Source organism: Chenopodium quinoa, unplaced genomic scaffold (genome assembly GCF_001683475.1).
Source record: "Chenopodium quinoa cultivar QQ74 unplaced genomic scaffold, ASM168347v1, whole genome shotgun sequence".
Classification (NCBI taxonomy): domain Eukaryota; kingdom Viridiplantae; phylum Streptophyta; class Magnoliopsida; order Caryophyllales; family Amaranthaceae; genus Chenopodium; species Chenopodium quinoa.
The window spans coordinates 331969-476147 of record NW_018742292.1 but is presented as its reverse complement, the minus strand read 5'-3'; the positions used below and the strand labels follow the sequence as shown (position 1 = coordinate 476147).

General features: G+C 34.8%; 1 protein-coding gene across 1 annotated transcript; it reads right to left on the bottom strand.

Moving 5' to 3' along the window:
* Nucleotides 1–23154: 23154 nt before the first annotated feature.
* LOC110686523 lies at nt 23155–23778 on the bottom strand. Its single transcript, XM_021863145.1, has 2 exons — nt 23759–23778; nt 23155–23540 (listed from the first exon to the last, which is right to left on the bottom strand). Exons 1-2 carry the CDS (start codon nt 23766–23768, stop codon nt 23155–23157), a joined length of 396 nt encoding a protein of 131 aa, XP_021718837.1. The 5' UTR covers nt 23769–23778.
* Between the last annotated feature and the right edge of the window lie 120401 nt (nt 23779–144179).

Sequence of the window (144179 nt, the reverse complement as noted above, 5' to 3'; positions counted from 1 at the left end):
GAGAGGACTATCCATGCTATGAATTTCCCGAGCCATTTTTCGTAAATGGCATACGACAACAAGGATTCGAGATATTCTTGGATTGCTACTTCACTGACGAAATCCCAACTCCCGTCCGTAAGGAGAAAGCACCCCCATGCTTTGACTTTAACGTCATGGGATTACTGTTTGGGCGAGAAAAGAATGAGTCACCTTATGAGGAAGATAACTCCTCACTCATTCAAGCGGTCCTACAAAGCGAAAACTTCGACCTCTCGAAGCTAATTACTCCAGCCAAAGGATCATTGCAAGGGTGGCGCAAGACTATCAAGGTGACTACTTCGAGTGGAAGGAAGATATCAATCACGACAGGGCAAGGGCCGATGTTCGAAGAGTCGTCGGAGTTAGAGTCCGAGTCAGAGTCTTTCCCTTTAGAATCTTCTAAGTCTTTAGCAATAATGCCTCCCCTTCCTATTTCTTCTCCTAGGATAGTTAGTAATCAAGTTCCTGAGGACATATCACTCTTTGATGTAATGATCTCAGAGTATAATAATACTTCTCGTTCTCCTTACTTCTCGTGTTCTTCCCTAACCCAATATGACAAGCATTGCTTAGCTAACGATGAAAAAGATAAAGAAATTATTGAAGCAATGGAAACACTTGAAAAGAAAACACCAGTAATTGAAGAGACTGAAATAGTCAACATCTCAAATGACTCAACTCATAAAAGAGAAGTTAAAATCGGACTAACGTTGAATAAACAAGAAAGAACCGATTTAATTAACTTACTTAAAGAATTTATCGATGTATTCGCTTGGTCGTATGAAGATATGCCAGGCATTAACAGAGAAATAGCTCAACACACTATACCATGAATCCCAGGAATGAAACCTGTAAAACAAAAGTTGCGTCGAATGAGACCCGACGTAGCACTTAAAATAAAAGAAGAAGTTCAAAAACAAATAACTGCAGGTTTCATCAAGGTATCCAAATACCCGAATGGGTCGCCAACGTCGTCCCAGTTCCAAAGAAAGACGGAAGGGTAAGGATGTGTGCCAACTATCGAGATCTAAATAAGGCAAGTCCAAAGGACGACTTCCCTTTGCCACACATCGATATTTTGGTAGACAACACGACAAATTACGCGCTTCTCTCATTCATGGACGGATATGCAGGGTACAATCAGATCCTCATGCCATAAGAAGACATGGAGAAAACGACCTTTATCACACCATGGGGCACTTACTGTTACACGGTAATGCCATTTCGGTTGAAAAACGCAGGTGCTACATACCAACGTGCAGCAACTGCCTTACTCCATGACATGATGCACAAAGAAGTTGAAGTATATGTCGACGACATGATTGTGAAATCAAAGGACCGTCCAGGCCATCAAGTAGCCTTAAGGAAATTTTTCGAAAGGCTAAGAAAATATAATATGAGGTTGAATCCATCAAAATGTGCTTTTGGAGTCACCTCGGGCAAGCTCTTAGGATACTTCATAAGCTCTAGAGGACTAGAGATAGATCCAACCAAGATTAAAGCAATCATGTCGATGCCACCGCCCAAGACTGAGAAACAGATTCGAGGATTTATTGGCCGGTTGCAATACATAAGTAGGTTCATATCAAAACTGACAACGATATGTGAACCAATCTTCAAAAAGCTCAAAAAGAATGTACCAGTAATATGGGATGATGAGTGTCAAAAAGCCTTTGACAGGATCAAAGCCTATCTCGCAAATCCTCCCGTATTAGCGCCAGCACTTCCCGGAATACCTCTTAGGTTATACTTGACGGTTACCAAAGAGACAATGGGAGCCATGCTAGCACAAGAGGTAGAAAGCAAAGAGAATGCAATCTATTATCTAAGTAAGAAGATGCTCGAATACGAAACACGCTATACACCGCTCGAGAAATTGTGCCTCGCTTTGGTGTGGGCCACAACTAAGTTGAGACATTACATGTTGGTACATACCATTTTCGTAGTATCCTGATTGGATCCACTCAAATATTTGTTCGAGAAATCAACACTCAATGGACGTATTTCAAGATGGATAGTCAACTTAGCCCAGCTTGATGTGCGGTTTATGCCACAAAAAGCTATTAAAGGATCTGTGGTGTCAGACTTTCTGGCAGACTTTCCAATAGAAGACTCGACACCAATACAGGACAATGAATTTCCAGATGAAGATTTGATGGTCACCGAAGATGATACTTGGACCTTGTATTTCGACAGAGCCTCAAACCAAAAGGGATGTGGCGTCGGAGTGCTACTAGTATCACCTAAAGAAGAACACGTCCCAATTTCAATAAAGCTTGATTTCGACGTTACCAACAACGCTGCTGAATATGAAGCATGCGTGGTAGGCCTTGAAACAGCCCTGGCATTGGGAGTAAAGAAGCTAAGGATATTCAGAGATTCTTCTTTGATTATCAATCAGATATCTAAAAGGTGGAAAGTAAGGAGTGAAAGCCTAGCCCCTTACCAAACTTATCTGGAAACTCTTACCGATCAGTTAAAGAAGGTAGAATACACATATCTACCTAGAGAAGAAAACCAATTTGCTGATGCCTTGGCAAGATTAGCCTCAATGGTTAGGATTCCCACGGAAATGGAGCAAATGCCTCTAGCTATCAAAAAAAGGCACAAACCAGCATATATACAGGCTATAGAAGACGACGACTCAGTTCAAGAAGAAGAAGAAGAACAAGAAGAAGAACCATGGTACACAGACATACTCAACTATGTCACCAATGGAGAATACCCTCCTCATGCTAACAAAAGAGCAAAGCAAGCATTGAGACTTTTGGCTTCTCAATATGTACTCATAGACAACGAGCTACATAAAAGGGTACCTAAAGGTTGAGCTCTCCTATGCGTAGGAAAGGTGGATGCACAAAGAATAATGAGAATAGTTCACGAAGGAATCTGTGGAACTCATGTAAATGGCAAAATGTTAGTCCAGAAAATAATGCGAGAAGGGTACTATTGGACTACAATGAATAAGGACTGCCATCAATATGTGAAAAGATGCCCTAAGTGTCAAATTAATGCCAATTTACAACATGTTCCTCCATCTTTGCTCTACACATACACATCACCATGGCCATTCTCTACATGGGGAATTGACATAATTGGCAAAATTACTCCCCCAAGGACAGGAGGCCACGAATTTATTCTAGTAGCAATTGATTATTTTACAAAGTGGGTCGAAGCGCAATCATACGCTAAACTCACTGCAAAACATGTAGCACTCTTTATCGAGAGAAATATCATTTTTCGATACGGAGTCCCACATGAAATGATAAGTGACAATGGAACTCACTTTCAAGCCGAATGTGAAGAATTGCTACATAAATATGGTATCCAACATCATCATTCGTCCCCTTATAGACCTCAAGCAAACTGAGCAGTTGAGGCAGCTAATAAGAATTTAAAGACTATCATCGAGAAAATGACAGAAAAGTATAAGGATTGGCCTGACAAGCTCCACTTCGCACTGTGGGGTTATCGCACGTCAATCCGTACATCAACGGGAAATACACAATTTTCTTTGGTATACGGAATGGATGCCGTACAACCTGTCGAACTAGAAATACTATCTCTACGCATTGCGCTATTGAGTAAACTTGATGAAGTTGAGTGGACTAAGGCACGATATGAAGAATTGATCCTACTCGACGAAAAACGATTAGAAGCTCTACATCACACTCAGTGCTATCAAACTCGTATGGCTAGACATTTTAATAAGAAGGTCAAGACAAGAAATATCAAAGTAGGAGATTTGGTATTAAAAGGACTAAGGAAAAATGTTTTAGATCCAAGGGGAAAGTTTAGACCTAATTGGTCTGGCCCCTACATTGTCAACACAATCCTGTCAGGTGGTGCAGCAAAACTAACTGATATGGATGGCAATGAATTCTCAAACATGACCAATCTTGACCAACTTAAAAGATACTACCCATAATTGCTTGAGTAGGACACTCAAGAGAGCTACGTTCGGCCTGATTCCTTAGGAAAGGATACGTAGGCAACCCTTTACGGGTGCGGCCACTTTATTTTTTTGACATCTCTGCGTTTCAGCTATGGCACGATGTATAGATGCCAGCCAGAAGCCATTAGCGCCAGCCAATGGTATTGGCGCCTGGCGCATGATCTCAGTAGCTGGCGCCAAACTACAATTACTGGCGCCAATTCAGCAATAAAATCTGGGCAAATTTCGATGTTTTTGGAAAATTTTCGACTTTCGTACTCGAAGAATTTCTGGGAAATTAATTTTTTTCGATTTTCATTTCTTTAATAAAATAAATTTAAAGTAAAAATTTAATTGAAAGCTGAAATTTCATTAATAAAATAAAATTACATTGTTAATGAAATTTAAATAAGGCTGAAATAAATTAACTTTAATAAAAATTAACCATCTAATAAATCTAAAGCTAAGCAATGTTTTTAATCTTTCTTTTCCTTTTTAGCTCTTTTTCAATTCTTTTCTGTTTCCTCCTCTTCATCCATTACTTTAGCTAGTAGGCATCCTTTAGAGGACCTACATTCAATTTTGGAATAGATTGTTTCCCCTTCAGCTAGCACCCCGTGCTTCTTTTCCACCCAAGTCTTTTTGTCCGTAGTGTTAGCTTTCCTTTTCCCTTTGTCTTTAGTAGTATTCTTCTTCCTAGGCATTGTAGGTGTTTTGAATTCAATTCTTGCACCTAAGAGTTCTTTGGCCGGTGTCACCCTGTCACCTAGACGACTCTTTACATCGGTTCTACCCCGATCAATTGAAGATTTCTTCAGCAACCATTTCTTTACATCATTAGGTAAAGAAGGGGAAACCTTTTGGGTAATCACTTCCCATAAAGGTCTAGCGCTCCAGTAAGTGTCGAATCTATCTACTTCTTGAGATACGGGGTACTCATAGGGAGGACGAAGATCCCCGGAAGGAATATTTTGAATCAAGCCGTATTGTCTTTTTACCCTGCAGGGATAATAATATGTTACACAAGACAAGCTTGGGAGACGGCAGAAAGGTTGCTTGTTAACACCAACCATCTTTTCTATTTTCCACCATGGGATGACCCACTTGATAGCAAAATCACGTAATTCAAAGACTTTTCTCCACCCATGGAGCCAATTTTAGGGATGCGTTTCTTCCTTCTCACAAAGCAACTGGGAGTATATTTTTCAATGTCATCTGGAGGGATAATTAATCCTAGCCTCTCCATTAGCCACATCTGTCAAAAAATTGCAACGCAAATAAATTATTATTACAATACAAGAATATATTTTTGTTTCTGTAATTAAAAATATTATTTTTCTACCTGTAATAAAATTGGAGAGCCGCGAAGAGGTGCTTTTGGGTCCCTTTTCAATTCATCTAGACTAATCATAGTCTCTCCAACTATCAATGGCATCGGATTTCTCCCTGATTCAATTTGTTCTAGTACAGTAATTATAATTGATTGACCCCCGTTATTTTTACCACTACTAAGAAGAAATTGATTAAGCATGCAAAATAAGAACTCCCTTCTTAAATATATATGAAAAGATTCAGAAAGAGGTTTATCAAAATAATAGCATGCAAATTCTTTCAAATTAACTATATTGCCATCTACTATTTTTGATAAATCCCTATCCTTTAAATTAAAGAAGCGCTCAAAATCCTTATAATAGTATGCATCTACTCCAGGGATTACTACCAGGTCTATTGCAGGGAAGCCTAAGATAGCACCAAACTCCTCTGGCAAAGGGCTAATTTCATCATACCCTATTGTAAAACAATGTCTATCGATATTCCAAAATTCTAAAGCGGTATGTATGAAGTCTATGTCTAAATCTACCCCTTTGATGCCATAAATTCCCCCCAAGTGAAATAAATCTAATTCTTTTCTTTCTCTAACATTAAGAGATCGACACCATACATGAGTGTATTGGGTGAAGGTTTTAGTGGCTAAAAACATGATTATTACTTTTTCTAATGAGGAGAATAATTTTTTCACTGGAATTATGAGAAGAATCGACTGAGCAGGGGGCTATTTATGTACAAATTGTGAAGAATTTTAATCTGAATGAAATACGGAGTCAGCGTCAATTGGCGTCAAAACCCCGACATTGGCGCCACCCTCCAGAGCCTGGCCCCACACGCTACGCGTAGCGCCTGCCGCCACGCGCCATACTATGGCGCCAGCTGGCGCCAAGTCATGAGGGCAGTCGCGCGTGCTCAGTTTGCGTTTTTGATATTAAACTTGAGTCGGATAATGACTTTATGGCCCCGTTTAATTTTTTCTAAATATTCTTTCTATCTTTTTTCTTAATTAATTAAATATAGCAATTATTTTTAATTAATTTATTTCTTTTTTGGATTTAATATTAATTTTCAAAAAAAAAAACGACTTTTTTCCGTTTTCTTTGCCTTTTTTTTTTCCTTTTTGGGGGTGAGAGTCGGATAATATCCTCCATCAATAATAAAAATGACGGAATTTTTGCACAAAATTGGTATCACACTTCCTCTACACACATTAACATACACTAACATAATAATAAACAATCAAATAAATTTACAATAACATAAAAAAATACAAAAGTGTCTAAATAATGAGTCAAAGGCAAAAGTTCTATAAGTCAAAATAAAATACATATACAGGATCAAACTACGGCGCCGGAGGACGTAGGCCCATCAAGCCATAAAACTGCGCCTTACGGGGAGTCACCTCTACACCAGCTCCAGCCTCAGCACCAGCTCCAGTCTCCGTAGGAAGAGGAAAACTCAAGACAGGACCGCTCCAGCCAAGATTAACATGAGGCTGAGACCGCGGAGGCTGCTGTGATGACGAGCCAACCTCGTACATCCCACTACCTCTGAAAGCCGAGGTAGCCTCTCCTACCGGTGCAGCAGGAGCACCCTCAGAAGAAGATCGTGAGCCCTCAGCAGCGTCGGCTCAAGCAGCCTCGGAACGACCACCTCTACCTCTTTACGAAGTACGACGACGTCTCGAGCTAGACCTCGCCGGATCTCTCCGCCCCTCAGGTCGCGTACGGGTGTGAGAAACAATGGGCTGACCCTGCAAACAAAAAAGAATTAAATCAGAAACAAGGTAAAACTGAAGCCATAATGCAGAAACAATAAGTGAAGAAAGGTTACCTCTCGGACAACGTCGTCCCGATGACAGGTAGTCGCGTTCCTCATCCGGACAAGCTGGCTCCGGAAGGCATCTATACATCGTGCCATAGCTGAAACCACCTCGCGTGAGAATTGTCAGAAAAATAAGTCAGTGAAAATACATGATAAATGAATACAAAATTCTGAATTAAAGCTAGGATTACACTAGTCTGGTGGCGAGGAATCGACCGCTCCACAAAGCGCTCGCCCTCGGGAGCCGGAGAAATCATCTCCTCGATCGGCCCGTATACCCCCTGGTAGTGAATGGACATACGGGGCGACACAATCTTAGTGGCACCATCGTGATAAAACAGAAAGAAATCAGTAAGGTATTACTTGGGGCTACTTAGCGAAAAATATAAAGCTAAGATTCTTACCCTCACATCCTCAGCCGGTACAGGGGCTGGAGCTAATAAAGGTAGTAGCTCCTCAGCGTAGCATCGCCCAAGGATCACATGGGACCGCCAGAGGGAACCAGATCCCTCTGCCATGCTTGACAACTGTCTCTCGTCGAACATATGACGTGGCGGAGAAACAGGAACGACGAAAACATCAGAAGAGTGCTGTCTAGCAACTCTTTCTCCTAAATACACAACCGCTCCGTAGGTCCCCAGAAAATAGCGACGCTCAGCAGAGTACTGTGCGGCTAATGCAGGGATTGTCCAACCGCCCCACGGTCGGTATACTACATCAGGTCCCTATAAAAGCACCAATCAGGCAAGAACTTGTCTAAAACACCACAGAAGAGCAAGATAAACACTAAAAGTCGTACCGAGATGATCCGGCTCTGGACACGTGCAGTAGACATGTCCACATGGTGGCCGCCCCAAGAGGCGCTCACCGGATATCCCCTCGGCGATGGTCTCGCCGGTGCAACGGAAGGAAAGTACTCGTAGAACCAGATCTATAAAAAGTTAAAAGCGTGAGTAAAGGCTAACTAATATGTAGGGCTAAACTTTATAGGGAATAATGTTTACCTGTACGACCTTCCAAAAAGAAGACAAAGCGACATTCGTCCTAAAGGACCGGTGATGACACGAGTCCCTCAGCGCACGAATGAAATCAGCGTAGGCCAAGCTGGCCCAGTCATAAGTCCCGATCCGCTGGAGATCATGGACAGCAGGGAGGTAGTAAATCAATGCCCTACTAACCTTGTCAGGGGAGAATGTCCCTGACAACAACATCAGCACAAAGATGCACACCCGCTGCTTTCGGGTGGTCGCATCATCATCAAGAGCCGCTGCCAGCGTCGAGCGGCGAATCCCTCTTACACTAAACTGAGTCGTCTCGACCTCAGCTCGGGCCCGAATAGCAATCGGCCCCAACAACTCCTCGACCTCTGAAGAAAAGACGTCGATCCCACCATCATCTCGCCCCAGGGAAAATGGAAAGTGTTGGTGATGTCCCAGAAGAACTCCACCAAAGCGCGTACTACATGGTGACCCCCGTTGGAGGCGACCATAGCCTCGGAGATCTCGAACAGAGTAACTAGCCCGTAGGACTCCCATAGGAGTCTCGTCTCACAATCTCTGGCGATGTGCATCCTGTACAAAACGCCTAGACCATCACAGCCAGAGCCGTGATGCCGTGTCCTCCCAGGCTCGGTTCCCCGTCTCACCCTCTCAGAAATGTGGTGGACAGGAGCAAAGAACAAAGTTCGTCCCACTCCGGGAGCCGACCAAGCGAAGTGGACGGCGTGGCGTCGTCCTCTACGGGCTCATGCTCCCGTCTAGTGTTTCGGGACCGTGAACCTGAGCCCCATTGTCTAGCCATGCTACATTGTGCAGAATCATCATAAATTAAGGTTCTATAGTATCTAAGGTTCGCCTAGCCGCATGATACTATGTTCGTAAAATACAGAGTACGTAGTACTAAAACAGAGCACAAATTCAAATTGAGCATGACAGTATTTTTTCTAGCAATCAAACAATTTCTTACAACACTATAGTGATTATTGTGACAAATTGAACAAGAATTGCTAGAAAAAACGTCAAGAACAAGCCACATTGTTCTTCACGACCTTAAGAGGACCAACAATGGCAGATTGCTCATTTCTTCACCAAATTGAGTCAAACAAGTCTCAAATTACTCCCAAGGCAGTATATAAACATAAACAAGCAATTTTATGGCATGAAACTTGATAAACAAAGCAAATTGAGCATCATAGTATTCGAATTTCCATAAAATTCGTGAATAAACATGCCAAGAATTCATAAAAACCGGTGTGAGTTTGAGGAAAAATTACATAGATCGGGAAAATAGATGAAAAGAGCTTTGATTTGCAACAAATTTAAGCGAATTCGGTTGAAAAACGAGCAAGCAATGAGCAATTGAAATTTCGGACTTCTTTCGAGCGGTTTCGCGACAAACATAGCAGCAAATGAAGAGGAAACGGGAATTTAAAGAAAATCCCGTGCTGGCGCCAGTCCCTAGGCATTGGCGTCACCATCTGGGCTTGGCGCCTGGCGCCAATGCCAGCGCCTGGCGCTAATGCTATTAGGCTGGCGCTAATGTTTTTTCAGCGACGCCAAAGCACCCAGCCACTTGTTGGGGTTGTGCTAGCCTTCTGCAATATAGTTTTTGGTTCCTTGGTACGCCAGTTAGCCCCTCTAAGCAATTCGACATGATTAAGTAATCGACTTGATTACGTAAAGTGATCGACCTGATAAAAGATCGTCTCACTTAGCTTAAAGCGCCTAAACATTGGCTCATTAGTAAAGGGCACCGACATATAGGTTCAAGAGCAAAGGGCACCGAAATACAAGTTCAAAGCAAAAGAGCGCCGATGTACACGCATAGCGGAGGCCAAGTTCAGACGAACTTTTAAAGATCGACAGGCGTGGATCTTCGGTAATTTCCTTTGGAAAATTATCGTATCAATGCACCTGAAGATTGTTTCGAGAGAAATAATTTTCGATAGTATTCCCTTGGACGTGGGATATTATCAATGCGGATGAGAATTATTTCAAGAGAAATAATTTTCGATAGTGTTCCCTTGGGCGTGGAATATTATCAATGGGGATGGAGATTGTTTCGAGAGAAATAATCTTCGATGATGTTCCCTTGGACGTGGAATGTTATCATAGCGGGGAGGATAGTTTCAGGCAAAGCAATCTTCTATTTTGGAAGCAGTTACAGGCGTAGCGGTTTTCAAGCGGGATGGCATTCTCTAGCTTGCAGGAGGTCATCAAAACAATCGGTTACTTTCAGAGACGTGTGCTTGACGGTGCAAGATACGCATTTCTTAACTCTTCTATCTATTTAACTAATGCTAGTTTTGCAGGTATCGGTGTTATAATATTGATTTAGGATCGCAGAACGTTCTGAATCATTCTCCGTCCCTATCGATACTTTGACTTTTGTTTTCGAAACTTGTGTTTCTCCAAACTCAGTCAAAGTGGGGGCTTATGTAGACACCCATTTGTGTCTCCCCAAAACCAAACCCAGTGATGAGTACCTTTCACATCGAATCATAATCGAATGAAACGAAAGTGTGGAAAGGTCTAGTGTTGCGGAAAGTTTTATTTCTTTTCTCTTCTCCCTGTTTTGGAAAAATTTATTTTAAGAAAACATCCAATCCAGTTTGGTTGGTCCATGATATGGTCCAATAGGGGTGTAGTTGGATGGGGCTTTCAAAGACCTTTCCAACGATATATTATAAGCCCAATTCTGATGAATATTGAGGAAGTTATGGCCAATTTACTAAACTGGGCCCGGTTTGAGCTTTATGTACGGCCCAATGATCAAGGGGAGGGCCTAATGTGATTTATCATTCCTAATGCAATTAGGAATGGTTTTAGTCGTCTACAATCTTCTAGAAGGTTCTTTTCATTCCTAATTCAATTAGCATTGATAAGTTGACTTTGTTGACTTTTCAAAGTTTTAATCAACATCAAATAGCATTTTCGAAGAAATTATATTATTTTATCTTCTAGTACGGTAAACTTATCGGATTTTCGAAAACGCGTTAGAATCAAGACTGGCGTCCAACCCCAGGCCTTGGCGCCTGGAACCAGGCTTGGCGCCAGGCGCTAGCCATTGGCGCCTGGCGCTAGCCACTAGTGCTTGGCGCCAGCTAGCCAGGGTTGGCGCCAATCCTGTTTTGCGATCTTCAGACTCTGTTTTGTTAAATTATCTTTTTTGGCTGATTTTCTCTATAAATATCGTATCAAAAACTCCGTTTTCATTCATCATCTACATTCACCAATTCATCAATTCTCAACAAACATTAGTTCTTTAGCATTCAATTCTTTTCTCGCTTTTTCATACAAAATTCCGCATTCACAAGATCTAGAAACACCTAGCCATATTCGAAGTTGCCTTCGCCCTAGACGTGAAAGGTTTAATTTCTGAGGGTTTGGTCTCAAATCTCTCTTTCAATTATTTAATTTAATTGTTTTGATTATTATTTTTCCTTGAAGTTACTAACGTGTGTATTTTGTTATTAGAAAGAGGTACGAGGCATCAAAGTAGGTACTTTATTGATTTATTGATATTATGATGTAGTTATCATGTTTATATTGTTATTATGATATTCCTAGTATCATGTCTAGGGTAATTTTAATATTAAATATGATTGCTATGATGCCTTTTATGCTCTTCCTAATATTTATTCATGTTAGTATCGTGTTAGGGTTAATGCTTTGATTTTTATTGCTTAGTGACATGCTAGGGTTTGTTATTAATCTTGTTAGTATCATGCCTATGATCTTGCTATTTTTATTATGCTTTAATATTAACATGAACATGATTATGATTATAATTGTTATAATTTATGATGATTATGAATATTATTAGTATTTTGATGATGATTATTTTATTTATAATTATTATTATGATGTTAATTATTTATTATGTTTCTTGATACATTATTTATTATTTATTGCTTGATCACCTTTTTATTGCATGTTAAAGGGAATTGGTACTTGTAATCACGCTTAGTAAGATAATTAATAATCTTGTTAGGGTTAATATGATTATAAATTCAAGTGATCGCCAATAATAGTTTATTTGTGCATTAAATTCAACCTACATAGATTAAACAGGTTTAGGGTTAATCCTATTGATTGCATGTTAGTTAGAAAGCGCACATGAATACGATCTGAATAAAGTAGAGGCCTATTATTAGGGCAGGTTCAATCTCTTTTAGGTTGGATTTGTACCTTCATCCCCGAACCCTTATTTGGTTCATGACCTTATGGAGTTGACGATCTCTTGGATCGTTAAGGGGTGTAACCTTCATTCTATGAACGGTTTACAAGTTCCTTAAAAACTTGTTGGAAACTCTTTTGCTCTATCTTCTTCCCTTTTGGACGCCACCGTACTTTAGTGTATGATCACAGTGGGGTTCAAGCTAGTGGGATTTAAAGGCTTGAAATTATTCCCTACACTATTATTTCTAAATTGCCTCCAATATTAATGTTTATTTTATTATTTTTATGATCACTATATTGCATGTTTAAAGGGAATATGTAATTGAAAATAACGCCTAATAAGACAATTTGGACGACCGGTTTAGGATCCTTTTTAATCTTGTTATTAAATCAAGTGATCACAAATATTTTAGAATTATGTGTTGCATTAATATTCAACCAATTTAGCATAATAATAGTTTGGAGCAAATTGAATTTTTGTGTGTATGCTTTTGAGATCGCAGGAATCACTTTTCATTATAAGAATCGAGTAGAGGCCAATACGGGAGAATGTGACTCCATGACTCACTTCGTACCATCATCCCTGATCCTCCTTTCGTGGTTCCGAACCATATGGAGTTAGTAATCTCATGGATTATGAATGGGGTGTAATCTTCACGGGTCAATCGTTGTTGCCTATCGTTGTCCCTTATTCGTGGTTGCCTTTTATGATCCGTGAACGGTTTACAAGTTCCTTAAAACTTGTTGGCGGCTCCCTACTTTCCTTGTCCCTAATCGTATTATGTCAATTCCCACTTCCTATGAGTGCCAAGCATATTCACAACATGCTTTAACGTAAGCGCACTTCGAGCGACGCCTACAGGGAAGTATATCTTTTGTAAAAAGATATGGTAAGTATATCTTTTGTTAAAAGATATATTAGTATATTTGGAAAATATAAGATTTAGATAAAATATGATTTTGTGGTAAATATATCTTATTATTATTGTTAGAATATATTCTTAACAAAAGATATATTTTTGGAAAACTTATTTTTGGAAAATATCCTTTATTTCTATCTTTTAATAAAACTTATCTTTTACGAAAAGGATGATTTGGGTATACTATAAATATGCTCATATGTATTCATTCAAAGTTGAGGCTGATGAAGCTTAGTGGTCGTGCTTAATGGTTTCATCCTTCACCACAAAGCTAAGTCAAACCTCCAGGTCGAAGTTCCAGTCAGGTTCCGGTTACAGTTCGTCCAGTAAGTTCCAGACAGATCTCGAGTGTCTAACATATTAGTTTTATCTCTTTATTCATTGGTATGTATTTAGAGTTATTCTTTGAGATCTTGTAAAAGGGAAAAAGGGTTTTGAGTGTTTTATGTATTGGGGTGTGAGAGTTCGTGAGGATTCTCGTTATAATTGTATTGTAAGAGTGCAATGTGAGAGCTTCTAGGGTAAAGCCGATAGAGCTTTTAGTGTGAAGCCGAGTGGGTAGTACTTTGGTAGTACGAGTGAATCTAAGTGTGGGACTTAGATTGGGTAGGATAGGGTCCTATCGAGTAGCTAGCAAGTTTCCAATAAGGAACTTGTGAATAAAGGTTTGTGTATAATAGGTTGTAACTTGGTGTTTGCCCTATTATAGTGAAGTGGTTTGTGTTTGAAATCCCTAAGGTAGGTTCGAGGTTTTACTTCAAGTTAGGCTCTAGATGGTTTCCTCGTAAAATTCGCTTTGCATTGTCTAAGTTCCTAACAGCAATCAGTTTTATATTCCGCGAAAACTAGGCACTAGGAACATACTATAATTCACCCCCCTGTTGGGCCCGTATTAATATACGGCCAAACGGCTTGATTGGAATAAACAAGGAAAGCAAGATCAAGAGTATAAATCAAGAAGATACTTGCCAAGAATACACCTACAGAATAGGGAACAAAATAAATCAAGAAGATCCTCTACATTTCGAATATATTCTGAATATCCATGTAACCCTAGGGATCCCTAGGTATAAATAGGAAGATTTAGACATTATAACACTCATGTACGCTCGCACATAATTCAATATAAGCAATTTGCTCTACTTTTGTCTACGGATCTGTGTCCCTACTGAACAAGGAGGCTTGTCCTTACTCAGTATTGTATCTCTAAACTTATCTCTTTGATCTTATTGAATACTTAATGTTTGCTTACTAGTTATTTATTGTTTTATTATCGTTCTTAATCGCCTTATATGTTATTGGTGGAATGATTGTTATTACCCCTCAAAACCTAGCAAATTCTTAGATGACCTAACTGAGATTTGCCTAAACAATTTGGCTCCCACTGTGGAGCTGATAATCAATTAACCTATCAATTCGCCAAAAACCAAAACAAACACCATGACTGGACAACCAGTACCCTTTACCATTGCTGAAATAAATGAAATAAATGAAGGAATGAACGCATTCCGTCAAACCTTAGACCAGCGGAAAAGCCAAATCGAAACACTGTTGGCCCAAAAGGTTCAAACCGAAGCCTAACTCACCAGTCTTACCAAACAAAATGAAGCCCTCCGTAGCCAAATACAATCAGTCGCATCCAAGACCGTTAACACCAGAAAGAGTACCGAAAGTATAGCCATGCAGCTTGACATGTCCGAAACCTTTCACACCCCTAACGGGGAAAAAGGATCTAACAGTAGGGAAACGCCCCTGTACCTAGACTTTTTGGATGCAGGAACCCTCAAGAAGAGCAGGCAGGAAGGAACCGAAGAGAGAAAAATAGAAAAGGTGGTTAAGGAGTACCTCAAAGCATTTGAGGCCAAGATCGCCAAAATTCCTGGAATGCCAAAGCCCATGGAAGAAGAAGCAGCAGATGGCTATATATAATCTCCTTTCTCAGAAGAGATCGCCATGGTAGAAGTGCCAAAGAGGTTCAGCACACCCAACATGGCTATGTATGATGGAACAACAGACCCTGATGAGCACGTGTCCTTCTACAAGCAGAAGATGATGACAAGCTCAATCCCTAGAGATATTAGAGAGGCTATCATGTGCAAGGGCTTTGGAGCCACATTATCAGGTCCAGCTCTAACTTGGTTCATTAATTTAGATAATGGGACAATTCGATATTTTGCAGGAGTGGTGAATCTATTCAAGATCCAGTTTGCTAATAACAGGAAAATCGAGAAGCAATCTTCAGATCCGTACCGTGTTGTGCAAAGACACGGTGAATCCTTGAGGGACTATCTTAACAGGTTCAACAGAGAAAAGATTAGGATACAAAAATTTGATGCTCCTACAACAATCAAAGCATTCAGGAGAGGACTGCTAGACCATAGTGAGCTCTACAAGGAGCTGACCAAATATCCCTGCACGACCTTCGAAGATGTACAAGCCAAACCTATGGCTCAAGTCAGATTTGAAGAGGATACCTATGTATGAAAGACTCCCGAGCCAGATCGCCAGTCAAGAAGGAGCAACAACTTTCCCGAAAGAGATCATCGATTCAAGCCATATCATCGTTCTCGCTTTGATGAAGGATCAATCAATGTTGTCGAAGGAGAATTCTCCGATTGGAGGGAATATCCTGAACTCCTACCTAAATTACATGAATATTGTTTCAATGTTAACCCTGCAGGAGTAATTAGGACCCTGAATAAGATGGGAGATACTGTGCAATGGCCTAGAAAGAATGATAGTCCTGTAGAAAAGAAAGATCCGTCCAGGTGGTGTGACTTCCATTCAGATATTGGCTATACAACCGATGAGTGTGTCGCGCTCGGAAAGGAGGTTGCTTTCCTGCTGAAGAAAGGGTATCTCAAAGAACTTCTGTCAGATAGATCCAAAGCTCCAGGAAAGGAAAGATAATCAAAGCAAGGAGGCCTCCCACTTCCTCCTCCAATTGTCAAAACCATTTGTTTCATATCAGGAGGGTCAGAAGTGTGAGGTTTGACATACTTAGCAGCAAAGCGGCATGCGAAGGAAAGCAATAAGGATCAGCCCGACAGAAGAGAAAAATCAAAAATGGACATTCCCATCATGTTTGAAGAAAGCGACGTAGTATAAGGCCATCATGACGGTCTAGTGATTTCACTCCCAGTTGAAAACTACATGATCAAGCGAATCCTTGTTGACAATGGAAGCTCTGCAATCATCATCATGCTTGATACTCTGAAACATATTAACATCGATGAAAAGAACATCATCAACAAGTCAACAATGCTAGTAGGATTTAGTGGAAAAACCAAGAAAACAAGTTGAGAGATCACATTAGCTACCTATGCAAAAGGAGTCAACCTACAAGTCAAGTTCCTGGTGATTGACACTCTGTCACCATACAATATGATCTTGGGAAGACCCTGGATACATGAGATGAAGGACATTCCCTCCACGTACCATCAAGTCATTAAATTCCCTACCAGGTGGGGTATTTAAGAAATCAGAGGAGATCCTAAGGAAGCCAAGGAATGTTATAAGATCGCACTAAAAGCAACATCTACAGAAAATAGTTCAGCATAGCAATTAGAGGGTCTGTTGGGCCAAGAGAAGTTGAGCATATCAGAAGAACAAGAAGCCACGGAAGTCTAGTTGAACCCCAACCATCCAGATCAAAAGGTCATAATAGGGACAAAATTGAAGTCAGATCTCCGACAGCAAATTTATGACTTCTTAGAAGAAGAAAAAGATGCGTTCGCTTGGACCTATGAAGACATGAAAGGCATCCCCCCAGACGTAATCACTCACAGACTGAACGTAGACCCAATGCATACACCAATAAAGCAGAAGAGAAGGAAATTTGCGCCAGAAAGGAACAAGATTATCAATGAAGACATCCAAAACCTATTGAAGATTGGAAAGATCAGAGAGGTGAAGTACCCAGAATGGCTCGCTAACGTGGTGGTAGTCAGAAAGAAGAACGGAAAATGGAGAATATGTATTGATTTCACAGATATCTACAAGGCGTGCCCAAAGGATCCGTTCCCCCTACCTCACATTGATGCCATGGTAGACGCCACAGCAGGACACGAGCTGCTATCCTTCATGGATGCATACAGTGTGTTGTAAGGTTTTGATGATTGTGAACAAATGATGATTATCTAACTAATATGTGTATTGAGATGTGCATGAACAAGTCATGAAGCATGAAGATGATTGAGTACAGGTTAGATTATCATTGAAGATGGTTCCCTACATACAATGTATGGATCGTGCTTAAGTTCCTCAAGGGGAACATAAAGAGAAGAAGTCTAAAAGTACAAACGTATTGTTAGACTTTACATACGGTTCCTAAGAATAATGAGAAGATGTTATTTGCAAGGAATGAGCAGCAGTTCCTCAGGGGGAACAAGTAAAGAGAAGTTCCTTCGCGGGAGTAGATGCTTCAGAGTAGAAGTTTCATCAGAGAAGAGAAGTTCCTTTGCAGGAACAGAAGCATCGGAGTAGAAGCTTCATCAGAGAAACATGAAGACAGAAAAATAGGAGTATATTTTTCTAGGAATCATGTAATTATGTTAGACAAGAGAAATTGTCTGGAACAAGCCTAAGGAACTACATTGGAACTTCAGTCGATAAGGAAATAAGTCTTGATGACTATTAAGTTCCTTACTAGTCAGTCTAGAATTCATTTATAGAAGGAACACGAGTTTGCACAACACTAGTAGTCAGTTTTCCACGTTAAATAGTCAATGTATTATGTTTACCTACTTTATAGGAAGTTAGTTTTGACTTGGTATTAATATTTATTATTAGATTTTATTTTATAAAAGATAAGTTTTTGAAAATAAAATCTGATTTTCTCTTAGTAAAAAAGATAACTTATTTTCCTAGTTTCTAGGGATTTAATTTTCAAATAAACTAATTTATAAAATGATTTTATTTTATAAAACAAAGTTTTATATTCAAAATCTGATTTTTTTTGTAGTCAAAGTCGTGGGAAAAAGATTTTCAAAGTGGTTACCTTAAAAGTAGGAGTTCAGTTGAGAATTTGTTTGTTAAGGAACAAAATGAATCTGGTCTATATGTGAAGTTAAATTAATGAACGAGTGTGTTATTTTAACTTACCTTCTTAAAGAAGTCAGTTTTAAACTCCTATTTTTTAGCAAAAGGACTTGGTCCCCAAGGAACTTGTGGCTGGTATTTGCAAAACGTGCTGATTGCTTTCCTAACAAAAAGGAAGTTATTGAGCAAGTCGTGGAGCAACTAATTGACCCATTATTGTTGCTTATAATCAGAATTAGTTTTGTATTCGTGGGCCTAAATATTCGGACCACTTCTGATCATAAGGAACATGGACAATTAGTAGGTTTTCTAATCTTCTATAAATGGAACGTTTTTAATTCTTTCAAAACTGTCTGACTTTAGAGAGTCACTCCATATAGTGTCTAACTTAAGTGGAATAGTTTTTCATGAGAAATATATTATGTCTTCCACGTTAGTGAGTCAGTTCTTTTAGGTTCCAGGTTCCTTACATGTCTCAAAGTGTCCAGCATATTAGTTTCGTACATCTATCTTTCATATGTATTTGAGAAAGGTTTAAGGATTTGAGTGAACTATTGTATTAGGGAATTTGTAAGGATTTGAGTGAACTCTTGTATTGGGGAGTTGGGAAGTTTGAGTGAACTTCTATTTGTGAGAAAGAGAAGAGAAAGAGAAGTGAGAAGAGAAAGAGAAAGAGAAAGAGAAGTTAGAAGTGAGAAGTGAAAGAGAAAGAGAAGTGAGAAGAGAGAAAGAGAAGAAAAGAGTAACAAGTTGGGTGACTTGTTCCTCGGGGCTTTGAGTTCGTTGAGGAACTTGAAGTCAGAGTCTTTAGTTTGTAATGGGTCATTGCCCTATTCTAGTGAAGATACTTTTTCTAAAATCCCTTGTGGTCGTGGTTTTCCTCCTTGATTAGGGCCAAGGAGTTTTCCACGTAAAAATCTCTCTTGCACTTTTAGTTCCTTTAGCTATCTTTCAGTTCCTTTAGCTTACTTAGTTTTATTTCCGCAAAACGTTTGGCTAAACTGTCATACTACAATTCAACCCCCCTTCTTGTAGTATTCATTGAAACAACACTGTGGGTACAATCAAATCTTCATGCACAAAGATGACCAGGAGAAAACCGTTTTCATTACTAGTCAAGGAATCTATTGCTACAAGGTAATGCCTTTCGGATTGAAGAACGCAGGAGCGACATATCAAAGGTTGGTGAACAAGATGTTTGAAGAGCAAATCGGAAACACAATAGAGGTCTATATAGACGACATGGTAGTTAAATCCAAGAAGGCAGATGATCACGTTAGAGACCTTAGAGAAGCCTTTGCCATCCTGAAGCAGTACGACATGAAGTTAAACCCCACAAAGTGCACATTCGGAGTACAGTCGGGAAAGTTCCTAGGGTATATGGTTACACAAAGAGGAATATAAGCCAGCCCAAACCAAGTCAAAGCCATCCTGGACCTGGAACGACCAAAATCAAAGAAACATGTACAGATCCTAATAGGAAAAATTGCAGCACTAAACAGGTTCATTTCGAAATCTTCAGACAAGAACAAAGCCTTTTATGAAGTACTGAAGAAAAACAAGGAATTCAAGTGGGAGCAAGAACACGATGAAGCATTTCAAAAGCTAAAGGAATATTTGGCCAACCCGCTGATTCTCTCTAAACCTAAAGAAGGGGAGCCCCTGCAATTGTACCTCGCAGTATCTGAAGGGACGATCAGTGCAATCCTCACAAGAGAAGAAGATAAAGAGCAATTTCCAATCTACTACGTAAGAAAAACCTTACTTAGTGCGGAAACGAGGTACACATCCTTGGAGAAAATTATTTTAGCTTTAGTTACTGCCTCAATAAAGCTACGCCCATACTTTGAAAGCCATTCCATACGAGTAAGAACCAACTATCCCATCAAAGCCATCATGAGAAAGCTAGAAATGTTAGGAAGGATGGAGAAATGGGCCCTACATCTGAGTAGGTACGATATACAATACGAGCCCAGAACCGCAATCAAATCATAAGCTTTGGCAGACTTCGTAGCAGACTTCAGCCCAGCCCTTGAGGAAGAAGCACAAAAAGAAGTATTGGCATTACAAGAACCAAAGGCTACACAAAAGTGGACACTCCATACAAATGGCGTAGCAAACATACGCGGTGTAGGCCTAGGAGTAGTACTGACATCACCGCAAGGAGACAAAATAGCACAGGTAGTAAGGTGCAACTTCAAGGCCACCAATAATGAAGCCGGGTACGAAGCACTGATCACAGGGTTAACCGTCGCAAGAGATATGAAGATACAACACCTAGAGGTAATCTCAGACTCCTTACTCATGGTAAATCAAATGAATGGGGTACACAACAAAGGATGCCAGGATGATAGCTACTTAGAAGTCACAAGGAAGCTCATTAAGGAGTTTAAGGAATTCAAGATAGACCAGGTACCCAGAAACTTGAACACTGAAGAAGACGCCCTGGCAAACTTGGGATCAAATTTTAACCCAGAAGAATTTGGAGCTATCCCCCTAGTACACGTACTCTCTTTAGCCATAGAGAAAGAATTAACCATGAACGTCTACGAAGTTCAAGCAGACTCTATAGGGAAGGAAGACGGTAGCTGGACAACACCGCTGAAAGAATACCTCTTAGACAAGACAGTACCAATAGGGAAAGTAGCAGCTCAAGCACTCGCTCCGAAAGCCTCAAAATATTGCCTAATCAGCAAAGTACTCTTCAAGAAGTCTATAGCAGGTCCCTTCTTACGATGCTTAGAGAAAGAGGAAGCACAGCAGGTCCTACAGTCCCTACATAGCGGAGAATGCAGAAATCATTTAGGAGTAAGGAATTTAGCCAACAGGGATCTCAGAATGGGATACTATTGGCCCAGCATGAGAAAGGACGCTGCAGAGTTTGCCAAGAAATGCTTAGCATGCCAAAAACACGCACCTTTGACACATAAGTCGTCAGAAGAGTTACATCCAACGTTGACGCCTTGGCCATTCATGAAGTAGGGAATGGACATAGTAAAATGACCCCCGTCATCAGGGCAGAGAGTGTATTTCTTAGCAATGACAAATTACTTTTCAAAATGGATCGAAGCAGAAGCGTACAAGGAAATCAAATTAAAGATAAACATGTCATCTCGTTTATAAAAAGAAACATCCTAAGTAGATTTGGAGTGCCAGCAGAGATCATTACAGACAATGGATCCCAGTTCATCAGAAACAAGACCACGAAGTTCTGTAATGAGTGGAACATTTCCCTCATCATGTCTACACCAAGATATCCACAACCAAACGGACAGGCATAGTAAAGTAACAAGGTCCTCAAAGGCAACATGAAGAAAAGGCTAGAAGGAGCGAAAGGGAAATGGGCAGATCAATTGCCCAACATACTATGGGAAGACAGAACAACTCCAAAAGGCGCTACAGGTCACACCCCATTCTCATTAGTGTACGGATGTGAAGCAGTACTCCCAACAGAAGTGGAAGTCCCCACAGCAAGGTACGAGTTGATGACAGAAGAAAAGAACCAAGCAGAACTAATTCACAACCTTGACACTGTGGAAGAACTAAGTGATGACGCAAAAATGAGAATGGCAGCATATCAGCAAGAAGTAGCAAGATCCTTCAACAAGAACGTCAGGGCAAGAGTCTTCAAATTGGGAGATTGGGTTCTCAGAAAGGTGTACGAAAATACCAGAGAAGTAAACGCAGGGAAATTAGCACCCAACTGGGAAGGACCCTACGAAATCATAAAGGTAGTGGGAAATGGAGCTTACAGACATAGAAACGCAGAAGGAAAAGAGGTACAGAGAAGCTGGAACGCAGCACACTTAAAGCTCTATCATTTCTGGAGAGTGTAGGTACGTAGTTATCATTTCAATTTCGTTTCTTTTTACAAAAAAAAACAAAAAAAAACAGAAAACAAGCAAAAACCCAAAAAAAAAGAAGAAAAACAAAAAAAAAAGAAAAAATCTCCAACAGCCAAAATCAGCACGGAAGGTACTCCTCTTTACTTAAGCTTTGTCAATTCAATTTATTTTCACTACGAGTACTAACTTTGGCATCGGAGGGCCGTTGGGGAAACCCACGGCCACCCCTCACCCAATTCTGTTTTGCAAGGACAACAACTACACTGCTAGGTAAAAGCACAACAGGGCACTACAGAGCAATGCTTATTCGTCCCTATAAGGAGCAAATCATATATCCCTGAAGAATAAGCAAACACCAGCAAATACATGTAAGCAATATTACATCCATACTACAACTGTAATACGCCTGTAATACAACAACAATGCAGTAAGAAACACAAGCATAGCAAAAGAGGTAGTGCAAAAGCAACAAAACAAACAAATCATCCAGCTGCAACAGTGCGGCACAAAAACAAAATAAAATATCCAACTGCACTAAGGCAGTAAAAGCAAACATTCTTCAGAGTTAATACTATTTAAGGTGACACAACACCATTGAAACTAATTTTCGCCCATGTTATCAGCAGGGACCACCTCCTCAGCAACAAGCTTCAAATTCTTTGGGACATCCTTCATCAGCAAAGCTCAGCAACAATGAGCCAAGAGCAGCAGTCCCTTCAGGAAATGCCTTCTCAAAGGCAGCCTTATCAGCATCATAATCCCAGGCTTCATGATTTCCTTGCTGATATTCCTCCATCATTTCAAGACGTGCCTTCCCAAAGTAATACATTGCAGCATCAACAACCTCGTTCCTAGCCTCCTTCAAGGTGCTCTTCATCCCATCACGTTCAGCAATGCACTCCCTATGCTTAGCCCGTTCAGCCTTCAAAGCATCAGTAGCTGCCTTGTATTTGTCAGAAAGGGCATCACGCTCCTTCTTCATAGCATCATACTTCCGAGTAAACTCTTGACACTTTGCCCAACACATCTAGACAAGATTGAAGGCTCTACAAAATACACCATTAGGTAAGAAAAGTGTAATCCAGTAATATCATTGTTATTAATTTTTTTTTTGGAGTATACCATACCTGGAAAGACTGCACAGCAGCCTCTTGAGAAAGGTCAGCAAAAGTCTGCGAAGACTGACGATCCTTGAAAGATGGAAAAAGCAAGGTATCCACATGTGGAGCCAGAGAATCAAAGGAGAAATCAGCAGCATCAACATCAATAGGCATCTCCAGCTTCCTCTTGAGGTTAGTATAAGGTGGAGGTGGAGGAGGACCGTTCTTAAGAATAACAATCTTGATGGGATCACTCTCTGAAGTTTGAGGAGAAGAACGAAATTTAAGGCGACCTAAGAGAGAGGACGAGCTAAGAAGGTCATGAGACCTTAGTGACCTCGAAGTATCTACAAGGAACATGGCAGGTTCAAAAAGGAATACAATAAAGAACACGACAACAAGAGGGATATAAGAGACTGAACAGGGTACATAACTGACTCAAAAAGGGCAAACAAACCAGAAACCAATTAAACCCATAACAAAAACACAAGGTACGCAACAACAAAATACATCTACAAAGATTGACACAACAATAAACATCACAGCACAGCAGAGAGAAACAGACCTTGAGACATAGCTGGAGCAACTTTCTACTAAGAATCAGAATCGTCCGGAGACTTGATCTGGATATCTGCTTCAGGATGCGTCAACTTGATAAAAGACCTCTCGTCCGCACTCAACTCGTACAACTTGTCTATCAGAGATGGAGACTGAGAATGCTGCTTCAACTTACTCACTGCAACCATCAAGCAAATAAGCCCGAATCAACAAAGAAGGAAAGCAAAACACAGGAAAATAAGAAAATAAAATACCTTCAGCCTTAATAGTGTCAATAAAAAAATCACAATCATCAGCCAACGACTCAATCCTCACAAAGAAAAACTTGTGACACCACTTCTTGTCAAACACCTTCTCCAAGTCAGTCACTAAAGGACCAACACCATCCTTTAAACGAAGACCAACCCGACCCTTACCATTGTTCCTAATAGTATAAGGATAACATTAATCCCTCACATCAAGTTCTACACCCAATTTTGCACTCATCAAATCCAAAATTCTCAAAACCCTCCAAGTTTGAGGCAATAACTGACAAGGCGAAACCCTAACCTTAGACAGAATTTGGCGAACAAGGGAAGAAAAGGGGAAAATATGCCCAATCACAAGGGGTACTCGAAGAAGCACACCCAACCAGGGGCAGTCCAGTCATCCCTCTCCCTGGAAGATGGGATTTTCACCACCACCTCGTTAGGAAATCGCACAACAGCAGCAATGCTCTAAATCTCCTCCTTCATTACTGTAGAAGGATAAACATCCTTAGCAGGGAAGACGTTTTGCGCGACCAAAGTCGGCGTCTTCACACCCTCATCCACCCCAGCAAACACTACTCTTACAGGATCATCCATCACAAAAACGCAAGAGAAAGCAATGAAGTGAAGAAACAAAGAAAACAGAGAAAAGAGAGAAAATACCTGGTGAAATTCGAAATTTGGGCAAAGAGTAAAGTTATTAGACATGAGCCTGCACACCCAATAAATACTGAAGAGAAAAATAAACCGCGCTTCACGATTACCGAGGAAATTGCCTTAAAACTGCCACCACGTTCCTTATTTTTGTTAACAGTTGAAATAATTTCTAAAATTCGAAAATCCTTCAAACGGCTTCTTTAGGTAATTTTCACCTTCAATACTTGAAAATAAAAAATAGGGGCAATTGTTGGGCCCGTATTAATATACGACCCTGTATACTTAGGGCACCAATCCAAGATCAAAGAATTCAGCAAAATAGACCAAACGGCTTGATTGGAATAAACAAGGAAAGCAGGATCAAAAGTATCAATCAAGAAGATACTTGCCAAGAATACACCTACAGAACAAGGAACAGAATAAATCAAGAAGATCCTCTACATTTAGAATATATTCTGAATATCCATGTAACCCTAGGGATCCCTAGTTATAAATAGGAAGAGTTAGACATTATAACACTCATGTACGCTCGCACATAATTAAATATAAGCAATTTGCTCTACTTTTCACTACGGATCTGTGTCCCTACTCAACAAGGAGGCTTGTCCTTAATCAGTATTGTATCTCTAAACTTATCTCTTTGATCTTATTGAATACTTACTGTTTGCTTACTAGTTATTTATTGTTTTATTATCGTTCTTAATCGCTTTATATGTTATTGGTGGAATGATTTTTATTACTCCTCAAAACCTAGCAAATTCTTAGATGTCCTATCTGAGATTTGCCTAAACACCCCCTCTTGTAGTATATCATCCGAAGTAACAGCATGGATCACACACGCTTACAATGAGGGAGCGGAGCATCACAAAGGCCAGGATTTCCCGCAAATGAAGAAACAGGAAAATTTGAACTATGTGGTGGAATTTTTCCAGTAAGTTGATTATTCGAGACATCGAACAAAACTAGCTTCTTCAAATTCAACACTGGTGCCGAAATACTTCCACTAAGTTTATTATGATCTAGTTTCAAATTACTTAACTTGGAAAGTTCCTTAGTCAATTTGGTATGATCCCTGTAAATTTATTATATGACAATATAATTGATTCGAGGTTCTTTAGTTTGCCAAGACTAGATGGAATCTCACCCGAGAAAGAGTTATTTGTCAAATCGAGTCGTTCGAGTGAGATTAGATTTACGATGGAAGTTGGTATAGAGCCTGTGAGCTTGTTTTGGTCTGAGTATAGATTATTGAGTGATTTCATTGATTGAAATAGATTGATGGGTATAGTGCCCGAGAGCTTATTATAGCCAAGGTCGAGAGTTTTTAAAAGACAAAGTTTATCAAATGAAGATGGTATTGAGCCACTAAGAATGTTTTGAGCTAGGGAAAGGTAGGTTAATTGTGATAATTGACCTAACGGAGGTGGGATATGACCTCTTATACCGGCCGAACTATCGAGGTAAAATTGTTGAAAATGAGCTAGGTCAAGTTCTTGAATATAGGTAAGATTGCCTAGGAAAGGGAGAGTGTACTGTTTACAAAGACAGAGATATCGAGATCCATCAGATTTGAAGGGCGGAATAGAGAGATTCGAATAACTCTTCCCGTGGTGTTGTTACAAACGACTTGATTTCATGATGTACAAATATCGATCTTAGGGTTCCAAGTGCATAGTTGGCCACACTATCATACTCAATTCCACGCTTGAATTCAAGCAACGCCTCTTTATCGATGGCATTACATGATTCTACTAAAGTAGGATTGAGTATAATAGTAATGGCTAGGATGGTGAGAAAAACGAGAAAATGATTGTGTTTTTTATTGGTTTCCATGATTAATATAGAGATAATTGGAATGATTTGTGAAGGAATGATTTGTCACTACAATAAAATAACCTTTTCGTAGCGATTATTTTAAACTTTAGTATCGATATTAATTGCAACAAAAAGCTTTCCCAATGAATGGCCATTCGATACAATATCCCCCGTTCCCTTAGCCTTTAGTAGTGGTTTTCAATATCGCTGGGGTTAGCCTCAATAATCGATACAAAAAAACACATCCAATCGTGGTGATTATTGTAGCGATTACAATCGCTATAAATGTTTAACTCATTTTCTCCAAAAAAAAAAAAAAAAAAAAAAAAAAACATGTGTGTGATCTTTACAAGATAACATTCAACCTCAAACTCTTATATTAAATGTTTCACCAATAAGTTATGACATATTTTATGTATTTTTTGTCAAACAATATTTATATATCTAGTGTTGAAAAGACTTTTCGTATCGATTTTTAGGATTTAGTGGCGATTGTAAATGATACGTTTTTTCAAAATTATATGTGAATATGTATTATTATATTTTTCGTATCGATTTTATATGGGAAAATCATGGAGATTGTAAAATGATACGACTCCCTTAATTATTTCACAAACATACTTGCATATTATAGCGAATGTACAATCGCTACGAAGTAATCGCTACGAAAGACATTTTTCTTGTAGTGTTTGAGTACAATATAATTGGAAACTGATTCATAGATCCGTATATATATAGAGTTTTTTGTAACTTACATTATCTTTAATTAAAGCATTACTCCCTCCGTTTTTAAATACTTGCTCCATTTCTCCATGCGCGGAGTTTTAGGAGAAATTGGAGAAAGTAATAAAATATGGAGGTAGTGAGGTTGGTAGAAAATAAAAAATTGTAGAAAGCAAAAGTAGTGGAGAGAATTGAAAGAGAGAGAATATATGTTGGTTCCACTATGTGAGAAAAATTAATTAAATATTGTAAAAAGTTTCTAAATAAGAAAATAAAACAAGTATTTAAAAACGGCTGCAAAAGAAAAGTGAAACAAGTATTTAAAAACAGAGGGTGTATAATATGGTTGTAATTTATTAAGTACCGTACGAAACATTGAAATGAGAGGTGATGTGATATTTGACCACTTTATCGTACGTACTACTTCAATAATTTGTTCAAAAGTTGAAAAAAGTAGATAGATCTAGATGCCTCGATTGAAAGTGTTGTTCACCCTCAGCTCCTATGGGTAACAAACATATAAGATGAAAAATATACCACTACATGTATAATAAATGATAGGTGGTAAATATTTTGAGGGAAAATATTTAACGTATATGATGGTAAAAAGTACTACTACATGTACAATAATACACAAAAAATACTATTCAGACAATTTATATTTTAATAATACACTAGTGAGTAGCCCGGGCGTTGCCCCCGGATTGCTACTTTCGTGAAATTGGGGCAGTTTTTGTAAGGATTTTGAAATATGAAATCGATATTATTAAATGTTTTTTTTAATAATTAAATCATGTGATTTACACTTATGTACAATTGTTTATAATGTTTATAACACTCTTGATAATGGGCTACGATGGTTAATAAGCCACCTTTGATATAAGTGGTTGGAAGTTCAAATCCTCTTAACATCATATTTTTATATACTAAGTATGATCTAATGTAGATTGCTTAGGTGATGATGTGGCTAGATGTGAATTGGGTAGGTGATGTGGCATCATGAAGTATTTGTGAAGTGACATGGCATATAATTAAAGGATCTATGTGGCACATGGACATTTTTATAAATGCCTTTTAATATATTAGTATAGATTATACGTGCATAATGGTACATCATTATAATGTACCACTGTAGAATCAACTTTTTCCAAAAGCTTGTCAAATTTACAGTTTTGCCCTCCTATATGTTTACAAAACATATAGGGGCTATGCGCCTAGCTAGTTGCACTCGAAAGTGTCATATCACTCATATGCATCAATCAATCGTATGTCGTACAAAACATGTATCAATCAATCCATGTTTCGTAATTAAACACGAATAAAGATAAGAATTAATTTAGTCATTGTTTTTCTACTACTCTCCCCTCTCTTAATACAAAGCCTTATTTCCTCTTTGGATAAACTAAAATACAATGCCTCTTTCTATTTAAAGGTTGTATTTTTTTACATTAGTAACCATTTTTTATGAGTTGTGTCATCTTTTTTCCTTTACTTTTTTGTACTTCTAACATCAATTCCCAACACTTTCTCTATCTATCTCTTTAATTATTCCATACTACTTTTCTTTCTCTCTATCTTTCTCTAACCTCACATGCATATATGTACTTTTAATCATTAGTTTTAAAGAATTTACAACGTTCTTAATTCCCGCACAAAAACCAAAAGAGGCTATGTATTAAGGGACGGAGGGTGTATTATTTTTATGTGCAAACTAGGTGTAGAGTCCTGATAAATGGGTTGTGTATGGGTCGGGTCAATTTTGAATTGGGTCTATTGACATTTGGGTTGGGTATGGATCGGGTCGGGTCAATTTCGAGTTGGGTCTTTTCGAGTTAGATCGTTTTCGGGTCAAGTATGTTCAGGTCATATTCAAGTCGGCTCAAAATCAGGCTAGGTCATGTTGGTTGTTCCATTTTGATCAAGCTCAAATCAATAATTATACACTTCTTCCGTTTCTATTTAGTTAACGCATTTGATTTAGGCACATATATTAAGGAGAAGAGAGAGAGTGAGAGAGAATGAAAAAGCAATTAAGTGGGGTAGCCTGTAAAATGCAAGGTGAAAAATTTACCCCAAAAGGAAACGTGTCAACTAAAAAAAAACTTCCTGAAAAGGAATACGTATCAACTAAAAAGAAACGGAGGTAGTAATTTGTTATTGCTTTAATAAGAATTATCAATTCGGTTTATGAGCTTGGCTACGGGTGAAAATGAACAATTTGAGTTATTTTTGGCATAAGACATTTTTAGCTCAATTATAAAGTAATTTTAGTTCGAGTCAATTTCAAATATTAAGTCTGTTCGGGTCAATTTTGGGTATCGGATTTGTTCGGGTCAAACACTTCGGGTCATTTTCAGGTCGGGTCAGTTTGGGTGTCGGGTCAGGATTGGGTAAACTCCATTTTCGGGTCGGGTATGTGTCGAGTCAGATCAATTTCGGGTTTTGGATCATTTTTAGGATAATGTTTTTGGGTCAACCACGGGTCATCATTCGAATTAGGTCATCGATTCTGGGTCAGAATTGACTGGTCTATGTGTAGTAGAGTTACTAGATTATCCTCGTGCGATACATGGTTTTAAAATAAGAATTAAATTATAAACTTTTAACACGTACTGAAAAAAATAACTTCCTCATTTTTCCTAACTACTTTCTAAATAAATATGAATATGCAATTCCCGAAAGTGAATAATTTTCATTTTTAATTAAGAAATTTCAATTTAATTATATTATTAACTACTGTTAACAACTCGTAAATAACTAAATAGCATAATATGCGTAGAAAACCCAAAATTTAAAATTAAAATTTAAAAATTCAAATGAAATATATTTTTAAACCTATGTTAAATCGAGTAGGTTAAAAAGGATAAAAAAAAATGATATCATCCTTGCATTTTGGAGAGAAAAAATTAAATAAAAAAGTGACACATAGGTAATGATGACATTAAAATAGGAGGCTAGAAAACTTGTACTATTAGGCAACTAGTTCTTTGCCCGGGCAACGCTCGGATATTCACAAGAAAAAAAAATATATTTATAACTTATTATTACAACTTTGTATTTGCTTATAAATTATGTATACAATTATCATTTTATTTTCCTCAAAATTTTATTTATTTATATATTTAGAGTTGTTATTATTGTTTAATTATTTAGGCTGTATATCTTCCCTCTATTTTTTTATCAATTATGTTTTAAGATTTTTTTTTATAAAAAAAGAAGCTCTTGGCGAGAAATTTTGTAGTATTTTGAACACGACACGTGTACTTCATAGACAATCTTGATGTTTACTTTAGTATATAGTATTGATTATTGAGAAAATATTATTTGCATAAACTAGACGCCCATTTCAGTTCAAAAAAAAAAAAAAAAAAAAAAAAAAAAAAAAAAAAAAAAAAACCACACACACATACCCACAAACTAGACGTCATTTCCTACTAGTAAAGATATAACACGAAGTATATAAGCTTTATTTTGTAGGGTTAACTTGTTAATTAATATATATATATATATATATATATATATATATATATATATATATATATATATATATATATATATATATATATATATATATATAAATATAAAGTAAGCATTTTTTCGAGAAAATATAAGTTCATCACCATGATAAACAAAAAAAAATGTTTATCTAGTGGCATTTTTGTAAATAAATCAAAAACTTTTGTCAAATGTGGATCCACTAATATTGATTTATTTATAGAATTGTCATGCTGATTGGGATTTTATATTAATTTATTTACAAAATTGCCACTAGATAAACGTTTTTTTTTTTTTATATCCTGAATCCCTCCATTTTTTCGAAGCATTCGGCAAGCCACATAAGTAAAGCTATTTTATTTTGAGCAATTAAATATTAGGGTCTGTTCTCAGTGACTGAACTCAGCTGATATTTTAAAAGAGAAGGAAATTAGGAGCTGAACTGAACTGAACTGAGCTGAACTGAACTAAACTGACTGAGCTGAACTGAATTTCAACGTAAGAGAAAAGGCCCTTAGAGTTGTATTTTATGTTAGAACTAAAAAAATTCACTTGCCCCCTAAGTAAAATTGACAAATAAGACTTAAGAATTTTTCCATCTAGATAAAATAACGAATATTGATTTATTATTATATAAATTATTTATTAAAAAACAAAAAATATACAAAATCTAATATATTTAGAGTGCCACTTAGGATTAATATTTTTAGAGCGCCATAATCGAATTATGCCATGTAGGATTATTATATTAAAGAGCCACGTAGGATTAAAATTAAAAATTTAAATTTATTATCGAAATAAAATATTATCTTTTTATATTGGAAATTTTATCTAAGAGATAAGAAACAATTTATTATTTCCTTTATATAAAAAATAATACTACTGTTTTTAAACTTAAACAATTAAAATTACGTTCAATTGGTATTTTTTTTTAAAAAAAGATAATGAAATATGAGAAGTGATTAAAATAAAATATTCTATAAAAAAAACTAATAAAACCACGAGACCGCGACACTTGGCATTCTAGGTTTTCACTAAGTGTCACGCCATGTAGGTGACAAATAAGTATTATCGTGACACATGTGATGTTACATAAGCGAATTTTTTTATAGCTATTTTAAGATAAAAATGTAGTACAAAATTCATATTTTATTATCAATATACACTACACACACACAAAATTGATTATAATTTTTAATAAATATCCTATAACTCGGTTTTAGTTCCAACATAAAATTTGTTTCTAAAAGTTCTGTAAAATGAGATCCATATATAATACTCCGTATATCTAATTTATTGAAAAAAAATAGAGTATCAATATAAATAAGTTTTAATTGGTAAAAATTATTTTATTTTGATAAAAATAATTTTTGTTTAAATATCCTATATTATTAAAAGACATTACATAATTGTATTTGACATTCAATTTAAAAAATTTATCCTATAATTTTGTCAAGAACTATTAATAAATCACATTTATATAGGATTTATAGGCAGTTTATGCTAGTTTTATAGCTGCTTTTAAGGTTTTATTGTCGCTCTTTAGGTCGCAAATACATAATTTGTCCATTTTGTGCTCTATTACACTTTGTTTGGGTTTTTCTTAATGTTTTAGGTGATTTTATAGTAATTTGGACGCTTTCGAAGTGTTTGGAGTTGCTTTGAATGATATTTTGGAAGACGATGAATTGAGTTTATTAATCAAAGATCCCATGTTCTTGGATGTTGATTTTGAGATTTATATGCATGAGAAATGAATATAGCATTCACAAGGATCTCTATGCATCTTCCGTAAATGAATTTGAGTTTAAAACGAAAAGAATGATGTTTTACAAAGTGGCAAGACTGACATTTTCTCACCCTTTTGATCATAACTTGAGTTCTAAATATTGAATAGAAGTGATTCAAGTTACGCTGGAAACTAGGCTTGAAGAGCTTTCAAATGATATAGGTCACACTCTCCAAGAAAATTCATAGAACATAAGTTATAGGCGTTGAATCCAAGTAATGTAGTCAGCCACCCGTGGGATATTGCTACGGGCAACCCTGTTCCCACTCGAGGCAAAACTACTGCCAGGCTGCAGCCTAGCCTGCGCCCGCATGTTTTGGCTAGCATCCAAAGCGCCCCACAAGTCTTCGTTGATTCACGTCCTTTGACATCGCTTACGGTTTTGTGCCATGTCATCATCTATCGCCCAAAAGTATTGCAACTTATGTTTATATTATTTTCTTATCTCTTTTCTTTAATTATTTTTGGATTAGTTTTACAATAATATAAATACTCCAAGGGAAATATTTTTTTTTATTGTTTTACGTTCTTTTTAGTTTTCTCTCTTTCCTAGTTTCTCATGGACAATTATATGGATTCCACCATGGTTTTGTTCTTGAGCTTGTTACTTTAATTTACAGAGGTAATTTTATTTACTTGCTTCAATTATGTTTTATTTATTAGATTTAGTTTTTATTATTTATTTCATGTTTGAGTAGTTTTATTTCTAGGGGTTTGGGAATCCATGTTTATACAATGAATCTTGATTGATGTTATTGAAATTTTTTATTATTGATTTCTATAATTGATAGTGTTTTATTAATCTTGCAACCTGATCACTTATTTGATTAATTATTGTCAATAAAAGTTTGAATCAAAAGATCTTACTTTTAGAGGCTTACCTACAATTAGTAATTCTAATAATGTTAGCGATCGAAATGCATATGTTGAACTGAGAGCGCTAAGACCCAACCGTAAGCATAGCAATTGCTCTAGATTATTGATTGATTGAATTGTTATTGATATTTGATATATTTAGAGCTATAAACATGGTGAAATGTAACCTTAGGTCTTTTTATTAATTGTTTAATTCCTATTTTAATTTGTAATACTTTTCTATCCCGAGTTTCATGACATAGTTTAGTTTCTCCAATTCCTTGGAAGTTAAATTGAATAACTACCTCTCTGTGGATTCGATCCTACTTACCCTACTACATTGTTAGATGGTTTTGTTACTATAGAAGTCGTTTGAAGTGTGCCTACGTTAAAGCATGTGTGAATATGATTGGAACTCATAGGAAGTGGGAATTGACATATACGATTAGGGACAAGGAAAGTAGGGAGCCGCCAACAAGTTTTTAAGTAACTTGTAAACCGTTCACAGATCATTTAAGACAACCACGATTAAGGGACAACAATAGGAAATAACGATTGACCCATGAAGGTTACACCCCATTCATAATCCATGAGATTACTAACTCCATATGGTTCGGAACCACGAAAGAAGGATCGGGGATGATGGTACGAAGTGAGTCATGGAGTCACATTAGCTCCACCAACCGCGACCTCGACCCCCATTACCACCAGCAGCACGAATCCCCCTCCCCCTTTCGTCGATGATTCCCCATCCCCTTTGAGCCGGTGATTCCCCCTCCCCTTTGCGCCGGTGATTCCCCCTCCCCCTCCCTCTGTTTCTCGCAATTTGGGGTTTTGGAGGCTGCGATTTCGGGGTTTCGGTGGCTGGGTTTTGGGGTTTCAGTGGTTTTCGGCTGGGTTCGATGGTTTTCGGTGGGAAGTTGGTTGTTTTCAGGTGGCTGCTAGGGAGGAGGTGGTGGGGCTGCGTGGGATGAAGGGAGGATTTTTTTTGTATTTTTTATAAACTTTGGTTTTTTTTGGACAAATTAAGTGTTGACACGTGTCCAATAACCTGGTATAACAGGTGATTGACTTTCGTTGACCGGTTTTGGCCTGATAAAAAAGACGCCCCCTCAAAGTTGGGATTATTTAAGAATAATCGATAGTTGGGATTAATGAAAGTAAATCGCCCAAAGTTGGGATTAATAATTACAAATTTTCCTAAATATAACGTAAATAAAAACCATTAAAAAGCAAAACTAAAAGAATACATTAATATATTGAAAAAGCATAATTGAACATAACATAATCAAACGAAATCAAACTTAAGTAAAACATTTACAGAAATTGCATTACGTAATCAAACGAAATCAAGAATAATCAAAATTACTCATTAACTAAAGAAAAATCAATAAAGAAGAACAAAAACAAACCAAAAACAAAAGAAACAACCCTAATTATATGTAAAATCGAAAACAAAAACAAATTCGAAAAAAATAACAATAAAAAAAACAAAAGCAATAATAATAATAGAAATCGACAACGAAATTGAACAAAAACTAAGCATAAACCCTTATTATATAATGAATCAATAAAGAACATACATAAAACAAAAAAAAAATTGAAAATACCTCTCAAGAATGTTCGAATCACAGCAAAAAAAGGAAAATCGCAGAAGAACAACAAAGAAGCAACAAAATCGAAGAAGAAAATCAATGAAATCGAAGAGCGAAGTCGAATGCTGAATCTCAAAACGCTGAATCGCCTTTAGCAAATTAGAGAGATTGAAGGTAGAGAGAGAAAGTAATAACGTAGAGAGAGAAAGTGAGAAGAGGAGAGAGAGTTAGAACAGAGGTCATTCAAACCCTTAATGAGGCGGGTGATGAAGTGTAGGCCGTCTAATCTAACGCTATGGAGGACTGAGATCAATTCTCAGTTCGCATTATTTGAAGGAGTTCGCACAAGATCTCATATGTGTGTGTGTGTATTACTGCCTTTATTTTATGAAAAATCAAATTTTTACTTTTGTTTAATAGTTTTTCAGTAATAATTTCTCTATAGATCTAACACCTTTTTTTTTTGATGATATGATTTGCATAATCATGAATTAAGAAACTCTTTATTTTTAAAGTGAGTGATTGATAGTCAACAAGTGGATTTACACCAATTTTATACATAGGAAATATAGATTCCCAATAATAATAATTTTAGCATTTAATTTATTGTTGACATATTTTTAATATGAAAACTAATAAATTTTGATTTAGAAAATAAAAATTGTTATAATAATAAGCCATATGTTTACACATTGATTTAACCGCTGACCTCCCTAACTTAAATTAAAACCCTACCTTCGTCGTTGGGGTCACTAATCTATGATCATTCGTAAAAGAAGTTGTTTAGTGAGGTTACAAACTTAATTCAATAGTGTGTTGTGCCCTGGGCGACGCCTAAAGATGCTAATTACTACCTTCGGTTCTTATTACTTATAACAAATGGGTGATATTTGTGAAATATAAAATATTTCTTTGTTGCGAGTAATAAGAACCGGAGGTAGTACTTTTTTTTTGGTGTTCCACTATGTTCACCCTTTGGACCAATCTGGATTCGAGGATCAGTTCTGGGTGGTTAGGTTCCAGTCCCCACCCAATTGTTGTTGCGAGGGATCGAACACGGGTTTTTCCTACCAAGTGCGGTCCCAATCACCACTGCACCAACAACCAATTACTTTGAGCTATCAATATAATAGCACGAAGTGCATCACACAAAAAAAACTCACTTGTTTTACAAAGTAACAAATTAAACCTTGTTCCTATCAAAAAATTATACCTTTTGTACGTACTCATTTATACAAAGTAAGGAATTAAATTGAACTCGACCATGAAAAACCATACATATTTTTTATTTAAGCTTAATTCTGTATAATTTACTATTTTATATAGTATTTTACCCCCGTCCCTTGGTCATAATTAGTAGTGTTTTTGGCTCTTTAAAGCCACTTTTATTACTAATTGGTGTTTTCTAGTGTTTTCGTAGATTTGGTTGACTTTTGTAGGGATTTGCACTTCTGGAGCATTTTCCCGAGATATCATGGAGCAATTACGAGCATTGGAGAAGCACAACCAGTTTCTATAGCCCAGGGCCGGTAAGAGCCATCGAACCAGTGATTAAGGGCTCGGTATATTTGATACCGGGGCATTTGGACCAAGTATTCAAGACCCGAAGAGGAAATCTAGATTGGCCCAAAGAATTAAAGCCCAATCGTAGTCCAAATAGTGGCCCAAGAGTGTCGCCCGACCAAAGAAGCTGGCGCCCAGAGGCGCGCCCGGCCGGGCGAGGGAAGCAAGGCTGGCGCCAGAACTCGCGCCCGGCGGGGCGCGAGATTTGTACATGAGGGAAAAAAAGGCACGCCTGATCGGGCGTGTGTTATTATTAGGAGTTAATTATCGACGTTTAAGTTTGTTTTAGTTTAGGATTCTTGCTTAGTATAAATACTTTTCCTTAAGCGAGTTTAGTATCTTCTTTTACTCTTTCTTAATTCTTTCTTAGATTTTCTCTCCCTACTTAGCTTTTAGATTAATTTCTCTCTCATATACTTTGTTCTAGACTTTATTCTTAATTCCAGATTTCTTTGGTAATAATTTCTCTTCTCTTAATCTTAGTTATTTATTTTATTCCTTAGATCATGTCTTGTTTTATTACTTCGATTTGTTTAGATTTAATTATGTGTGAGTAGTTCTATTTCTAGGGTTTGTGGGGATACATAAATAATATGAAGGGGTAATTTATTGTTGTTGATTATCAATGCTAGATTAATTTCCTATTGATTGATTTAATGCTCTATGACTAGATTTGCGCAGATCTTTTATGCATGAGTTTAACAATATTGATTCGAGATTCAAGAGATGAGAATTGATGTTTAGGTCTAGTTTCAATAGGCAGGTTAATTTATAAATGGTTAAGTTGAGATTCGAGAGATGAGATTTAATGCCAGTAAATTTATTGTGTGATTATAATACGTAGCAAAATCCCTTTATGATCTGATTAATGTATGCATTGATGATTGATTATTATGTTTTACCCTGGAATATTATTTATTGGCGAACCTATGCCCTAGGCCTTTTATTCATTGTTTTCTCCTTATTCTTAATCTTCGTAGTTTAGTTTCCTTCGATTATTATATTTAGGTTACTTTATAATCTAGATTGTATTAATTAATTAGGAATAGAAAGACTCGTTTCTCTGTGGATTCGACCCTACTTCTCTATCTACATTAGTTAGAGAATTGAGGAATTAGTTTTGATTAGGTGATACGACTTTAGCCTGTCAAAATTTGGCGCCGTTGCCGGGGAAACGGTTTTATTTTTTTTTCTGATTATTTTTGTAGTCTAGGTTATTTCTTTCTGTCTTAGAGAACGTCATTTCTTTGAGGCAAGTCTCATATTTGATTTTAGTTCTTAGTTTATGCCCAGGTGTTCTAGATCAGGTTACATCCCATTCGATCCTGAGATCGAACGATCCTTTCATAGACAGAAGAATTTTTACAAGCAAATTCTGGCGGATTCTGGTGATAATAATAATCACCGAGATCCTCCAACTGGTTCTAGCGATTCATAGGTATCTTCAGATCAAGAATCAGGGATGACGGCTCCAAAGAAGCTTAGTGATTACTCACAACCAAAGCTTACAGATTTTCCACACCTTACTCCCACTCCAGCTCTTGGTGGGGTACAGTTTGAGATTAAACCCAAATTTATAACAATGATAGAAAGGAAGAAATTTAGTGGAGCTAAGGGTGAAGACCCAAATCTTCATATTGTAGACTATTGTTAGTACTGTAATACCATCAAGCAAGCTGGGGTCACACAAGACCGAATCAGGGAGATTCTCTTCCCTTTCTCTTTAACAGGAAAAGCCAAATTATGGTTTAATGGATTAAATAGAACTGCACTTGGTATAACTGACTGGGAAACTCTTGTTTTAAAGTTTTATAACAAATATTATCCTGTAGAGAGAACAGCTGTATTACGGAGTGCAATTCAGAACTTTGGCCAAGAAGCCGATGAAACTTTATACAAGGCTTGGGAAAGGTTCAAAGACCTACAAAGAGAATGTCCCCACCATAATTTGGCACAATGGCAGTTAATCCAAGCCTTTTACAATGGCATTGGAAATTCATCTAGAATAATCTTGGATTCTGCAGCTAGTGGGAGGTTTATGAATCTTAATGTTGATGATGCAGGTCAAGTTATCGAAGATATGGCGATACATAATTCCCAATATGGGAATCTTAGAGGCTTTGCTAACAAGGGGAAGCATAGTGTTGACTCTGTATCCTTTTTGCAAGCTCAATTAACCTCTATCTGCCAGAAATTAGATAATCTTAGCACTGCTAATATAGCTAATGTTTCTGCAATTAATAATAATGCTAATGAGGCTTTCTGTGAAAATTGTGTAATTTTAGGTCATTGGGAGCAAGATTGAAGGAGTTCCGTGGAGCAAGTTAATGCCTTTCAAGCTTATAGGCAGAATAACCCATATTCTAACACCTACAATCCTAGGTACTGGAATCATCCGTACCTTTCCTACCGGAGTACTAATGTTCAAAATCCACCACCACCACAAAAACCACAGGTGCCACAACAACAACAGAAGTATTACCACCCCAATGTTAGCCAGAAGAACCAACCACAACAACCCTCCTCATCTTCTGACCCTGCTTTGGTAGAAATTAGAGCGATGCTAGTTAATATGCAGAAGCACATGGAGAGTAGAGACGCCCAAATTGATTCAATCCTAACACACAATAAATTGTAGATAATCAAATTGCGCAACTTTCCGCTACTCTACAAGCCCGTCAACAGGGAGCTCTGCCAGCACAGCCGACCAGGCCTACGGATTAAGCCTATTGTAGACACCCAAATGTGTCTCCCTAAAACCAAACCCAGTGATGAATACCTTTCATTTCATTTGATTATAGAACAAAGAGAAACTCTTTTTCCTAGGTGCTCATTTTGTATGGGCTTTTGTGAAAAGTCTGGTGATGAGAATGTTTTTATTAAAATATCTCTTCTTTCTGTTTTTGAAAATATTTCTTTTCTTACCCTATTTTTTAAAAATGTGAATTCCAATTTAGTTTGGTCCATTATATGGGTCCAATAATCGTGTAGTTGGGTGGGGTTTGAAAATACCTTTCCAACGATATATTATAAGCCCAATTCCGATGAATAATGAGGAAGTTATGGCCAAAATACTAAACTGGGCCCAAACCGGATTTTACCTACGACCCAATGATCATGTGGAGGGTCCAAAGGTCTAATCCTATTCCTAAACTAATTAGGATTAATTAGAAGCTTCTATAAGTTTATAAAAGATCTTAATTATCCTTTTAGAAAAGATAAGAATCAAAGAATTTGAGTTAAATAAAAACTTTCCTTTTATAAAAACTTTCCTTTTTCTTAAATCCTAACTGTATTCGAATTTAAAGATGTTCGAAAACAGTCAGATTTTATTTTTTTGCCTAATAATCTTTATCCAAAGCTTATATATGTTTGGATAGATCTTGAAATTATCTTTCCAATGATATATTATAATATTAAATCCGAGCTATAACGAAAAAGATATGAATTAGATATGAAACTCTATCCAAAACTGATACTGTCCATCTATTTCGGCAATATCTTTTTATTTACAAATTATTTTAATCTGATTTTAATTGTGTTGGAAGGTAGACTTCATGATCTTTCCAAAGACATATTATATGCCTTATTTGGACTACTGGATCAAAAGATATGATAAAAACAAAATGCGCAAAAACTGATGTCCATCGAGTTCTATTTCGATCCGAATTCGGATTCTCTTCTTACTCTTCGACCCTCTTTTTTCTCTATAAATAGAGGTCATATCTCCCCTTTTTCAATCACCAACTCTCATCAAGAATCTTTTTATTCTCTTTCTCTCTCTCTTTCTTTTCTAAACTAGCCTTTTCTCAAATACAAAATTCCGCATTTACAAGACCTAGATACACCTAGCCATATTCAAAGTTGCCTTCGCCCTAGACGTGAAAGGTTTTCATTTTGAGGAAAGAGGTACGAGGCATCCAAGTAAGTTCTTTGATTGATTTATTGATATTATGATATAGAAATCATGCTAGGTTGTTATTATGATTCTTAGTATCATGTTAGGATGTTCTTCTTAATTTGATGTTTTGAATGACAATATGATTCCTAGTATTATTTTTAAGGAAAAGGTTATAATATCAAATATGTTTATTATGATTCCTGCGATGCTTCCTATATTCTTTCCTAATATTTATGTTACTATCATGTTAGGGCTATATATTTGATCTTTATTGCTTAGTGACATGCTAGGGTTTGTTATTAATCTTGTTAGTATCATGCCTAGGATCTTGCTATTAATATTATTCTTTATTGTTTACATGATTATTTTAATTATGATAATTATGATTATTATTATTATACTTATTATTATGTTGCTTGATATTTATTGTAATTTCTTGATCACACCTTTTATGCATGTTTAAAGAGAATTTGTACTTGTAATCACGCTTAATAAGATAATTATTAATCTTGTTTAGGGTTAATTATGATTATAATTCAAGTGATCGCCAATAATAGATTTATTTGTGCATTATATTCAACCAACATAGATTAAACAGGTTTAGGGTTAATCCTATTGATTGCATGTTAGTCAGAAAGCGCACATGAATACGATCAGAATAAAGTAGAGGCCTATTATTAGGGCAGGTTCAATCTCTTTTAGGTTGGATTTGTACCTTTATCCCCGAACTACCAGTCATGGTTCAAGACCTATTGAGTTGACGATCACTTGGATCGTTAAGGGGTGTAACCTTCACCTCGTGAACGGTTTACAAGTTCCTAAAACTTGTTGGCGACTCTTTTGCTCTATTTCTTTCCCTTTGGATGCCACTGTACTTTAGCGTATGATCACAGTGGGGTTCAAGTTAGGGGTAATTCTTGAAATATTCCCTACACCTATGCAATTACTCTAAGGAGTGGTTCAAGGGCCCCCTATGCCTAGAGACGATAGACCTGTTTTAACAAATAATGATAATCTTGATTCCGTCAAACCTGACAATGTAGCCAATAGCCCTGCAGAGCTAAAGAATAATACTAATATATCTTATTTTACATTGCAGGGTACGACTCCAGGGAAGGTGGCCACTCCAGATAAGAGAAATAATACTCCAAAGCCAGTTATCAAACTTCCATTCCCCAATCGTCACTTGAATACAAACTTGGACAAGCAGTTTGGTAAGTTTCTGGATATGGTAAAAGATTTGAAGGTAACAATTCCCTTCACATAATTAATTACACAAATTCCTGCATATGCAAAATTCATGAAGGAAATATTGACAAGAAAAAGGTCTATTAGTGAGGTAGAGACAGTAGCTTTCACTGCAGAGTGTAGTGCCGTACTTCAAAATAAATCTCCACCTAAATTAAAAGATCCGGGTAGTTTTTCCATCCCTTGTCATATTGGCAATCTAATGATTGATAATGCATTGTGTGATTTGGGTGCTAGCGTTAGTGTTGGCGTCGTTCGAAGTGCGCCTACATTAAAGGATGTTGTGAATATGCTTGGCACTCATAGGGAGTGAGAATTGACATATACGATTAGAGACAAGGAAAGTAAAGAGCCGCCAACAAGTTTTTAAGGAACTTGTAAACCATTCACGGATCATAAAAAGGCAACCACGATAAGGGACAACGAAGGCAACAACGATTGACCCGTGAAGGTTACACCCCATTCATAATCCATGAGATTATTAACTCCATATGGTTCGAAACAACGAAAGGAAGATCGGAGATGATGGTACGAAGTGAGTCAAGGAGTCACATTCGTCCGTATTGGCCTCTACTCGATTCTTATAGTGAAAAGTGATTCCTGCGATCTCAAAGGCATACAAACAAAATATTCAATTCGCTCCAAACTATTATTATGGTAAATTGGTTCAATATTAATGCAACATATAATTCTAAAATATTAGTGATCACTTGATTAAATAACAAGATTAAAAAGGAACCTAAACCGGCTGTCCAAATTATCTTATTAGGCGTGATTTTCAATTACATATTCCCTTTAAACATGCAATGTTGTGATCAATAAATAAAATAAACATTTATATTCGAAGCAATTTTGCAGTAATTCCAACAATATAAAATCGTTAGAAAAATAATAGAAATAAAAGGAACATAATTCTTACTTTGATTCTGTTTGCTTGCAACTATAAAATAATAAACGAGTTAGTAACTTCAAGGAAATAATAATAAAACAATAATTAAATTTAATTAAATTAAATAGAACTGATTTGGGGCCAAAGCCTCAAACAGTTCTACCTTTCACGCCTTGGCTTAAGGACAAAACCACGAGTAAAGTATGGACTCCTTGGAGTGCTTGAAGAAGGAATTTTGAAAGAAGAAGGGTAGGCTAGTGTTTAGGCTAGACCATAGACGAGAGAAAAATAGAGAATTAATTGATGCCCCGTATACCAGAAATGAGGGGGGTATTTATAGAAAATAATGTGCTGAGGGAACACACAGAACCCTAAAATGATAAAAACCCTAAAAAAATACCGCGACACGGCAAAGTGTACCGTGACACGGGAATTCCCACCATCAGACGGGAAACATTCCCGTGGCACGGTATACTATTGTGTGACGCGGGAAATATTCATTAAACGGGGAAGAAAACGCTTTAAGAGTTTACGCGGAAAGGACACGAAAACTCTCGTGTCACAGCAAGTTTCCCGTGTCACGGGAAATCCCACCATCAAACGGGAAAGTTTCCCGTGACATGGTGGACTATTGCCGTGACGCGGGAATGTTTAGTCTGTTTTTCCGTCTAAATTCATTTTTAACCCTAATTTCGTTCAGCATTTGAACTGCCGATTGATAATTTCGGGCCATTTATGATTTATTATTATTTGGGCTAAAATAAGTAAATAAAATAAATAAAAGGTTTGGGCCAAAATAAATAATAAAACAATAAAATAAAAAGGGTTTGGGCTGAAATTAAAAACTATGCTTTGACTAAACATCAAGACTGATCCATGGACTATTCAAAAAATGAATTTAATATGATTTTTTAAGCACTCTCGGGATTAAATACTGAACCCGACCAATAAGGGCGGTGAAAGGTCGTTCATCATCGGGTTTGGTTTTGGGGAGACATTTTTAGGTGTATACAGTTAGTGTTATGCCATTGTCTGTGTGTTCTAAGTTAAATATGGGTGAATTAAAAACTACCAATATTACTCTATAAATGGCTGGCCGTTCTTTAAAATACCCCTTAGGTGCTTTAGAGCACGTTCCTGTTAGAGTAGGTAAATTTTATATACCTGTTGATTTTGTTGTTCTTGATATGGCTGAGGATATGCAAACTCTAATTATTTTGGGTAGACCATTCCTCAACATTGCAGGAGCAATTATAGATGTGCGATGTAGAAATTAACACTATTACTAGGGGACGATAAAATTATTTTTAATCTTAATAATACCCCTAAAAGCCCCATGACAGAGGAGAAGTGCTTGTGTGTTAATGTGGTTCAAAGTTATTCTAACAAGCCCCAAGCTCTTGTAAAAGATCCCTTGGAGGCGGTATCTTGTGTTGCATCCCTTTCAGATGGGATAGACAAATGGCAGAAGGAAGTTGATGCAATAGAAAGAGCCCTCTACACTGTCGGTCTTGGCTTCGAGGATGAAAAAGTGGAATTGAACAAGCAAGTTGTGAAAATTGAGCCTACAATAAGTTTTCCGCTAGATCGAGTTACAAGCGCTAAATACAATGACAATTTGAAGCAACCCTCGATCGAAGAGGGATCTTTAGTGCGTAGCATTGAAGAGCCTCCCCAATCCAAGTCAAGGAGGATCCACCAAATAAAGTGAATTGGCGTACCACAGGGTATGTCAGGAAGCCGCGTCGTAGCCTAAACATTGCTCGACCGGGTGAGAAACCACCTGACCAAGCGTTAGGTCAAGGGTCCTAATTATTGTACTTGATAAGAGTTAAGGTCGTGCGGGACCTAGACAAACCAGCGCTTTGAGGGAGGCAACCCGTATTTTAATGCTTTTAGACTAGTTTTTCTTTCTTTTTCTTATGCGAGGAGAGAGGAGGGAATTTTGATTAGTTTTATGAGTTTTTGTACAGGTTTGAAGGAAAAGAGTTAGCCTAAAATTGAAGAAAAGAATAAAACTAAATCATCGTCCATTTAGCCTCAGGCCCGATCAGGCGAAGCTCACCCGACCGGGCGCGAGAGCAAGGTTGGATAAAGATTAATTTTTGCCCGACTGGGCGCGAAACTTGTCGTATACGGATGACAAGAGGAAAATATATGTCGTTATCTACCCTTCCCCCAAGTCAAACTAAATTTGTAAACACCTAACCAAACTTATATGAATATAGGGCAAGTTAAGGGTCGATCCCTAGGGAATGCAATGATGAAAACTAGAGTCTAAGTCAAGCTACCTCGAAGATGGAGTTGAGATTATGGTTGGCACTATGGTAAACTAAAACAAGTCTAATCAAGTAAATCAAAGGTCTAAACACTAGGGATATGGGTTCCACATGCAAGTTCAATGATAATGCTAGTTTAGAGCTCAATCAATTAATTCAAGTATTGCAATAGACAAACAATAGTAGCAATCAAGAGAGTTCAAATGCTATCTCCTATAGGCCAATCTAGGAGTCACTATGAAAGGAAAATCAAGAAGAATCACAAGCAAACCCAATCAATTAGAGCAACTTTCAAATCAATTGTTCATGTCATTAAGAGTTGCAATGCAATCTAGATTAATCTTATAGGTTGATCACTCCTAGTCTAATCAATCACATGCAAAACTATGTCAACCAATTTAATTGCAACAAATCAATCAATCAAAGAGCATCAACTAGCAATTTCATTAATCAAACATGCTTCCCCCTTTCCCTAGCAACTAATCTACTCACTAATCATGGTGAAATTCAAGAACAAATAACTAGAAATTGCATTGATCATCATTCTATATCAAAATGTAAGAGAAATCAAAATATTCAACAATATCAAATTCAAATCCAAAGAAAAACAAGCAACGAGCATAAATCAAATAGCAAGTAAGTAAGAGATGAAAGAAGGAAGAGATTCTCACTAATATTGATGATTGAAAATGAAGAAATCCAAACTTTATTGATCAAATGTTGAATTACAAATCCAAAACCAAGAACTTCTCTCTAACTTCTCTCTAAATTCTCTCTCTAAAACTATGCTAATGAAAATATTATCAAAAAGTTCGTTTTAAAAGGAATTACAATAATATTTATAAGCAAAGAAGAAACCGGCAAATCCCGTGTCCTCTCCCAATGAACCTGCGGCCGCGGAGAAACGGGTACGGAACCCTCCGCGGGCTATCTGGGCAACACCCGCGCCCGCGGCAGTATAAACCCACGCCTGCGGCCAAAGATGCCGCGCCTGCGGCCAAAGATGCCGCGCCCGCGGCTAATCCCCTGCTCCCAAAACTCAATCAGGGGGCCACGGTCTCTCTGAGACGGAGCGCCCTCTCCAAGTTACCCGCGCCCGCGGAGAGCCCGCGGGGAAATCGCGGGAAGTTCCTGCCAAAATCTGGCCATTTGTGCTTCTTGAGCCCGCGCCCGCGGCTTCACTGACCTGCGTCCGCGGCCTGCTGGCAATACCTTGGAGACCTCTCCGAGGCCTCTCTAAGCCCTCTCTAGCCAAATGCTTCTTCCTTGCTTGGTCATTAAGGTCCCAACTTGATTCCTTTGCAAAGGTGATTCTCCAAGTACCTACACAAGCAAACAAAGAAAGGAAATAAAAGGGAAAAAGAGCCAAATAAAAGGAAAACACGAGAAAAACATAAGAACCATAAAGAAAAGAGGAGAAAGAGAAACTAAAGGAAAAAGGACCAAAAATAAGAGAAGAAAGCATGAAAAAGGGAAAGAAATAACCCTAAAAGACTACCCTATGAGTGCCATAAATGACACTCATCAACGGACATCTTCGATCGCCGGATCGGCCGACGCTCGCCCAACCGATCGCGAGAGAAGATGAAAATTTAAGCACCAGATCGCCCGATCGGGCGAAGGGCGCCCGACCGGGCGCGAGAGTTGAAGAAAATCGGACATTAGTTTTCCCGACCAGGCGATTGAACGCGCGACCGGGCCCGAGAGCAGCATTAAGAACATACCCAGATCGCCCGATCGGGCGACAGGCCGCCTGACCGGGCGCGAGACATCCACCCCTCTTCTTCTTATTCTTCTTTCTTCTTTCTTTTCTCATTCTTATTCTCTTTCCTCCATAACTTTCTCTCTCTAAAAACTTAAAACCTCTACCTTCACTCTAAGATTTTCTCTTCATTTTTCACCCAAATCCAAATATTTTTACATATTCTTAATCCTCTCTTCATCCTCTAAAATCTTATATAAAAATTTTCAAATTCCATTTAAATTATTTTTCATACCCATTTTGTACTATGGCTTCAAAAAGGGCTCGATCAATTTGCGGTAGGAGTTCTAGCTCGAGGGAGGAGTACGACCCGGATTACAACTCCCCTACTGGCCAACAATCCGTATTGCTAGCCAGGAGCAAAAGGAACGGCTAGAACACCTAGCCGGGCGCGAGGTAATTCCTTCACGGTGGTAACACTGCCCTACTTTAGAAACTTATGGTCTGTATGTTTTTGTTAAACGATTTTTGAATGACAGAGGAATGAGAAAATTTGTTACTATGCATTATCCTACATACCGTGAATTAACTTGTGAATTCTTGTCTTATTTGAAAGTTGTAAATAGTAGAAATGGACCAAACTTAATTTTTAGGTTGAACAATAGGAATATTAGTTTAACATATGTTGAATTTTGTAAATTATTTGAATTGAATTCTGAATTACCATTCCAATGGCATGTTGATTACAAAATGGGTGACATCTATCATGCTTTGACTGGTTTACCTACCTCCGACCCCCAACATGCTAGTACAAAACCTATCCATCACCCTATCCCAAATATCTGGCAAAGATTTGCGGGATTGTGTTTTCTTGGTAGGAATGAGCCTCATAACGCCCAAACCAACAAACTAGTTCTTATAGGACACTATGTGTATGGGTTTGGGAAACTGAACATAGGTAGATACATCATCCACCACCTGAGTAGACATGCCATAGCCAGTACCCATTCTCGTATCCCTATTCGTATAGGAGGCCTTATCACTAGAATAACGGTTAAAAAGGCCGGTTTTGTTGAGAGTGGACCCCACCATATGACTAATTGTGGAACGGATACCTATATGACCGCTAGGTACCTAGAGGAGTTGGGTTGGGTACGACTGGATAGTGAGAAGACACCCCACTGGTGTATTAGGACTGGGACCGAGCAGCCTTTGCCCATCTTTTCCCTACCTAGTCCTGATTTGACCGCCTTTCCCCCCGGGCAAGCGTCCTACACGTACGACCTTTTAGTTTCAACGCTAGGGGGAAATCACTACCAGTTCCACCACCCTTGCTTGAGCCCGAGGTAGCGTTCTCTCCACCTCGCATGTCTCACTCCGTCCCCCATGTTGACTCTGACCCAGTTTGGGACCTTCTGAGTATAGGTCAAGCTTTAGGCCGTATCGAGCATTCTCGCACTGACCTTAGGAGGATGGTAGGCTCCATTGACCATAGGTTAGGGTACCTTGAGAGGAACCAGGGTAGAGCTCTCTACCCTATGTACGATGATTATGCTCGTCGGGGAAACATTCCCGACGATACTATTTACCCTGACTGGTTTCAGCCTCCACCCTAGGGGTACGATAGGGATCCCACTGCCCATGGCATTTATACTGACTATTCTGCCTTCCATGGGTACGACTAGGACATTCCTTTCGAGGGACCGGCGAGGGGGGGGGGGAGTTTTCATGCTGATTATTTTGGTGGTAACTCTCCTGGTGCAGGTGGAAGTGGAGGTGGAGGTCTCAGCTCCATGGATGAGGATGATGCAGACTAGCTATGCTGGGCTAGTTCCCGAGCCAATGAGGACGTTGTCTGATTCTGGCTTAAGGGAGATTTTTGATTTGGTATCTTTCTGTTTTTCTTTTCTTTTGTTTTTGATGTGTTTTCTTAGTTTAGATTTATTGCTTTCTAGGTTAGTTTTATTGCTTTCTTATATATGAAAAATACAAAAACAATTGAAAAATAAAAAATCCAAAAATACGTTCCAATGAATTGTCATTCATGCTTCCCTGTGCCCTATACTTGAGAAAATTTGTTTTGATTCTTGGTATATGATGATAAGCATTGTGGATTAGTTGATCATGCTTTGATATTAGATTGCCTTGAAACCTTAACATGCTTCATAGTGCTTGACTAGTTGATTTGGTTAGGAATGTGTGATAGTTCCTGGTATGTCAATACATTTGAGTATTGGTTTGCAACTATAAGCAATATTTGTATGACTCATTATTATGCACATTAAGGAGGACGAAGGCGTTCATTCTTTTAGGTGGCATCCAATTGATATTAGATACATTTGTTCCTTTCTTGCTACCCATGTGGTTGCCTTGACTTTTTGTTGTTTATTAACCACATTACAAGCCTAACTTTCCCCATTGGTTACTATTCCCAAGCTTGGCTTGGGGAGCTATTAGTGAGTGAGGTGAGGGAGTTTGTAGTGTGCTTATTATTTGCACAATTTAGGTGGGTTTTGAGAAGTTGTTTTGTTCTTGATTATGTTTATTTTTTATGAGTTTGAAAGTTATTTTTTCTTGAAAAAATAAAGTATGATGTTAGGAAAAAAAAGAGAGAAAGTCAAGAAAAAAAAAGAAGAAAAAAATAAGTGAACAAAAATAAGTGAACTTCAAAAGAAAAAAAAATGTTCAATGTTCAAATTTTCTAGTTGGAGGTTGATCAAAAGAAAGAAATAAAAAAAAAATTGAGCTTTAACGAAAAAATTCAAGTTTGGAAAATAAAGTTTGTTTATTCACTCCAGTTCTTCATTATTATATCTTATCAGTGAAATTTGTAAGTGTTGGGATTGTTGTTTATGATTTGAGTACATTTGGTGGATTTTTGCTAGAGTTGGTTATGTAGGAGATTTTGATCATTATTTATTTTGATCATGGGTTTTACTAGGATTTGTTCCCTTAAGCATAGTTTTTCTCTCACTTATTCCCAAATGATTCCTACACTTTACCCTAGCCTTACATTACAAGCTTTAAAGACTTTCCGACCTTTGTGCATAGAGTTGTACGAATGTGAAAGTGTTGAATTTTGTAGGGATTTGCACTTCTGGAGCATTTTCCCGAGATATTATGGAGCAATTACGAGCATTGGAGAAGCACGACCAGTTTCTGTAGCCCAGGGCCGGTTAGAGCCATCGAACCGGTGATTAAGGGCTCGGTATATTTGATACCGGGGCATTTGGACCAAGTATTCAAGACCCGAAGAGGAAATCCAGATTGGGCCGAAGAATTGAAGCCCAATCGAAGTCCAAATAGTGGCCCAAAAGTGTCGCCCGACCAAAGAAGCTGGCGCTCGGAGGCGCGCCCGGCCGGGCGAGGGAAGCAAGGCTAGCTCCCGAACTCACGCCTGGCCGGGCGCGAGATTTGTACATGAGGGAAAAAAGGCGCGCCCGATCGGGCGGTGCCTCGCCCGATCGGGCGCGTGTTTATTATTAGGAGTTAATTATCGACATTTAAGTTTGTTTTAGTTTAGGATTCTTGCTTAGTATAAATACTTTTCCGTTAAGCGAGTTTAGTATCTTCTTTTACTCTTTCTTAATTCTTTCTTAGATTTTCTCTCTCTACTTAGATTTTAGATTAATTTCTCTCTCATATACTTTGTTCTTGACTTTATTCTTAATTCCATATTTCTTTGGTAACAATTTCTCTTCTCTTAATCTTAGTTATTTATTTTATTTCTTAGATCATGTCTTGTTTTATTACTTCGATTTGTTTAGATTTAATTATGTGCGAGTAGTTCTATTTCTAGGGTTTGTGGGGATCCATAAATAATATGAAGGGGTAATTTATTGTTGTTGATTATCAATGCTAGATTAATTTCCTATTGATTTATTTAATGCTTTGTGACTAGATTTGCGCAGTTCTTTTATGCATGAGTTTAACAATATTGATTCGAGATTCAAGAGATGAGAATTGATGTTTAGGTCTAGTTTCAATAAGTAGGTTAATTTATTACTGGTTAAGTTGAGATTCGAGAGATGAGATTCAATCCCGGTAAATTAATTGCGTGATTATAATACGTAGCGAAAGCCCTTTATGATCTGATTAATGTATGCATTGATGATTGATTATTATGTTTTACCCTGGAATATTATTTATTGGTGAACTTATGCCCTAGGCCTTTTATTCATTGTTTTCTCCTTATTCTTAATCTTCGTAGTTTAGTTTTCTTCGATTATAATATTTTGGTTACTTTATAATCTAGATTATATTAATTAATTAGGAATAGAAAAACTCGTTTCTCTGTTGATTCGACCCTACTTCCCTATCTACATTAGTTAGAGGATTTAGGATTTAGTTTTGATTAGGTGATACAACTTTAGCCTGTCAGTGTCATAGGGTTATTCGGTTAGTGTTATAGGAATTACTCAGTCAACATTATAGGGTTTACTTTGTTAGTGCTATACGGAGTACTTTGTTATTTTTATAAGTGATCACACGATGTGGCCAGCCACACACAAGACGGGATGAAATAAATATATAAAAGATAACTACATGTACAGTAACTTGAAGAAGACATTTATTTTACATTATTGGAGAGATTTTGGTATCCCAGGGAATAAATTTCCGTATATGCTTATTACAAAAACTTAAAATGGGTTTTCTAAGATATACGGGCACATGTATCACACACGCTTACAGGGAAGGAGCGGAAGGCCAGGATTTCCCGCAAATGAAGAGGCTGGAAAATTTGAACTATGTGGTGGAATTCTTCCACTAAGTTGATTATTCGAGACATCGAACAAAACTAGCTTCTTCAAATTCAACACTGCTGCCGGAATACTTCTACTAAGTTTATTATGATTTAGTTTCAAATTACTTAACTTGGAAAGCTCACTTAGTGAATTTGGTATGATCCCTGAAAATTTGTTGTATGACAATTCAATTGATTCGAGGTTCTTTAGTTTGCCAAGACTAGATGGAATCTCACCCGAGAAAGAGTTATTTGTCAAATCGAGTCGTTTGAGTGAGATTAGATTTACGATGGAAGATGGTATAGAGCCTGTGAACTTGTTTTGTTCCATATATAGATTATTGAGTGATTTCATTGATTGAACTAGATTTATAGGTATAGTGCCTGAGAGCTTATTATAGCTAAGGTTGAGAGTTTTTAAAAGACGGAGTTTAGCAAATGAAGATGGTATTGAGCCACTAAGAATGTTCTGAGCTAGGGAAAGGTAGGTTAATTGTGATAATTGAGCTAATTGAGGTGGGATAGGACCTTTTATACCGGCCGGGTTGTCGAGGTAAAATTGTTGAAAATGAGCAAGGTCAAGTTCTTGAAGATAGGTAAGATTGCCTAGAAAAGGGGAGAGTGCCGTTTACAAAAATAGAGATATCAACATCCATTGGGTTTGTAGGGCGGAATGGAGAAATTCGAATAACTCTTCCCGTGGTGTTGTCACAAGTGACTTGATTCCATGATGTACAACAATCGATCTTAGTGTTCCAAGTGCGTAGTTGGCCACTACTATCATACTCAATCCCACGCTTGAATTCAAGCAACGCCTCTTTATCAATGGCGTTACATGATTCTACTAAAGTAGGATTAAGTATGATAGTATTTGCTAGGATTGTGAGAAAAACGAGAAAAAGATGTTTTTTATTGGTTTCCATGATTAATATAGAGATAATTGGAATGATTTGTGAGTACAATATAATTGGAAACACGTTCATAGATCTATATATAGAGAGAGAGAGAGTCTGTGTTTTTTGTACTTACATTATCTTTAATTAAAGCATTATAATATGGTTGGTGTGTTATTAACGGAACATGGAATTGAAAGATGCTGAGATATTTGATCACTTTATAGTACGTATTACTTCAATAATTTGTTCAATGTTGAAAAAAGTAGATAGATCTAGATGCCTTGATTGAATATGTCTTATCACTTATATGTATTAAATTATTAATCAATCGTATTTCGTAATGAAACATGTACCAATCAATCAAGATTTCGTAATTAAACACGAATAGAGATAAGAATAAATTTGGTCATTGTTTTTCTACTTATATTTTTATGTACAAATGTAGTAGAGTTGTTTGAACTTCGAAATTACATTGTAATAGGAGGCTAGAAAACTCGCTGTATTAGGCAATTATTAAGAAAATATTCTTTTGCTTAAACTAGACGCCAATTCCTTCAAGTATGTAAACCAATATAATATGAAACTAGATTAGTCCCGTGCGATGTACGATTTAATATTTGTTTTCCTTATTTTTTTTATGTAATTCATATTTAAGAAAAACACTAATGAATCGCGTGTCTTCTTATTAGATGAAATTGAGTTATAACAAAAGATATGATGTTAAACATAGAGTATTATAATCACATATTATACTATATGCTTCGTAATTTAAAGGTTAATATTTAAATTACCAACAAAAAATGTAACCATTTTTGAACTAGCCACCTGTTTAATTTTTTTTATTTTAAATTACCACCCCTTAAATTAATATGAAAATTTTGTGTAGAATTACCCTAAAGATAAGGTCATTTGTGAACAACTACCCATTTTTTTTTATTTTCTTAGAACTACCCGCAAGTTTGAAAAAGTTTGGGTAGTAATACCCACACTTACATTTTCCGTCCAATTAAAATATTATTTTGGCATAATTTTTCACTATTTTTAATTACAATATCCAATTGATGCTAAAATAAGCATAAACCCCAATTCAATTAAACCCCCAAACCTTAGAAATTAAAATCCCCAAATAATACTTAACTCATGAACCCTAAAATGAATTCTAATTAAAATCCTAATTAGGTTAATTAAGGTAAATTAAAACCTTTATACAAATTGGGAGAGTTAATTGGGTGGCAAAAGTGAAAAAAGTGGGCTCTGATAACGTCTTAATTGGACGGAAAATGTTAATGGGTAGTGCTACCCAAACGTTTTCAAACTTGTGGGTAGTTCTAAACAAATAAAAAAAAAATGGGTACTTGTTCACAAATGACCCTATCTTTAGGGTAAGTCTACACAAAATTTCCTTAAATAAATGCTCAGATTACCACCCATTCCAAAAATCCGGTGGATTTTCCGACAATAGGCCCCACCTAATACTTATTTTGACCCTTTTGCACTGATTTTTCCCCGATTTTTCTCTTTAAAAACGGTCTGTAAACTTTAATTCACATTTTCTTCACCAAATTCTACCAAATTTCAAAGAGAAAAATGTGAGTTGAAGTTAATTCGAAAATGGATACATTTTTGGGTGGTAATTTAAATTTTCTTCTAATTTAATTAAAATTTAAAACTTATTTATAAGATGTTATCATTAATTTGCTGATTTATCTTTCATTAATTTCTTTTAAGAAGTAACAAAGAATTGAAACACCAAAAAACACTATAAATGTATAAAGTAGGAGGAGATGAAATGTTTCTAGAAAAATGAAATATTCGAGCCTCTAACTTTTAATTTTAATCCATGGAAAAATTGTGTAATTAGTCAACTTTAGCATTAAATGTTTTAGGAAATGTGAGAAGTTGACACTTGTAAATGATGATGTCAGCGGTTATTTCTTTAGTTATATTTATAGATATAAGCTTTAATTTTTAGGGTTTAACTTAAAATTATAATGAAATTTGTACTTTTCACAAGATATTTAACAAAACAACCACTTAATTTATCACATAATTTGTATATTTTTTATTTTTTATTTTCAAATTAATTATACTTATATACTCCGTATAATATAGTTCTTGTCCGTGTTTTTTCACGTTATTTAAGAAATAGGAGAATAAAGTGGATGAAATACATTAGTAAAAGTGAAAAATATAATTTTAGACAAAAATTAGAGAGAGAAAGTAGAAACAAGAACAAGAACAAGACATGCCGCATGTGCAAAATTTGAGGATAATGTAGGTTGTGCAATGAATAAGGTTAAAAAAATAATAGTATAATAGTCTTTACATATTATCTAAAAATAAAAATAAGAATATTATTTTGACACTCCAAAATTGGAAAATATGACTATATTATGATACAGAGGAAGTACTTAGGTATTATTTTATAACGTACTCCGTAGTAATAGAGCGTTGAATCAGTCAAATTATTGCTCAAAACTAAAGGTGTAATTCTAATAATTGTTTTAAAACGTGTTGCCAGGAAATTATAAGGAGTCATGATTGACGCAGACTTTCTTGATACGTACTCGTAGTTAATTTGCAATTTGCAAAGTTGGGGTGTAGATGACAAAAGTTTATCCATTTTCTGAAACACATTTAAAGCTTATCCACGTGAAAATTAATTCAATTGTCTGCCTCAACAAATTAATCAAGGTTTTCTCATCCATATTTACAGTACTTGTCCTGATTGTCTGAAATAACATCAAGGGCGATGGAGATTGCACAAAACTACTCAATATTGTATGTGAGAACCTAGTTTCTACTTTTTGCGAAATATAAAAACAGATACTCCTTCCATTTTTAAATACTTTCTTCACTTTTCTTTTTCGGCCGTTTTTAAATACTTGCTTCATTTCCTTATCTGGAATGATGTTACAATATTTAATTCATTTCTCTCATCTAGTAAACTCAACCTAAATCATATTTTATTAATTTCCTATTCTCTATTCTCTATCCTCCAATTCTCTCTATTACTTTTACTTTTTATAATTTTTTATTCTTCCACTTACCCCATTACCTCCATATTTTATCACTTTCTCCAATAAGTATTTAAAAATGAAGGGAGGGAGTATAAAAGAACTTAGCAAAGCACACAATATTTTACGAGGAAATCTTCTAGGGCTTAACTAGAAATAAAACCTCAACTCTCTTAGGGATTTCACACACCAAACCTAATATAATATCATATCATATTACTAATATATTAAGCCGGTCTTGCAACCAGTCCACGAGACAACGACACTTGGCATTCTAATTTTTCACCAAGTGTCGCGCCACGTAAGCCACAGATAGGTATGCTTATGACACATCAGCGAATTTTAGATAGTTTTTTTAAGATAAGATGAAAAAGTTATTATATAAAAGAATATATATCCTCCTAAATCACAAAATAATAATATCAAAGATATTTTCCGCTATAACAACTCCCATATAACGTGTAATTAATTTTTCATTGTGGATGATGATTGTATTTGCTTTGGATTTATATATATATATATATATATATATATATATATATATATATATTTGACAAAGGATACAAACAGATTACATATTGATACTAAAGCGAATAAAGTTAACCGCTGCTTCTTCGGCAATAAGATGAGCTCGTAGAACGCGCTGGCGATCTGCCTTGTGTACACTACAGAACTGAAAGGTTGAGCCAAGATGCTAAATCTTACGGATGAGCCAAAGGTATTCAATGTTACCCTGGCCCTCCCCCCTTAGGAGGGACACAAGATTACAAGAGTCTGTAAACACTGTGAGGGAATGAAACCCACTATCAAAATCCCACTGTAACCCGTACAAGCAAGACACTGCCTCCGCATGTAAAGCTGAAGAACAGACCCTGAAATTACTGCCACCAATGATATGATCATCCAACGGGTCTTCATTATCCAAGCACCACCCCATATCTGCATGTTGAGAATCTTTGAACCAAGACCCATCTCTTTGCATAGACATTGAGAATTCAGACCAAGCTGAGCTACGAAAAACCCCAGCGGAAGAGGGGAACCACCCTCAGCCCACACATCATTGGGGGAACTAGCAAAGGCATCCGAAGCTACAAAAATTGAATGTGATTTCATAACCTCGGCAAACTGTGTATCAAACGGACGTGACGCGGACGAATCCTTAAAAACTCTGGAATTCCGACATAGCCACAAACTCCAAAGCGTACCGACAAAGGTACCTAAGCGAGTACTAGATGGCCCATCCTGACTAATAAAAAGTCGGATATAATCTAGGATCCAATCTGAGATAGAAAGGTCTCCATTAAATTTTGAGCAGATACCAAGGCATCCACCCCTCCAAACTAATTGTGCCGTAGTGCACATTCTGAAAAGATGCTGCAAATCCTCTGCATCTGAACGACAGAGGTCACATAACACAACTTGAATTGGAACAGCTCTGTGAAGGAGCTGAACCTTAACTGCAAGAGCTCAGTGTAGCAATTTCCATAAAAACAGCTTCCATTTAGGTTGTATCTGGAGAGACCACAACACGTTCCAGAAGGAATCAGTACTAGAAGGTGCGGAAACAGGAGAGAGATGTTGTTAAAGAATTGTGTAGCCTGTTTTCACCGAGTATGTTCCAAATTGGGTGCTCGCCCAGAATCGGAAGTCTTCCTGAATCGTATCAGGTCCCTCCATTGCGAGAAATGTAGAGGCGGTCGTAGGAACAAACCAGTCAACTACTTTAGTAGTATCCCAAAGCCTTGTCCAAGGATGAATAAAAAAGCTAACCATTTGCGCAGTAGAGCTTGATAAAGGAATTCCTGGTTTGAACTCCGGAACACAGCCATTGACCCACCTGGCCGAACCAGCCAGGGTGGAGAGACCATTACCAATCTTCCAATTACAGCCCTATTTCAAAATAGTCTCCGCCTTAAGTAACCCCTGTAGGCCATACGAATGACGACCAGAAAAGGAACGTCGACTGTGAGGATTGTTGGACAGAAAGGTTGTCCATGCACTGAAAACTTTGGAAACTAGCAACTGTGGGTTAGAAAAAATTCTCCAAACCTGCTACATAAGCAATGCCTTGTTTAAGGACGACATACATCAAATGCCTAGGCCACCCAAGCCACGAGGAAGATGCATAGTCTCCTTATTAACCCAGTGCATACCCTTAGTTCCCAAATGTGCCTAGAAGAATCGCATGAGCAAGGAATCAATTTTCCCAGTCACCGAGACAGGTAAGTTATAGCAAGCGAGAACATGGGAGGCCATAGCTACAAGGATAGAGTTAATAAAAATTAACTTTTGCGTTTGTGACAACCGGATAGCGTTTAAACAATTAATCCGTTCGATGATTTTGTCGATAATGAATTGGAAGTGGTCTTTCTTTTTTCCCACGAAGTTTATAGGAGCCCCCAGATGATGATCAAACACCTGAACAAGCTTCATTTGAAATATCGATTTGAAACCTGCCTGAGCGGAGGAAGGGACATTCGGGATAAACTTAATCAATGACTTTGACAAGTTTAGCTCCTCTCCTTAAATCTTTGTAAACCGCTGAATGATTTACATGATATTAGTACATGAAGTAGATGTTGCCCGGAAAAAGATGAGCGTGTCATCCGCAAAGAATAAATGCGAGATGGTAGGGCTCGATCTAGAAAGCTTAATTCCTCGAAAAAGCTTCATATCTTGTCCTAGGTGAAACATACGAGAGAAAATATCCATGCAAAACATAATAAGATAAGGAGAGATGGGATCGCCCTGACGAAGACCACATTGTGGTTTAAAGGGATCTGAGTTTGTACCATTGATCAATGATTTGTAGGAAACTGTGGCGAGGCATTGTTGGATCATCTGTAGCCAACGTGCCGGAAACCCATAGGATTTTAAGACCTGCAGAAGAAAACTCCAGTGAACTTCATCATAAGCTTTGCTCATATCAATTTTGTTTGACGCAAGCCAATTAGTGCCAGATTTTGAACAATTGATTTTCTCCATTAATTCATGGCTCAACAAAATATAATTTGTCATAACACGTCCTTGAACAAAGGCGTGCTGAGAATTTGAGATGAGAAAAGGAAGATATTGGCGTAGCCTGCCCACCAAGCACTTAGAAGCGCATTTGTACATTGTGTTGCAAAGGCTAATCGGTCGCAAATGTCCCATCTCTATTGGGGTACCAATCTTAGGAATCATGACAAGGAGAGATTGATTCCACTCTTTCAGCAGGTAGCCTATTTGGAAAAAACTTTGAATGCCAGAAATAACCACAAGGTCTCAGTGAGTTTTGAAGAACTCGACAGTGATTCCGTCCGGCCCCGGAGACTTACAGTTCCCTAAGGAACACATTGTAGTTCGGATCTCAGATGCTGAGAAAGGCCGATCCAAATTAGCGAGTTGAGAGGAATTAAATCGAGGAAGATATAATTCGCGTAGGACGATATCAATTTTAGGATCATAGGGAGGCGAACTTTCAACTTTGAAGGTTTTTTTCAGAGACTGCACAACAACTCTCTGAACATCATTTTGACCATGTTGGGGCACTCCCAGCTCATCAAATAACGAGGTAATCTCATTTTTTTCTGACGAGTTTTAAACTTTGAAAATAGAAGTTTAGATGGGCAATCTCCTTTCAGTATCTAGTTTTTCTTGCAACGTTGTCGCCAGTATTGTAGCTGGATGAAGATATTGTCCTTTGACAAACCTATTTTAGTCAGATAGAGCGTGGCATCTGTCACCGACAGAAGAGACTCTCCCTCAATGGAAAGGTCCGTCGAGAATTTTTTCCAATCAACACCCCATAATTTCATATTGTTGAGACACCAATTCCTGACCAATGATTTAACATGTTCCAGATTCTTTGAGAGAATGAACATAGGTGAGCCGGAGAAATGTCGTTGCCAAGTAGTAAGAACAAAGTTATGAATTTCTTGAAAGTTGAGACACCAGTTGTCCAATTGATATGGACGGTTTGAGTGCCTCTGGAACTGGGAGCCATTAAAACAAATAGCAGCATGGTCAGAGATTAGAATCGGTTGATGAAGAACTCGGCTATCAGGGTAATTAATTATGAAACCAATCAGAGGTCATGTAGGCTCGATCCAGACGCTGTAAAATGAGTTGATCCTCATCCCTATTGTTCGTCCACGTATAAGGGGGACCCTTGAAAGGAGTTGCAAGTAAACTAGACTGAACTCTAAAATCAATAAAGGAATCCCAACCCTTAATGACAGATGACCCACCCAACCTATCATAATGGTGCTCAATTTGATTAATATCTCCAATGATCAAGCATTTAGGAGAAATAGCAAGTAAATCCAAAATTAAACCCCAAACTTGGGTTCTATCTTCAAGAACAGGAGCACCATAAACAAACATCACACATTTACTATTTCCATTAGTAAGCTTTATATTACAGAGTATAATGTTTGAACAACAAAAAACACAAGAAACCTCCTCCGAACCATAACCAAAAACCACTAAACCCCCGCTAGCACCTACAGAATCAACCCCAAACACCGACGCAAGACTAGTTAAACTAAGAAAGCAATTCACAACCGACACTAATACTTTAGTTTCACACAAAAACAGAAAAGTAGGAGCAAAAGAGTGAAACAACCAAAACACATAAGGAATCTTAGGCGAATTAAGGTCGTTTAGTCCCCGGCAATTCCATGATGTAATCTTCATAAGACCTTGGGGAGCTGTGAAGGGCCAGCTACCTTACCAAAGTTTTCCAAGAAAGCAGAAGACAAGTGAGCAGAAGAAGTACTTGTTCCATCACAAAAGGCCTTTGAAGCAAACCCATGAACTGAGAATTATTGTGATTTGCAAGGAGAAGCGGAGGCAGCCTCTTTAACCTTTCTTTTACCACCCGACAAGCCCATGAAATAGTTGGAAGAGCATCCTGTAGAAGTGTCACCAAGCTGAGCATGATTAGCAGCAGCAAACCCCAAGTGGCCTGCAATAGAAACATCCGAGAAAGCCTTAGCAACAGCCTTCCTCGAGTCATTAGCAGGCAAGGTAAACCCTCCCTTTGATTGCACATTAAGAGAACTTATTTTACGACTTTTTTGAGACCACGTTGAACCATGATAACCAAAAAAAGTTCCTGATCATACGATCGGCACCTAATAAAAGGGCAATGGAACTCCTTTTATGCGGCTTAGCATGTGGCTTAGCATCAGAGTTAGAATAAGTAGGACGCATAGGAACCTTAGGTGGAACATTTGGTGGTCCATTTGCTGGAATCTGAGCGCCTGAATTGTCTTCCAAGGACAGATTTGCAAGCATTTGAGGTGTAACATCAACCTCAGCAGAGGTAATTACAGGGGCAAACTAAACTCCTCCGAGTCAGAGCTATTTGTAAGAAAGCTTTCCTCAACGGAAGTAGAAATACGAAAACCCCCACCAGCAATAAATTGAGTACGAACCGAAGTAAATTTGTCACTCCCCTGACTAGAAGCTGACTGATAAGCAGAGCTATGCGAAGAAGAAGAATTTTCCACATAAATCCCAGCACGATCAGCGCCATTCTTCGAACCAGGATCCCCTGCACCTGACGAATTAGAGAGTGAGGAAGCAGCGAAGTAGCGCTCCTGTGTCGCTATAGCAAATTGAGTTCCACCAAGAGAAGAAGAAGCACCCCGCGTTGTCGTAAAAGGAGCGTAAGTGTCTTCAGCCAACATAGCAGCCCTATTTTCATCTCTAAACCTTGTAGTGTGCGAGTTGTGATACGACTCTGGTGTGGTAGGATCAGTTTCAGACGAGGAGTTACTATCATTCCCCTGATTTGAAGCAGACCCTGATTTGAAGCAGAATCAGTCGATGATGAAGACACAACAGCCACATTAGAATGCTCCGTAAACCCATTTTGAAACACTCCATTGATAGGAATATAATCCGGCTCAACTTTATCATTTGTATCATGATTATCCCCATTAGCAGCTGCACCATGAACATGACCATTTGGAAAATTGTTATCCCCTGATCCCGATGAATCTGAGTCAGAATTATCCGGCTTATCATTTGAATTATCATCATCATCTTGATTATTATCAGGGGGCTCATCATCCTCGTCATTTCCAACATCATTACCATCATCATTATTGTCATTATCCATGTCATCATTATTATTAGGATCATTATTATTAGGATCATCATCATCATTATTATGCGAATCACCCGAGCTCTCATCAGTAAACTCAAAGTCCTGAGCTAATGCAAGAAGATTCACCCTAGTGTTGCGAGTATTGAAATTCTCTTGAGGCTCTTCTACCATATTCGAATAAAAGGTTCGATCACTTGAATCATAAAGCACCGTCCTCCCTTGTGCCTCAAAGGCCTCCATCCGAGCATGAATACGACAAGCAGCCACATAATCTGAGTACATACAAAATTCCTTGATATGCCCAACACAACCACACTTTTTGCAAAACCTAAACACCCCTTCATACCTAAAGAAAATCCAAAGAGGTCCAAATTCCCCAGGAATGTAACACCAGCAGAATAACAAATAAGTTAAAGGCAGAGCTTATCCTATTTACTAGTACTTTGTTACTTTGAATTATTGCCATATATACAACTATATATATGCACGTAAAGAATAAGAAAAAAATTATCTTTATTGATGATAGAAAATTTTAATTATACTTATTATTATAGGTTGACATCATATCCAATTGACAATAGAATTTTACTTAATGCAACACACCACATATCATAATCAATATGAATATCCAACTAATAATAGAATTTTACTCATATACAAATAACACATATTCATAATTATAAGGAAAATTTGCCTAGAATAACGCCACCTTTGGGTGGTCTTCCAATAATAGCACGACATTTTGAATATTTCAAAATAACACCACATTTCACATGCATTTGTTAAAAATGAAACAAAATACTAGTAACCTATTTTACAAGTAACCTGGAACACGTGTCCCACTCTTATTGGTCAATTTCTATTTTTAATTTTTTATTTTTAAAAAAAAAACATAAAATAAAATAAATAAAAAATTAATAACCCCTGCCCACCCCCTTTCACCGGCATCCGCCACCCCCACCAAGACCACCCACATGAAACCACCCTCTCCCCGACCCCCTTCCTAGTTTCCGGCACCCCTCCCCTTCCCGACCCATTTCCGGCACCCCTTCCCCTTCCCGACCCATTTGCAGCATGCCCTCCCCTTCCTAACACCGCTTCCGGCACCCGCTCCCCTTCCGACCCTTTTTTGGCGCCCCTCCATTCCCCTTACCTAATATCAAGTACCCCTTCCTTTCCCTTATCAAATTTTGATCCCCTCCCTTTATATTCGCCATTTTCGAGCCCCTCCCCTCTACATAAAGGCATTTCCGGTGGGTTAAGGTTTCGAGGAGATAGTTTTGAGGAAGGAGAAGGGTTGTATGGGCCGGAAATGGGGGAGGGTTTTAGGAGAAGGTCGTGTGCACTGGAAATTGAGAGAGGGTGGTGTTTTCCGGTGAACTAGGGGGCTGTCAAAGGGGGCCTGGGTTTGGAGGCTAGTGTTTTCCGGTGAATTAGGGGGCTTTAAGGAAGTTTTCACACCAAACGTTCCTACCCAACTCCCAAGGCAACTCATGAGCAATAACATGAGCTACTTGATTACACTCACGTCTAACCAAACCCATGAAATATTATTGAAGACATTTGCTAGCTGATAGATATCTTCCAAAATTAGATGAAAAGAACTCAGACCATCCTCTCTGCTGTTAATAGCTTTAATGACACACTCACTGTCATTTTATTATTAATAGAATAGCAATTTTATTCTTTGACATCTAGTGCAGTCTATAGAATGTGCAACTAATATGTAACTCTATTAGCTCTAATTAACATCTAGTGCAGTCTATAGAATTTGTGTACTTTACTCTGATTTCGTGATATAGAATGCGCGTTCACTGAAGTTGTGAAAAAATTGTGCATTAATTTCTAGTACTCAACAATGATTTGTAATTGCATTATTCCACAAGTTTGTGGTTTTATTGATGTCCCTTTTTTTCTGTTAAAACAGATAGACAAGCTTATCTCTAAGTTCATCATTGAGTATTGTCGCGCTACTTAGCTGTCTGCAAGATTGTAGGCTTGTAGCTGTAATTTTATTGATCTTTCTTATTTAGCATGAAGATGGGTTACAAGGATGTGAGAATTCTAAAATTAATACATTTTGTGTTTATCATTCAACATCCATTTCCTTAATAAGAAATTTCACTATCTTGTTGCATATCATTAGGGGTGAAAGTTCGGTTTTCGGTTTGGTTTTTTGCCCAAACCGAAACCAAACCACCAAATTTCGGTTTCTTGATTTTGCAAACCACACCGCACCACTTTAGCTTTGAAACCGAACCAAACCAAACCACCTAAATTTCGGTTTTCCTAAAAAAAACCAAACCGCACCGAATTTTCCTCTCAAGCATCCTAAACATCACATTTTGCAAAAAAAACCGAACCAAACCACACCAATTAAAATTGAACCAAACCAAACCATACAAACATCCCACCTAAAACCCACCTACCACCCACCCTAACCTACCAAAAAACACCGAAACTACCACCACTAACCACCCACAACAATGCCCACTAACCACCACTAACCACCCATAGAAACTATCACCACTACCACCCACAACAACCACCAAAAACCACCTTATCACCACCCCTAACCCAGATCCGCACCCACCACAACCCACAACCCACCTTATTTCACCACCCTTCATCCTTTCCACCCAAACACTAACCCTAGATCGACCCACAACTACCTATCACCACCGCAATTCAATCTACACGGCTACGCCACCATAAAAATAAAGTAGGAAAAAAAATTCAAATCAAATTAAAATTAAGAAAAAGAGGACATACCTCACATTCCACCGAAAAACCTCGAATTTGGGTTTTAAAGGTCAAGTTCGACCATGAAAACACTAGATCTAGTGTTTTCATGGATGAATTTGACATGAAAAACCTTAGCTACTCAGTTGATGGCTTAATAACGTTGTAAATAAACTTATTCGCTGTGGGCTGGTGGGGAAAAGAGGAGAACAGAGTGATGGAGAAGAGATCAAAGAGGAGAAAGAAAGGACGGAGTTGAGAAGAGGAAAGGAGGGAGAGGAAGAACTAAGATTCTGAGAAGAGAAGAGAGGAGAGAAAGGGCGGAGAGGTGAGATCAGGAGAAGAAGAGGAAGTGAGGGATTAGGGTTTTTTTTTTTCCTTTATATACTTAGGGTAAAAGTGTTGGGCTAGGGGGCTTTTGGGCCTGAAATTTCGGTTCTGTTCGGTTTTGTTCGGTTTTTCGGTTTTTCAATTTCTAAAACCGAAACCAAACCGAAAACCGAAATATTTTTTTTTTCAAAACCAAACCGAACCACTTTCGAAAAAAAACCGAACCATATTTCTTATTCGGTTCGGTTTTCGGTTTGGTTCGGTTTTAACCCAAATTTGTTTCACCCCTACATATCATCCTACCTCACCGTGATTATACCATGTCGATAACCTTATAAAGCTGAAAGTCTTTGAAAATTCAGGATGGTCAGGATATTTTATGATATAGTAGAAGCATTATTTAAGGTAAATATTGAATTGCCTGGTTAATCTCTCAAGTTTTAATGCATATTATGAGTAATAGTTGAAAGTTGTGCTCAAGAGGCTGAAAGACCAAGTAGAGTTGATGACTTTTTTATTTTATTCTTTATGTTATTTCATGGTTTCTGTACTATTAGGACTGTCTCTCAGCAAACAAGGTCTTCTTTTATGCTGAATTCACACTTTGTAATTCAAAAGTGAATTAAAGTTAACTTGCTGAATACTGACAAGCACCTTAATAAAACGCTAAATTCACACTTATTATTTATTTTTTACTAAATTAGTTTATGTTATTATTTATTTTTTACTAAATTAGTTCATGTTATTATTTATTTTTTACTAACTTAGTTATTATACTTGTAGTATTTTGACAAAGCTCCTGCCACATATTCTCAAAAAATGCTTGACGAGGTTCAGGACATGTGGATTACATTTGTTACAAAACATCAACCAATCGAAGATGACGATGATGATCAATGTGAGTTGTAGATGGTTGGGCGACTGGTAAATTAATTAGTTATGTAATTTGCATATAAAATAAAAAAGAATAAAGGTTTTTTTTTTTTTTTGTCCTAGGTAAAAAAATTTCTTATGTATTTATTTTGGATCAATGAATATATATATATATATATATATATATATATATATATATATATATATATATATATATATATATATATATATATAGGGGAGGGATCCGGTAAGAACCCATAGTTATATAAGAATCTTAGTTATATAAGAACCAATCACATCCGTAGGATTAGATTAGGATGAGCGGTCAAGATTAAAACAAAAAACCTACCCCTAAACCCTCCCCAACCGTCCAATATTTTCTCTCTCCTCAAACTTTCAACCCTCTTTACTTTCTCTCTCCACAAATCCCAAAATCTAGCCCAAATTGCTGCTAAAACAACCTAAATTGCTCAAATCAGGTACATTTTCTTCGATTTTGTTCTAATTTTATGAATTTCGCATGATTTTCATTACTGATTTTGTTCGATTTTTGCGATTTCTATACTCGATTTTGTTCGTTTGATGTTTGATTTATGTTCGATTTTACTATTTATATACGTTTTGTTCGAATTTTCCTGATTTTGTTCGAATTTTATGATTTATCATTTTTCATTGTTGATTTTGTTCGATTTTCGCGATTCATCAATTTGACTTTTTTTTTTTTTCCCCGATATCAGTTTTCAATTTTCTTTTATTTTCGATTTCATCAGTTTGATTTATCAATTGCGGTTTTTTCGTATTTGTGCAATTAGTTTAATGTCTATTAATGAATGTTAATGGTTTTATGTTTATTGTTTGTCTTCTTGTCAAGTATTATATGTCTTATAATCAACTGTTGCATTTCCCATTAGCGGTAGTGTGATTTGTGATGATCATGAAATGAAATGCTGCTTTGCTGGTTGATAGTGAAATGGTGGTTTTACGTGAATTATTTTGTTTGATTTTTATTTTTTATTTATGTTCGAATTATTTTGTTCGATTTTTTGCATATTAATTAGTTCGATTTATGTTCGAATTATTTCACCGCTGCTCTTGATTATTGTATATCAGACTATTAGTGCAAAATGTATTATACTTCTCTGATTTGTAAATAAGCTTAGCATGTTCCAAATTATTTCTCAGCATGTTCGGAACTCTTTCTCAGCATGTTCGAAACTCTTGTTTATGATACACCATTCTTTTATATATGTTTATGAAAAGATGCTATTTGCAAAATGCTGACAAGTATCTAGCCAGCTTGAGACTTGTAGCTTCATTCTCTTACTCTGAAGTCTGAACTGATGTACTTTCCACTAATGAGGTTTGTGATCTGATATCAGTGTATAGCTAAAGTTGCTTTGGTGCCAATAGTTACTGATCTTGACTGAGATCTGATTCCCAAACTGTCAGAATAAATGCTTGAATCTTGCAAAAATGCTAGCTCTTTTCTATTCAAGGTGGTTTTGTATTCATATTGGAACAAGTCTCGTTTCCTTTTTTATTTTTATATGAGGTCTCTTCCCTTAATTGGGAATAATTTGAGGAAGTTGGTGATTATTGGTTTAGAAAGTCTCTTTCCTTAATTGGGAATAATTTGAGGAAGTGGGTGATTATTGGTTTAGAAATTGCTTGAATCTTGAAAGACCTTTAAATGCATTGGACTTGAATGAATCTTTCAAATAGTTAAAACTATATAATGTCTACAAAGACAACTTTTGTAGTACTTCTTGTGCGGATCAGTTAGACTTTCATCCTTAGTGACATTCCTGAACAACTTCTTTTTGTGATGCCCTTGATAAATGATGTCCATTGCAAAGGTATATTCATTTATTACGAAGTACTAATGAAGCTTCCATTCAAATAGTACTAATGAAGTACTATTTGGATAATGTATACCTAGATTTAGTGCAACAAGAGAACAAAAATTAAATCTACCTCTTGCTAGTGATACCTCTTGTTGTGTTCTTAATTGTTAGTGATATAATTATGATATCATGTTCTAAACTATTTTCAGCATGTTCTAAACTATATTCAGCATTTTCTAAACTATTCTTATGTTTAAAATATATTACTAATGTTGGAATGTTACTAATATTTTTTATTTCTTAAAATTACAGCAAAATGCAAGGCTAAAATGAAGAAAAATCAGATGAAGAAATTACTATTATACCAGATAAAAAAATTACTTATGGAAGAAAAAGGTAATTAAAGTTTATGTATTATTTTTCCCTCATGTTCTAAAGTTTTCCCTTATTTTCTAAACTTTTTCCCTATGTTCTAAAGTTTTCCCTTATGTTCTAAACTTTTCCCCTTATGTTCTAAATTTTTTCGCCTTATGTTCTAAAGTTTTCCCTTATGTTCTAAAGTTTTCCCTTATGTTCTAAAATTTAGTACATAGGGAAAAAGTTTAGAACATAAGGCGAAAAAAGTTTACAACACAAGAAAAAGTTTAGAACATTGGGTGAAAAAATTTAGTATAAAGGAAAAAAAGTTTAGAACATAGGGTGAAAAATTTAGAACATAGGAAAAAAAGTTTAGAACATAGGGTGAAAAAAATTAGAATATAGGGAAAAAAATTTAGAACATAGGGTGAAAAAATTTAAAACATAGGGAAAAAAGTTTAGAATACAGGGTGAAAAAATTTAGAACATAGGGAAAAAAGTTTAGAACATAGGGTGAAAAAATATAGAATTGAGAAATTTTAAGATTATAGATAGAAAAAATTTAGAATATTGGGTGAAAATTTTCATAATATAAAAAAAATTCAAAGCATAGACGGAAAAATTTAAAGTAATGGATGAAAAAGATAATAGGAAAATAATTTAGAACATATAAAAAGGCGTAGGTATATGGAAAAAAAAATATATGCTAAAACCTATTAGCTCAATTGGTAGAGCACTATGCAAATGCATAGAGGATGTAGGTTCGATTCCTATATAGGTTATCTCTATAAAAAAATTAAAAAAATAATAAAAAAAAAACTTTCGAAAGTAAACCATAATAACTCAAGAGTAAAACATAAAAATAAATCAAATTATTTTTTCAACTTATGTTCTAAATTTTTGTTTGCTTATGTTCTAAATTTTTTTTTATGTTCTAAAATTTTTTTTGCTTACATTCTAAATTTTTTGGTGCTGCTGGTTCCACTTGTTGCTGCTGTTTCTGCTTGCTGTTTCCTGTTTTTGTTCGGGTTTTTTTTTGGCAGTTTCTAGGCGTTGGTGTTTTGGTTTCTATTTGTTATTTTATCTTTGGCCTTTTCTTTTGTTCCCCATTTCTGGCAATAATAGAGAGTATAGTTCATTCTATATTATGGGACTGCTTTAGCCTTCATTTTTGTGTTGTCGATATTCTTCGCATTCAACTGTCTTGTTTTGGTAGGACAATAAGCTGGTGCATTCGAAAGTCTGAGCCTCTTATTGGAATTCCAATGGTTAAGGTGATGACTTCCCGTCTTGGGTCAGTAAACACAATGAACTGTCAATTAAACTTTCAGTTGTGTGTTGCAGGGATTATGCTCATTCAGGAGCGGCATGTTTAATTATGCTTAACTAAACCTAGATTATGTAACGGTAATGACACGATTGGAGCATTGTCTCATATTAGGGAAAGGTTAATTCACAGCTAACCTTTGATTCAAATACACCTAATTCCTACATTGAGTGCCGTTACTTACTCGTTACATTCTACTATCCCAAATTTTGCACAAATTATTGACATTGTTACTAATAAAACTTTAGAACATAGCTAGTAAAAATTTAGAACATAGAAAAGAAAAACAACTTTAGAACATAAGTAGACTAAATTTAGAATATAGGCAAAAGAATTTAGAACATAGGTAAAAGAATATTTAGAACATAGGAAAAAAAAAAAAACTTTAGAACATAGGTAGAAAAAACTTTAGAACATAGGAAAGAAAAAAAAACTTTAGAACATAAGTAGACTAAATTTAGAATATAGGCAAAAGAATTTAGAACATAGGTAAAAGAATATTTAGAACATAGGGAAAAAAAAAACTTTAGAACATAGGTAGAAAAAATTTAGAACATAGCAAAAAAAAAAACTTTAGAACATAGGTAGAAAAAACTTTAGAACATAGGTAGAAAAAACTTTAGAACATAGGTGTAGAATATACGAACAACTTTAGAACATAGGAAAAATTTGGGACATGAGAAAATGATTTGCAACATAGTAAAAATTTAGAACATTGGGAAAAAAATTAGATCATAGGAAAAAAAATTGGAAATTTAGAATATTGGGAAAAAAATATTGGGAAAAAACAATAAGGGCATAGAAAATAAGTTTAGAACATATACTAAAAATTTAGAACATAGTGTGAAAAAATTTAGAACATAAGGTGAAAAAATTTAGAACATAGATAGAAAAAATTTAGAACGTACAGAAAAAAAAAATTAGAAAATAGGTAGAAAAGATTTTGAACATAGGATAAAATTTAGAGCATACGGAAAAAATTTAGAGCATACGGAAAAAATTTAGAACATAGGAAATAAATTTAGAACATAGACAAAAAAATTTGAATATAGGATATATATGTAGAACATGGACAAAAAACTTTAGAACATAAACAATAAAATGTAGAACATAGGAAAATAGTTTAGAACATATATATATTTAGAACTTAGATTGAAAAATTTAGAGCTTAAGCAATAAATTATAGAACATATGCAAATAATATTTAGAACATATGATAAAACCTATTAGCTCAATTGGAAGAGCACTATGCAAATGCATAGAGGATGTAGGTTCAATTCCTACATAGGTTATCTTTATAAATAACTAAAAAAACTTCAAATGTTTTTTTTTTAAAAAAAAAAATCCAATAAAACAAATTAAATTAGCACTAAGTTATATGAGCAGAAAATAAGTAGACTAAATTTAGAATATAGGAAAAAAAAACTTTAGAATATAAGTAGACTAAATTTAGAACATAGGAAAAAAAATTAGAACATAGGTAAAAGAATATTTAGAACATAGGAAAAAAAAAACTTTTAAACATAGGTAGTAAAAATTTAGAACATAGGAAAAAAAAAACTTTAGAACATAAGTAGACTGAATTTAGAACATAGGCAAAAGGTAAAAGAATATTTAGAATATAGGAAAAAAAAACTTTAGAACATAGGTAGAAAAAATTTAGAACATAGGAAACAAAACTTTAGAACATAAGTAGACTAAATTTAGAATATAGGGAAAAAAATTAGAACATAAATAGACTAAATTTAGAACATAGGAGTAGGCAAAAAAATTTAGAACATAAAAGAAGAATTACAGAAATGCCATTACTAAAGGATCATTTTAGGTGGTTAGATCAAAACTAATAAAAGGCTGAGATTGGTTCTTATATAAGATTGGGTTCTTATATAGAGGAGGGTTCTTACATGAGCCTTCCTCTATATATATATATATATATATATATATATATATATATATATATATATATATATATATATATATATATATATATATATATATATATATATATATATATATATATATATATATATATATATATATATATATATATATATATATATATATATATATATATATATATATATATATATATATATATATATATCAGTGTTGGGAAAAGTTGTGCCCTCATTTGGTAAACAGGGTATGGTAATGTATTGCATGTAGTAATACATCCAACTAAGCAACAACTAGCATCTACAAATATGCTATATATATAATTAGTGCAGCCAAATAATGCATCAAATAATGGTGCGATATTAATTATTAATTATCCATGTAATATTTTTAAAAAACCAATATATATAATATATGTATACATATATATATATATACATATGTATATATACATATGTGTATACATATATATATATATACATATATATATATATATACATATATATGTATATATACATATATATATATTTATATATTTATATATTTATATATTTATATATATATATACGCAACTGTGATCTATCATAGGCGATCCTTTTATGATGTATATTCATAATATTTTAATGATAAAATTATATGTAAAATAGAACATCAATCTATCATAGGCATTATGTTTTATAAGAAAATAGATCGTTTAAGTAAGGTAGGCGTTTCCTATTCTATGAAAACAAAAGCGCTCATCAATGATCACTGTTCTCTTTTCCTAAATTTAATATTATTATATACACATAAATAAAGCTGTCATCATTCATAGGCGTTCTATATTTGTTTCAATACAAAACGTATCTAGGAGGCGTCTTATAAACCTTATAAGGAACCCTAGTTGAAGTACGCCTTTAAGGCGTTTATATAGCCTATTTTAGGCGTTCTATAAAGCGTATTTTGTTGAAGTGTCCTTTTATTTATTTGTCAATTAAATTCATTTTTATCACAATCAATTCGTTCCATCTCAAAATATTCCATTTCGTGTTACTAAACCAAAATGCCAAAACCTTATTCAAATTAAATTCAAATCATAGTTTCTAGCCTTGAGGGTTTATGGGGATCATTTTTATTTATATGTGATGCTTTATTAAATGTATGGTTGGATAGCAATCAATAATTAATTGACAAAGCTACAAATTATGGGAATTTCAGTACTTTTATCCCAATTTGTTAGCTTCAAATTTCCTATGTATGTTTTAAGTTAAGGGTAATTAATAAATAGATGGGTGAATACCTTGAGATCTAACCTAAACCATATCTAATATATACCCTTATTCTGTTTTTTTTAAATTCAGGCGAAGAAAGATGACAGGGGGAAGTAATAACAATAATGATGGAAGTGAACTGAGTGAAGTTGTGAGGCAATTGGCAGCAGTTGCCCAACAATTGGCAAGGAACTCAACTGGTAATGGGGATGCTCAGAGAGAGTTTTTCAAAAAGGTGGTCCAAAGCAAACCACCAACCTATCAAGGAGAGCTTGACCCTACCATACTAGAAAACTAGTTAGGAAGTTTGAGAAACTATTTGGGGCAGTAGGATGCCCAGAGAATTCCAAAGTGTGCTATTTACTACCTAAGGGGTGAAGCTGACCTTTGGTGGCAACAAAATGAAGCTACCATTAGAGCATTACCTGGATTCAATTGGACTAAGTTCCAAAAGAAAGTGAGAGACAAGTTTTACCCTACCTTCTTACAGAAGCAGAAGGCTGAGGAGTTCTCAAGCCTCAGGATGGAGAAGATGTCAGTCACTGAATACTACACTAAGTTTATTGAGTTGTCCCGTTTTTGTGAAGAGTCTATTGCTAGAGAGAAAGCAAAGGCTAGGAAGTTTGAGAGTGGTTTAACTACTAATTTGCAGTTAAAGTTGTGCTGACAAGTGTTTGAAACCTTGGATGAGGTGCATGGGAGGGCCGCACACCTTTATGCATTGGAGGAGAAGAAAAAGAAAGAGTTAGCTGAGGTGGAAGGAAAAGAGAAGAGAAAGGAAATAGGGCAAGGTTTTGGAAACCATCTGGGAAACTACAACAACTTTAAGAAACAGAAGTACCACCATAACAACAACAACTTCCACAACAATAATAATTTTCAAGGTAACAACCGTCAGGGAGGTCGTAATTTCAATGGAGGGGCTAGAAACTACCAAGGGACTAACAAGAACAAAAGGCATTATTTTTGCAAAAGGTGAAAGAATGACCACCCTAGAAAGGATTATGAAGGAAATTTGGTTGCTTGTCGTGCTTACACTACCAGATGATAGTGGAATGTATGATGTGTATAGCGATGCATCAAAGAATGGCTTAGGGTGTGTGCTTATGCAAAATGGGAAATTATTGCATATGCATCAAAGGCAATTAAAGACCCATGAAGTGAATTACATAACCCATGATATAGAATTAGCTGCAATCATTATTGCACTAAAGATTTGGCGCCATTACCTATATGGAGTGAAATGTAGAATTTATACAGACCATAAGAACTTGAAGTACATTTTCACCCAAAAAGACCTAAACTCTCGTCAAAGGAGATGTTTAGTGTAGACACCTACTTTTGGCCTCTTGTCCCGAAAGGAAGTGCGATGATGTTACAAAAATTCGTTCTTCATGTTAGCTCAAAGTTAAAGTGTTTATGGACTACAAAATGCATTATGAAGTAAGTTAATACTAATATTTGAGACGAAGTAATCTTAGAGCCTTGTCCGATTACTAATTAGTCCTAAAACGTGCTCATACATGTTTAAACTTGATTAATAACGGACCTAAATGCGGTAAATGCAATGATTTGATCCAATGGATCTTACATTGTTGAAAAATGAGCTAAACATTAAAACAACCATCATATTTCCGTTTTCAAATAGCTTTCCAACGGTATATTATAAGACCAATTCCGAGTTAAAACGAAGAAGTTATGATCAAAACACTTAACCGGGCCCTAAAACCGACACCCTTGCACTCCAACGACAATATCTTTTGATCCATTACATATTTTAATCTAATTCTAACGGCATTAAAAAGTAGACATTTAGAGATTTCCAATTATATCTCACACGCCTAAATTCGACTTTGCAATAAAAAGTTATGGAAGTTTTAAAAACACGTTTTCGTATAAGGCAAACTGCATCCCAACGCAACTCAGTAAGTTGCGCGCGCGACTCATTCAGATGCGCACGACACCTAGCGTGACTCAGAGAGTTGCGCGCGCCACCTGACGGCGTGGATCTAAAACCCTAAACCTAGATCCCTACGCCTATAAATAGGGTCTTCGTTCAACATTACAAGGACCGAAAAATCAGAATTAAAAACCCTAGCATTCTCAAAACCCTAAACTCTCAAGTTCTCTTACTATCATACTACTTTTCTTCTCTCTTCCCAAATACTTTCCAACCCTAATTTAATCCATTGAAGTCCTTGTAGGTACTAAGAAGAAAGAAAGTCCACAAACACATTAAACCGAGATTTAACATAAAAGAAGAACGGTTAGTTTCCTGAGCACTACGATAAATCACTTTTGTTTTGTTATGTAAATAACTTTAATTGAATAAATAGTGTTATTTTATCAATTTAAACAAACTTTTAATTAATTAATTCACATAGTATTCTTTTGTTAATCAAGACTAGAATTTGATAATTAATTGTTGTTTTATCACTTAAGAGAAGGCCAATATTGTTTATTTTGTTCTTTTCACGAATATTGATTGAACAAAGAATAACGACTTTTGCAATGTAATTCCCACGTGATTAATGCTTGTAAATAAAATCAACTAACTTAGTCTTTAGGTATCACGTTGCATATATTGTTTGGTAATGAAATTGTGAAAAGGGAAGAGCTAGTAGAGGACGTACTAGGGCTATGATAGCGATTCCCCTCTAAAGGGAACGTTATATTAGTACCCTCACTCTCGAACTCATTTCTGGTTTATGTAGACCAAATTGGGCATGGGTAAACTTACGATTTGTACTAATTATCCCTTGAACTCTACTTGGGAGAAAGGCATGAACGAGGTTATGAGTTTTCCTAAAACTCATTGGCGAATCCTACTTGTTTCTTACAAAAAAGCGTGATGAGAGTATCATTTCTAATTCAAGGTCTCCCAAACATTCACGAATTCAAATCCTAATGGACCCTAACAAGTGTAAAGTCCTAGGCTTTTAAAGGGCCATGAGCATTTAAGGAGAAGGATCCCTTAAGATAGGAACACCCTCCTTCCAGTTAGAATATACGACGGATTATGATTTAGATATACAATACCATGAAAGAAAAGCAAATGTAGTTGCAAATGCTCTAAGTCGTAAGATTAGTCATGGACTAAACACATTAGTAGTAGCTAATGAGTTGTGTAGAGAAATGATGAAATTTAATTTAGAAGTTGTAGAATGAGGAGTACCAGCAGGTGTTCTTGCGAACATAAGCATCCAACCAACAATATTCGACGAGATACAAGAAAACCAAGAGGGAGATGTGAAGCTGGAAAAGATTCGCGAGAAAATCAAACTAGGAATAGCTACAGACTTCAAAATTCATGAAGATGGGAGTTTAAGGTACAAAGGGCGATGTTACGTACCACAAAAGTGTGAGGAAGTAAAAAGAAAGTTGATGGAGGAAGGTCACAATACACCCTACTCAGTGCACCCAGGTTGAGACAAGCTATTCAAGGATTTGAAAAAGATGTTTTGGTGGCCTAGAATGAAAAATGAGGTTGCAGAATTTGTAGCAAAGTATTTAACTTGCCAAAAGGTGAAAGTAGAACACAAGAGACCCCAAGGGACAATACAATCCTTGGAAATTCTTGGATGGAAGCGGGATTGTATTTCAATGGATTTTTCGACTTGTCTCCCTAAGTCAAGGAGTGGTAACGATACCATTTGGGTAGTGGTGGATAGACTTACAAAATATGCGGTGTTTATACCAATGAAAGAGACTTGGAAAATGGAGCAACTTGCAAAATCTTACATAAAAACGTTGTGAGATTACAAGGGGTTCCAAAAGATATTGTGTCTAATAGAGATTTTAGGTGTCTTTCAAAATTCTGCAAAAGTGTACAGGAAAAATTTGGTACAATACTTAAGATGAGTACAACGTTTCACCCTGCCACAGATGGACAAAATGAGAGAATCATTCAAACCTTGGAAGACATGTTGAGAGCTTGTGTTATAGACTTCTAGGGAGGATGGGAAGATAGCTTGAATTTTATTGAATTTTCCTATAATAATAGTTATCAAGTGAGCATAGGAATGACTCCATTTGAGACTTTATATGGGAGGAAGTATCGTAGTCCAATTTGTTGGAACTACATAAGAGAAACAATGATTTCTAAGGCCTCAAATGATTGAAGATACAGTGAAGCAAGTAAGGGAAATTAAAGCTAAGATTCAAGCAGCTTAAGATCGCCAAAAGAGCTATGCAGACTTGAAGCGTAGAGAAGAAGAGTTTGAAATTGGTGATAAAGTGTTGTTAAAGGTGTCACCAATGAAAGGAGTGATGAGATTTGGGAAGAAAGGAAAGCTTAGCCCGAAGTATATTGGCCTATATAAAATACTACAAAGGATAGGCAAAGTAGCTTATAGGTTGGCCTTACCTATGGAGCTTAGCAAGGTACATGACGTATTTCATGTGTCTCAATTGGGAAGATATATACATGATAAATCCCATGTGCTACAACCTGAAACCATTGAGTTAGACCAAAGTTTAACCTGTGAAGAGAGACCTGTTAAGATCCTTGATAGTAAAGTGTGTAGTCATGCAATAAGAATGTTAAGATTGTGAAAGTACTATGGTCTAACCAAGAATATGAGGAAGCCACTTGGGAGGCAGAAGATGAAATGAAAAATAAAATACCCAGAGTTGTTTCAGGTATGTTGAGTTACGGAGACGTAAATCGTTTTCTTTAAGGGGGTAGAATGCGGTAGAATTTCGTGCTTTTCCGTATGTTTTATGTCATTTTTGTGCTTTTTGCACACTTTAACCAAGTATTTTGAGTAATTGTGTTCTCAAAGAGACACAAAAAGGTAAATGTATGACAAAAAGTAAAGCAATATTATACAAAGTGAGGAAAAAATTTGAATTTCGTTTCCCCAAGTTTCGGGACGAAACTTCTTTTAAGGGGGTAGATTGTAATATCTTGTATTTTATACGTATTTTATTTAAAATATATATATTGTAAAGTATTTAAATAATTTTAAATGGTTAAATAATGGCATTTTAATAATTTATTTTAAATAAGTTTGGAAGCATTTTATAAAAGGAAAGTTTATTTAATTAATTATTTATTAAAGTTGGGGTTTATTTTAGGAAAAAATTATTTTAATAAAAGTTTTGTTAGGGAAGGGATTAGGAAAGAGTAAATAAGGAAATTTTAGGTAAGAAGGGTTTCTAGAGAAAAAGAGTATAACTATTCAACACTAGAGGCAAATCAAACTTTGCCCAGGGTGGAGAAAACCCAAGGTAAAGATTCTCTCCCTCCTTTATTTCTCTTTTCTTTTTCTTTCTTTTTCCCCTTCCCCTTCCTTTTTGGCATGGCCGGCCACCACCATCACACCACCAGCCACCACCATAGGCCACCAGCACACGGCTAGCAGCCGCGGTGGCACAGGCGGGGCGTGACAGCAACCCAGCCGTGCCTTGGTGGTTGCTGCTACCCGGTTTTTCCCGAATATTTTTTTTTTAAAATTCTTGATTAATCTTGAATCTAATTTATAATTATGGGGTTTGTGATTTATATTATGATGTTTGATTATAATTAATATGTAATTTAATTTTCAGATTTTAATTATATTTAAAAAGCCTTAATTTTGAAGCCCTAGATTCATAAATTATTATTTATTAAAGGATTATGATGTAGGGTGGATTAAACCTTTAATTTAAGTATTTTAAAGTATAATTAAAACAAGTTTTCATGATTAAATAATTCTGGAATTTTTGGTAGTATGCTAAAAGTTAAGTTTCTTTAAGGAAATTTAATTACCCATTATTTGGGATTAAAGTATGAGGTTTTAAATAAAATTTCAGCGTGTTTTTAATTACTTTTTGGTGGTTTAATAAGAGTATATATTGCTGAAAATTTGTATAGAGTAGATATTAATGTCTCCTTATGATTTTGGTTTGTAGGAGAATTCCAATTAAGTGATTTCGCTTAGGGTCTGTTCACATTTACTGAACTGAGCTGAACTAAACTGACTAGAGCTGAAGTGAACTAAACTGAACTGATTGGAGCTGAACTGAATTGAGCTGAAATGAATATTTTATGAGAGAGAGAAATTAAGAGCTGAACTGAACTGAATTGATTGGAGCTGAACTGAACTAATTGGAGATGAACTGAATGTGAACATGCCTTATTCGTGACGATTTGAAGATCATATTCAAGGTATGTCCGCGTACTTGGCATATTTCTGAGTACTGTAGTAGCATGCTAGGCTTGGCTAGTTAAATTACAAGTAGTATCATGCTAAGATTTATGTTTGGAATTGTGGATTATTGATGTTGGTGATTGAATTGTGAAGCATGATTTATTTTTGATGGAATATAGATTGGAAACTATTGTTTGGCATGTTTTGTATGAACCACACTTTTATTTATGGCATGTTAGAATTCATGTTTAATTAAACTAAATGTTTAATTTGGTTTAGAATAATGAAAAGGAATTTTATTATGGTTCATATAATTTTTATTGATACTATAAGTATGAGAAAGGAGCTATGTAAGTACCTATGTACACGATGAATAAATTGAATGTTGGTGCCTTAGTGCAATTAAGGTGTTTTTAACACCGAGGGATAGGATTTACGACGCTTTGTGCGTTTAAGGTGTCTTTGACACTGAGGTAGATTTAAAAAGGTTTCAACATTAAATGTTATGTGATTATTAATTATTCAAGAACTAAATTGGTACGTTGTTTGTTTAAATAATTATTGTGGATTGCATAATTATAGTTAAGAGTCATCACCAAGTCTAATAATATGTAAATAACGTAAAGTGAAAGAGATTACGCATCAAAACCTTTGAAACGTATATACCTTGAGTATGAACACATGGGGGAATTATGGGGTTTTATATTTAACAACTTTAATGAGCAATCCTTACCGGCGTCAGCATTATCCCGTACACAAGTCACATACCCTATCTTGTTCTAGAAAATATATGTATTACACTAGATAGAGTATGAACATTTAATGTACCTATTGTACTTGTAATGTGCTACTAAATATTTTACATTTTATTTATCAATAAGTGGCAAGCCTTGTTCTTGTAGATGGTGATGAAGCTATTGTTGTTTGTGCTACTATTGCTCGTGTTTCTAATGCTCTGGCCTGTTGTTGCTTGCTAAACAACGCTTGTGCTGCTGATGCATGCTCGACACACTACGTGAAAAAATGAAATTGGCACCGGTTCAAACCCGGCTTAAGGCACCGGTTTGAACCGGTGACAATGTGGGGGGTGCCAATAAGTGGTTTAAAAAGGCACCAGTTCAAACCGATGCAAAAACTCGGAATTGGCACCGGTTAACCGATGCCAAAAAATCACAAAAAAATTTAGTTCACTGTTTTTGGCACCGGTTAACCGGTGCCAAAAGTGCCAAAAAAATTGATTTTTTTTTTTTACTTAAAAATTAAATAAACTAAAATTAAATGAGAATACAAAATATAAATCGAACATCACAATCAATATAATCAAATATGTTCAATATATATATAATAAAAAAAATAAATTACATTATAGATCAATAAAAAAAATTACAACATATAAATCAAAATAAAAAAAATTACAACATATAAATCAAAAAATAAAATTACAATATAAATCAAAAAAAAAAATTTACAACTTCATAATAAAAAAAAAACCCCATACAACATCTAAATCAATATACTTGCATCTTGATTCTTCGATTTAAGATCTAAATCCACATACCTGCACCAATTAAAACAACCAAAATGAATCGATTAATAAGATTTAGCTGTGGAAAAAAAAAACCCAGAAAAAAAAAGAAAATCAGTTAAAAAAACCCAAAACATCAATTAAAAAGAATTGAACCCAGAAAATCAGTTAAAAAGAAAATCAAAAAATAAAAATATAAAAAAAACCAAGAAAAAAACCGATTAAAATAAAAACCAAAATCGAAAATCAAAAATCAAAAATCAAAAGAAAAAAACCAGAAAATAAAAAAATTTCGAGAAAAAAACCCAGAAATTAAAAAAATTCGAATTAAAATAAGTTTAAAAATTGATTAACCAAACCAGAAAATCGAAAATCACTTAAAAAAAATTAAATTCGATTAAAATAAAACAAAATTCAAAAATCAGTTAAAAACCCAGAAAATAAAAAAAAATCGAATTAAAATCAAGATATTATACCCTAACTTTGCTCATGCATGTGTTCGTGGTGGATTAAACCAAAAAAATTTCAAAGAGACCCATAAAAAATTTCGAAGACACTCATAAAATCAATTAAACCCAAAATCAACTGTTAGTTGAGACGATTAATAAAAGAGGGGGGTGAATTGTATAGAGTTCAAAATGACTACTTTTTGCGGATGAATAAACAATGCATTAGGAACTTGCTAAAACGCACAGATTTTACGAGGAAACCTTCCAGGGCCCAACTGGAAGTAAAACCTCGACCCTACCTTAGGGATTTCAAACACAAACCACTTCACTATAATAGGGCAAACACCAAGTTACAACCTATTAGACACATACCTTTATTTCACAAGTTCCTCACTGGACTTGCTACTTGATAGGACCCTATCCTACCCAATTTAAGCACCACACTTAAATTCACTCGTACCACCAAAGCACTACCCGTACTGCCAAAGTACTAAATACCTGTACCACCTAAGTACAAGACTCACAGCTTCACTTAGAAGCCAACACAAAACTGTATATAAAGCAAACTACAAATTCACCCAAATAACCCAACCAATACAAATATATGACACCTAGTATGATAGGTATGCAATGCACGAAATCCGAAACTAATATGATAAGTTAGAAGCTTGGTAAACTTACTCAATTATAGCACTGTGATTTTTCCACGCATAAACTCACAAAAACCTAAAACCATTTTGTTCTCTACTATTTATACAAGTAACACTCGTATAGAAAGTAGTTTTTCTAAAAGATAAATAAGTTAACTTAACTTATCTTTAAACACGGTTTTATGTAAATCAAGTGGGATAAAATCTTTTCTGAAAAGTAAGTTTAAAAAGATATTTAATAAAGAGATTTATCTTTTTAACAAACCGATTTAAAGAAAATAATCTTTTTAGAAAATCTTTTCCTAAAATCTATCTTTTATTATTTTTCATATTTATTTTATTTACCAAGCAAACTTATCACGCTTCTAATAAATTTTGTGCACTAACCTACTTAACATATTAACAATAATTTATAAGATTAAAAAAACTTTAACTAAATATTATTGTTGCGCCGCACTTTGATCAGGTAGATTACTTGGGCTCCAAGCGTATTAAGTTCCACCAAAGAACTTAAACTTTCTTGTCTTCAAGTTCCTGTTAGGGAACTTAGTTCTTGTTAGAGAACTCTTCCTCTGATTTGTTTAACTTCTTCAATAAAGATCTCTTCATGTCTTCTTAGTTTCAGATACTTCTTCAATCACCAAGATCAATCTTCACCTAAACTAATCACAAACTAGAGAACCTTTATTAGTTGAGTTTGCTTTAGTTCAAGTTCCTCATCATCAAAATCATTATGCTTCAACAATTTCCCCCTTTTTGATAATGAGAAACTTAAGCAAACTGTAAAACAAGTTAAACAAAATAGAAGGTCGTATTCTTGAGTTTTTGAATTATTGACAAAAAGTAAACACTCACAAAAACAAAAAAAAATAAAAAGCAATAAAGGCAAAAATAAACAAAACAGAAATAAACTAAACTACTACAACATCATATCAGAGAAATTTCAGATACTTTCTTAACTGGAACCCTGAACACCTTTAGCCTCCAAGTTTTCTTCTTCTTTTCCCCCTTTTGGCATTATAAAAAAGTCCTATTTTTCAAGTTATTAAGCATCTAGCCACAGCGCCACAAGCAGTTCATCGAGTGTGGGAAACTGAAGGCAACGCTGCTAAGTGACCTTAAGAAAGTTCTACTTTTTTGCATAAGTGTTCAGTACAGACATATACACACAATTATAAGCAAAGTTCCAACTAGTCATTAAAACCAAAAGATTTATCATCCAGTAGAACAATTTAAGAAAATTTACAACCAAAATTAATTGTTCAAACACCAAAACAGAAATTAAAATTGTTCATGACTGAAATAGAGAGAATAGGCTAGCCTGAATAAAGATTGAAAGGGATAAGATAGGCTAGGTTTCAAGAAACTCCAGAATTTTCTTGTAATCCTCCTTTGTTTGTTGTGTAGAAGCTTCCAGATTATCTTCAAGACTCTTGAGTTTCTCAAGGAACTCCTCCTTTTTTTTCTGTAGAGCCTTGTTCAGTTCTTGCTGAAACTTCTTTTGCTCTTGAAGTTCCTTGTTCTGTTTCAGCATCAGCTTCTTGAGTTCTTTTAACTCCTTTCCGTGCTCCTGCACCATCTTTTCCAGAATTAGCATCTGAAGTTTTCCAGCAGAATCCTTCATCTGTTTCTCAACCCTTTCCATCCTGTCCACCAATTCTGCAACTTGCCCATCGATGATACTTTCCTCAACATCCAACTCTAGAGGTTGTTCCATGCTTTTTTAAGGAACTGAACTGACATAAATCCTCTTGCTCTTCCTTACAGGCTGCTCAGACACCTCCTTTTCCTTTCTCTTTCCTGTAACTTTTTCTTTCTTTTTCTCTCCCTTCTCTATTTTTTGAATTTTTCCTTTTACTACCTCCAAACTCAGTCCAGCTAGTGTTTCCTCATTGAGCACATTTTCTGGCTTCTCATCCAGGGCACCATACTTGCCTTTCAGAACCACTCCAGCATTTTCAAACACAGTTGACAAAATAGCTCCATATCCTACTTTTGTCCTACTTGGAACACAATGTGCTAAATGCTGGTACATCAGTGCAGGAAAATTGACTTTAATTTTCTTAGACAGACAGAAAATTACAGCCATATCTATCAAGCATGCCTCTCCTTTCTTTGCAGTTCTTGGCAAGATGGTTTTCTTAACTAAGTTGAACAACAACTTGTTTAATGGGTTTAAATCATTGTGACTCATAACCTTCTTCCCCCTTTCACCACCTAGGGCTTCAACAATGTCACTTGTCAAATAATTTCCTACTTTGACACTAGCTTTTCCCTTGATGTAAGTTTCATATCCCTCAGTAGGTGTTTTCAGAATTTTACCTAGGGTTTCAACATTTAATTCAATTTTGACACCATCAACTACACTAGAAATTACCCCTAATTTTGCTTGAAAATTTTGACAGAACTCAGTCATAGCAATTGGATACATATAGTTTGCTGAGACTTTTGACAACAAGAATTCCCAACCTTGAAACTTAATCAAATCAAGAAACTCTAAGAATATAGCTTTCCTACACCTATCTAGATCAATACGATGTCCTACAACATACCTCCCTTCCTGTGACTCAAGTTCGGCTTGATCAGTTACCTCCCCTTCTTCATCTTCCTTTTCTGATCCTTCCTTTTCTAAATTGTTGTGATATTCTTTACCTTCTTCTCCCACATTCATCTCTTCTCCTTCTTCGTCCTCCTCTTTGGTCTCTTCTGAGTGTTTCTCTTGAGCAAACTCGTCAACTTCTTTGATTTGCTCCTCAAGAGACTTCCCTCTTTGTTTCTTCTCTCTCCACTCCTTTAACCTTTGAAGGACACTTGAAACAGATGATTCCTCTTTATCACTCTTACTTTTCACTTCTTTGGGTTTAGGATATGTGGTTTTAGGGTTTTCAGGGGTTTTGATTGAGGTGGAAGAAGATTTGTAGTTCACCATGGCTAAAGGAGATGTTTCTTCTTGAATGGTGTTTTCGGAGTTTTGAGAGTTTTTGGATGAGACGATTTCAGCAATGATGACCATTGTTGTTCTAGAGATGGTTTTAAAGTTCAAGAGGGTTTTTACTAAAAGGGGTTAATTGATTTGACAGTGAGGTGAAAGAGGTGGGTGAAATCAGCTTTTTATAATTAATGAAGCGGTGTGAGGGATTTTAAAGGATTTCCCTATTCAGTCATTAATTGAAAAAATTCAATTAATTTTTCCAATTTTTTTAAATTCACCGGATGAATTTGCCAAAAAAAACTTTCCTTTTCAAATTCATTTAATTTAGGCAAAATTGGCCTCAACACTCTAAACTTTGGCTTCGGTGCACTCAACACCCTGAACTAAGAAAAATAGCCAAAAAAACCATGAAGTATTAGCATGGGTGCACTTAGCACCATACAAGAAATTTTTCGGCCAAAAGTGGCCGGATTCCGGCGACTTTTTTTTTTAATAAAAAATGTTTTTTTTAATAAAAAATGTTTTTTTTAATAAAAAATGTTTTTTTAATAAAAAAATGTTTTTTCTTCTTCTTCTTCTTCTTCTTCTTCTTATTATTATTATTATTATTATTATTATTATTATTATTATTATTATTATTATTATTATTATTATTATTATTTTTACGAAAATACCTCGATTTGCGTGTTGTTATTTTTTTGACGGAAATTGTGCAGGTAAAGTTTCGGGGTCATTTTTACCCTTAATGGGTCCAAATTTAGCTTAGAGTTTGCAAAAAAAAAAAAACGAAAATACCTCGTATTGCGTGTCGAGAAATATCTAAGTAGCTAAGACACGCAAATCGAGATATTTTTTAACACGTAAAACGAGGTATTTTCATTATTTTTTTGCGAATTCAGAGCTTAATTTGGATCCATTAAGGCTAAAAATGACCCCCGAAACCTTACCCGAACAATTTCCGTCACAAAAAATAACAATACGCAAATCGAGATATTCCTCGACACGCAAAACGAGGTATTTCCATTACTTTTTTGTAAATTTCGAGCTTAATTTGAACCCATAAAAGGTAAAAATGACCCCCGAAACCTTACCCGAACAATTTTCGTTAAAAAATAAATAACAACACGCAAATCGAGGTATTTTTGTAATAATAATAATAATAATAACAATAAAAATATTAAATAATAATAATGATGATGATGATGATGATGATGATGATGATGATGATGATGATGATAATAATAATAATAATAATAATAATAATAATAAAAACATATTTTTATTAAGAAAAAAAAGTCGCCGGAATCCGGCCACTTTTGGCCGGAAAATTTCTTGTATGGTGCTAAGTGCACCCATGCCAATACTTCAGGGTGTTTTGGCTATTTTTCTTAGTTCAAGGTGCTGAGTGCACCCAAGCCAAAGTTCAGAGTGTTGAGGCCAATTTTTCCTTTAATTTAAAAGAAACTTTCTATAAATACACAATTGGAACACGCTTTTTACATATGTGCAATGTATATATTTAATAACTTACATAGTTAAGCAATTTAATGAACTTACCTTTGGTAATTAACAACGGCGACACTTCAGCTATGCTTAGCACACCATAATTGTGTTAAATGCTCTTATTGCTCTATTTCCATTATTTCTAACTTTGCCATATCTTGGAACTTCAGAAGCAATCAATTCAGCTTGATCATTCCAAGTTCCAGTCTCAATTTGTCAAATCTTTCTCTGTTCATGGGTTTGGTCAAAATATCTACAAGCTGATATTCCGTATTACAAAATTCCTAACTGTACCATACCTGAAGTGTTTTTCCTATTCACCAAATCACCTGCATAGTCAGCATCAGTAAAGACATATAAATCAAATGAGTCACTTCTAGGATAGAAGAGACACAAGTCATCAGTTCCTTTCAAGTATCTAAGGATTCTCTTTACTGCTTTCAGGTGAGACTCCTTTGGGTTTGCTTAGAACCTGACACACAAACCTACACTGAAAGATATGTCAGGTCTACTAGCTGTTAAGTAAAGTAAAGATCCTATCATACCTCTATACATAGGTTGATCAACACAAGTTCCAGATGGATCTTCATCCAATCTGGTTGTTATACCCATTGGAGTATCATTTGTCTTAGCATTTTCAAGTTTGTATTTCTTGATCAGTTCCTTGACATAATTTTGTTGATGAATCATGATTCCTTTTTCAGATTGCTTTATTTGCAGTCCGAGGAAGAAATTTAATTCTCCCATCATGCTCATTTCAAATTCTCCACTCATAAGGTCAGCAAAATACTTGCACAAAGATTCATTAGTTGCACCAAACAAAATATCATCAACATAAATTTGTACAACTAATATGTCAGCTCCATTTGATTTTAAAAACAAGGTTTTATCTATTTTACCACGTTTAAAACCATTTTGTAATAGGAACTTTGACAATCTTTCATACCATGCTCTAGGAGCTTGCTTTAGCCTATAAAGAGCTTTGTCAAGCTTGTAGACATGGTTTGGGAACTCTGGATTTTCAAATCCAGGAGGTTGTTCCACATAGACCTCTTCATTTAGGAAACCATTTAGAAATGCACATTTAACATCCATCTGGAACAACGTGAATCCCATATAAGAAGAAAAAGCAATAAGTAAACGAATAGCCTCTAACCTGGATACTAGAGCAAATGTTTCTTCATAGTCTATCCCTTTATGTTGATTGAAAACTTGTACAACAAGTCTTGCTTTATTTCTGACAATAATACCATGCTCATCCAGCTTGTTCCTAAACACCCACTTTAAGCCTATTTTCTTCTTATCCTTGGGTCTAGGTTCCAGATGCCAGACTTTATTTCTTTCAAACTCATTTAGTTCAGCTTGCATAGCATTAATCCAGTCTGCGTCAGTTAAAGCTTCAACATAGTTCTTAGGTTCCATAGAAGAAAGGAATGCATAGAATGAACAGAAGTTTCTACGCTGAGATCTGGTTTGAGTTCCTTTTGTAATATCACTCATGATTGCATCTACAGGATGTGGCTTCTGATGTTTCCATCGTTTAGGTGTAAAGTCCTTGGCTGGATACAATCTTTCTTGATCATTGTTGACTGGTTCTTCTGTAGGAACTTGTTCTTGAGTCTCAGTTGGAACTTCAACAGGATTTTCCTCATTCTAATCTTGATTCTGTTCTTGAGAAGGAGTTCCTGGTGCATTCTCCGTTTCTGGTTCTTCATTTGCTTCTGGATTCGTTTGCTCAGTAATTTCAACTTGTTGCTTCTGCAATGATGTTGATTTTTCTTCTGGATCCATCTTGCGTACAAGTCCAATTTCAAAATCATTATCACACTCATGTACATCATTTGGAGATTGTTCAGTTTCATCAAATATAATATGTACAGATTCCTTAACACATATTATCCTTTTATTATAAACTCTATATGCTTTACTATTAAAGGCATATCCTAAGAACATTGCTTCATCACAACGTTCATCAAACCTCCCCAAGTTCCTTTTACCATTGTTATGAACAAAATATTTACAACCAAAAGATCTAAAGTAAGAAATATTAGGTTTTCTCCCTTTGATTAACTCATAAGGAGTTTTGTTGGTGATGGCTCTAACTGATACTCTGTTATGAATATAGCATGTTGTATTCACTGATTCTGCCCAGAAGTTCCTAGGCAGACCACTTGAGATCAGCATTGTTCTAGCCATGTCTTCAAGGCTTGTGTTCTTGCGTTCCACCACTCTATTTTGTTGTGGGGTCCTTGGGGTAGAGAAGTTGTGATCCATTCCATGCTCAGTGAAAAATTCATCAAATTTTAAATTTTCAAATTCAGTTCCATGGTCTGATCTGAGGTGAATCAATGGATTACCTGTTCTTCTCTGTTCTTTCTTTACAAAAGCTACAAGTTCATCAAACGTTTCATCTTTACTAACAAGAAAGAAGACCCAAGTAAACCTTGAAAAGTCATCAACAATAACCATAACATATCTCTTACCACTTCGACTTTGGATTCTCATAGGATCGTATAGATCCATATGAACAAGTTCCAAAGGTCTTTTGCTACTTACCATTTTCTTGGACTTAACAGAAACTCGAGTCTGTTTTCCTCTAACACAAGCATCACACACTTTGTCATACAGGAACTTAATGCATGGAAGTCCTTCGACTAGTTCCTTAGATCTCAATTTATCAAGTAAAGTAAAGCTTGCATGTCCAAATCTCTTGTGCCACAATAAAGGATCATTCCCAATGACACTAAGACATGTTAAACTGCTATTAGGAACTTCGTTAAGATCAACAACATATGTGTTTCCTTTACGAGTTCCTTCTAAAATGATGTTCCCAGTGTTATTGTGAATGATTCTGCACTTATTAGAAGTAAAGCTTACAGAGTTACCTTTGTCACAAAATTGTGAAATACTTAAAAAGTTGTGTTTGAGGCCCTCGACCAAAAATACATTATCAATAACATCGGAACTTGACCTTCCTACTTTGCCAATAGCAACTATATCTCCTGTCATGTTATCACCAAAAGGTCACAGTTCCCCATAGTAGGCATCCAGTGAGAGAAATCTAGATTTGTCTCCAGTCATGTGCTTAGAACAACCACTGTCGAGGTACCAAGTGTTGTTCCCCCTCACTGGAACCTGCATGAGAAATCAAACATTAGTGTCAGGAACCCAGGTTTCCTTGGGTTCCTATGTAACAACAGTAGGTTTATTCTTTTTTATCCAAATCTATTCTACATGTTTTTCATTTTTCTGTGTACTCTTTTCTTTATTAGGACACTTAACCTGTTTGTGTCCAGTATTGCCACAGAAATAACAAAATATACTACTGGGCAGGTCAACATACTTCTTTTCCTTTTGGAACTTCTTTTTAAAACCCAAACCTTCTGTTCTTTTGGTTTGAGCTTTGTCTGGAACTCTGTAATCTACAGGTTGTTTGCCTTTCCTGGCTTTCTCAAGTTCCCCCTCAAGTCTTGCCTTATCTGCTTTTATATCTTCCAAATCAGATTTTAGTTTTTCAAAATTCGGATATTGAGCAAGTGGATGAACTTCAGAATCAGGAGCATTAAGAAAGAGTTTCATCAAGGATAGTTCCACATTTAATATTATGTTATCATGTTTTAACCTGTCTATAGTTTCTTTTAAATAATTATTATCGTCAAACAGACTAAAGAATCTATATTGAATATTAAATTTCATATTATCAACCCACTCACTGTTTTCTTTAAAGGTAACCAAAGCTTCATCACTTTTCTGTTTAGCTTTATGCAATTCTTTCAATTCTTCTTGAATTTCTAAAACAGCTAATATTAGGTTTTCTTTAGTGAAATGTCTAAGTTCTTTTTTAGAAAACCATACCTCAGATTCTAGCTCTTTCAGCTTTGCCTTTTCATCAATTTTTGCCATCAAGCATAGATGGGCAGTTTCCTCTGATGGTTGTTCTTCCTCTTCCTCCGAATCTGAATCTCCCCAAGCAGCTAGCATGGCTTTCTTCACATTGTCCATGGTGAAGTAAGGTTTATAGACTCTTGACTCTTTGGATTGCTCCTTTCCCTTTGTCTTTCCTTTCTCACCATCTGGTAATGGACAATCTTTAATGAAGTGATCTTTCGAACCACACTTGAAACAAGTTGTGTTTCTGGAACTTGCATGTTTCTTGTTCCTATTAAACTTCTTGTAGTTCATCATCCTTTTGAACTTTCTAACTAGCATTGCCATTTCTTCCTCATCGGCTTCCGATTCCTCTGAGTCTTGGGCCTTAAGAGCAAGACTCTTGTTCTTGGAGCTTTCTGAGTTGGAACTCGGATGTAGTTCGTGAGTCACCAATGATCCAGCCAGTTGTTCAATGTTAAACTTTGTGAAGTCCTTGGCTTCCTGCATGGCAGTAACCTTGGATCTCCATCGTTCATCTTGTGGTAGACTCCTTAAAATCTTCCTAGCCTGTTCATCAATAGGAATGTGTCTTCCAAGGGAATTCAATTCATTAATAATATCATTGAACCTAGTAAACATTTACTCTATAGTTTCCTTTGATTGCATTTTAAACCTTTCCTATCTAGACATCAATAGATCAATCTTAGAACGTTTTACCTCAATTGTACCATCATGAGTTACCTCTAGTAGATCCCAAATCTGTTTAGCAGACTTGCATCCCATGATACGATTATGTTCATGAGGTCCAAGTCCACAGTGCAAATACTTTATAGCTAAAGCATTTAGTTCAAGTTTTTGATAATCTTCTTTATCATAATCAGAATTAGGTTTAGGAACTACCCCTTTCTTTTCATTGGTTACAGTTATTTCAAAATCACCGGTTTCAATGACATGCCAGACCTGGTAATTTTTTGCCTTAATAAAGATCTCCATCCTGTTCTTCCAGTAGGTGTAAAACTTACCATTGAACATGGGTGGACGTTGGGTAGAATACCCATCTTCAAGTTTCTCCTTGTAATTCTTCTCTCCAGGAACTTTCTCAGCAAAGTTATTTGCTTACACGTGAGAACCTTGCTCTAATACCAATTGTTAGTTGAGACGATTAATACAAGAGGGGGGGTGAATTGTATAGAGTTCCTAATGAATACTTTTTGCGGATGAATAAACAATGCATGTAGGAACTTGCTAAAACACACAGATTTTACGAGGAAACCTTCCAGGGCCCAACTGGAAGTAAAACCTCGACCCTACCTTAGGGATTCAAACACAAACCACTTCACTATAATAGGGCAAACACCAAGTTACAATCTATTAGACACAGACCTTTATTTCACAAGATCCTCACTGGACTTGCTACTTGATAGGACCCTATCCTACCCAATTTAAGCACCACACTTAAATTCACTCGTACCACCAAAGCACTACCCGTACAGCCAAAGTACTAAACACCTATACCACCTAAGTACAAGACGCACGGCTTCACTTAGAAGCCAACACAAAACTGTATATAAAGCAAACTACAAATTCACCCAAATAACCCAACCAATACAAATATATGACACCTAGTATGATAGGTAAGCAATGCACGAAATCCGAAACTAATATGATAAGTTAGAAGCTTGGTAAACTTACTCAATTATAGCACTGTGATTTCTCCACGCATAAACTCACAAAAACCTAAAACCATTTTGTTCTCTACTATTTATACAAGTAACACTCGTATAGAAAGTAGGTTTTCTAAAAGATAAATAAGTTAACTTAACTTATCTTTAAACACGGTTTTATGTAAATCAAGTGGGATAAAATTTTTTCCGAAAAATAAGTTTAAAAAGATATTTATTAAAGAGATTTATCTTTTTAATAAATCGATTTAAAGAAAATAATCTTTTTAGAAAATCTTTTCCTAAAATCTATCTTTTATTATTTTCCATATTTATTTTATTTACCAAGAAAACTTATCACGCTTCTAATAAATTTCGTGCACTAACCTACTTAACATATTAACAATAATTTATAAGATAAAAAAAAACTTTAACTAAATATTATTGTTGCGCCGCACTTTGATCAGGTAGATTACTTGGGCTCCAAGCGTATTAAGTTCCACCAAAGAACTTAAACTTGCTTGTCTTCAAGTTCCTGTTAGGGAACGTTCCTGTTAGAGAACTTAGTTCTTGTTAGAGAACTCTTCCTCTAATTTGTTTAACTTCTTCAATAAATATCTCTTCATGTCTTCTAAGTTTCAGATACTTCTTCAATCACCAAGATCAATCTTCACCTAAACTAATCACACACTAGAGAACCTCTATTAGTTTAGTTTGCTTTAGTTCAAGTTCCACATCATCAAAACCATTATGCTTCAACATCAACTTCGAACAAACTCAAATCAACTTGTATTAACCGAAAATAATCAACTTAGAACAAACCCATAAAAAATACCCAAAAAATCATGCATTAACCCAAAATCGATTATTGTAACCGAAAATTAACCCAGAAATCGAAAAAAAAATCAAAATCGAAAAAAAAGCTAGAAATAGAAAAAAAAAATCAAAATCGAAATCGAAAAAATTAACCCAGAAAAATCCACAAATCGAAAGCACCCAGAAATCGAAATAATTAAAAAGAGAAAAAAAAATTGAAATCGTAAAAAAAAAAATCGAGAAATCGATAAAAAAAATAAAAATCAATTAAAAACAAACCCAGAATGAGAAAGAGGAGATTGCATATTAAAAGTCTTCGAATTGTTGGTTGTAGCTTCTAATGAAAGAAAGGAGGAGGAGATTTACAAAGAGAAAGAGAAGATGGAGAACGCGGACGGAGAGGAGAGAATAAGATGAGGAGAGGGAGAGGAGAGAGAAAGATGAGGTGAATTTAGGGTTGAGGATTTGAATATAAAGGGCCGCTTTTTTTTATAATTAAAAGGCACCGGTTCAAACCGGTGGGCCTTTATTTTTTTTCCACCGGTTTGAAGTGAACCGGTGCCTTATATCTTGATTCAGCTTCCTACCAATTTTTAAGGCTATTTTTGCCACCGGTTTGGACTGAACCGGTGGCAATTAGGGGGTGCTTTTTTGATATTTTCTACTAGTGACACCACGGCTGTTGCATCTCTAAACCACTGTTTCTGCCTTATATTACTTCTTTAGTCATCAAATATCAGAGTTTGTAATTTTGTAGTGTATGTATTTTACTATTTTGGGTGATTTTATTCACACTGATTTCTACTGTGCTTCTCTTTTGTCTATTGCAGCTGTGCATCTGCAGTGTTATGTTGAGCTGCTGAAATGACTGCTGTGTTTTTAGTTTTTACTTGTAATTTATTTATTTTTGTGATGAAAGTGTAATAATAGAGATATTTCTTAGCAAATTATTTTATCGTTACATTTGTATGTCTTTGTGTATTAATTTAAGGTGCGATTTTAGCCTATTATGTTAGTGCGTATAAATTGTTTAGCCTGTTTTTTTTTTAAAAACAAAAAAATTTAATTTTCATTTTCTAACGAACAACTTTAAATTAGTACTGTAAAAAAATGTACTAAGTAATTGTTGCAAATTGGAATTAAAAATCTAAAAAGAGATTCTATCCTATCCAAATTAAAGGCTCCAATTGTAAAAGTCTTACAAAAGAATTGAATAATAACCATAGATAATTTCTCTTTGTGAAGTTAGCTGAGCTTGAATAAATCCTTTGTGAAGTTCATCCCGACAATTTTAAAGTCTGAGAAGACCCTGCTCAAGGGCATTCTACCAATAAATCCAGGTGGAATTCTAGAGCGTTATCTTTGGGCACCTATTGATATTGGGGTTAAGAAGAGTGACACTTTCCAAAACCTGGAGGTTGCCTTGAAAATCGTTACTTGGAGCAGCCTGAGACTTTCTCAAGTAGCAAAACTGATCCTTATTAATACGATTCTAATTGGAATTTCATCTTATGTGATGAATAGCTTTAAGCTCCCTATTTCAATTGCTAAATCGATTAACTCCCTAATTGCTCGTTTCTTCTAGGTTTCAAACGGGGTCAACAAGGATACCTTGCATTTGCCTAAGGGCATGGGTGGGCTGGGGTCCGATCTATGGTGGCTTTAAATGACGCCCTTTTCTTTAAGCAAACCTATAGGATGCATTGCAACCCACGGCTCTTGGTGTCAGGGGCTTTCTAAAAGGAAGGGAGTTGCTTCTTGTGTACTGGGAAAATGCCCCAACTTAGGGCAGGAAGACCTTCATGGGGTAGGAGGGGTCTCCATCAATCTTCAACAAGCTTCATGAGTGGTTTTGGGTGGAAAGTTAGCTACAGTGATAAAGATCGACAGGGTTGCATTGGCTCAATGGCAAAGTCTCTATTGTGGATTTGATCAGCCCATGCAAAGGATGGGAAGAGGTCTTGTAAAGGACTTGATGGTGAGTGGCTCCTTTTCTTTGAATGCTTGCTTAGTTCGAGAAAAATTCGAGTGGGGGAGTGCTAGGGAAATCCTTGATATTAAACTCTCGGAACAAAGGAAAGAAGACTTCATGTACTGGTTGCACCATAAATCTGGGAAGCTTACTCTCAAGTCAGGCTCTACTTTTCTTATGCAGGATGCGGGGGACTACCTTATGCTGAATAGTAGTCGGGAGTGTTCTTCAAAATTCTATGGCGACTTCACATTCCTACCAAGTGGAGTCTTTTCTTGTGGACATTGGTTATGAATGGGCTTGTGTTAAGGGCTAATTTGCATCATAGAGAGATTAATGTTAATCTGGTCTATGATTACTGTGAAGGGGACTAAGAGGTTATGTAACATCTTTTTCGGCTTTTCCCTTTAGCTTAAAATGCTTGGAGTACGTGCTCTCTACGTATTCAATAAAAATGGACGAGTCTATTCCATTGCGACAATGGATTCATAAATATATCCTTTTGTTTTATAGCGAGGATAGGTTACATAGTGATAGGATAGGAGAGTTTGTCACTATTCTATAGAGTATCTACGTAATACCCCATATTTTATTTAAAATATGTATTTTGTAAAGTATATAAATAATTTTACATGTTTTTATTATGGCATTTTTATTATTTATTTTACTACCTCCGTTACACGTTAAGTGCAACAAAGAGGCTTGCACACTTCCCAAGACAAAAAATGAAAAAGTTGATTAGCAAAACTATGGGCTTGTGATTATGATAGAATTAGTAAATTAATAATCTCAACCCAACCATCATTATCACCCACTGCACCACCACCACCACCCATGTTCGCCACCAACAACAATCGACACAACCACCAACCACCGAACGAACCACCGAAACCACCTTATCAACCACCGAAAGTACCATACCAGACGCCGAAACCACCATACCAATGCACCACACTACCACCGAGATACAAAACCCCGCCTTAGACCTACCGAAAACCCCTCCATAAACACCAAAAACCACCACCCACCCCGAAGGCACCACAAACCCACTTATAAAACCGGTCATAATCCCCCTTAATTCACCTCCCATATTTGCCAATTTTGCATTAGATTTGAGTTTCAAACTTAATCTTACTTTCCGATCCCCTTTCGCTTTTCAATTTCTAGGGTTTTAATTTCAAATTCGACAAGGGGGGCGGGGACTCTCACGAGGAGGGGAAGCGAATTCTACAAGGAGGGGTTAGAGGTCGAAACGACGGCCTTTGGTGGTCGTGGTGTTAACTGTTAAGGTCGCAGTGGTCGATGGTTTGTGGTGGACATGGTGTCGGTGGTGAACGGGTGATGTTGGTGGTATGGTTTTGGTGGTGTTGTTGGTAGAATTGATCTTGGGTTGGTGGTGTTTGCGGTGGTCAATGATGATGGTGGTGGTTACAGGTATAAGAGAAGAAAGGGGGCAGGAGAGAGAAGGGGGTGATTATTTGATTAATTAAATTTGGGTTAGCAAATTAAGTAATGTTATTAATTTTAAATTAGGGGCATTATGGTAATTTCATTTTTAAAAATTTACCTAAAAAGGAAAGAAGTTTTTTGTTACACATAATGTGTAGCATCCGCTTTTGGAAAATGTTGCACAAAACATGTAACGGAGGTAGTAAATAAGTTTGGAAATATTTTATAAAAGGAAAGTTCATTAAATTAATTATTTTATTAAAGTTAGGGTTTATTTTAGGAAAGTTTTGTTTCAATAAAAGTTTTGTTAGGAAAGGGATTAGAAAAGAGTAAAGAAGGAAAATTTAGGTAAGAAGGGTTTCTAGAGAAAAAGGGTATAAATATTCAACACTTGAGGCATATCAAACTTTGCCCAGAGTGGAGAAAACCTAAGGTAAAGTTCTCTCCCTTCTCCTTTATTTTTCTTTTCTTTTTCTTTCTTTCTTTTTCCCCTTCCCCTTCCTTTTTGACACGGCCGGCCACCACCATCAAACCACCGGCCACCGCCACAGGCCACCGGTGCACGACCAGCAGCCGCGGCGGCACATGCTAGGCGCGGTAGCAGCCCAGCCGTGCCGTGATAGCTGCTGCTGCCCGGTTTTTCCCGAAATTTTTTTTTAATTCTTGATTAATCTTGAATCTAATTTCTAATTATGGGTTTATATGATGTTTGATTATGATTAATATGTAATTTAATTTTCAGATTTTAGGACTATTTAAAAAGCCCCAATTTTGAAGCCCTAGATTCATAAATTATTATTTATTGAAAAATTACGATGTAGGGTGGATTAAACCTTTAATTTAAGTGTTTTAAATTATAATTACAACAAGTTTTCATGATTAAATAATGCTGGAATTTTTGGTAATATGCTAAAAGTTTGGGATTAAAGTACGGGTTTTAAATAAAATTTTATCATGTTTTTAATTAATTTGGGTGGTTTAATAAGAGTATATATTGCTGAAAATTTGTATAGAGTGGATATTAATGCCTCCTTATGATTTTGGTTTGTAGGAGAATCCCAATTAAGTGATTTCGCTTAGGGTCTGTTCACATTTACTAAACTGAGCTGAATTGAACTGAACTGATTGGAACTGAACTGAGCTTAAATGAATATTTTATGAGAGAGGGAAATTAAGAGCTGAACTAAACTGAATTGAACTCAACTGATTGGAGCTGAGCTGAACTGAACTGAACTAATTGGAGATGAACTGAACTGAAATTAAGTAAATGTGAACAGGCCCTTAGTCGTGATGATTTTAAGATCATATTCAAGGTACGTTCACGTACTTGGTTATTTTGTTTGTAATGTAGTAGCATGCTAGGTTTGGCTCATTGAATTACAAGTAGTATCATGCTAAGATTTATGTTTGGAATTGCGGATTATTGATGTTGGTGATTGAATTGTAAAGCATGATTTATTTGTGATGGAATATGGTTTGGAAACTATTGTTTGGCATGTTTTGTATGAACCACACTTTTATTTATGGCACGTTAGAATGCATGTTTAATTAAACTAAATGTTTAATTTTGTTTAGAATAATGAAAAGAAATTTTTTTTATGGTTTATATAATTTTTATTGATACTATAAGCATGAGAAAGGAGTTCTGTAAGTGTTTATGTACACGAAGAATAAATTGAATGTTGGTGTCTTAGTACATTTAACGTTTTTTTAACACCGAGGGATAGGATTTGCGGCGCTTTATGCGTTTAAGGTGTCTTTGACATCGAGATAGATTTAAAAAGATTTCAACATTAAATATTATGTTGTTATTAATTATTCAAGAATTAAATTGGTACGTTGTTTGTTTGAATAGTTATTGTGGATTGCATAATTATAGTTAAGAGTCATCACCCGGTCTAATAATATGTAAATAACGTAAAGTGAAAGAGATTACGCACCAAAACTCTTAGAACATATATACCTTGAGTATGAACATATGGGGGGATTTATGGGGTTTTATATTTAACCATAACTTCTACTGGAGTACAGGACGCTGTACATTCCTTTTAATTATTATTATGCGCAGCAATTCCACCACTTACGAGTGGTTATTTGATGCTAGCACGGTTTAGCTCCTGTGTAAGAAACCCCAATTATTGAGGGAGGTTGGTTGGGAAACTCGTTCGATGCGTAATCAATGCTAAATAAATTATTTAGGGTCTAGTTGAAAAGTTTTATTGAATGTTGTGTGCTTGTATACAGGTGTAATGAGGTAAGTGTGTGTTGATATGTGAGAGCATGTTAGTGTGTTTAAATAGGCGTATGTACTCAGCTTGGCTAATTGTGTGTTTGTTTTTTTAATGGCCTTATCTTTACCTTGTCCCTATGATGACCCATTTTTTAGTGGAAAGTAGTGGGAATAAGTAGAGAGAAGCTTTTCGTGTGATTGAAGCATATTCATGACAGGGCATGAGTGAAGAGCGAATCATGCTAGTTTCTATTAGTTTATGATATATTTAATTCTTTGATTTAATTACGATTGTTATTATTATGTGGGAGTAACGCAAATTTTGGATTTGGTTCGGTTTTAATAAGGGCCTAAAATGGTTACAAGTTGTAGGTTGATTTTATTTGATTTCGTTTGACTTTGGTTTTTTACTTTACTTTCATTTGGTTAACTTTTAAGTTGACTTGTTTTGAATGGTTTTGAAATTAGTCTTCCGTTGTGTGTCTTTGATAGTTGCCTTAGCCGTTTTCACGGTGGTGGTAATGTCTTAGATTTTCTAAATTCGAGGTTTTAAAGAGTAAAACATGTATTTTAAAGGAAAGAAATTTATAGGGTGTTACAACTTAGTTTTCTAGGAATTCATGAGTATTTAAGGGAAAATTAAAGGAGGATCTTTAACTCATTTTCATGCTACAATGAGTGCCATGGCACATAATTTGCAGGTGTTTTAGGATAAACAGGATTTTATCTCGTCTGAGATATTAGGTATCTAGCACCAAGGCCCTCCTCAAGGGTTCATTCACTCTTCAATAGGACAACATGCTTATCACTCTGCTAGGCCGCCGGACGAGGGGATGGGGATGACCTTAGTGATTGATGGTTCTTGGCAGAAGCAATTTGGAAATGCAGGTGTAGGGTGGCTATCTCTACGGATGGGGTGGTGTTTCAGGATGGAGGAGGCTCTTTTTGTAGGGCAGTTTTGGCCCTACATTCGGATTTAGACACCCAAATGTGTCTCCCCAAAATCAAACCCGGTGATGAGTATCTTTCACGTCGAATCATAATCGAATGAAGTGAAAGTGTAAAAAGTCTAGTGTTGCGGATCGTTTTTAATTCTTTTCTTTCTCTCTGTTTTTGAAAACCTATTATAAGAAAATAGCCAATGCAGTTTGGTTTGGTCCATGGAAAGGGTCCAATAATAGTGTAGTTGGATGGGGCTTGAAAAAAGCTTTCCAACGATATATTATAATCCCAATTCCCATAAATAATGAGGAAGTTATGACTAAAATACTAAACTGGGTCCAAACCGGGTTTTACCTACGGCCCAATGATCATGTGGAGGGTCCAAAAGTTTTGTCCTATTCCTAAATTAATTAGGATTAATTAAAAGCTTCTATAAATTTCTAAAAGATCTTAATTATCTTTTTTGAAAAGATAAGATTAAAGAATTTAATTTAAATAAAAAATTTCCTTTCTTAAAACTTTCCTTTTTCTTAAATCCTAATTCTATTCGAATTTAAAGATGTTCAAAGACAGTCAGATATTATTTTTGTGCCTCATAATATTTATCCAAATCTTATATGGTTGGATATATCTTGAAATTATCTTTCCAATGATATATTATAATATTTAATCCGAGCTATAACGAAAAAAATATGAATGAGATATGAAACTCTATCCAAAACTGAAACCGTCCTACTATTTTGGCTATATCTTTTTATCTACAAAATATTTTAATCTGATTCTAATTGGGTTAGAATTTAGACTTCAAGAGCTTTCCAACGACATATTATATGTCTTATTTGGTCTTCTGGATCAAAAGATATGATAAAAACAAAATCCGCAAAAACTGTTGTCCATCGAATTCTATTTCGATTCGAATTCGGATTCTTTTCTTTATTTTTCGACTCTCTTTTTTCCTATAAATAGAGGTCATATCTCCCCTTTTTCAATCATCAAGAATTTTTGATTCTCTCTCTCTCTCTTTTTCTAAACCAACCTTTTTACTAACACAATTCCGCATTCACAATATCTAGACACACCTAACCAAGTTCGAAGTTGCCTTCACCCTAGACGTGAAAGGTTTGGTATATCACAGGGTTTGGTCCCATATCTCTATTTCAATTATTTGATTTAATTGTTCTGATTTATATTTTCCTTGAAGTTACTAACGTGTGTATTTTGTCATTAGAAAGAGGTACGAGGCATCCAAGTAAGTACTTTAATTATTTTATTAATATTATGGTATAGAAATCATGCTTAGATTGTTATTTTGATTCCTATTATCATGTTAGGATGTTTTAATGCTTCCTAGTATCATGTTTAGGGTAATAACTCAAAATTTCTAATATCAAGTATGATTGTTATGATGCTTCCTATTATCTTTCCTAATAGCATGTTAGTATCATGTTAGGGCTAAAGCTTTGATCTTTATTGTTTAGTGACATGCTAGAGTTTGTTATTAATCTTGTTAGTATCATGCCTAGTGTAGGCGTCGCTCGAAGTGCGCCTACGTTAAAAGCATGTGTGAATATGCTTAGCACTCATAGGAAGTGGGAATTGACATTACGATTAGGGACAAATAAAGTAGGGAGACGCCAACAAGTTTTTTTAAGGAACTTGTAAACCGTTCACGGATCATAAAAGGCAACCACGAATAAGGGACAACGAAGGCAACAACGATTGACCCGTGAAGGTTACACCCCATTCATAATCCATGAGATTACTAACTCCATATGGTTCGGAACCACGAAACGAGGGTCGGGGATGATGGTACGAAGTGAGTCATGGAGTCACATTCGCCCGTATTGGCCTCTACTCGATTCTTATATTGAAAAGCATTCCTGTGATCTCAAAGGCATACAAACAATAATTCAATTTGCTCCAAACTATTATTTAACTAAATTGGTTTAAGATTAATGCACACATAATTCTAAAAATTTGGTGATTACTTCAATTAATAATAAGATTAAAAAGGAACCTAAACCGGTTGTCCAAATTATCTTATTTAGGCGTGATTTTCAATTACATATTCCCTTTAAACATGCAATATGGTGATCATAAAAATAATAGAATAAACATTAATATTAAAACCAATTTAATTAGGATTCCAACAACATAAAATTGTTAGAAAAATAATAATAATAATAATAATAATAATAATAATAATAATAATAATAATAATAATAATAATAATAATAATAATAATAATAATAATAATAATAATAATAATAATAATAATAATAATAATAATAATAATAATAATAATAATAATAATAATAATAATAATAATAATAATAATAAAAGAGCATGATCCTTACTTTGAATCTGTTTGCTTGCAACTACAAAATAATAAACGAGTTAGTAACTTCAAGGAAATAATAAAACAATAACTAAATTAAATTAAATAAAATAAAGTTGATTTTGGGGCCAAACCCTCAAATGATTCTACCTTTCACGCCTTGGCTTAAGGACAGAACCTCGAGTGAAATATGGACTCCTTTGAGTGCTTGAAGAAGGAATTTTGAAGTGAAAAGGGTAGGCTAGTGTTTAGGTTAATAGCATAGAAGAGAGAAAATAAGAATCATAAAATTATGGTTGCCCCGTACATCAGAAATGAGGGGGTATTTATAGGGAAAATGTGCTGAGGGAGCACACGGAACCATAAAATGATAAAAACCCTAAAAACGTATCCCGTGACACGGTCAGACTGTACTGTCAGACGGTACACTTTCCCGTGACACGGTACAGTTTTGGAGTTACGCGGGAAATTTTCAGAAAACGGAATGAAAAACGCGTTAAGGGTTTACGCGGAAAGGACACGGAACGTCCCGTGCCACGGCAGACCTCCCGTGTCACGGGAAGTCCCACCGTCAGACGGGAAGGGTTCCCGTGACACGGTCAGACTGTACCGTGACACAGTCACTTCCAGTCCATTTTTCCGTCTAAATTCATTTTTAACCCTAATTTCTTTCGGCTTTTTAAGTGCCGATTGATAATTTCGGGCCTTTTTCTGACTTCTATTATTCGGGCTAAAATAAGAAAATAATAAATAAAATGTTTGGGCCAAAAATAAATAATAAAACAATAAAATAAAAAAAGATTTGGGCTAAAAATTAATTAATAAGTTTGGGCTAAAATAAAAACTATGCTTTTACCAAACATCAAGACTAATCCATGGACCTTTCAAAGGTATGAATTTAATAAAATACGATGTTTTAAGCGCTCTCGGGATTAAATATTAAACCCGACCTATAGTGGCGGTGAAAGGTTATTTGTCATCGGGTTTGGTTTTGGGGAGACATTTTTAGGTGTCTACACCTAGGATCTTGCTATTATTATGCTTTAACATGATAATTATTATTATGATGATTATTATTATATTTGTTATAATTTATTATGATTATTATTATGTTGCTTGTTTATATTTTATTTTTATTGCTTGATCACACCTTTTATGCATGTTTAAAGGAAATTGGTACTTGTAATCGCGTTTAATAAGATAATTAATAATCTTGCTTAGGGTTAATTTGATTATAATTCAAGTGATCGTCAATAATAGATTTATTTGTGCATTAATACTCAACCAACATAGATTGAACAGGTTTAGGGTAAGCCTATTGATTGCATGTTAGTCAGAAAACGCACATGAATACGATCAGAATAAAGTAGAGGCCTATTATTAGGGCAGGTTCAATCTCTTTTAGGTTGGATTTGTACTTTCATCCCAAAACTGCCAGTCATGGTTCCAGACCTATTGGAGTTGACAATCTTCTAGATCGTTAAGGGGTGTAACCTTCACCATGTGAACAGTTTACAAGTTCCTAAAACTTGTTGGCGATTCTTATGCTTTATCTTCCTTCCCTTTGGACGCCACCATACTTTAGTGTATGATAATAGTGGGGTTCAAGTTTGGGATAATTCTTGAAATATTCCTTACAATTTTTTGGCGACTCAACTAAGGAGGATTTCTATTTTAATTCCTGAAATTTATTTCGGCAATGATTTAGAATGAGTGGATGAAACTCAAAAAGTTCTAAGTATTTCATGTGCGTAATTTTGATTAACATTATTGTCATATGCATAAAAAAGATCTCATTAGAAAGACCATCCATAATGATTTAAAACATAGGATTTTTACACGTATGAAATTTGAGGAATATCTTTCACAACTAGGATCGAAATAATGCTGCGTGAAACTGGAAAATTTTATCGAGCACAGAAAGCTACTGAGGCATGTAGGAACTAGCGTCAGAAAATAGATTCTAGCGCCGAGGATTTGACTCTGGCACCAGGCGACAATCCTATATCCAGGCGCCAAAGACAAATCACGGCACCGGCCTCTGTTTGCTGGCGCCAAGTTCTCCCAATACCGAGCCAGAAATATGCGTTCTTATTTTGACCAGTTTTTAGCACTATTTGCTCGATTCTACTTCCTGATTGAGTTTTTCTCACTTTTCTGAAAATCCATATGTGTTCTACATATGGACATAACCCTCTGGGAATTCATGCTCCATCTACCTGATTGAACGCTCTGTGCAACAAAGGGTACATCCGAGAATGTTGAATTCACCAAACCATGGAAGCGAGTTTTTAACTCGCGGTATCCCGTCCACTCGCGGCAAACCTTCAAAAGGTAAGGCTTTTGCACGGTGCATCCGGACAATTAACCATGGACCCTCTTTGACTAACCCATATCCCTAAATTTAGAGAACTAGAGTCATGGTTAGGTTGCAAACTCATTGCATCATGTTGTAACTACTTGAATACTTGTGCATCTCTTACTTGTGCATACTTATTATGTGACTAAACTAACCGTTTGGTTTGACTTGTGTTTGTAAATAAGTCTTAATAAACTAAATAATGACTAAAAGACTTTGCTTAATTAATAAATTAATTAATTTGAGCTAATAAATATGTCTAAAATCGAGTCATAGACCCTTTAAGTCAACCCGGATTTTTATTCCCGTATACTGCACAAGCGTCAACTTGTTTTGATCATAGCCGGATTTCTAGGAAGAAATATGAGTCATAAAACCTATGGATCTGTAGCCCGAGTTTTATATTTAATTTGGCGTTGGTTTCATCCCAATCAGAATCACAGATCAAAAGTTATGACTAAAATACTTCAGCCTGTCCATTTTAATGCATATACGTGAGGTCTTAACTTAGTCTTTGTTCGAGTCTAGTCACATGGTCATGACACGAGTCTTAATATGTCACTTGCACTCACAAGCACACACCTTATACATGTCACCATGATCATGTCTTAGGTTCATGTATGAGTCGGTTTTCTCCATCATTTGAGTTGGGGGCACATTCTATTCCTATGTTTTTCACATCTCTCCATCTACATCATCTTTCCATTCTCTACATGCTTTCTCCATATCAAAACCTTCATTCTTCCTACCTTCTTCCATCCATGCATGTTGAATCGAGTTTGAGTCATGTGATTGACAAACAAAAACAATGAGGGTAATGATGGAACAAATGCACAAGGCAACCTTCTCACCAAGATTTCATGTTTTCTTCTTCTTTTTTTCAAACCCTTTCCCCAATAAGTCTAGCATAGGAACCCTTTATCCTCCTTTTATTTATTTCTTAGAGTTTGATTTTTACCCTTCACTTTTTAAATAAAATGAGCATTTATTTCCTTGCATATGATCATTGCATTGCATTGCATTAAAAAAAATAAAAAAAATCATGTCAAACTAAGCACAAGGTATACTAATGATTTGAGGCACCCCTTGTAGCCACATCATATCACCTTTCACCCTTCAAATATGCAATCCTTTTTTGGTAAACCACTTTGAGCCTCGTCTAACGATAGACCCTTCATTTTTCAACCCATATCTACCTAACTTTGGGATGGGATTGTGTGCAACTTATGCAATTTTCAATTTCATAAAAATCTTGAGTGACTTCAAAAGATTAAAATAGCAAAAAGTAAAAAATAATAAAATAAATAAAAGTGTACAAAAGGGCAAGTATTCAAATGTCATTGACATGAATATGTCTTCGATATGAACACGCCTCAGATTGCGTCTCTTATCGAGTGCTCGGTACCGTAACTGAGAAACATGAATGCCAAGTGAGTGATAGCCCGCATGATCGGGATTGCCCACACTTATAAAAATAAAAAAAATGCAAAAGCAAAAAAAATAAGAGAGCAAAAATAAAAAAAGCAAAAAAAAAAAAAAAAGAGCTGAAAAAGAGTAGAAAGCCTCAACCATAAAATACAAAGATTCAAAAGCAAGGTTGCACACCTTGGGAGCTTATCTAGGGTCTTGAACCTTTTATCCCCTTCTTCTTCAACCTTTAGCCTAACCACTTTACAACCCTTAAAAAGACCTTTTTAGGTATACACACACTTGTGCGATTCTCGGCTAGAGCTACGTTCGGTCTGATTCCTAACGGATACGTAGGCAACCTCACATCGAGGTGCGGCCGTAATAAAAATGCATTCATATTTACACTCATAATTGATCATATCAAGGGATCTCCAATGCTCATCCCTATCTACTTAGAACTAGAGTTGGGGGCTTGATCCTTACATCATTAGCTTACCTAGCCTAAGAGTCACCACCATTTGACTCTTCTAAAAATAATATCTTTCCACACACTTAGCCCTTGCGGCCTAACTTTAATGTCACTTTCACACACATCATAGATACATGACCCAATATACTTCCCGTAGGAACCTTTTGTCATGAAATCTTAACACAACGTTGAAGCATGCGTTGTCATATCAACATCAATCATCATTGCATCACAAAGTATGAAGTACTTAGCCTCCGCACCTAAGTCGCCTAAATACTTTCATTATCAAGTCAACTAGGATAGTCTAAGATGTTACAATCCTTGTATTGTGAGAGACAACATTTGATTAAGCTCATTCAACATGCACCTTCAAAAACTTCACTTTGATTCTTTTTTGCGTCTTTCCTTTTCGGGAGAAAGTCGGTACCCTCCACAAAAATGACGGAAAATTTTTGCTTTTTTTGCATTTTCGAGTCACACGATCACAATATAATGCACACACGGGTCATGAATCACACGTGTCATTTCACTTCGAGTCGAGTCAACCTCGAGTCAATCACAGCAAGTCAAGTTTATACCTTGAGTCGTGTCAAGTCAATGAGTCAAGCAACACTAAGTCTTAGGTCAACCCTAAAATAATTAAAGAGATTAGAAAAGTCCTATAGTCAAAGATAAATACAGGTGCATCCTAACGACAGCAAGAGAAGAATAGGGAAGACCCTACTCCAGCACCAGACGACAACACCTAGCGTCTGGCAACAGATTTCAGCGCCTGGCGCTAGATCCCAGCGTCTGGCGACATAGCCAAATCGCAGCGCCAGAGGCATTTCAGCGGCGACAGAACACTCAACCACTGAGAGCAGTTATTTCAACCTCTTTCAGCAATTTCGAGTTCCTTGGTACGCCAGTTAGCCCCTATAAGCAATTTGACATGATTAAGTAGTCGGCTTGATTACAATCGCAATAAGTGATCGACTCACTTAGCTTAAAGCGCCTAAACATTGGATCATCGCAAGAAACCGACATACTGGTTCATAAACAAGGGAGGCACCGACATAATGGTTCATAAGCAGAAAAAGCGCCAACGTAATGGTATAGCGGAAGCAAAGTTCAAGCGAGCTTTAAAGATCGACAAGCATTGGTCTTCGGAAGTTTTCTTCGGAATATTATCGCAACAAACATTCAAGTATCAAAGCTCTATTGTTCAGAGACGCGTGGACATATCATTTAAAGATCTATTGTCCAGAGACACGTGGACATATCATTTAAAGATCTATTGTCCAGAGACACGTGGACATATCATCAATACGCTTTTTTGTTCAGAGAAGCGTGGACATATCATCAAAGATCTTTTGTTCAGAGACGCGTGGACATTTCTTTCAAGCTCTTTTGCTCAGAGACGCGTGGGCATCCTATTATAAAGCTCTTTTTCTCCAAATACGCGTGGGCACATCATTCAAAAGCTCTTTTTTCAGAGACACGTGGACATATAAAAAAGAAGCTCTTTGTTCATAGGTGCGTGGACATATCCAAAAAAAAAGGATCTATTGTTCAGAGACGAGTGAACATCAAAACAGCAACATGGCGTTCCATAGATTGTGGAAGGTTGTCACAACGACAAATGCAGCAAAAAATTGGTTACCTCTAGAGACGTGTGCTCGCCGGTGCAAGATACACGTTTCTTAACTCATTCTCCGTCCCTATCGCTACTTTGACTTTTGTTTTCGAAACTTGCGTTTCTCCAAACTCAGTCAAATTGGGGGCTTCTGTAGACACCCAAATGTGTCTCCCCAAAACCAAACCCAGTGATGAGTACCTTTCACGTCGAATCATAATCGAATGAAGTGAAAGTGTGGAAAGTCTTGTGTTGCGAATAGTTTTTAATTCTTTTCTTTCTCTTTGTTTTTGAAAACCTATTTTAAGAAAACAGACAATACAGTTTGGTTTGGTCCATGACAAGGGTCCAAAAATAGTGTAGTTTGAGGGGGCTTGAAAAGTGCTTTCCAACGATATATTATAAGCCCAATTCCGATGAATAATGAGGAAGTTATGGCCAAAATACTAAACTGGGTCCAAACAAGGTTTTACCTACGGCCCGATGATCATGTGGAGGGTCCAAATGTTTAATCCTATTCCTAAACTAATTAGGATTAATTAGAAGCTTCTATAAGTTTCTAAAAGATCTTAATTAACTTTTTTGAAAAGATAAGAATCAAATAATTTGAGTTAAATAAAAATTTTCCTTTTACAAAAACTTTCCTTTTTCTTAAATCCTAATTGTATTCGAATTTAAAGATGTTCGAAGATAGTCAGATTATATTTTTGTGCCTCATAATCTTTATCCAAATCTTATATGGTTGGATAGATCTTGAAATTATCTTTCCAATGATATATTATAATATTAAATCCGAGCTATAACGAAAAAGATATGAATGAGATAAGAAACTCTATCAAAAACTGATACCGTCCTACTATTTTAGCCATATTTTTTTATCTACAAAATATTTTAATCTAATTCTAATTGGGTTGGAAATTAGAGTTCAATATCTTTCCAACGACATATTATATGCCTTATTTAAACTTCTGGATCAAAAGATATGATAAAAACAAAATCCGTAAAAACTATTGTCCATCGAATTCTATTTCGATTCGAATTCGGATTCTTTTCTTTATTTTTTGACTCTGTTTTTTCCTATAAATAGAGGTCATATATCTCCTTTTTCAATCATAAAATCTCATCAAGAATTTATTTATTTTCTCTCTCTCTTTCTAAACCAACCCTTTTACAAACACAATTTCGCATTCACAAGATCTAAACACACCTAGCCAAGTTCGAAGTTGCCTTCGCCCTAAACGTGAAAGGTTTGGTATTTCTGAGGGTTTGGTCCCAATTCTCTATTTTAATTATTTGATTTAATTGTTTTGATTTATATTTTCCTTGAAGTTACTAACGTGTGTATTTTATTATTAGATAGAGATACGAGGCATCCAAGTAAGTACTTTAATTGTTTTATTAATATTATGATATAGAAATCATGTTTAGATTGTTATTTTGATTCCTAGTATCATGTTAGAATTTTTTATTGCTTCCCAGTATCATGTTTAGGGTAATAACACAAAATTTCTAATATCAAGTATGATTGTTATGATGCTTCCTATTTTCTTTCCCAATAGCATGTTAGTATCATGTTAGGGCTAAAGCTTTGATCTTTATTGTTTAGTGACATGTTAAGGTTGTTATTAATCTTGTTAGTATCATGTCTAAGATCTTACTATTATTATGCTTTAACATGATTATTTTAATTATTATTATGATGATTATTATTATAATTGTTATAATTTATTATGATTATTATTATGTTGTTTGTTTATATTTTATTTTTATTGCTTGATCACACCTTTTATGCATGTTTAAAGAAAATTGGTACTTGTAATCACGCTTAATAAGATAATTCATAATCTTGTTTAGGGTTAATTTGATTATAATTCAAGTGATCGTCAATAATAGATTTATTTGTGCATTAATATTCAACCAACATAGATTAAACAGGTTTAGGGTAAACCTATTGACTGTTTGTTAGTCAGAAAGCGCACATGAATACAATCAGAATAAAGTAAAGGCCTATTATTAGGGCATGTTCAATATCTTTTAGGTTGGATTTGTACCTTCATCCCCGAACTACCAGTCATATTCCAAACCTATTGGAGTTAACGATCTCCTGAGTCGTTAAGGGGTGTAACCTTCACCCTGTGAACGGTTTACAAGTTCCTGAAACTTGTTGGCGACTCTTTTGCTATATCTTCCTTCCCTTTGGACGCCACCATGCTTTAGTGTATGATAACGGTGGGGGTTCAATGCTTGAAATATTCCCTACACCCTTTCTCTCTTATATTCTCTTAGATGGGCCAACACTAAAGACTGCGCTAACGATGTTGTTTTTACTGATTCTTGTGAGCTGGTGAATACTCTTTGCAGAGGGGTGCCGACACCCATTAGCACTCATTGGACTAATGAAGGCATTTGAAAATGGTGCCTTAAATTTCAGTGATCGATGTGTAATTTGGAAAGTAGATGGGGATCGCGTTAAAGTAGCACATAAAATAGCTAATACCTGTAGAACTAGTTTGTCAAACTTTGTCACGCAGTATGTATTGTTTATTGTAATGTCAAAAAAATAAAAATAAAAAATAATTTCTCTTTTTATACATCACTATAAATAAAATTAGTTGAAGAAAAAAAATCTGGTGAACAATACATATAATTAAACAGAAACTTTAAGGACAACATAAAAAAACTTTAGCGTAACTATAAGGGCCTGTTGACATTTACAAAATTGAATTGAGATGAACTGAACTAAACTGAAATGTACTAAATAGAGCCGAACTGAATTAAATTGATTGGAGCTGAATGATTAGAGTTTAACAACTGAAATGAAATGAAATATTAGACTATGAAACAATAACTATGGATTAATGATTACATATATATATATATATATATATATATATATATATATATATATATATATATATATATATATATATATATATATATATATATATATATATATATATATATATATATATATATATATAATTCAACGATGTCAAAATCCATTACTTTGGTTAAAATAACACCTCCTGAAATTCAAATAATTCAACGATGTCAAAGTTTGAATGAAACACCTCCTGAAATTCAAAATAACAACAAACACTCGCCTTTCTTTAAGGTACCTATTAACATTAAATTTACCTACATGTATAATGTCCATGTAATGACCTTATACTTTTGTTCGTAAGATTGTGTTGGTGCCATAGACGGTACCCTTATACATGCAGTTGTTGCAGATGTTGTAGGCAAGGCCTTTAGAGATCGAAAATGGGACAAATCATGGAATGTGATGGTTGTGTGTTCACATAACATGTTTACTCAAATCAATGTAGGTTACGAAGGCAGTGCCCATGATATAACTATTTGGAGGCGACGTTTAGGAAATGGAAGAATGGGATTCCCTCATCCAGCGTCTGGTACAAACTAAGTTACATTGCAATGAATAAGATAGGAAAATCCATTACTTTGGTTAAATAACATTATGATTGTTGTACAGGAAAATACTATGTGGTCGATTCATCGTATCCTAATATACTGATTAGATATGGGAATCAATTCAAAGGAATGCCAAGGTAATGGAGCAACTTGATGGAGAAGAAGAAGAATTAACCGATTATGAAAACTAGTAATTGTTGTGTAGAACTCTCATTTTGTCAATGAGTTTAACTAAAAAAATATAATCATTTGAAAGAAGAAATTATTATTATTATTATTATTATTGTTATTGTTATTGTTATTGTTATTGTTATTGTTATTGTTAGCACTGGCAAAATGGTTTGACGGTTCGGGTTCGGTTCGGTTTGAAATCGGTTCGGTATTAAATCGGGTCGGTTTGAAAACGGTTTAAGTGTCTCGCGGGTCGGTTTCAGTTCGGTTTAAATAGTTATCGGTTCGATTCGGTTTCGGTTTATTCTTGAGCGGTTTTAATTCGGTTCGGGTTGTAAACGGTTCGGGAAGTAAACGGTTCGGTACAGCCGGGTTGCAGTTTGTTAACGGTTCGGTGTAAAAGGTTTTTATACCGGTTCAAACAGTTTTGGGTTGGAAACGGTTTCGAGTTAGAAACGGTTCGGTTCTTTTTCGGTTCAGTTTTATTTTGGTTCGGTTTGTTAACGGGTTTGCCTTTTATACGATTTAACGTTATTAGGATCAGTTCCATTTCACGTTTACTAAATTATAGTTCGGAACGGTTTTTTATTTCAAATAGTCGATTTTTAATCGGGTCGTTTGAATTCGGGTAGTTAAACGATTTTGGTTTGAAGTTTCATAGTACTTGCTAACCTTTTGCTGGTTAACAAGTTTTATATCAAGCCGAAACTTCATCACTTCATATTTAGGCATTTGACATTATATTATATACAATTTCTCATCGATTTCAAAAATACATATCATGTTATTTCAAGTTTAGTCATATTGATCTTACTAGTTTATTACGAATTAACGTAGACTATAAAAGTTTAGTGTATTAATGAATTATTATTGTTTACTATCACATTATTAGCTGCTTCTTATTCAATCAACTAATTGATGTGTCATAATCATGATTTGATGAGTTATTGTGACGTCGAAATTACAGTTTGATTTATAGACGATTCGGTTTGTAAGTGGTTCGGTTTATAAACGGTTCGGTGCAAACGGGTTGCAGTTTGTTAACAGTTCGGTGTAAACGGTTTTTACCTCGGTTCAAACGATTTTGGATTGAAAACGGTTTCGGGTTAGAAACGGTTTAGTTCTTTTTCGGTTCGGTTTAGAACTAGTTCAGTTTGTTAACGGGTCCGGTTCATATACGGTTTGACATTATTCCGATCGGTTCGGTTTCGGGTTTACTTAAATACGGTTCGGGTCGGTTTTCGGTTTTACAAAATCGGTTTTTAATCGGTTCGGTTCTCATTTGGGTCGGTAGGTTTCGGGCAATTAAACGGTTTCGGTTTGAAATTTGACAACACTAGTTATTGTTATTGTTATTGTTGTTATTATTATTATTATTATTATTGTTGTTGTTGTTGTTGTTGTTGTTGTTGTTATTGTTATTGTTATTGTTATTGTTATTGTTATTTTTATTATTATTATTATTATTATTATTATTATTATTATTATTATTATTATTATTATTATTATTATTATTATTATTATGATTATTATAATTATGATTATTATTATTATTATTATTATTATTATTATTATTATTATTATTTTAGGCCCTATTTGGTGGTAGAGTTTAAGTTAGCAGTTAGAGTCTTGACCTGTCAAAACACTACTAGAAAAAAATTGAGAGTGTTTGGCAAGGTAGCGGTTCTAGTAGCGGTTAGCGATAAAGATAGCGTCTAAGTAGCTTTTTCAAGCGTTAAAAATAGTTTTCCTTCCAACCCTTAATTACATTCCTATTTCTAATTTACACGGGAATTAAGAAACTTGGAGTAACTTTAAAACCCATGATTAGAAAGTACAATGGGAATTACAAGACATTTATTGTTGTCTTTGAATAAAACAAAGATAGAATGATATTAAATGAAGCACATGTCATCGAGGCTTTCCAAAGGAAGGTTTGATAGGTACCTGGACATACATATCAAGGGGCATAAGAGACATTTTGCATGAAATTTACCCATCTCTATCCTCCTTTCTCTCACCCCCATGTGCTGAATTTAAGTGTACCACTAGGTGATTAATAGTATCACTAGATGATCAAATAGTATCATTGAACGTTCAGCGGTACTATATATTCATTCAATGGTACTGTATATTCATTCAGTGGTACTAACTACATGTAGAAATAGTTTCACTACATAGTCAATGGTATTATATAAGCTTTCAGTGGTACATTTAAAACTGGTCCCACTGCCCATCTCTCTCCTCCTTTTCTCTTACCCCCATGTGTTTTACAATACCTTTCAATATTTTAAGGTTTGATATGTATTTGCAAATACATATCATCAAACCTACACTAGTACTTTCTCCATGTCATCAATCATTTAAAAAGGAAAAGGACCAATCACATTTGTTTATGAAAATTAAAAGGACCAATCATATTCATTCATTTATAGTGTTGCACATAGATTTAGAATGTTGAAAAAGGTGAATGAAAATTATAATTTCTATGCAACCGTTAATTGTAAAACAATATAATAATTAAAGTAATGCCACATCACAACTAATTAGGGATAATTTGGGTGGTAAAAATTCACTTACTAAAAAGATAAAGTAGGAATGTAATTTTGAAACATCCAAAAAGGAAAGCAGGAACGCAATTAAGGGACATAAGGAGTAGCGTTCAGAAGTAGTGGGTAGAGTTTGACAAATTTTTATTATTTTTTAAACAATGTTTATATGAATTTTATTCTAATATTGCAACCGCTATTTTTGTCAAACACGCATACTATCAATCGTTACTTTGACAGCTAACCTCTACCCACTACCAATTGACCACTAGTCAGCTCGCTACTTTAACACCTACTCGCTACTCGATCACTAAAAGCTACCCGCTACCGCTACTTTTGCCAAACAGAACCTTAATGAATCAAATGACATTATTGTGGATGTAATATAATTTCCTATTAACTATTAGGCGCAGTAAATGGTTTAGGAACCGTTCTCTTACGTTGAAATTCAGTTTAGTTCATTTCAGGTCAGCTCAGTTCAGTTTAGTTCAGCTCAGTTCAGTTCAAGTTCAGTTCAGCTCCTAATTTCCTTATCTTATAAAATATTCATTTCAGTTCAGTTCAGTTCAGTTCAATTCAGCTCAGCTCAGTTCAGTTCAGTTCAGCTGAGTTTAGTCAATGAGAACAGACCCTAACTCCCGGATAGTCAACTCACAATGTATAACCAATTTTTGGTAATTAATAATCAGATAGTCTTTCAATTCATGTCTTTAAAATCACATACGAGTCTAGTATAATGCACATCAAAAAAAGCAATTCGTATTTATTATTAATTTTTCAACATATAATTTTAAATTGTATCAAATTTTTACTACTCTGTATTTTTTTTGTCGGAATTATTGTCATTTTTAAACTTATGATTGTCATTATTATTGTCATTACTGCCTTAAACTCTAAGCCCTAAACTTTAAACAATAGACCCATTTTATTTTAGATTTAATATTAAAAATCATATTTAAAAGTATAGCATTCGCCATCGGTTGTCAGTTCCAATGGTTTTAAAATCAATTTAGCTAGATTTACTCTTTTTTTTTCAATTAGTATTATGTGCACCATGATGCACCTGGCCTAATCCGCGTCCAACGGGGGAAGCCCATGAAGTTTAGTTTTTTTTTTTAAGAATAATAGTTCTTCCTCTATCCAAATGTCATATCTATTTAAGTTCAAAAAAATGTCATATCTATTTTTATTTCATTTTTAAAATTTTCTCTCTCCTCTCATAAATTAAAAACCTTCCTCAATTAATTCTGTTGTATTTTCTCCCTCCTCTCACCATTTTTCTCTCTCTAAAAACTGCAATCTATCATAGCAAAAATGACAAAAAACACACAAAAACACCTTCAAAAAGATAAACATCACTTAATCTTTTTTTATTTTCCTACATTTTTAAAATTGCTAACATAATTCAACAAATTGTAAAATTAAAATTATATTCTACTATATAATTGTCTTTTGACCTTTTTAATTTATTTATTTTTGGTAGAAACAAAATTATCTGCTCCTACTAAAGAGGATGAAGATGTGTAAGTAATTTATTGTTTAAATTCACAATTTGATTTCAAATTGTTAATTTTTAGAATTGAATACTAACTTGAACCCTAAAATTTTTGGTCAGTACAATTAGTCAAATGTTCAACGTCAAAACACCAACAAAGAAGAAATTAGATGATGTACCTAAGAAAAAACTAATTGTTAAAAACTTCTTAACCCCAATTACAAACCACTGAACACCCTACAAAAACTTTTGAACCCCAACCACAAACACCCTTCAAAAACCTCTAAACCCCAACCATAAACTACTTAACACCCTACAAAAACCTCTGAACCCCCTGCAAATACTTCTGAACCACAACCACAAACCACTGAACACCCTATAAAAATCTCCGAACCCCCTACAAAAACTTCTGAACCCCAACCAAAAACCACTGAACACCCTTTAAAAACCTTTGAACCCCCCTGTAGAAACTTCTGAACCCCAACCACAAATCATTGAACACCATTCAAAAACCTCTAAACCCCCAAAAACTTTTGAACTCCAACCACAAACCACTGAACACCCTACAAAAACCTTTGAACCCCAACCACAAACCATTGAACACCCTTCAAAAATTCTAAACCCCAATCATAAATCTCTAAACCTCAATCATAAACCACTAAACACCCTACAAAAACCTCTGAACTCCCTACAAAAACTTCTGAACCCCAACCACAAACTACTGAACTCTCTAGAAAAACCTCTTAACTCCCTACAAAAACTTCTGAACTTGAACCACAAACTACTGAATACCCTTCAAAAACTTTTGCACTTGAAGACATTGCTCAGAATGCCAAATGTTCAAATTTATAAATTATAAAATAGAGAATGCCAAATTTTTTAATAAATTTAAAAATACATATAAATCTGAAACAAAAATAAGTTCATAAGTAATGTATCGCATATTCAAAATTATATAAAGATGTTCTTAATTCCAAAAATACATGTTATGTGTTTACTGAAAATGTATCATACGTTCATATTTTTAACTTAAAATGTTCAAAATACTAAAATATAATCAAATACAGAATTGTTCATAACTTCTGCACTTGAAGACATTGCTCAGAATGCCAAATGTTCAGATTTATAAATTATAAACTAGAGAATGCCAAAATTTTTAATAAAATTAAATATACATATAGATCTAAAACAAAAATAAGTTCATAAGTAATGTATCGCATGTTCAAAATTATAATAAAGATGTTCTTAATTCCAAAAATACATGTTATGTGTTTACTGAAAATATATCATACGTTCATATTTTTAACTTAAAATGTTCAAAATACTAAAATATAATCAAATACAGAATTGTTCATAACAAAATACACAATTATGACTAAAAATCAAAAGAATATGAAAGCTACATATTTCGAAACTCAAACCTAGCCATGGTGATTTAGATAATGAAATCTCATTGGAATATAATCACACCATCATCTTAACCACCTTCTATTTGACGACGACGCCATTTTTAGCTTCACTACTTCATTGTAAAAACTCCATTAACAAAGCTTCAAATTGGAGATTGAAGAAAACAAAATTTGAATTTAATCTACTGTAATGAAGGAATTCACTCTATGGTGATCAACCATATGAAGGAATTCAATTTAAAGGATGATGAACGAATTCAAGAAAAAGAAAAATGAAATAGAGAGAAAAATAGATGAGAGAGAAAATAAATGAGAGAAAAATCAGAAATTAGAAAAGTAGAGGAGGAAAGAGAAAAGACAGTATATTTTAATTGGTGGTTCACATATATTATATGCACCATGGTGCATCTTATAATTTGCCATCTATTAAAAACGTAATTAAAAAAAAAAACCAGATGTATAGGTTCAATAATGGGGCGGAATGGGCCTTGGATGGGCCTATAAAAGGGTCTATTGTATGAATTTTTTTTTTGGAATACTTGTATAATATTATTTAATTTAGTCAATATATAACCGGGACTATATGTCCAAAATGTAATTTGTTTTTATTAATAATGATAATTGTTATTATTATATATAAATATAATATTAGCATAAAATATAATTATTGTTGTAAAATAAGGAGAAATATAAAGATTGAGAGAGAATTGAAATGTGTATTCTACTTGTCTTTCATATGATGGAGGTATACATATATATATAGTACAATAATTGATAGAGTTTGCTTGGAGAATAATAAACCCTAAGCTCTAGAAAGTTCTAGAGTGATACAAGATGGACATCCACAAATATGTTTAGATAAGAATAAATCACATATCTAGAATATTCCAGAATGATATAAGGAGCATAATGGTCATCCACACGATATTTCATAACACTCCCCCTTGGATGTCCAATATCGAAGATTGTGCCTAGTTAAAACCTTATTAGGAAAAACCCCGTGGGATAAAAACCTAATGAAGGAAAAAGAGTACAACATTCTTCGTAATATGCTCGAAATGCTGCCTCGTTAAAAACCTTACCAGGAAAACCCAATATGGGACAAAAACCTTGGTTAACGGAAAAAGAGTGCAGCACGTAATTTCTCCCCCTAATGAATGTATAGCTTGAGGTCTTCTAATGCAATGAATCCAATATAGTTGAGTGTCTTCACACATGACGCAGAATAATATCATTCCTTGATTTTAATTTCGAGTCTTCCAAATCTTCAAATTTTTACTCAAACAAGTGAGTCTTCATATCACCAAACCTATAACAATAATACATGTGTTTGTCCACATTTCATTCAAAATCTCTGTTCAAAGTTGTCTTAACTATTATACTTATGCCTTCTTCTGGAGGTCATGAATAGTCGAAATTGATGATCATTATAATTTGATTAAACATTCCTTAATAATAATATGGCAACCCATGGTATTATTAATGTTGATTTTTCAATCTCGTATGAAATAATAATATAGCACATGTAATTATATACATTGATCATGATTCTTCTAGACCATGATAAAACAGTCTCACGCATAAGTGTCTTGTTGATTCTTTAGAATATTCATAATTAACACGATAGTTATCTTTCATATACAAATAATAATTCTCAATACTAACACTTATATGCTCAAACTTCAGGTTGAGATGTCAATGATTTAGTCACATAGACTTTTCAAGAATTTGATAGTAATTGCATTATTCAGGAGATAAACTTTGTAGGGCTGGATATTTAAATACGTCGTATATAAGTTCTTCAGGAACTCTTTTTACATGATTCATAACGTGCAATTAAATAAGTGTCATCAATAATTTCATTACAATTATAAGCCCATTGGAATATAAATATCTCTTTCTAATTTTTCATCAAAGTTGTAAATATGTCTTACTATACTTTGAATGAACATTCACATACACCACAACCATTGTAAGAAATTAATCCATGCAATATGAGATATATAAAACATGATAACATATTAAACAAATTGTACAATGAGTAATGCATCTAACTTCCTACATATGCAATAAACCATTAACCTATGACTCACATACACATGAATATAAGACTCAAAATGATGCAAGACACTGTACAGTGTGGATTTAAAATTCCATATTTCATTGGACTTCGGGTCCATGATAAACTTATGATCATTATCATTATGTCGACATCAAAATGTACATATATTTTTCAGATCCCTTATTTATTAGTCCATTCCATTATACATATGCATATTATTCATCGGTTCCATTATGTACTGGTATCATAAAATTCCTTTAACTTACATTCCTCATGCTATTTTACTATGATATCTGAATACATTTCTCATTGTACCATCATAACTTTTCTTACATCATAGGCCATATATTATAATAATTTAGATATCTATATCACTTTTAGGGTATTTCATACACTATGGTATTTATATACTATTACACTATTAGCGTCAACTGCACTATCTTGCCAAATATCTTATCTATTAAACATATCTTTATTTTGGAACCGATCATATACAACCTACACTTCAGGTGTAGTGATTCAAGTACAATTGGCAAGATTTTATCTCAATGTATACACATAATTAATATGACCAAAATGTATCTTTAACGCTATGCAACATGAGTCATAACTGAACACAAATCAAATCATAAATGTGCAACATATCTTGATAATATATATATGAAAGTTGGCATATATATAACTTTTCAAACTACCATTATAGGGATCATAAATATTCTTTATTTATTTAATTTTTTTCGATTTTCCCAACTTTTGTTATTTCTTATCCCCCTAAGTTGGTAAAATATCTCTTTAATAGGGGCGTCTAATTCTATACCAACTTAGTATATAAATTTGCATTAAAATTCATTTCATTGGGAGGATCACAATCACAATTTATCTCTTCTGGAGAACAATTTCGATGAAAAATTATTTATTCATTAATTGTGTATTTCATGTGTATTTATTATTAAATTTTCAATAATATTTTCTCTTCTGGAGATCAATGTCAATAGGGAGACATATGTTGTGTAGTTGTACGTTTTTCTTTCTTCTCCTATTTCATATTGCTGACATATAATAGCCCCAATCAAAAGAAATGTTATACAAGCATAAATCACTTGCTCGTAATTCTAATAGGTGATGATCTTCTGGATCTTTAAACACTTAAATAGTGTATTTGGTGAGCTTCTGGTCACTTGATAGTTGACAATAATATATAAGTTATTTTGGTGAACTTCTGGCCAGCCATTACTCCTTTATATAAAAAAATCAAAACATATTAAATCTTGAAATTTTCATCAACACAAATTATTATAACTCACAATCCAAATTAACTCAATCTCAATGTTACGTCTTGTCATTCAATTCATTTTATATATTTAACATTGAGAAAGAGTCAACACAATATCAAATGAAACTTCAGGTTTCTATTACGGGTAATTATTATTAAACCCGGATGGCCTAATTTAATTATCACATCCAATCACTTTTCTAAATTTGAACTCTGGTCAGTTTTCAACACTAGTGATCACTTTATTAAACTTACTATCTGCATGACCATGAATGTGATGTGATATTAGAACACCAACATGTGTTTCTTTATACATTTGACAAGACAATCAACTAATTAATATTTTATCTAATAATTACTTATATATACTCTGCTGGAGTTTTGACTATAATCTTGATACATGTTAATCTTGTTGGACATTTCAACTCTTCTGGAGTCTTTTACATAATTATGGAACATATGAATCTCACTAAAAGTGATTTTATTCTAAAAATGTAATGAGATTAATCATTTCCTCAAATTTGTCATTATTGTCAATGGATGCTCCATTCCTTTTTTAAAACTTCTTATATTTTAACTCTATTAGACTGCAACGCTTCAGACGTGCTTTAGGTTCATTAGTAACCGAAATTGTCCTTCTGGGACAATAATTTAATTGGAGCATTTATAATTAGGATATGATCAATCATTTATATCCATCTTCAAGATGGTATCATTTAAAAATATTTAAATAATAATATGCATGTGGCCACTTCTATTAAGTAAATAGTTAATATTTGAGTTAATGTATATTCCAAACTGAACACCAATATATTTTATTATTTATATGCAAGAATTACATACAATCTCCCCCTAATCCTTGCATATGAGGGTATGGAATGAATCAATCCAACAACCTTTAAAGTCCTTGCAACTTTTTAAGCCATAAATTTTTTTATCAATTCTTTTGGCAATGTCATGTATCAAGTAACGTGTTCCTTTTAGCAAAAACATGCTTATATAAAATTATACTTATAGAACACTTATCATGTTCCTCATGCCCAATTACATTCATCTTAAAAAAAAACAAAACCTCTTATATTTATGAGCATAATAAAACGTTGATTATGTATAGTTTCTCACAATGTCATCTTAAAAAAAACAAAACCTCTTATATTTATGGGAAATGATAAAATTAATCTTTGGGAACAAAAATAAAACATGACATTGTGTTTATAGAATCACATTAGCATGTAGTGGATATCTAAGCGACATGCTTTGACTTTGTAGATCATGCACATTTCTTTTATGTTCAAGCTAAGAACTTTAAGTCTATGTGTGTGAATACTCTTTATAAATATAAGGAAGTTCAGATCCGCACATCATATTCAATTTACATTCATTCCAATAATCTAACTTCACGCTTTAATTAATACTATAATTGAATGAGAAGGTAAAAATATGAAAACCTACTACTTCACGCTTTAATAAAAACATACCTGAATCGATTGAATCAACTATACTGTCGGATCAATTATATCAATATATTGCCTGATAAAGCTTAAATAGAAAATCGAAACAAGCACATAAGCAACTAAAATTAACACGTTCGCGTTAGTGGAAAACCACATGTTTCATATCATACTTGAAATATAAAAACATAATTCAATACATAAATTATAAATAGTTTCACATGTACCTTAGGCTTACTTCGTACAATTTACAAACATTCCAAGGCATTAGACATAGGATTTCACAAACAAATTATATGGGTTATGAAGTATAGGGAAATAACCAAACTCATTTACTACGGATTGGAAAAGTAATACCAAAATCTAGCAAATACATGTAATGCAAGTTCATGAAAATCATATGTTCATAAAATTAATACCAATAATAATTATAAATACCCTTTAAGATTCAAACTAAACAAAACTCATAGTCAAAACAAAACTACTAATTAGTTATTTTCTGCATCAAATCCAACTATTTCCAAATTTCTCATTGAACTCTAGGAATAATAAAAAAAACGAAAATTTGGGAAACAATATAAACATATCATGTAAATGTTTAAAATTAACAATAACAGGATAGTTGAGAATAAACTTTCATGATATCAAAACCTTTCCCACTATAAAAACCAGCCTTATCGTCAACTTCATGTCAACGTCATCTGCTAGCCTGTAACTCATGAAAACGTCAATGAAAAGAAAATAAAGTATAGCCCTTGATTAAGGTTAATCTATTATATTATGGATATATGAGAAATATGATTCAAGATAAACAAACCAATACAACCGAAAAATAATACGAGCAGTTCTTTGTAATTAAATTATTAATATCGTGAGACTCCTTGGACTAGTCCCAAATTAATTAATGAGGATTGGGAATGATATGACATTCTTGAAATGTGTGATTTCATTATTAGAAGATCAAAACCCATGATCAAGATTAATCTCCTTCTAATTTCTTCCCAAGATGCGACACAACAAGATAATAATGAGTATAATTTTGCACATTCAGTATACAATGAATTAATCATTAACCTAAGAAATCAACAATAAAATTTACATATTGATTAGAGATAACGTGTTGTAAATAAGGAGAAATATAAAGATTGAGAGGGGATTGAAATGTGTATTCTACTTGTTTTTCATATGATGGAGGTATACATATATATATATATATATAGTACAATAATTGACAGAGTTTGCTTGGAGAATAATAAACCCTAAGCTCTAGAAAGTTCTAGAGTGATACAAGATGGACATCCACAAATATGTTTAGATAAGAATAAATCCCATATCTAGAATATTTCAGAATGATATAAGGAGCATAATGGTCATCCACACGATATTTCATAACAATTATAATTATATTATAATAAAAAAAGTTGTAAGGTCATGGCTTTTTATCTTAAATGATTCAAGTATTGTACGAGATTATTTTTTTTTATTAAACTATAATTGTATATTATAAATAAAAAAATATTAGTTTTGTTGAACTTAAATTGTTTTTAAATGTTGTTTGTAAAAAAAATTGTTTTTAAGTAACTTAAATATTTTTTACTGTTTAAACCTTTATTTATATACTAGATTAGTTCCGTGCGATGCACGGATTTCTTTGAAATATAGAGTATATATTTTATGTATTCTTACTTATCAGAAAAATTATAAAATTAATTTTGAAGAAGAACAAACCAAATATGAAAATTTAAGCATATACATAAAAGTTAGATTTTTAATATACGATTTCAATTAAGCAAAAAAAATGATTTTAAACTTGTAATATATAAAGAAAAATAGAAAAAATATATACATCAGAGTATTTTGTTCAATGAAGCATATGGAAAAGATGTATTAGATACCAATAGTTGATGATTAAAGAAAAGTAAATGAATTAAAGAGTATAGATAAAGTAAGAGGAGGAGAAATTAAATTTGAAATTTAAAACCAAAGAAAGTACAATGACATCATATTTTTATTTAGGCGTGAAAATTTTTCTTATAAAACTTTCACATGAACAATATGATATTAGCGGTTGTTCCTTTATTTTATTTATAGATTCTTATTTTATTACACCCTCCGTCCCTAAATTACATTCCTTTTTCTCTCTATTATGTGAGGAATAAATGCTAGAAAGATGAATGTAATTTAGGAACGGAGGGAGTAGATTATTGGAGTTACTTATAGTGATTTAATTTTATTGAACTAAACTTAATTGATTTATATAAAGCTGAAATTATTGTTATTGAACTTGAATAATTTATACTAGACATTATTTGAATAAGGTGAAGAAAACAAGATCTAATAATAATAATAATTTGAAGAACAAATATTGTGACAAGTAGTTGTGGGCCTTGTGGCCTTGTGAGTCTTATGCTACAAACCTCGGGTAGCCTCTTGTGGTTTAAGGACATGCGCATTTTTCAAAGTGTTTTGGAAAATGAGTCGCCACCATCCGAGGGCCATGTAAAACCTCTTTTGACTCTGTCTCGAATAAAAGCAAGTCTGGTCTTTGAAACCATATATGAGATTAGGTTCCGAATAACCTGCATAAACGATTTAGGGTAGTTTGCAAAGTGTCCTAATTATTGCACACCACACTTTAAACATGCATATTAGGTTGTCTTAGAATTGGCAATTAAGAGGGTGTTGAAATTTGGCCACTTTGCCTTAAGTGGGATGCAAGAGGGTGGTTTTGCAATCAAGCATCAAACAGAGTACGACTGTGTGAGAAGATAAAGATGCAATACCTAATTGGTACTCCCTCTGTCCCTAAATTACATTCCTCTTTGGAAATTTACACGGGAATTAAGGAGGAAAGAATAAGACAAATAACAATAATTAGATAATGCAATGGGAAGTATAAAGATAGATTAGTTATTACTCATGATATGTCATCAATCCTTTGCAAAAAAAAAGGACCAATCACATGCTCCTATTTGAAATTTTTTAACCAATCATATTCATTGTAATTGGCACAAGGATTATGAGTGAGATTAGGTAAGGATGAGTGAGAAAGCATTAAATATAAAACAGAAAAAGAGAGTTGATTTACTAAAAAAAACTTACCAAAAATAGAAAGGAGGAATGTAATTTTGGAATACCAAAAATAAAAAGGAGGAATGTAATTTAGGGACAGAGAGAGTATTACGACTTTGAATACATATCATGCACCAATTTGAATAATAATGAGCATAATTAATGATAAGTAGTGAATGCATTAACTAAGATAACAATTGAAAATTGAATAATAATGAGCATAATTAATGATAAGTAGTGAATACATTAACTAAGATAGCAATTGAAAATTGAAATGACAATCAAGCAATAAATACGAAGTAGCAAATAACAATGTTAGAGAAACTTTAATGGCAAGCAAATTTGACAATTAGCATGCCATGCCATATAAGCTTTTAAGCTAATTATCATTTTAACTACTTTTTGCCTGCTCTAATGGCTAGCTATTAGTTTAGTACTAGTTGTTGGATAGATAATACATGGAAATATCTTAATTGGTGCAATGAGCATTTTATTTTATTTTAGCAAGTTTAATTACCAAGCAAATTAGCTTGTCAAAACTAATTTACTTGGCCAAGCTAATAATTGAGTGTTCTTGCTCCAATGGTCAAGCTAATGGCTAGGAAATTATTGAAATTGCAAGCAAGTTCCTAACTACAACTAGGGGTGTTAAAAAAACCCAACCCGATTGTCCCGACCTGATTTCCCGATGACCCGATAAATATCCGATGGGAAATTTGAGGAAAAAAAACTGTTTTTTCGGGACGGGTACCCAACCCGGGAAAATTGCATGTTATCTGGGTAGGGACATGGGCTGCATTTTTTACAACCCTGGTACCCGAATTCCCGAAATCTTAAAAAATATATAAAATAAAAACCTCCCTCAAACTAAGCCCAACCCACACTAGTTAAGGTTCTTTCTCTCTTCATTCCTGCCTCCTCTCTCTCTCTTCTTGCTGCATCTCTCATTCCCTGCCTCCTCTCACTCTTTTCTTACATCTCTCATTCCTTGAATTGAGTTCCTTCACAAATACAGGAAGAGAAGAAGAAGAGAGGAGAGAGAATGTCTTCATCAAAGAATCGCCGTATGCGTCGCAGTGTCGACGTCAACTCGTCAGAGCTTCTCCAGTAGCGTAACGTCGTCGTCAGAGCTTCTCCAGCAGATCTAATTCTTTTTCTCCTCTTTATTTTCCAATTTCATTAAATTTGTCAACCCTAATTTTGGATTCTACATTGTGTTTTTGTTATTTTTGATGATGATATGCTTGTGAATTGGGAAATCAATGGTTATAATTTGTCTTTACCTAACAAAAAAATTAAATTACAACAAGTATAAATACCTAAAATTATTAAGTATAATGTTTTTTTAAAAAGAAAAAAGAAAAAAATCTGGGTACCCTATGTCCCGACCCGAATAATTCGGGTACCCAGAACCCGGGCACCCGAGATATTCGGGTCGAGACATGGGACGAATTCACAATTACCTGAAACTTCGGGTACTCGGGTTTTCGGGTACCCAAAAACCCGAGTACTTGGATTTGAACACCCCTAACTACAACAATTGGAGTTGCTCTAAGCATAAATGAGCAATAACAAATTAATAAAGCAAAATATTAAATTTGTTAATTTAATGCAGCTCATATAATAACCAAAATCAATTATTAGGGTTTGTTCTATTCAGCTTAATTTCAATCCAGTTCAGTTCAGTTCACTTCAACTCCAATCAGTTCAGTTCAGCTCCAATCAATCCAGTTCAATTCAGTTTAATTCCTAGTTTCCTTCACTCATAAATAGTTCATTTCAGTTCAGCTCATTTTAGTAATCAGAACAGACCCTTAGATTCTAAAATATTCTTGGCTCTTATCTAATCTAACGCCCTGAGGTGCCAGTTACCAATATTAAATTAATAATATTACAAAATTGCAAATAATAAAGTGGAGTGTTAGATTATCAAAGTATAGGAATGAACATTCTTCACGTAACTCAATCCGGCTGGCATGACAAATTTCCATGGATATGATTCATGCTATCTTTTATACTTCGTCTATATAAGAGTTAGTTAACCAAAATCCTCCAAAAGACCAATTTACAAATCTTAAACTTTTTTTTTTTTGGCTATAAACCTCCAATTAAATAACTTCTATTTCTCTAATTTTTTATTTATTTATTTTTGTATATAACTTACACATCTCCTATAGTTTTTTCCTAAATATATACATGCTACGTATGTATCGTGCGTTAGAACGGACACACTCTAGTTACAACAATAGATCAAATAACTAATGCATGCAGTAAATGTGTTAACAACACAAGCGATAGATAATCTTATCATTGATTGCTTTAAACTAGTTGTAAGACTTGTATTTAATTAAATGCCTCAATTTTATTGTGACACATACTATTCTCGTACACTGTTTTGGCCAATGTTTACCTTCATATATACTTCCTCTACCCACAATTATGTGCAACAAGGAATATTTAATATCTCACAAATAATACCCATTTGTTGCACATAATTGCGGGCAGAGGAAGTACAAAAGATTAAATATATATTTGTGTGAGTATTTGTTTGAATCATCTCAATATATAATATTATAGTTTATACTTATTGACCATTATAGACATAATTTTTTGTGAAAAACTACCTTATGCATTTCATATTTTGTGAAAAACCACCTTATTTAAAAAAAGTGTTATAAGGAATTACCTTAATTATAATACTAGAAGTTTTGAGAAATTACATACCGTATAAAGCACTAGATTTTGTAAGAAACTACATACCTTGTAACACACTATGTATAGTAAGAAGATACCTTTTATTAGATTGTTGCATTGGAAAAGGACGTTGAATGACTCAGTTTCAATTATTTTTCTCCTTTCCCCACCTTTCTCTAAAACCCCCTAATATTAAATCTTAGTTTTCTTTTTCTTTCATTGTTAAATTAAGCACATGGTAGCAACTTTCAACCCATCAATACTTTTATTTTAAAACAAGAAGTTGGAAGGACACTTGTCCTCTTCCTTTTTTTTCCTGTTTTAAAATAATTATTTTAATTGCCAAAAAATTAAAAAAAATAAAAAATTATACATGTATTCCATCCCAATCCTCTAATCATGTCTGTTCAAGAAAATAATTTTTTCATAAACAAGAAAAAAATTACAACAGAAATTCAATCAAACATCTCTTCCATCCTAATCCCCTAATCATGCCTATTCAAGAAAATAATTTTTTTCATTAAAAAAAAAATATATTAAAATAGAAATTCAATAAAAACCTCTTTTACATCCATTTCTTTAATCAATATCAATATCAATGTCAATATCAATATCAATATTTAATAACATGAACTTTTGCAAACAAATTAGAGTGCCACGTGGCCATGTTTACATTCCATTATTTTATTTTTTCATTTTTTACCTTTAATTTCCAATTTACCTTAAAAAAAATCTCTCTATCATAGTATCATGTCATTTCACGAGGGAAATTTCTTCTATCTTTTTTAATCTTCTTCCTCTCATCTACACATTATTATTTTACAACTCATATCTCCTCTCTCCTCAAGACCTCAAATCCCCCATCTTTACAATTAGTGATTTTTTCCAATTCAAATTCTAAATTGAATTTTTTGCTTATAGAATTTGAAGTTGAAATTTAGTCAAATTTTTCTTCAATTAAGTTTCTTCGCATTAGATTTAAGTAAGTTCATTATGTTTCTCTTTCAATATTGTATTTAAATCCTAATGGTTCGTTCATTTAATTTCAGGAAATTCCAATAGATACAAGATGGTTATGACGGACTGATGGTCGCTTAGTATTTGCCATTCAAACTACTGTTCAGGTTTCCTTCTTTTCAATTTCTCTTCTTAAATTTGGTATATATATTCTTAAAGTTTGCTTGTTTTAGTTATAGATTTGAAGGATTATTGATCGTTTATTCCTCTACTCCTAAAAAATTAATGAGAAACTTAGTGTTAATGTTCATTATGATTTGTTGTCATATATATATATATATATATATATATATATATATATATATATATATACACACACACACACACACACACACATATATATATATATATATAATCCGTGTGAGATTTATGGAAGACAATATCAAGAATATATTTGATTTAATCTTCAAATTATAATATTTATTGTATATGTACATTATATTCATGCTAGAATAATATATTCTGTTATATATATTATAATCGAGTGTCTCTTTCATAAAGTCCCTTTTCAATCTTTTCCTAACATTTCTCTCTCTTGAATTTATTGTACTGAGTTGGTGATACTCTACATTCATAATCATATACTATGTCATTTGTACAAGTATTTTAAGTCATTCTTTAACCTATACCAATTAAATGTTTCAAACTTTTAATTAATTTCTTCTATACACAGGTATGCGAAACTCAAATTTATTTAGTTAACAAGTTTTTATGATTGTTAGAAAATATGGTAATGCACAATATAGATAAATATGGCTTTGGATATGGGGTATTATAATGAAATAGTAATATAATCATTGTGTTTTATTGCTTATCTTTAAGGGTTCGTTTGGCATCAATATGGTTTTCTGTTTTTTTCATTTTTTGTTTTTAAATCTCATATGATATTTGTCATATAATAAAACAAAATTTTGACAAACTTATTAACATTGATAATTTTGAAAACTAAGAACAGAAAAGTAAAAATACCTTTTTGTTGTTCCCAGTTTTTGATTTTTTGTTTTTTAAAAAACAGAAAACCAAAAACAAAAAATAATATCAAACAAACCCTAAGTTGTTGAATTTTGTTATTTGTTTTTTCAGTCTTGAATTGATAGTAGTTATTAAATCAAAGGTTTCTTGAACAACCCTTCAATATAAACATTTCCAACCAAAAATATAACCCACACTAAATTCCTTTCTATTTCCATTTCACTATGTTTTTCTTATGTATGATCAAAATTTATTTTCCACATTTAACAAAATTGCTATGTTTAATTTACAGAAAAGGCATTAGGGATCAATAGTGAGTAAAGTTCAAATTGGGCTACAATTTCTCTTGTATTTTATGTATGTTGCAAAACAATAATAAATTAGAAAAGAAAAAAAAAATCATAGCCCTTATATGTATTTGTACAGTGAAGTGTGGAGTAGGGCTGTTCAATTTCGGATATCCGATCCGAAAATTTGGATATCCAAAATTTTCGGATCGGAGAAATTGCGATCCGAATTCGATCCGAAATTTGCGGATATCCGGATTTTCGGATCGGATAGTCGGATATTCGGATTGGATAGTCGGGTTTTCGGATCGGGTAGTTAAAATTTTCGGACAAAATCCGATCCGTTTCCGATCCGAAAATCCAAATTTTTTTCGGATATCCGATCCGAATTATCCGAAACCTTAAAAACCGGATCGGATATCCGAAATTCCGGATCGGATCATCGGATTTTTGGATCGGATATTTCGGACCGGATATTTTTGAATACCCCTAGTGTGGAGTACAAGAGTTCTATATTATACAACAATTTTTTAATTGCAACTATTATAGATGATATATTGTTTAAAATTGGCAGACTTTTAAGTATATTGTACTTTAAAAATGCTAATCTAACACTATTGTTATGGTATTTTATATTACTATAAGATTAGATAGTAATTGAGAAAATATGTGAATATTTGTCATCGCCTTTTCATTCAGCAAATATTAGTATATATATAAGAGAGACTTCTAGGTTAAGCTAAAGCTATACTAGGAAAAATATACACTATAAATATATGCAAGATAATTACAAATATTATTTACATAATCTAACACACCATCGCAGTCGAAACGGGAGGACTACAAACACTAAGACTGTCCCGAAAATCATCAAATAAAACCTTAGGCAGACCTTTTGTGAAAATGTCTGCAATCTAGTATCGAGATGGAACAAGTAGGGCACAAACTTCACCCCCTTGAACCTTCTCGCGAACAAAATATATGTCTATTTCATTATGTTTAGTACGCCAACATTAAACCGGATTACTAGAGAGATAAATTGCACTAACATTGTCGCAATAAACCAATGTTATTTTAATTTGGATTTTTGGATCGAATCTAAAATAATGGAATTTTAATTTGGATTGAATTAGCTTTGAAAATTAAAAACCAAATTTATTTTGGTTGGATTTTGGCCCAAATCCAAATCGAAAACGGAATAGACACCCCTAAGCTCAATAGACCCAAATCTTTCATTGAAAATTCAAAGTTGAGCCAAGAAATAATATGTTGTCGGAGAGACTCCGAAGAAGCAGTAAGCACAATATCATTATATCAACATAGAGAAGAATATAAGCAGTGTCATTACCATGGCGATAAATGAACAATGAGTTATTAAATTTGCTATGAGCAAAACTGATAGTAGCCACAAAATCTACAAACCATTGGTACCAAGCTCGAGGTGCCTATTTCAGACCATATAGTGACTTCTGTAACAAACTGAATTGATCAGGTCTAGCAGGATCTTTGAATCCCATAAGTTGATACATGTAAATCGTTTCATATAAATGACCATGTAAGAAAGAATTTTTAACATCCAATTGATGAATTTTCCATGATTTGGCTAAATCAATGTAAGAACCACTCAAATAGTAGTCGGTTTAACAATCGAGCTAAAAGTCTTATCACAGTCAATCCCTTCTCTCTGAGTCTTACCATCACCAACAAGACGAGCTTTGTGTCTCTCAAAAGATCCATCAGACTTAGTCTTCTGCCAAAAAATCCATAATTACTGAATAATGTTCACATTCAGTGGCCGAGGAACTAAATCTCAAGTCCCATTTTCAATGAGATTATCATATTCTTCCTACATAGCAATTTTCCAATTATGGTCACGAATAGCATGAATCGGGTTCTTTGGAATGGTGATATGGAGGTAGTGGTATGATGTGTTTGATCTCAGTATTTAGGATTTGGCTTCACAATTCCATGTTTACTACGAGTATTCATGGGATGTGAAGGTTGGGGAGGAAATGGAGGAAGATCACTACTAGAATAAAGGCCGATTTCGAGGGAAAAAAACCCCTCGAAAATCGTGTTTTCGAAAAAATTCCGTCAGAATGTGGCGTCGTAAAAGTGTTTGTAGGAAAATCGACTTCTTCCGATGGAAATTCCGTCGGAAACACTTTTCTGACGGAAACAGAATTTCCGTCGGTAGAGGGTTTTCAGGTCCAAAAAGACCGTCAGAAATTTCCGACGGAATTGCAATTGCAACGAAAATTCCCTCGGAAAACCTTGTTAAAATAAATAAATAAATAAATAAAGCCGAAACCACCCCATACCACCACCAACCCCCACCGCAAAACCACCACCTCCACCGCAACAAATAAAATTAAAACAACTCGTCGAAACCACCGATAACCACCACCTACCACCCCAAAACTCTCCGAAACCACCCATAACCACCACCCACCACCCCAATCGACCCACCACCCTAATCAACCCACTTAAACCTAAATCTGACCCGGATCCACCAACCAAAACCCACCTACAACTAAAACCGACACTAACCCACCCACCTAAAACTGACCTTGACCCTAACCCATCCACCACAACCACTCACCACCCCAATCGACCCACCACAACCCACGTGAAACATAAAACCGTCCTAGACCCACCCACTACAACCCACCTAAACCTAAAATTGTCCCAGACCCACCTACTACAACCGTCCTAAAGCCAACCACATCTACCACCCACCTAAAACCACCACCACCGCCACTAAAAGCCACAATCACAACCCATAAATTAACCACAGAAAAATTAAAAACAAGAAAACATACCTTTATTACCACCAATGCTTTGAATTTCACTCGAATTTGGTTTAATACGATCAAATTCGACCATGAAACCTTTAGATCTAAGGATTTCAAGCTCGAATTTGACCATAACAACCATAAATTAGACCGTGACAACCATAAATTACCCAGATCTAATGATTTCAAGGTAAAGAAAGGAGTGAGAAAGAGAAACAAGTAGAGGAGAAGAAGTAGAGGAGAGAGAAAAAGAATAGGAGGGCGTGAGAAAAAGAGAATCCGAGAGGAGGAGAGAGAAGGAATAAGGGAGGAAAGAGGAGGAAGAAGTAGAGGAGAGAGAGAATAGGAGAGGCGTGAAATCTGAGGAAGAAGAGGAGAGAGAAAGAGAAGATAGGGTTTTGTTCTTTTTTTAAAGAGAGGAATGAGTGGCGTGATTTTAAAAGAAGCAGGAGAAATTAAAAAATATATATTCCGACGGAATTTTCCGTCGGGAATTTTCGACGGTTTTATTTTCCGTCGAAAACTTCCGACGGATTTTCGACGGATTATTTGAATTCGTCATAAATTTCCGACATAATAAAAATCCATCGGAAATTTCGAATTTTCCGACGGAATTATGCGTTCGTCGGAACCAGTCCGTCGATATTTGCCTGTTTTCTAGGTGGATTAGAGTGAGAAGAGGAAAGAGTAGGAGAAGGGAGAGGCTGCCCCACATGAGGCTGATGCTGCCTCGGCAATATAGGAGGTTGAGATGCCTCATGATGCGGCACAACACCTGGTGGCAGTGTGCTTGCAATTGGTGGGAGTTGGCCGCAGGCATGCTGCGGTGTATGATGGGAAGCAGGGGCAACATGCTTATGCACCACATCACCCATACCAGCGCCCGCTGGTAACCCGGCGGGGGAACCAGCAAGTTGCTGGGCGGGGGGGTCAGTGGGTGGCATGGTGCGTGCTGCCGAGTGTGTAGCGGTCGAGTTTGGCTCAATTTTGGCATGAATATGTCAAAGCAATGGGTGGTCTAGAGGACCCAATTGATCACCTAAAAAAATATCATATGAATGTGCTTTAGGTTTGTGAACCTTAGCTAAAGGGAAAATAGACTCATCAAACCATACATGCCTAGCTATTACAATGTTTCGACTTGACATATAGTAACACTTAAAACCTCAATGATTGGATTGATATCCAAGGAAGACACAAGAAGTAGAGCAAGCTTGAATTTTGTGAATGGTAGAAGATGATAAAAGGGGAAACACAAACAACCAAACACTCTAAGATGAGAATACTTGGAAAGTTTTCGATATAGAATTTAAGTCTGAGAATTGTAGTCAAGTAGCTTTGTAGGCAAGATGTTGTGAAGATATGTGGCCATGTCAAGAGCATGATGCCAAGAACAGGGAGGCATTAAGGCATCACACATGATTATACAAACAATGTTATTGATCGTTTTGGTTTTCTTTTGGCTTTACCATTTTGAGGTGAAGAGTACGCATGGACAACTTAATCGAAAAACCATCCCATGTTGATGACCAAACTTGGTAAAAGGGTTGTTATGAAACTCACGGCCATTATCACGTTGGAAAGATTTAACTTCACGTTTAAATTGGGTCTTAATATATGTTCGAATGCAGAGAAACAAATTGTAGTCTTGAGACTTAGAAGAGATAGGAAATGTCCATAAGAAATTTGTATAATCATCAAGAAAAAGAACATAATATTTATGACCTTGAGAACTAGGAACAGGAGATGTCCATAAATCACCGTGAATGATATCGAAAGGCATAGTAGTATGAGACTTAGAATCGTAAAAAGGCAATTTTATTAATTTTTCCAAAGGGAAGGGGTGACATACATCATTAGGAGCCTTATTGCATTGAATAGAATTTCTACTACGCAAAGAACTAAGCATCGCATTTCCCGAATGACCTAAATGGGAATGCCATACACTAGGAGGATAACTGCAAAAGCCGATGGAATAGAAGAGGAAAGGACTTGAAGATCTGTGAAGAAAGGGTAAAGATCACCACTGCTATCACATCTCACTATTTCGCTCCCTATCTACAAGTCCTTCACAGAAAACCCAAAAGGATCCTCGATTATTAGTGGTGAATTTTCTAACAGATTTAAGATTTTTGATCAATTTGGGAACATGTAAGACATTTTTGAGTTAAATAGTATTTTGGTTAAGAGATTCGTGACCATAAACTTTAATCAGAATTTTGCTACCATCCCTAACAACAATTGCATTATTCATATTCTGACACAAATTAAAGTATGGAGATAAATTACCTTGAGCATTTTTCATGTGATACGTAGCACCCGTATCCATGTAGTAAGTCGGATCGGGAATGGAAAATGTATGCATTGCCTGCTCAATATTAGTAGGCACATAACCCGTAGATGGAGGAGGATTGGTCACATAGTAAGCCTATTGTGGACGACGGCCAAGAACACCTGACTAATTAGGCCGTGCAGACCACTACGGCTGGGCTGGATCTTGAGATGGATAGGGGCAGGGAGGATCAGTCCACGACCCTTGATTCCAATAGGCCCAAGGTGAGGGATAGAACCATGGAGCAACCTGCTGTTGTTGTATGGCCTGGTGCTGCTACTGGGGCTGACCTGACCAGCGCTGCTGCTGCTGTTGGTTGCTCCAATTAGCGGCGGTGGCGGCACCACCTTCCCTTTACCGTCTCCCTTCCCTTTGTTTTTCCGGATATCGATACAAGATTTTTAACGAGAAATTGTACAATTTTGTGATTTATCTCCAGGACCCTGCTGACCCATTGAATTAGCTTGAGAAAGATGAGCCTCTTTGTTGGTGTTAAGGGTTGTGTCGGCAGCATTACCTTGCTCTTCAAGCTCGATCATGGATCATAGAGTATCAAAGGAGGGCAGAGGATTCATACGGCGAACAAAGGTTCGAAAAGGCGTATACTCCTCTAATAAACCTTTCAAGCTGTAATGTCATCCGATTATCGAAGTCTTTATCCCGACAATTTTCAAGCTATCTTCGAAAGACTTAAGATGAGTGCAATATGCCTTATCGCCATCAAATTGCTCTAGCCAAGTATTTGTAAATTGAGCGTCAAGTTGCAATGCCCTAGCAGACTTCTTGTTGAGGAAGAATTCTTCTAACTGTTTCCACACGCATCCAGCGCAGTGTCATCCGGGTTGATAATTGAATTTAAAAGGACAATAGAAATTTTCCCGTAAATCCAATGTCGAACAATGTCGTCAAGACATTGTGTGAAAGCTAGTTTAGTGGGTGTGGGATCGATTTTCTTGGCCGAAGGATCCACTGGTAGTGGAATGATGTGATCGATAACCAAATTCGCACAACAATTAAGTTGAAATAAGGTCGACCAGCTGTTGAATTGCTTGCCCTCATAATAAAGAGTAATGGGTATATATTACTTGATGTTCGTCACAATGGTGATGAGATGAAGCTTGCTTGAGTCAGCCATGGAAGATGTAGAGGAGAGTAGAGCAGAAGAGAATTAGGGTTTTTCAGGAAAGAAACCTAGACTTGTGATACCATGAGAGAACATGTGAATATTTTCCGTCGCCTTTTAATTCATCAAAGATTAATATATATACAAGAGAGACTTCTAGGTTAAGCTAAAGGTATACTAGGAACGATATACAAATATATGTAAGATTAAAGTAGTCTTAAACCGTGCAATGTACGACTGTTTTGTACAACAATTTTTTTTTATAAGGTTCACACACAAAAAAAAAGAAAAAAAAACCTTACAAATATTATTCCTTCTGTTTCATAATAATCACAATAGTAAGGAGGACAAAAAGTTGTAGGAATTTTGGATGGCGCCAAATGGGATATTGTTTTATACTCCCACCATCTCATAATTCTGTGCCTGTATACCTTTTTGGGTGTCCCAAAATATTGTGCCTGTTTCTAAAAAGAATTTATAATCATTACTTACTTTTTATTTTTTCATACAAAATATACATATATACCCAAAAAATCATTACTTACTTTTTCTCTTTTTCATACAATATTCTCTACTTTTTACTATTCCCATACAATATTCTCTACTTTTTATAAGTAGTATTTTTAATCGAATATTCCTTTATTTCCACCATTCTCCTTAATTACCGTGTTTTTTGAGAAATAGACACCAAATTTTGGGACGGAGGGAGTAATATACCCCCCAAAAAAAAAAAAAAGGTTAGTGAAGGTATATATAATTGTTAGTAAAAGAAATAAAAATAGTGTAAGTGGGGTTGGTATGTAAAAGAGAGATAAAAATTAGTAGTGAGTCCTTACCAAATAAGTAAGTGTTACTATTATTACGAAATGAATAAAAAAAAAAAAGGAAAGCGTCGTGATTAATATGAAATGAAGGGAGTATTAGTAAAAGTTATGCACTAGCAAATGTATCGGTCAAATTGAAGCACTTGAATGATGAAGTAATTGTTAGACCCTGCAATCTTGCTTGTAGGGAGCAGATGGCAAACGATTCGCTTGGGTCAGCTACGAGTTAAGTCAATTTCTAGTCAATAAAGAATCGAGTCGAGTTCAGGTCTAGTTGGGCAAATTCTAGTGTCGGATCAAGAAATAATCGGCGCAAGTCGGGTAGATGGTCTACACTTCGGGTTAAGTTTGGGTCGGGTCAAGTTTGGGTTGAATCATTTGGGCTAAGTTCACTTTGGGTTGGGTTAATTTTTTGGATCAAGTTCAAGTCCGGTCAAATTCAAGTCGAGTCATGTTCAAGTTGGATCATATTTCGATAATTTGATGATTATATTTATCATTCTTAGCATAGTATGTTTTCTTACATTAAAATAATGAAGGGAATAAACAAACTTGCATATCTAAATAATATTATATTGTTATAAAATAAGGGGAAAGAGAGAAGATGTAGATAGATAATTGTATTGTCTCCATTCATTCATTTCATGAGCTATCTATATATATACCTGATGTGAACAATGTATCCTATATGGACAATGAAGAGTCCATTCATGAAGAGTTACAATGCAAACTAAATGCAAATGGCGGTTACAAAGAAAGTTACAAAGACACTTAAGATAGTCATATTAAAGAGATAATTACAAGTTATAATAGGCATACATTATTATTTGTAACATACATTTGTAAATATAAATTAATCTTTTGGAGTTGTTGATCATTATTGCATTGACACATTTCATGTTACACTGCTAATTTCCCTGTATTTTACCCATTATTGCTGTAAAATAAAGATTTGAAATATTTTGGAATCTAGAATGATTATTAACAATGTTCTATTGAATGACAAAGGAAATTGGTTTGCAAGGCCAAGAATCAGTTAAGTCATTTTGAGTATCAATTCCTTCATTTTTTGTTCAGGTCATTTCGCCTATAAGGAAATTATAGTTTAGGTCAATTTAATTGAATATGGTTTTAAAAAAAAAATTAATTGAATATTGGATCTTTTGGGCTATTCAATTCGGGTTACTGTGTCGAGTCACTCTGATACCCTTATATTGGATCTTATCCCTAACCATCACCGTCGGATGCCTAGATCCACCCCACCACCAAAAAAACATTTTAATTTTAAAATACGAATTGAATATATATATATATATATATATATATATATATATATATATATATATATATTATAAATACCATATACAATTGAAATACAAAAATGTATAAAATTACCATATATGTATAACCAAGATTAAAATAAGTATTAGGAACTAATCTAGTCCCTTAGATCATGTTAATTGGACGGCTCACATGCTTCACGTGTCATTAATGACATTTTCGTAATATTTTAACTTTATAAAGTAGTTTCCAATTTCATTTCTCAATTGCTGAAATTGCTGAATGCTGAAATTGCTGAATGCAAAGCTATACACTTCGGCATTAAGCTGGCTCATCGCTATGGCTGCAAGAAGATCGTGGTGGAGTCGGACTGTGAAATGGTTGTGTCTAGACTCTTGAAGGCTGTTACTTATCTCACTGATCTTGATTCAGTTTTGGATGATGTTTTTTCTAATTGTGCTTTCTTTGATTTTATCACTTGGTCGCATGTTAGGAGGGATGGGAATAGTGTCGCCCATTACCTTGCTAGTGTAGTACCGTTTGGAACAGAACAAGTCTGGGAAAACTTTTTTCCTCCTGTAATTGCTCCGTATGTTACTATGGACAAATTGTCCATTAATATTTAATAAAGGTACTAAACGTGGTTTCAAAAAAAAAAATTTCATTTCTCAAAAGTAAATGAAAATTTAGTAAAAGTAAATGAAATCAGTTTTAAAGTAAATAAAATTGCCTTAAAAGTTATAAAAAAAAAAAAAGGTTTGAAAACAGCGAAATTACTAGAATGTCATTAATGAGAGCGGGTGCAATGTGAGCCATTAGATTGAGTGCGATCAATGGCTGAGATTAGTTCTTAGTTTCTATTATTCACCTTAGTTCTCACATGATCTCAATTATATATAAAAAAATTTTGTTTAAAGTTTATATTGATGAAAAATAATAAAAGTTTGTCTTGGTTGGCAAGTGATGAACAAATTAAAGACGGATTGGCGGTGAACGGATCTAAATTATTACTCCCTCCGTTTTTAAATACTTGTTCCACTTTTTATTTGCGGCCGTTTTTAAATACTTGCTCTATTTTCTTATTTGGAAAACTTTTACAATATTTAATTTATTTCTCTCACCTAGTGGATCCAATATATATTCTCTCTCTTCCAATTCTCTCCACTACTTTTGCTTTCTATAATTTTTTATTCTTTCACCAACCCCACTATCTCCATATTTTATTACTGTATCCAATTTCTCCTAAAACTTCACGCATGGAGAAATGGAGCAAGTATTTAAAAACGGAGGGAGTAGTAAACTACCTTTTTTTTTTGAAACAGTTAACAATCAATTTAGCCTAAAGCCTGATGAACATATGTGTATGTATTACTACGTACATTACACTTTATGCAAAGATTATTTTAACAAAAGAAATATACTCCATTAATTTTGTGTCCTCGCACAACATTTGTCTCTAAACTCAAGTTAAGTTTGGTTTAGTGAAAAAAATTACACCTTTTAATCTTGATATTGAGGTTCAATCTTCACTAGTGATACTTTTGTAAGGGTGGGGATTATCTTTTCTTCTCCCTCACTTTTAAAATGTCTGGCCCATAAATACTAAACCAAAAATAACTGATTGAGATCTAGTCGTATCCTTTATCTTACCTTTTACAAAATATATAAATAAATAAAATATAAAAACTGCATTCATGCCTAAAATTAGCAACCTGACCTATATAGATACTTGCATATTTATTTACTCGTACTCAATTAGTCGTGCTCATGTCTAAGTGTCATGTGTTCTACATCTTCCTGTATTCTTCTAGTTTGATAGTTTCTTTGACATCTCTTAATTTATTACATAATTCTGGTTCGAATTCACTATTTGTACCATTTGAAGCAAGTTCAACTTAAGGATTATGGCTCTTCAAAAAAAAAAAAAAAAAAAAAAAAAAAAAAGATATTATCGTACATCCTCTTCATGCAGCCGATTGACAAGTTTATTGATATTATGTCAAAAGATATTATACTCCACATATATAATAATGTTGGCCTCTTCATTAAATTAATAAATTTTGTGATGTTGAAAAGTTTAGTTATTAATTTTTAGTTATTATTTTATTAGTTAGGAATTAATGTGCTTTGTTGATGTGGTACTAATGATTTAAAATATGTAATTGGCATGCAATGACTAAAAATAAAAATTAAAAAAATTATATATATAAAAAAAGTAAGGATGAAAAATCAGAAATTTCTAAAATTTAATAAGAAAATAATTTTAAACCTGTTAGGTTTCCCCGAACACAAAATTGTGGGTTAGAGTTGAGCATTTCTCGTCTCGTGACTCAACTCGAATTGACCATTGATCCAATGTAACACGAATCGAATGATCCGATTGACATGTATATACCTTTTGTACAAAAAAAAATTATATAGTGGCATGTTTGTAAATAAATCAATAATTTTGTATCAAATGTGGTCCCACTGATGTTGAGTTATTTACAGAATTATAATACTGTGACTAAGATTTTGTGTTGATTTATTTACATAAACTAGCCTTCTGGCCCGTGCAATGCACGTAATGTTTTTACAATATGGATTTTATTTTGTAATATGTTTTGGAAAAAGAATAGTTTATAAAAGAGAAGAAGGGTGAAAATTAAATGCAATTGTAGAAGATATATATTAAGTTGGGGGGAAAGTGAATAAAATAATATTCACATGTATTGCATTAAAGCTAGTGGGGTTTAATTATGATAAAGGGGATTAATGAATGAATTAATGAAAAGGTGAGGTGGCATGTGCCATTGGTGAAAAACAAAGTTTACATGTGTCATGATGGAAATGATGGTTTGTGTTTTTAAATACTTAGGGCCTGTTCTGACTGACTAAACTCAGCTGAACTGAACTGAACTGAACTGAACTAAAATTATTAATTAGTAATTTTTAACTACGGATTAGTGATCTTTGATTATTTATTGATTATTTATTACTATACATATGTGTATATACAAATGTACATATTAAAATATTTACGAAAAATATACTATATAATTATAAAATTTATGGAAAATATATTAAAAACTTGAAACCTCTAAACATTTTAAACACATATACTATTTAATTTAAAAATAAAATAGTATTATGACAAAAGAACACAAAACACTTACATGTATCTAACCCATTTAAACAAATTTAAAAAAAAATATTTAAAAAAAAAAGAAAAAAACACGAAAAGCTAACAGAGGCAACGGCCCAACAGTCCAGCACCCTAACCCACTCTATTTAATGTTGTAATTAATACATGTATCTAACTAGTATCTAACCCCAAATTATTATTATTATTATTATTGTTATTATTGTTATTATTATTATTATTTATTGATGATTACTATTATTATTATTATTGTTATTATTATTATTATTATTATCATTATTATTATTGTTAATATTATTATTATTGTTGTTGTTGTTGTCGATGTAATAAGAGCTTAAAAAAATGAAATTTGGCTTTATATCATTAGCAATATCATTAGACATAAATTAAGAGTTGAACTAAACTGAACTGAACTGAATCTCAACGGAAGAGAACATGCCCTAAGTATAGATGCTACTACATAAATGTTTTTTGTTTATCACATAGATAAATTGGGCTTTCTTTGAATTTATGGTCAAAGATTTTAAAATTTGACCCAGTTTTTTTTGCCAATTATAGAGCCAAATATAGAGACATAGGGATTAATAAGGGTTAGATTTTGTTACAAGTAGGAGATTTTAATTCTCTAGGGGCATGCTTGGATTGAGAGAAATGTATTAATATGGTAATAAAAGTCAAACTAAGCAAAATGAAATTGAATATAAGGAAGGAGGAGATATTATGGTGTGATTGTAAGGAAAATTATGTAAACTAAGCAAAATGAAATTGAATATAAGGAAGGAGGAGATATTATGGTGTGATTGTAAGGAAAATTATGTAAACTAAGCAAAATGAAATTGAATATAAGGAAGGAGGAGATATTATGGTGTGATTGTAAGGAAAATTATGTAATGATGGTGTGGTATGAGGTGGAGAAAGAGGAACTAATACCCTCATTTTGGAGGTAATAGTTACACTAGAGAGAGGGTGGGTAAATATTACCCTCATTATGAGGATAATATAATTCCTCTCTCTTTTTTTTTCATGGAATAACTATTTCATTTCAATTGTAAACACACATTGTCTCCTACAACAACACTTTTAATTACTTACTACGTATATTTTTTCAAGTTTGATTTTTATTACCCACAAAGGCCACAATCCAAGCATACCCTACGTGGCTACGTGGTGTGCATAACACTATAACATTCTCAGGGTCGTCCAAGAGGCAGTGTATAAGAGGGTGCTGACTTGGGCCCTAGGGAAGGAGGCCCAGTCAGTTTTAATTACTAAAAATAAAGTTCTTTAATTGTAGGAAGTTAGAAATTAGGTGACTGAATAAGAATACTTGGTTACAAACTACTCCGTACCTCTTTGTAACTGCACAATCCGCATAACTTCGTCCACTAATTTTTCTCATCAAAATCCATACTTTCGAAGTAATTGGCACTCCCTCCGTTTTATTATGTTAGTCCTAGTATTATTTTAGGCGTTTAAAAAAAAAGGGTTTTTCTAAGCTATACCCCTAAGGTATTCGAGTTTCTAAGGTGTACCCAAACTTTTTCAAGTTTATAAGTTGTGCCCCTCAACTCACTACCATTACTGAATGGTACCCTCTTTGAGACTTCCACGTCACCTAAAGTTAAGTATAAATTTAATAGAAAGATGATAAAAAGGTAAGGAAATGGTAGGATAAAGAAATCTTAGCCACCGCAACCCTAATAATGAAAACTGGTGCCACGAAATCACACTCTCAAATAACTTTTAAGCAACTAATAAGCGTACATTTTAGTATTGATAAGGAGTTGAAGGGCATAGCTTAGAAACTTGAAAAAGCATGGGTACACCTTAGAAACTCGAATACCTTAGGGGTATAGCTTAGAAAAACCCAAAAAAATCTATCCATATTGAATATATTTCATTTTAAAGTTAGTTTATATTTCCTATTTTATACCCATTAAATTCTAAGTGGTTAAATTAATTAATCGTTGATTAATGTCATGGCTCTAAGTAAGAAAATCTCACTCTTGAATTATGCAATTATGGCTAATGCTTTTCAAAAAAAAAAAAAAAAAAAAAAAAAATCAAAAAATTTAATAAGGCAAAAAAAATTTATTTTTATTATTATTATTATTATTTTTTAGAATGAATAAGGAAAAATTAATCATGAACAACTTTTGTACTTTAATGTAAGATTCCAAGTATTACTCTTTTCTTATTTTATGTGATTGATTGCATATGACACTATCATATTGAAACGGATGGCGTATAAAATATTCACGTGATTATCATCTTTAAACTTTCTTATTTCCCTACCTTATAAAAAGTGAGAAAATACTGTTATGAATAGTGTCAAGACTATTATACCCTTAAAAAAGCTAATTGACATATTTACCCCCAATTAAAATTAATTTTGATGCATTTAAGTATATAACCTTTCGTATTTTTGTCCTCTATTTCTTTTGTTTATCTTCCTTCTTATCATTCCACTGAAAAGGCCAAAAATCCTCATCCCTTCCCTACCTTATAAAAAGTGAGAAAATACTCTTATGAATAGTGTCAAGACTATTATACCCTTAAAAAGTTAATTGACATATTTACCCCTATTTAACCTTTCGTATTTTTGTTCTCTATTTCTTTTGTTTATCTTCCTTCTTATCATTCCACCAAAAGGCCAAAAATCCTCATTTCTCAATTTCCTCTTTTCTCACGAACTCCTTTTCTGGTTGCTGGAAAATACTGCTAACATGTCAGTTTCCATTCCCTTGGTCACCACCCATATCATCGCCGCGATAATTCTATAAGGATGATGACCCTGCTGGTTGTTTTTTTTTTCACTAAAGGAAATGTAAAGTTTGTGCAATCTATTTGTTTATGTTATACGAAGAGGTGAATAAGCATACTATTCAGAGACGCCCGTATTCGGTTAGAGTTGGGGATAACTCAAGATTGGTGGAGTTGACAGATGAATGCAATAATGGTACCTTCGTAGTGGTGGAGTGTAAAGTGTAATTGCTTGAATACCATTAAACTGATAAACCAAAAAAAAAAGTAATACTTTTAATGTAATTTCTTTTAGTTGTGTTTATAGGGGAGTCAAACAAAGAAACTCATTTTATGATTCTTCTACGGAATGTAGCAGTTATGTCTTATATATGAGGTACTATAGTCTTATGCTTTTGATTAAGAGGTTGTTTGAAGATGTATTTTGCTTTAGCTACTGTGTCATTGGCTCGATTTTTATCCTAGGAAAAGCTTATAGTTTATGATTATAGAAAAGAGTTAAGACGTACTCATACATCATCAGTTAAATACTCGTAGCTCATAAATGCTATCTCCTCCATTATATGGTCCAAAGACTATCTAATTGCAGGGAACTATACTAATTCACATAGCCTTTGTGCGAGGGTGTTCAATGAGGGTTTTTTCCTCTCCATAACACTCCTATTGTAGTTATAAAATGATGCAATAATAGCTTTGACTGCCTTTTTATATAGTAATGCATACATTGGCGAGTTATAATATATATGATCAATTTCAAAATAAATAATCATAACACAAAACATGTTTCTACAATAAAATAAATTCATATATAATCTCTTATTGATCGACCTAAGACAAGTAATTCAACAGCAACTCAAAGTACGTAAACTTTGAGGTTCGAATTTATAACTCCCCTACGATGGCTAGCTGTATCGCGCGCATCGCGCGCATAAGCTTCCCTAGTAAAAAAGTAAATTAAGATATGGAGTGTAATTATATGAGCTTATTTTAACTTATTTTAGTTGTAATTTGTATCTAGATTGATTAATTTATTACTCGCTCCATGTTTAAATAAGTTAAATGTTTTCCTTGTGCACGTATGCCTATGGCAAACTTGACCAATAATATCTTTGATTATCAATAGCTAAATATTATAACAATTGAATTTAATGAACTATTCATTGAGATGATTCCAATAAGTACCTACAAAACTATCAATCTCGTTAAAATTTTTGAGTCTAGCTTCGATTTGTTATTTTACCAAATTTCTTTGCCAATGCCGTTAAAAACGGAGATATTATTTGTTCGAAATAAATTTCTTTGTAAATATCATATAACTTTTACACCCTCAACTCTCACTAAAACGAAATCCAACCATCATCACCTTGTGACCCACTTCCACTGTCTTACTCCACCACCACTTCCACCATCTTTTTTGTTCTAGCTAGGTTCCATCGGCATTTTCGACGGCATTTTCAAGAGGAGAAGACACGGAGTTGGGTTTTGGGGGGTTTGAGTTGCGATGGCGAGTACAACGGCGAGAGAAAATGGTTGTGGTTTTGGCGGCAACACTATAGTTGGAGTGTAAGAGATGCTTTGTTTGACTTAATGTGAAAATCCCAATTTGGAGGGGTTTCATGGATGTAATGAGGAGAGAGAAAATATTGTAGCCATGGAAAAAGAAGAGGGTTAGTGGTCTGGTCAATAAGAAAATAATGAATGGAAGGTATTAGATTATTATTGTCAGATTTTAGAATATTATTGTCAGACATATTAAACTCACGGTGAGTCCAGGGATCTTTTACCAAAATAGCTAATATAACAATATTATTTACCCAAATGGCTAGTT